At 50.5% G+C, this 122483-nt stretch overlaps 3 protein-coding genes across 13 annotated transcripts; 2 read left to right on the forward strand and 1 right to left on the reverse strand.

Moving 5' to 3' along the window:
• Positions 1-9012: 9012 nt before the first annotated feature.
• Iqce (IQ motif containing E) lies at positions 9013-62130 on the reverse strand. 8 transcript variants are annotated; one of them, XR_006635760.1, is made up of 24 exons: positions 62019-62130; positions 58191-58238; positions 57763-57808; positions 56430-56558; positions 55375-55436; positions 54530-54643; positions 54356-54406; positions 49850-49920; positions 46360-46432; positions 45270-45319; positions 41486-41649; positions 40123-40178; positions 38863-39062; positions 36294-36398; positions 33966-34056; positions 29066-29239; positions 26944-26967; positions 20741-20851; positions 20175-20302; positions 19085-19181; positions 17961-18045; positions 12902-13132; positions 11474-12353; positions 9013-9171 (listed from the first exon to the last, which is right to left on the reverse strand). XR_006635760.1 is itself a non-coding variant. In XM_045143690.1 (23 exons), the coding sequence occupies exons 1-23, from the start codon at positions 62094-62096 to the stop codon at positions 12229-12231; spliced, it is 2307 nt and encodes a 768-aa protein (XP_044999625.1). In that variant the 5' UTR covers positions 62097-62130; the 3' UTR covers positions 9182-12228. The 8 variants fall into 8 exon arrangements, 7 of the variants coding, with proteins under 7 accessions (XP_044999625.1, XP_044999624.1, XP_044999628.1 ...); XM_045143690.1 differs by lacking the exon at positions 9013-9171 and having other exon boundaries at positions 9182-12353; positions 20175-20296; XM_045143689.1 differs by lacking the exon at positions 9013-9171 and having other exon boundaries at positions 9182-12353.
• Brat1 (BRCA1 associated ATM activator 1) lies at positions 62124-89145 on the forward strand. The gene is made up of 13 exons (XM_045142792.1): positions 62124-62273; positions 76417-76569; positions 80171-80318; positions 80790-81162; positions 81454-81573; positions 84582-84673; positions 84874-84992; positions 85066-85252; positions 85450-85523; positions 87435-87537; positions 87648-87746; positions 87827-87993; positions 88281-89145. Exons 1-13 carry the CDS (start codon positions 62124-62126, stop codon positions 88974-88976), a joined length of 2481 nt encoding a protein of 826 aa, XP_044998727.1. The 3' UTR covers positions 88977-89145.
• Positions 89146-93232: 4087 nt separating this feature from the next.
• Positions 93233-119356, forward strand: Amz1 (archaelysin family metallopeptidase 1). Of its 4 annotated transcripts, none has more exons than XM_045143890.1 (7): positions 93233-93279; positions 107812-108328; positions 109884-110051; positions 114426-114554; positions 114784-114953; positions 115299-115475; positions 118166-119356. In XM_045143890.1, the coding sequence occupies exons 2-7, from the start codon at positions 108022-108024 to the stop codon at positions 118721-118723; spliced, it is 1509 nt and encodes a 502-aa protein (XP_044999825.1). In that variant the 5' UTR covers positions 93233-93279; positions 107812-108021; the 3' UTR covers positions 118724-119356. The 4 variants fall into 4 exon arrangements, with proteins under 4 accessions (XP_044999825.1, XP_004671383.1, XP_044999826.1 ...); XM_004671326.2 differs by lacking the exon at positions 93233-93279 and adding an exon at positions 93447-93566; XM_045143891.1 differs by lacking the exon at positions 93233-93279 and adding an exon at positions 103755-103821.
• Positions 119357-122483: the final 3127 nt, after the last annotated feature.

Here is a 122483-nt window from a genome sequence, read left to right on the forward strand (position 1 = left end):
TCATACCTGGGTCCTTAGGTTTCACAGGCCAAGTGCCTTAACTGCTAAGCCTTTTCTTTTGTTTATTATTTATTTTTTTGCTTTATTTGTATTTATTTATTTGAGAGAGAGAGAGGCAGAGAGACATAATGGGCATGCCAGAACCTCCAGACACTACAAACAGACTCCAGACACATGCGCCCCTTTGTGCATCTGGCTTACGTGGGTCCTGGGGAATCAAACTGAGGTCCTTTGGCTTTGCAGGCAAACTCTTTAACTGCTAAGCCATCTCTCCAGTCCTTTAATTTTTTTTTTTTTTTTTTTTTGAGGTAGAGTCTCACTCTAGCCCAGGCAGACCTGGAATTCATTATGTCTCAGGCTGGCCTCGAACTCATGGCGATCCTCCTACCTCTGCCTCCTAAGTGCTGGGATTATGGACTCAAGGCATTTGCCACCATGCCTGGCTGGGAAATTATTATTATTATTAATCTTTTTTTTTTTTTGGTTTTTCGAAGTAGGGTCTCAGGCTGACCTGGAATTCACTATGTAGTCTCAGGGTGGCCTCGAATTCACAGTGATCCTCCTATCTCTGCCTCCCGAGTGCTGAGATTAAAGGTGTGCACCACCACGCCCGGCCGGGAAATTATTTCTGTATTGTATTTATCTGCCTGTCCTTTTTTGCCTTCCTTCTCTCCTTCCTTCCATTCATTCACAGGGTCACAGTGAGATGACTCCATGGAGACAGGAACAGGATCGAACCATTGGCCTTAACAGGTCAGATGATGAGGCTGGGAAATAGCGAAGTTCGATTCCCAGACCCCATCTAAAGAGCTGGAAGCCAGCCATAGCCAGCTACTGTAGTCCTAGCATTTTGGTGATACTTGAGGTGGAAGGTGGAGACAAAAGAATATCCTGGAAGCCCGTGGCCAGCATAGCAAAGAAGAGCAGAACAAGAAACCCCACGTCAAACAAGGTGGGCAGCCAAGGACACATCCCAAAGCTGTCCTCTGACCTCCGCAAATGCACTGTGGCATAGGCACACTCACACACGAATCACAAATGAACACATGTGCGTACACGCACACACAGATGAATAATTAAAAAATAACTCGTCTGGAGAGATGGCTTAGCAGTTAAGGCACTTACCTGCAAAGCCAAAGGACCCAGGTTCTATCCCCTAGAACCCACGTAAGCCAGATGCACAAGGGGGCTCATGCATCTGGAGTTTGTTTGCAGTGGCTGGAGGCTCTGGTGTGCCCATTCTCTCTCTCTGTATCTGCCTATTTCTGTATCTCTCTCTCAAATAAATAAATAAAAATAAAATATTGAAAAAAAACTGGTGGTGGTGTGGAGTCCTGGGGGCAACTGTGGGTGAGGGGCTTCAGGTGATTAGAACAGCAGGGTTAAGGTTCTGGTTTCAATATAAGGGGAGAAGTCTCCCCTAAAGTGGATCCTCTAAAGAAGAGGAGTTGCTTTCGACCTGGGCCCTTTCAAAGCACAAAGTTGTCTGTTAGCTGTCTGGAAAGACAGAGGCGCCGGGGTCAGACGCAATACTTACAGAAGGCTCACCAACAGAATCAGCATTAAAAAAAACAGTGTAAGAGCAGAACTTAACTCAGACTTAGTCACGGCTCTCTGAGGCAGAACCTTTCATTTGCCAGGATTGGGCGTCGTCTTGCTGAAACCTGAAAAAGCCACTTTAAACACAGCCAGTGGTTATGTTGTGGGCATGTGAACACGAACCACCGCCCCCACCTTAGGCCATCCTGGGCTTCAGCCTGGAAAGGAAGGTTCTGGTGACAGCATACTCTGTACAGAGGGTTTTGTGATTGGGTTTTTATCTGGAGGGTGTGCGTGTAGGCCCATGGCACGTGTGTGGTCAGAGGGCAGCTGTCCGGGGTTGGTCCTTGATTTCCCCTTATTTAAGGCAGGGCCTCTCATTCTCCTTGCTCAATGTTGGTTTGCCAGGCTAGCTGGTCTGCAAGCTTCAGAGAAATACTTGTCTCTGCCACTACGGTTTCTGACTTTTTTTTTTGAGGTAAGATCTCGCTCTAGCCCAGTCTGACCTGGAATCTACTATGTAGTCTCAGGGTGGCCTTGAATTTGTGGCGATCCTCCTATCTCTGCCTCCCGAGTGCTGGGATTAAAGGTGTGCACCACGCCCGGCTTCAGCTTCTGGCTTTTATGTGGGGTCTGGGGATCTGAACTCAAATACTTGTTTAGCAAGTGCTTTATCCATTGAGCCACCTCTCCAGGCCCTTGTTTATTTATTTAATATGTGTGTGTGTGTGTGTGTGTGTGTGTGCGCCATGATGTGTTTCTGGAGGTCACAGGAGTGGTCTGTGCTACACTGTCTTGGAGGTAGGGTCTCGCTGTAGGGCAGGCTGACCTGGAATTCACTATGTCATCTCAGAGCAGCAGTCTCATAAACTTCAAACTCTCCTGGCTCCACTACCCATCATGGTAGATATGCTAGGGTCACAGACACCACTTTGGATCTGGTTTTACATGGGTGCTAGGGAACTGAAACCAGGTAACAGGCTTTGCAAGTAAATGGTTTTAACAGCTGGGCCATCTCCCCAGCCCGTTTCTTTTTTCTTTCCTATGAAAGCTTTATATACTCCAGGCTGGCCTCAAACTCTGATATAGCTGGGGATGACTTTGAACTACTGAATCTCCTGCCTCCACCTCCCAAGTGCTGGAATTACTGGCATGCAGCACCATTCCCAGTTTATGCAGTGCTGGGATCAAACACCAAGGGCTTCATGCAAGCAAGCACTTACCAACTGAGCTACAGCCCTCGTCTTTGGTTTTTTTTTTTTTTTTTAATTTTTAAATTTATTTTTTTTTTAATTAATTAATTAATTTATTTATTTTGAGAGCGACAGACACAGAGAGAAAGAGAATGGGCGCGTCAGGGCTTCCAGCCTCTGCAAACAAACTCCAGACGCGTGCACCCCCTTGTGCATCTGGCTAACGTGGGACCTGGGGAATCGAGCCTCGAATCGGGGTCCTTAGGCTTCACAGGCAAGCGCTTAACCGCTAAGCCATCTCTCCAGCCCATGGTTTTTTTGTTTTTTTTTTTTTGAGGCAAGCCCAACAGACAGGCCTTTGTTTTTTTTTAGAAGCTGGAATGTGAAATTTTATTCAGATACCCTTCATAATAACATTAAATAATATAAAGAGACTCGATGTGTTTTAAGATTATTTACAGATATGAAACTAAAAGGCCTTTTGTTTTTAATGTGAGAGTGAGAGATTGAGAATTGGTGTGCCAGGGTCTCCAGTCACTGCAATTGAACCCTAGACCTGTGTGCCCCCTGTGTGCCATGTGTGACCTTTCGTGCTTGCCTCAGTTTGTGTGTTGGCATGTGTGGGACCTGGAGAGTTGAACATGAGTCTGTAGGCTTCGCAGGTAAGTGCCTTAATTGCTAAACCATCTCTCCAGCCCTTTTCTTTCTTCTTTTTTTAAAATATACATATATATATATATTTGAGAGAGATAGAAAGAGGGAGCATCGAACCTGGGTCCTATGGTTTTGCAGGCATGAACCTTGGAACAGTTTTCCTACACAGTCCAGGCTGGAACTTGTGGTCCTCCTGCCTCATCCTCCCAAATGTTGGGATTACAGATGGGATCCGCCACACCTCATCTTTTTGTGGTCTTGTCTTTGAAAAATTAAAGTATCCTTAGATAGCTCAACCTGGCTTGAGTTTCATGTGCGTGTTCCCATGTGTGTACATGTTTGATGTGTCCATATGTACATGTACATGTATGCATGTGTTTTGTGTATTTGTGCATGCATGTTTGTGAGGTACTGTGATTTTGCATGTGCACATGTCTATGGGCGTGTATGCATTTGGATGCATACGTATGTCTGTAGGCTGCATGTCATGTGTGAACACACAGCAGCATGGCCTGTTCAGGAGCCGGGTGGTGGTGTAGGTAGTTAGTTAGGTCTCTCCTGCTTGCTCCAGATGTGGCAGCAGGACCGCAGGTTACGGAGGAGGTAACTGCACCGTGGCGGCCACCAGTGCGCAGGGAAATGGATGTGCTTTCCAGTGGGGCTCACTGTGTGGCTTCCCCAGGCCACGTCGTTCATGGGAAAGGAAAAGGCAGGTCAGAGCTGGGACCAGCTGCCTTGGGAGTGTGAGAGAAACGTGTGCTGACAAAAACCAACAAAAAGGGCTGCAAGGTGGCTTAGAGATTATGGCACTTGCCTGTGAAGCCTAAGGACCTAGGTCCAATTCTCCAGTAACCACATAAGCATAAGGTGGTGCAGGTGTCTCAAGTTCATTTGCAGTGGCTAGAGGTCCCAGCACACCCGTTCTTTATCTGGCCCTTCTCTCTCAAATAAACAAATAAAACTATTTTTAAAAAAGAAAAGCCATGGGCTGGAGAGATGGCTTAGTGGTTAAATGCTTGCCTGTGAAGCCTAAGGACCCCAGTTCGAGGCTCGATTCCCCAGGACCCACGTTAGCCAGATGCACAGGGGGGCACATGCGTCTGGAGTTCGTTTGCAGTGGCTGGAGGCCCTGGTGCGCCCATTTTCTCTCTCTCTCTCTCTCTGTGTGTCACTCTCAATTAAAATAAAATAAAATAAAATTTTTTTAAAAAGCCAGTGGTGGTGGTGGGGGGAGCTGGAGAGATGGCTTAGTGGTTAAGGCACTTGCCTGCAAAGCCAAAGGATCCCAGTTCAACTCTCCAAGACCCAAGTAAGCCAGATGCACAAGGGGGCGCATGCATCTGAAGTTCCTTTGCAGTGGTTGGAGGCCCTGGCGCAGCCATTCTCTCTCTCTGCCTCTTTCTTTCAAATAAATAAATAAAATATATTTAAAAAGAAAAGCCGGGTGTGGTGGTACACATCTTTAATCCAAGCCCTCAGGGGGCAAAGGCAGGAGGATCACTGTGAGTTCAAGGCCAGTTTGGGACTACATAGTAAATTCCAGGTCAGCCTGGACTAGATTGAGACCCTCCCTAGGAAAACCAAAAAGAAAAGAGAAGAAAAGATGTCATTAAAAAGAAAGGAAAAAAAAAATAAAAAAACTGGGTCAGGCATGGTGGCACACACCTTTAATCCCAGCACTGAGGAGGCAGAGGTAGTAGGATCACCGTAAATTTGGGGCCACCCTGAGACTACATAATGAATTCCAGGTCAGCCTGGGCTAGAGAGCAAGACCCTACCTCCAGAAACCAACAAAACAAAACAGAAAAAAACAAAAAACAAAAAAAGTATGCTGACACCTCACAGTATCTAGATGGACAGGCAGTTCAGGGCTTGAGGGATGGAACCTGGGGGCAAAGTGGGACAGAGGAAAATCTAGGAAGCGGGGAGGTGAGTGGTCAGTTGGCCAGTCCGTGCAGGAGAGGAAGGGGATGGGTAGAGGGATAGGAGGCAGCCCCAGCAGGCAGCAGCCTTTGTCATGTATAAAGTGGGCTGTGCTCATTCCCTGCCCACATCCCCACACCCGCTGCTCGGCTTTCATCTCCTGGAATCTGGGCCTGGGAAGAGACGGGCTGGAGGAAGAAAGCCCCGGGCCTCACTGTGTATGGTAGCCAGGAGCCCTGGCACACACAGGACTGTTCCTTTGAATCCTGCCTGATCTGGGTTTAATTAATGAGTAGCTCAGGGGCACCCTTGCTCCTCATTCAGAAAGGGTCCTGGCACCATGGAAACCTTGCCTAGAGTCCTCAGGCGGCCACCTTCTAATGGGCCGCTCTCCAGGCTGTAACTGGGTCCAGCTCACAGGAGCCCATGGGAATGTTGTGCTAGCCCAAGGCCATTAGTGAGCACCCATGCACAGGCCAACCTGTTTCTCTGTCATTCGAATTCTGAGCTCACAACTGTCAAAGGGAAGTAGGGATTCAGAATTTGCCTTTTTTTTAAAAAAAAAAAAAAATCCTGTGTTTCCCTGGGGACTTAAAGGAATGTCATATCTAAAACCCTCCTGGCCAAGCCGGAGTTAGTCCCATCCCCCACCCCAACCCCCTAGTTTTTAAGAAGGCAGACATCAGCTGGGCCTGGTGGTGCAAGTCTGTAATCCCAGCTCCCTGGGAGGTGGAGAAGCAAGGGGATCAGCCTGGGCAACGCAGAGACCCTATCCTAAAATTAAAAAAAGAAAAAAACGCTAGGTAGGTGGCGCAAGCCTTTAATCTCAGCACTTGGGAGGATCACTGAGTTCCAGGCCAGCCTGAGACTACCTGGTGAACTCCAGGTCTGCCTGGGCCAGAGCAAGACCCTACCTCTAAGAAACCTGGCTCCCCAAAAAGAAAAAATGAAAAAAGGGCTGGAGATGTAGCTCACTGGTAGAAAGTTTGTCTAACATGTTTGATCCCCAGCACTGAAATAATAATAAATGAAACATGGGGAGTTATGGCACACATCTGTAATCTCAACACTTGGGAGGCAGAGGCAGGAAGAACACTCCAACTTCTAGGCCAGCCACAGGTACACAGGGAGACTGTCCAAACAAAAAAACAAACAAACAAACAAGGGCTAGAGAGATGGCTTTGTGGTTAAGGCGCTTCCTGTGAGGCCTACGGACCCAGGCTTGATTCCTCAGTACTTGCATAAACCGGTGTAAGGTTCAGGAGTGACCAAGGACCACGGAGAGCACTCTGAAGCAAAGATGGAAGTTTTATTGGGGTGGGGGGGAACGTGAGCTGCCAGTACTGACTCTCAGGAGTGGGAGCAGCCAGTCTGGGGTTACAGATAGTGGGCTTTATATGGTTTTTTTCAACTGGAGGAAGGTGAGAAAGGGGAAGGAATTTTCTTGTTAGGGCAGCAAATCTCTGTTCTTTACATTAGCCATATGGAGAGACCAGGAGTGACCTGGTGAGAGATAAGGAGGGGCAGTGATTCCTGTTCTTGGGGCATCTTTCCTGTGGAATGTGGATGATCCATTTCCTTACAGCTCCCTGTAGCCATCCTGATTTCTTTTGGTGATTCCCTTTTGGGAAGCCCATTTTGACCTAACAGCCAGATGTACATGGCGGCACATGTGTCTGGAGTTCATTTGTAGTGGCTGGAGGTCCTGGCATGCCCATTCTCTCTTTGTTTCTCTCTCTCAAATAAATAAAAATAAAATATTGAAAAAAAAATGCAATAGCCGGGTGTGGTGGCGCATGCCTTTAATTCTAGCATTTGGGAGGAAGAGGTAGGAGGATCACTGTGAATTCGAGGCCACCCTGAGACTACATAGTGAATTGCTTGCAGGTCAGCCTGAGCTAGAGTGAGACCCTACCTCAGAAAACCAAAAATAAATAAAATAAAATAAAATAATAAAGTAAGATGGATGTGGTGGCACATGCCTTTAATCCCACACTTGAGAGGCAGAAGTAGTAGTATCATTGTGAGTTCAAGGCCAGTCTGGGACTATAGAGTAAGTTTCAGGTCAGCCTGGGCTAGAGTGAGACCTCTAGCTCAAATAAATTAAAAAAAAAAACACAAAACTCAAAAAAGCTGGCCGTGGTGGTGCACGCCTTTAATCCCAGCACTCAGGAGGCAGAGGTAGGAGGATTGCCGTGAGATTGAGACCACCCTGAGAATACAGAGTGAATTCCAGGTCAGCCTGGATTACAGTGAAACCCTACCTCAAAAAATATATATATATAAAATAAAAACAAAATACAAAAGAAGCCGGACATGGTGGTGCACGCCTTTAATCCCAGCATTTGGGAGGCAGAGGTAGGAGGATTGCCATGAGTTCAAGGCCACCCTGAAACTATATAGTGAATTCCAGGTCAGCCTGGGCTAGAGTGGGACTCTATGTCGAAAAACCAAAAAAAAAAAAAAAAAAAAAAAAAAAAAAAAAAAAAACCCACCAAAAAACAAAAAACATACAAGGGGGCTGGAAAGATGGCTCAGTGGTTAAGGTACTTGCCTCCAAAGCCTAATGGCCTGGGTTCAATTCCCCACTATCCATGTAAAACCAGGTACACAAAGTGGTGCATGCATCTGAAGTTTGCAGCAGCTGGAGGCTCTGGCACCCACATAAAATAAATACCAGATGTGGTGGTACACACCCGTGCCCCCAGCACTGGGAGATGGAGACAATCCCTAGAGCTCACTGGCTAGTTCATTTAGCCAAACCAACAAGCCCTGGGGCAGCAAGAGGCTGTTTCAATAAATAATGTGGAGAGCAACTGAGGGAAACTCTTTAGGCTTTCTGGCACACGCATACACACACACACACACACACACACACACACACACACGTGCACAGCTATCTAAACACATATGATCTGCATATGTAAAAAATGATTTTTGAAAAAAACGTTTTGGGAGCCAGAGAGATGGCTTGGTGGTTAAGGCGCTTGCCTGAGAAGCTTAAGGACCCATGTTTGACTCTTAAGATCCCATGTAAGCCAGATGCACAAAGGTGAGGCAAGTGTGAGTTCGCACACATCCATTAGGTGGCGCAAGTGTCTGGAGTTCGACTGCACTGGCTGAGGCCCTGGCGGGCCAATTCTCTCTCTTAAAAAAAATAAGATAGGGCTGGAGAGATGGCTTAGAGGTTAAGCGCTTGCCTGTGAAGCCTAAGGATCCCGGTTCAAAGCTTGATTCCCCAGGACCCACGTTAGCCAGATGCACAAGGGGGCGCATGCATCTGGAGTTCGTTTGCAGTGGCTGGAAGCCCTGGTGGGCCTATTCTCTGTCTCTATCTGCCTCTTTCTCTGTCGCTCTTAAATAAATAAACAAAAAATTTAAAAAATAATAATAACAAAAAACCAAAATAAAAGTATTTGACATCATCTAAAGAAAATAAAAATAAAATAAAATGATTTGGGGGGCTGGAGAGATGGCATATGGAGTTGATTTCTTTTTTTTTTTTTTTTTTTTGAGGTAGTGTGTCACTTGGTCCAGGCTGACCTGGAATGAACTATATAGTTTCAAGGTGGCCTCGAACTCACAGTGATTCTCCTACCTCTGCATACCGAGTGCTGGGATTAAAGGCATGAGCCACCACACCCAGCTTTAACCTGTAACTGTACAGGTTCTCTCCCGGCGTGGTCTGCACCACATGGGGTAGCTAGGCCCTGGTGTGGGTGCTGCCAGCAGGCCCCTGGGAAGATGAGCGCCTCAAGAAATGGCCAACACCCAAGGTAGCTGGTCTTGCTTATTCTCTGGTCCTTGGAGGCTCTCTGTGCGACATGGGAGCGAACACCGTTTCTAGTCTCCAAGGATGAATCTGCAATTAGTTTAGACAGGACATAATGGAACTTTTATTTAGATCTCAAAGGTTGGAGTGCTTTCCGCTGACAGTATTTATATCTTTGAAAATGAGGCATCACTCTGCCGTGTCATCTCAGCGGATCTGAGCTGGCTCAGTCTATCTTTTTCTAGTGCAATTGGTCTTTTTGCAAAGAAAAGTCTGGTCCCTCACTCTGCTTGTCAGGACACAAAAATAGACCTTCACCAGATAGAATGCAGCTGGTACCTGTGGTAGAGGCCATTTGGCCACAGTCCCCCCCTAGTCCATAAATGAATAGGCCAACAAAGCGCCCTGTACATTATGCACATGCCACACACTGGGTTCTGGCAATTTAGCCCAGGTCTGCTCGGCCCAGTCATCTCACAGTCAAGGCACCTGTTACAGTCTAGGCAGCCTCTTCTCTTTGGAGAGACCACTTGAGTGTCCTCCCAAGGCTGCATGCCTGTTCCACTCAAGTGCACGCTCCATAGAGGATGGGAGTATAGCCTAGTGGTAAGGCACTTGCTAGCAGCATGAGATCCTAGGTTCCAGCCCAAGCACTACAAAAAGTCTCCCTCAAGTCTACCCCTCATGAGGCTTGTGCCTCATGCACATGAAGCATACCCAACTGGCTAGTTTTAGGGGAGCCTGGCCCCCCACTACCCTTTAGCCATAGCCAGTGGGCAGGCATGAGTCAAGGGCAGCAGAGGGTTGTGGATCTCTATCCTGGATCCATCTTCATAATGGCCTGGCATCATCAGGAGCATGGCTCAGGTCCATCCCTGGCTTCTGAGCTTGGTGAGAGGAGCAACCACCCACACAGGCTTTACAAGCCCTGTGCCTTGAGCCCAGCCGACCTGTCCATCCTCCCAGAAGGAGTTGCAGACCTCCAGGCAGCGCCTCCATGCAATGGGTGGGGGGCACGGGCACATCGGGTTCAGACACCTTCAGCTCATCAGCTGTCCTTCACCTAGGTCAGCCACAGGGGTGCAGGGTGGCTGCTGCCCAAGCCGTGCCTAGCTTTCCATGGCAGTGCTCAAAGGACTGAGCACCCACCCAGTCTAGAACAGCAGGTAGAGTTTCACTGCTCTGCTCTCTAAGTTCAAGGTGGTGTGGGGGAGGTCCAGTGGAAATCAGGACACAGGAGTGGCAGGTAACATCTAGCTGCCCCCTCCCCAGAAATGCACACACCTGGGTCTGCTCTGGCCCCTAACACTGCACTTGAGGCTCTGTCCTGGTGCCTTCCTTTCTAGTCTCCCCAGGGATGCATTTTGTTGCTTGCTGAAGCACCGTTCAAGCCAACTCTGTCTAGAGCCCCATCCACTCCACTCTGGCTCATACCTGGCCCTGCCTTTACCTCACCCAGTCCACAGCTCCAGTGGGCTTGACTGGGCCCACAGCCTCAGCTGTCTGGCCCTGTGGTGGGACTGGACATCTGTGACCCTGCCCATGACAAAGTTCAAGACTGACCTGGTTGGTTAGACTCAGTCCCCATTCATTCCTTACAGAAGCCAGCACAGTAGGGCCCTGGTCCCCAGATGGGCCACCCTCCCACATGTGACAGCTGGGCAGGATGTTCCAGAGAGGGGTCTGGGTGGCAGCACTGGGCACAGGACATGAGCCGAAGACACAGGCTTGAGGCATTGTTATTTACTGAGGTAGCTTCAGACAGAGTGTTTGATTCTAATAGGTTAACGTGCTGCCCCAGGTAATAGGGTGTGTGATTTAGAATTCTTAGACAACTCCAGTGCAGCCGATCTTGATTCCTCAACACCCACTGGCCAGGCCTATACAGGTCAGACCTCCTCTGCAGCTGGGGAACTGTCCCGTCTAAGACCTTCTCCTGAGGTGGGGACTTCTTTAAGCAAAATCCTCCTCCCTCAGCCCCCGGCCAACACGCAATGCAGATACACCTCTGCTGAATGGGGGCAGGACTGAGGACACCCTTGCCCTGGAGAAGATGCAGATGTTGGGGCCACCTGTGGCACCCTCTTGTGCCTTGGTGGGTGGACCTGAACTCTGAGCTTCTCCCGAGACAATTGCCAGCCCTGGGCAAGAAGTCCTAAGGCTGTGCAGGAAGACTCAAACAGCAAGACCTGCACCTCATGGAGGTGTGGATACCCCTGAAATCCTGTCCAAGTTCCTTTTTATCCATCGGCAGAGGCTAGTCTCACCTCAAGTCACTCATGGCTGAGGGATCCAGGTGGCACCAGTGGCTTGGGGAGGCCTCTGCACACCCAGTGACAGGGGCTTGTCCCAGATCCAAATTGGAACTCACCCCACGCTGAGATACTCTTACCTGGGATGGCAGGTGACCTCCTCATTCTGCTCCCCTTCTTCCCTCCTACTGTCAAGAGGCTGGCTGCTTGCTGTTGCCTCTCCCAACAGCTGTATGATACCCTGTTTGATTCTGCCTGGCACTTCTTTCCAAAGTCCACCCCCTCAGGGATACAATTCCACCTGAACTTTTCCCTAGGAAGCACCCATAGGCCAGGAAGAGGACAGGCAAGAGGTGAATAGGAGCTTGTTTGGGGACGCTGATTTCCTCAGGTCCTCACTGGCTTTGATGGCTGGCTGCATTCTGTTGTGGGGACAGGGGTGCCTGGCTTGGTCCTCCAGGAGGCACTGGGCAGCATCTGAGTAGGGCACAGAGCCTGGTGGGGTGACAACATCACAGGATGAGGATGAGTGTGTCTCCATGGTTGCTGACAATGCCAAGGTCAAGGGTAGGGTGGTGAGCGGCTGTAAGAACAAGAACTCCTCGGTGCCCTAACTTGGAGTGGATTCACCTGTGAGGACTGAACACATAGGCTGTAGCTAGAGACAGGTATGGGATACAGCTACCTGCTGTCCCCTGAGAGGGATATGGTTTCCTCATGGGGACAAGTGTAACGCACAAGAAAACTGATGGCGAAGCTGGTATTCCCAAGGTATCGTTCTTTCCCTAACAAGGTAAGTTATCTTCTGAGTTTCAGTTAAGTCTTCTAGGATGTTCTGTCCTTTTATCCTAACCTGTCCCCTCAGCCACCTCACCTGGAGGCAACAGCTGGGGACCTAGAATGGGGCAAGGCTTTTCTTCCTGGGCAGACAGGGTGCGATGATAATGTCGTCAGAGTCATCAGAGCTGATGTCCTCCACAAAGGGGACCGCCAAGGGCTGCAGCCCCGAGGGAGAGGGCTCTGTTGGAATAAACAAGAGGGAGGTCAGCGACATGGTGTCACGGCATCTGTCCATTCTGGGCTGCCAACCAGACACACAGCATGAGCAGGCCTGGCCGGCAAGGAGGAGGACCCTCACCCCTGCCCCAGACATGGTGAGACAAGTGCCTCCCTTCAGAACCAGTGTGTAGACTGTCATAAAGCCTCTGGGTATCTCTATCCCTGTAATTGGTTCCCGAAATCAGAACACTTTCAAGTTGGGCCTGGTGGTGTACACCTGGCATCCCAGCACTCGGGAGGCTGAGGCAGGAGGGCAGTGCATTCCAGGGCATCCTGGTCTACACAGGGAGCGTGAGGGCGGCTTCCATGACTAGCAAGACCTTGTCTCAGAAGTCTAAAACCAAGCAGCCTCAACAAACAAGCACAAACACATGGCAAAGAGAATCAGAGCCTAGCTAGCGCTAACACTCCCATCTCCATGGGAGAGCGGGTTGGGTGGAAGTGGGGTTCTCAGGCCGCGGGCCGTGCCAGCTAAGAAGGCAGAATGGGGCAGGGCAGAGCAAACGTACCCAGGGATGGCCAAGAGCTGCCTGCGTTGCTGCTACTCTCTTCACACACATCTAAGCAGCTCACATCCTTTAGGCTGGAACAAGGCTCAGCCTCCAGGCTGGGTGGGGACAGGCAGCCCCAGTGGCCACCTTGGATGGAGGTGGGAATGGATGGACATGTGGAGGGGGTGTGGTCCACCACAGCAGCCTCATTCTGCTCCTCCTTGGCAAACAGCCCTGCTCTTATTACTTCTAAAAATGAGGATGAAAAAGCAACCTATTACTGATTTGAGATTGTTTTTTAAAAAAGGAAAATTACAATTCAACCATGGAACAGATGTAACTTCGTCAGTTATTTCCCCACAATTAAATGGGACATTGGAAATTAAAAACACCAACTTCCAAGATTATTTTCATTTTTCTACTTTTTTTCAAGGTAGGGTCTTGCTCTGGCCTAGGTTGACCTGGAATTCACAAACTCAGTGATTGTCCTACCTCTGCCTCCTGAGTGCTGGGATTAAAGGCGTGTGCCACCACACCCAGCCATTTTTCTATTTTTTTAAAAAATATTTTTATTTATTTGAGAAAGAGGAAGAGAGAAGGGTTGGGGGAGAGAATGGGCACTCCAGGGCCTCTAGTCACTACAAATGAACTCCAGATGCATGTGCCACCATGAGCATCTGGCTTATTGGATATTGGGGAATTAAACCTGGGTTCTTAGGCTTCACAGGCCTTAACCACTAACCCATCTCTCCAGCTCGTCTATTTTATTTATTTACTTAATTTTTGTTCTTCGAGGTAGGGTCTTGCTCTAATCCAGGCTGTCCTGGAATTTACCATGTAGTCTCAGGGCGGCCTCAAACTCACAGCAATCCTTCTACCTCTGCCTACTAAGTACTAGGATTAAAGGCAGGAACCACTACGCCCAGCCATTTTTCTTTTAAAAAAATATTTTAATTAATTTATTTATTTGAGAGAGAGAACAAGGCAGAGGAAGAGAGAGAGAGAGAGAGACAGAGAAAGAATGGGCATGCCAGGGCCTCCCTGCAAACAAACTCCAGACATGTGGGCTACTTTGTACATCTGGCTTACATGGGTCCTGGGGATTCGAACCAAGATCCTTTGGCTTTGCAGGCAAGTGCCTCAACCACTAATCCATCTCTCCAGCCCTCTTTTTTCTTTTTATTCATTTATTTTTATTTTTATATTTTTTGTTTTTTCATGGTAGGGTCTCACTCTAGCTCACAGCGATCCTCCTACCTCTGCCTCCCAAACACTGAGATTAAAGGTGTGTGTGTATTTTTATTTATTTATTTGAGAGAGAGGCAGAGTGAGGGAGAAAGAGACATAGACACACACACACACACACACACACACAGAGCGAGAGCGAGAGAGAAAGCGAGAGAGAGAGAGAGAGAGGGAGGGAGGGAGGGAGAGGAGGCAGAGAAAATGGGCATGTCAGGGCCTCCAGCCACTGCAAACAAATTCCAGATGCATGTGCCACTATGTGCAACTGGCTTACGTGGATCCTGGAGAATTGAACCTGGGTCCTTTGGCTTTGCAGGCAAATGCCTTAACTGCTAAGCCATCTCTCCAGCCCTCTTTTTTTTTTTTTTAAATTTTTATTTATTTATTTATTTGAGAGAGACAGACACAGAGAGAAAGACAGATAGAGGGAGAGAGAGAATGGGCGCGCCAGGGCTTCCAGCCTCTACAAACGAACTCCAGATGCGTGCGCCCCCTTGTGCATCTGGCTAACGTGGGACCTGGGGAACCGAGCCTTGAACCGGGGTCCTTAGGTTTCACAGGCAAGCGCTTAACCACTAAGCCATCTCTCCAGCCCCTCTTTTTTTTTTTTTTGAGGTAGGGTCTCAGTCTGACCCGACCTCAGTCAGGCTGACCTGGAATTCACTATGCAGTCTCAGGGTGGCCTTGGACTTGTAGTGATCCACCTACCTCTGCCTCCCGAGTGCTGGGATTAAAGGCGTGCATGACCATACCTGGCTCATTTTTCTTTTGTTATATGTGTATGTGTTCACATGTGTGAAATGCATGTGTGTGTATGTAGGTCAGAGGACAACCTCAGGTGTCATCCTCAGACTCCCTCTTTGGTCTGAAAATTACCGATTAGGCTAGACTGGGTGACCATCGAGTCACAGGGATCCTCCTGTCTCTACATCCCAGGGCTGGGCTCACAAGCACTCACAGTCATGCCCAACATTGTTACATGGGTTCTGGGGATCAAAGTCAGCTTCCCATGCTTGTGAGGCAAGCACCTTACCAACTGTCCCATCTCCCCAGCTCATCTCTCCTCTTCTGCTGGAGAGACCGGGACTTGTAGCCCTGGCTGGCCTTGGATTCGAGATTCTTTGGCTTCAGCCTCCACAGCACTTACTGGGATTATAGAACTATTATACCATGCCTGGCCTTCTTTCTTCCATCCCTTCTGCCCTTCCTTTCCTTCCCACTTTCCCTCCCTCCCACTTTCTCTCCTCTTCTGGGGTCCCATGTAGCCCAGGCTGACATTCCTAATCCTCCTGCTTTAGCTGGGATTATAGGCATGGTGCTACTATACCTAGCATTAATTTTTTTTTTTTATTGTTTGTTTTTCAAGGTAGGGTTTTGCTCTAGCCCAGGCTGACCTGGATTTCACTGTATAGTCTTAGGCTGGCCTCAAACTCACTGCAATCCTCCTACCTCTGCCTCCCAAGTGCTGGGATTAAAGACACGTGCTACCATGCCCAGTCACTCCTTCCTTCCTCTGCTTCTTTCTTCCTTCAATACCTCCCTCCTCCTTCCCTCCCTGCCTCTCTTTCTTTCTTTTAGTTTTTCAAGAAAAGGTCTTGCTCTAGCCCAGGCTGATCTGGAATTCACTATGTAGTCTCAGAGTAGCTAAGAACTTACTGTGATCCTCCTACTTCTGCCTCCTAAGTGTGGGATTAAAGGTGTGTGCCACCATGCCTGGCAAGAGGAGCGTATTTCTTTAAAAACACGGTCAAGATGGCTCAGTGGGGGCTGGGGAGATGGCATAGTGGTTAAGGTGCTTGCCTGTGAAGCCTAAGGACACAGGTTCAATTCCCCAGATCCCACGTAAACCAGATGCACAAGGTGGCACATGCATCTGGAGTTTGTTTGCACTGGCTAGAGGCCCTGGCATGTCCATTTTCTCTCTCTCTCATAAATAAATAAAAATAAAATATTTTTTAAAAAGATGGCTCAGTGGTTAAATGTACTCACTTGCAAAGTTTGTTGATCTAGGTTCAATTCCCCAGCCACTCACAGAAGCCAGACACAAAAAGTGGGCAAGTATTTGGTATTCATTTGCAAGCACCAAGAGGCCCTGGCATGCCCATATACACACCCACACATGCAAATAAATAAAGAGATCAAAACACAATCAAGGACCAGGTGTGATGCTTCCTGTCTGTAACCCAGCACTTGGAAGGCAGAGGCAGGAGGACTGTGAGTTCCAGGCTAGCCTGGGCTACACAGTGATACCATGTTTCAATAACAACAAACAAATAAACAAAAGTCCACAGTAAACAACCCAACACAATTAGCTTAAATAAGGGCTGGCCTTACATTTTCCCATGGGCATGTGTTTGGGTCAGTACCAGACAAGCACGTGATGCTGCCATGTTGTACTTGTGCGTGGGGATGACCTGCCACTTTACATCCCTCTTGTGTGATGAGAGGAGAGGGCAACACAAAGCAACTCTTTAGCTCTGACCAAATAGTCTAAATGTCAGCAGACACCGGGCCCGGTGAAATCAGCATAAATAGCTTTTTGAAGCACAGCCTAAAAGCCTTTTGGGACTTGCAGGGCAATATACAGGCCTGTGGATTTGGGGACTGTGGCATCTGCATGCCTTTTCCTGAAATTCCAGGGCCCCTGCTCTTGACTCGCTCAGTTTTGAGATGAGCTGACGGTTTGGAGAGAATATCAAAGCTCAGCTTCCAGCTCTGCCAAGCAAGGACATAGCAGCTGAGTTGAATATGACACAATCTCAAATGTGACACTCAGGTAAAGCAAGGTGTGACAGGAGGGCCTAAGACAAGCTTCTATGGAGTTCCTGGGAAGAGAAGGGTGAGAGCCCAACCAAGCAGAACTGGCTATAAGGGCTAGGGGCGTGGCTCAGTGGTAGAGCTCCTGCTTAGAATCCCCCAGTGAAGGGCCAGGGTGTGGCTCAGTGATAGAGCTTCTGCCCAGAATCCCCCAGTGAGGGGCTGGGGATGTGGCTCAGTGGTAGAGCACCTGCCTAGAATCCCCCAGTGAGGGGCTGGGGTGTGGCTCAGTGGTAGAGCTCCTGCCTAGAATCCCCCAGTGAGGGGCTGGGGTGTGGCTCAGTGGTAGAGCTCCTGCTTAGAATCCCCCAGTGAAGGGCTGGGGTGTGGCTCAGTGATAGAGCTTCTGTCTAGAATCCCCCAGTGAGGGGCTGGGGATGTGGCTCAGTGGTAGAGCTCCTGCCTAGAATCCCCCAGTGAGGGGCTGGGGTGTGGCTCAGTGGTAGAGCTCCTGCCTGGAATCCCCCAGTGAGGGGCTGGGGTGTGGCTCAGTGGTGGAGCTCCTGCCTAGAATCCCCCAGTGAGGGGCTGGGGGTGTGGTTCAGTGGTACAGCTCCTGCCTAGAATCCCCCAGTGAGGGGGTGGGCGTGGCTCAGTGATAGAGCTCCTGCCTAGAATCCCCCAGTGAGGGGCTGGGGGTGTGGTTCAGTGGTACAGCTCCTGCCTAGAATCCCCCAGTGAGGGGGTGGGCGTGGCTCAGTGATAGAGCTCCTGCCTAGAATCCCCCAGTGAGGGGCTGGGGGTATAGATCAGTGGTAGAGCTCCTGATGAGGATACCCCAATGAGGGGCTGGGGGTATAGCTCAGTGGTAGAACCCCTGCCTAGCCAGAACAAGACCCTGGGCTCTATCTCCCAACATCTGAAAAATAAAACAAGACAGAGAGCACGAACCAGGCTGAGGCAGACAGGCTGTGGGGTTGGTGTACTCGGAGTCAGAGCTGCTACCTTACCCTTAGTGTGGTTCTTCTGCCATCAGAGAGCAAGGTGACTGGGAAGGCCACTGTCCCACACTCACCAGCTAGGGACTGTAGGCTTGCTGACTCCTCTGCCTCATCTTCATCCTCTGCAGCCTCCCCACTGCTTGTCTCACTGTCCTGACCTGAAGGACCCCACAGGCATGTCAGTCCTGGACAAGACACATCCATCTATGCCTGCAGCTGCATTCGTCCTCCCTTGCTTGGTTCCACCTTAGACCCAGCAGCTGTGCCCTGGGAGGCATCAGTTCACTCAGTACCCTGAGGCGTCTTACTCATCTACAGAACCCAGACCGTATTTCCTTTTTCTTTGTTTTCTGAGGTAGGGTCTCACTCAAGCTCAGGCTGACCTGGAATTCACTATGTAATCTCAGGGTGGCCTCAAACTCATGGTGATCCTCCTACCTCTGCCTCCCAAATGCTGGGATTAAAGGTGTGAACCACCATGCCCTGCTCCAGACTGTATTTCTGCATCTAATGCAGTCCTAGCCCTCAGCTGCCCTCTTCAGGCTTGCTCTCCAGTGCCAATCACAGTGGGTCAGTGTGAGGCAGGAGGATCCTAGGGAACACTCACAGAACCAGATTCTGCAGCCTGAGTTAATGTCATGTTTTAGCCCAGCTCTTTATGCTGGGGAGACACCCAGACAAGCAGGGGCCTGTGGGGATAACACCTCTGTGTGAGATAGACCATGGCCAGACCCCCCAGGTGGGGAGTAAGTCTTGCCTATGCCCTGGGTTTCTTCACCCAGTACTTTGGGGTTTTCCACACTGTTGAGGAAATCAGCTACCTCACACATGCCAGGAAGTGCTCTGCCACTGAGCTACATTCCAGGCTGGCTTCGGGGCTATCATGGAAACTAGGGAATGACATTCAGTGATCAGAAGTTCTGGCCCCAGGGATCCTAAGGCTGAAGAGACAAAAGCCAGCAAGCTGGGCTTGGTGGCCTGTGGTACCTGAGAAGTCAGAGTCAGGGTTTCGTCCCAGCAGCATGGGAGCAAGCCTGGCTGAGAGGAGTGTCTTAAGGTGTGGCCTAGTCTGAGGTAGAACAAACTCTCTTGCCTCCATTACTATCTCCAAACTGCCTTCAAGGAGGCTGGTGTTTTGGCTAATCCCTCAGTGGGCCCCGCTACCCCTTGTTGAAATCAAAGGCTTGAAATTACCAGGAGAAGCTTCGAGGGAGCGTGGGGAAGCAGTTTCCCAGTGCGAGGCAGTGGCAGCTTCCCTCAGAGTGCGTGCGGTGGCCGCCCCTTCCCTGAGAGCACTGGAAGAGAGAAAGCTCTGCTGGAGAAGGCACCAGTTGACGCTCTGGAGTGGGTACCCCAACAGGGGGTACATTGCAGGAGTGGCCCTGAGGGTCTCAGACACAAAGACTGTGTGCATGTCCCTGGGCACTGACCAAGGCCGAGATGCGCCCTTTGCATTTTTTATTGCTTCTTGACAGTCTTGTGTCAGATTCACTATGCCCCCAGGTTGGCTTCAAGCTCACAAGTCTCCCAAGTGCAGGCATGAGCCACTGAATGTTCCTTTCCCTTTTCTTTCGCTCTCTCTCTCTTTGTTTTTTGAGGTAGGGTCTCACTTTAGCGTTTAGCTAAGGCTGACCTGGAATTCACTATGCAGTTTCAGGGTGGCCTTGAACTCACAGCAATCCTCCCACCTCTGTCTCCCAAGTGCTGGGATTAAAGGGTGCGCCACCACACCCGGCTTGCTTCCTTTCCTTTTTAATGTTTGAATGGATGTGTGTGTACATGTCTTATGGGTGTGGGTACAGGTGTGCATGGGGCCAGAGGTTGGCGTCGGTGGCCTTCCTCAGTCCCTCTCCACCTTCTTTTTGAGACAGACTTTCATTGAACCTGGAGCTCACCAGTTAGGTTAGACAGCCAGCAAGCTCCAGGGATCTCCCTGTCTCCATCTACCCAGTGCCAGGTGTACCCAGCAGCACCCAGCTTTTACATGGGTTCTGGGTATCCAAACCCGGGTCAGCATATTTGTGTAACAAAACACTTTATTAACTGAACCATCTCCCTGCACTTGGCCTGCAGCATCTACACCCCATCTGCTTGCCCCCCAGCCCCCTGCATGAAGACACGGCTCTGGAAAAGCCACTCCAGGCCAAGTGTGCGGTGCAGTGAAGTAGGAAGGCCACAACAGGCCTGACTCACAAGTGCTACACCAGCTCACTGCCATGTGTCCCACACTCAGTGACCAGGCTGGCCTTGCACAGTGTTCCCCCAACTGTGACACTAGCGCCACTCACCTGAACCTGGCCCGAGCCAGGTGTCCCCGGAGGACAGACTGGATGAGGATGACAGCTTCCTCTTGCTCTGGACTGCCCTTGGCCTGGGCCTTGGGGCTCGGAACACGGGACATGGGAGAGCTCTGTGGCTGACAACAAGGAAGAGACTGGCTGCCAACCCACCTGCTGGCTCCAAAACCAGCATGCAAGCTTCCAGGCCAGAAGTGGGGGGTGCCTCTTCAGAACTATCCCAATACTGCTGGTTACTCAGCCACTGTTGTCACAGTGAGCCACTGTGCTACCTGAACCCAGACCTCAAAGGCACCCAGGCCATGCCAGGGGTGACACTGTTGGGCTGTCCCTGCTGCAGGGTGGATGGAGCACCTCCAAGGCTAACCCCCCTGAGACCACCCCAGAGGCACCACTGCTGGACTATCCCAGCTACAGCATAGATAGAGTACCAGGCGTGCCAGGAAGTGCTAAAAGACTGACCTCACAAGGCCTGAGCTTTGCCTGGTTGAGGAGGAATAAGTGGCGGGCACTAGAGGTGGAACGAGCAGGCCTGTGTCCGCCACCTAGGTGGTTACCTGGTCGAGGAGGCTCAGCCCGCTGGGGGACCTGGAGGCTGGGGCTTTGCTTGGTAACAGCTTCAAACGTGCCACATGTCCCCTGAAGGCTGCCTGGAGCACTACAGCTGCCTGGTAGGGACAGGGAGAGGGAAATGGCTGGGACAATGCTGGTAGAAATTAAGGAAGAGTCCAGAAACCTCCCTCCCTTACGATAATGTAGCCCTAGGAATATCTCAGAGGCACGCCTGCCCCCACAAACCAATCCTGGAATGCAGATGGGTCAACCACTGAGCAGTCACACTGCTAGTGTTAATTCAGACATACGTTTTTGTGTTTTTTTTTTTTTTCTTTTAAGGTAGGGTCTCACTCTAGCTCAGGCTGATCTGGAATTCACTATGTAGTCTCAGGGTGGCCTTGAACTCACATGATCCTCCTACCTCTGCTTCCCGATTGCTGGGATTAAAGGCATGCGCCACTACACCCAGCTCCCCCACTTTAAAAAATATATTTTATTTTATTTTATTTGTTTATTTGACAGAGAAAGAGGGGGGAGAGAGAGAATGGGCACACCAGGGCCTCCAGCCACTGCAAACAAACTCCAGATGCATGTGCCCCCTTGTGCATTTGGCTAACGTGGGTCCTTGGGAATCAAACCTGGGTCCTTTGGCTTTTCAGGCAAATGCCTTAACCACTAAGCCATCTCTCCAGCCCCAACCCCCTTTTTAAACATAGGATCTTGTTTTATCCCAGGCCAATCTGGAATTCACTTTGTAGTTCCAGGGTAGCCTCAAACTTAGGGCAATTCTCCTACTTCAGCCTCTTGAGTGCTAGGATCAAAGGTGTGTGCACTATGCCCAATGGTTTTCCTTCTCTTTTTGCCTACTGTGTATGCACATAGAGGCCAGAGGCTGACATCAGGTGTCTTCTTTTTTTCTTCTTCTTTCTTTTAAATATTTTAATTAGTTTATTTATTTGAGAGAGAGAGAGAGAGAGAGAGAGAGAGAGAGAGAGAAAGAGAGAGAGAGAGAGAGAGGGAAAGGTAGAGAAAGTGAGAGAAAGAGAGAATGGACATGCCAGGACCTCCAGCCACTGCAGACGAACTCCAAACACATGTTCTACCTTGTGTATCTGGCTTACATGAGTACTGGGGAACTGAACCTGGGTCCTTTAGCTTTGTAGGCAAATGCCTTAGCCACTAAGCCATCTCTCCAGCCCCAGGTGTCTTCTTTAACCATAATCCACCTTACTTGAGACAGGGTCTCTCACTGAACTTAGGTCTCACCCATTTTTCTTGTCTAGGTAGCCAGCTTACCCTGGGGATCTGTTTGACTACTAAAAGCTGGCATTCCATGCACACACTACCATGCATGGCGTTTACGTGAATGCTGAAAGCTGGCATTCCATGCACACGCTACCATGCACGGTGTTTACGTGAGTGCTGAAAGCTGGCATTCCATGCACATGCTACCATGCATGGCGTTTAGGTGGGTGCTGAAAGCTGGCATTCCATGCACACGCTACCACGCATGGCGTTTACGTGGGTGCTGAAAGCTGGCATTCCATGCACACGCTACCATGCATGGCATTTACGTGAGTGCTGAAAGCTGGCATTCCATGCACATGCTACCACGCATGGCGTTTACGTGGGTGCTGAAAGCTGGCATTCCATGCACATGCTACCATGCATGGCATTTATGTGGCTGCTGGGGTCTAAACTCAGGCCCTCATGCTCGCCTGGCAAACGTTTTTACCACCTGAGCCATCTTCCCAGCTTCCCCACCTTTTTTTTGAATCTTGCTATGTAATCCTGGCTAGCCTCAAACTTGTGGAGCTCGTCCTGTTTCTGCCTGCCAATTGCTGGTATTACAGGCATGCATCACAGGGCCCGGGCCTCCAGACTCTATATACCCACATGTCTTCCTCTGTTTCACTGATTTTCTATTACAGCAATCTTCTAGTCAGGAAGGATGGAGCAAGATTTTAATCTCATGAGGGTTTTTTTTCCACTTGTTTGGTGCTGGGGATGGAAGTCAGGATGTTGTACATTCTAGGCAAACGCTCTTCCACTAAGCCCCACACATCTCACCGGTGAGTGTGTGTGTGTTGGGGGGGGGGGTTCTAGGGAAGGCTCTACCATTGAGTCGAGTCCCAGACCTCTTCTCACGTTCTGAGTCAGTGTCTCAGATTATCCACGCTGGCCGTGAACTCACTCTAGTCTAAAGAGACCTTGAAATCATAATCTTCCTGCTTTTTTTTTTTTTTTTGGTGTTTCGAGGTAGTATCACTCTACTAGACCAGGGTGACCTGGAATTCACTATGTAGTCTCAGGGTGGCCTTGAACTCACAGTGATCCTCCTACTTCTGCCTCCTGAGTGCTGGAATTAAAGGTGTGCGCCACCACGCCCAGCTCATTTTCAGACAGTTTTATAAATATAGTTTTATTTATTTGAGAGAAAGAGATGGGGCGGGGGGAGGAGAGAGAGAGAATGGGCGTGCCAGGGCCTCCAGCCACTGCAAATGAACTTGATGCATGTGCCATCTTGTGCATCTGGCTTACGTGGGTCCTGGGGAATTGAACCTGAGTCCTTTGGCTTTGCAGGCAAGCACCTTAAACACTAAGCCATCTCTCTATTCTGATCTTCCTGCTTGGAATGACAGGTGTGTGCCACCAGGCCTGACATGTTTTATTTATTTATTTGACAGAGAAAGAGAGAGAGAGAGAGAGAATGGGAGTGCCAGGGCCTCCGGCCACTGTAAATGAACTCCAGACACGTGTGCCTCTTTGTACATCTGGCTAATGTGGGTCCTGGGAAATCAACCTGGGTCCTTTGGTTTTGCAGGTAAATGCCTTAACTGGTAAACCATCTCTCTAGCTCTCATACGGTTTTAAGAAACAGGCTGGAAGCCGGGTGTGGTGATGCATGCCTTTGATCCCAGCACATGGGAAGCAGAGGTAGGAGGATTGCCATGAGTTTGAGGCTACCCTGAGGCTACATAGTGAATTCCAGGTCAGCCTGGGCTAGAGTGAGAACCTACCTCGAAAACAAACAAACAAAAAAGAGGAGCTGGAGAGTTGGCTGAAGGGTTAAGGTACTTGCCTGCAAAGCCAAAGGATCCCAGTTCAACTATCCAGGACCCACGTAAGGCAGATGCACAAGGGACGCATGCATCTGGAGTTTGTTTGCAGTGGCTGGAGGCCCTGTCGTACCCATTCTCATTCCCTTTCTCTCTCTCAAATAAATAAAATATATTTTAAAAAGAAAAGAAACATATACCCCGTGAGTTCTAAATGAATGCTCTATAATCTAGGAGCAGTGTTTCCTTCGGGGCCATCTGCCTCTGCCAGGATTGGCCTGTCACAGCTTGCAGAGGACTGAATTCAGGGAAGGAGTTCAGTAAGTATGCAGAGCCCTGCTGCTAGAGCTTAGAGATCTAGCCACTTCCGTTTCAGCTGCCCGGAAAAGATAATACCTTTCTTTCTTTCTTTCTTTCTTTCTTTCTTTCTTTCTTTCTTTTTTCCCTCAAAAACAGGTAAAGGAGCATCTGGGGAGGGGGGCACATGCCTTTAATCCCAATACTTGGGAGGCAGACGTAGGAAGATCAATGTGAATTTGAGGCCACCCTGAGAATACATAGTGAAGTCCAGGTTAACCTGAGCTAGAGTAAGACCCTACCTTGAAAAAACAAAAAACAAACAAACAAACAAAAAAAAGCTGAAGGAAACATTAGAAATGTGGCTTAAAAAACAAGTACAAAGGCAAGCACCAACTACCATTGTTTCACATTGTTTTCATTAGTACACATGTCCTGAACCATGAGTCCTCGCTCCTTGTCCCCGCTGGCCCTGCCCCTGGCAATCACTGGTCCTTCTGTCTTAAGTGACCCATTCTGGACATGTCCTATGAACAGGGCCACACAACATGTGGCCTCTGGCCTGTCTGCTCCCATTCAGCACAAACATTTCCAAGGTTCACCTCCACTCACTCCCGCCTGGGCTGCATTCCAGCCCTTTGTGCGCAGATGACACTTCACGCATAAGGGTAATGGCTGTCAGAAGTGTCCACCTCTGGTGGCTGTGGAGCCATCAACACCCGTTCTCTGAGTAGCTGCTCCTTTGGATATAACCTAGCAGGGAACTGCTGGGTAATGTGATAACTTCCTGAGGCAATGCAGCCATCTCTCACCCTTTCCACCCAGCACAGCATGGGTGCTCTGCTTCGTCCACTTCCCCTCTACAGTCTGGTGTCCAGGCTCTGACAGTTACCATCGGTACTTAGAGGGTCTCCTGGCAGCTTCTATGCTTCAGTGAAGCAAGCTGCAGGGTGCCCGGCACGCATGTGCATGTGCACACAAGCACGTGTGTGATGGAGGGGCGAGGAGGCGTGGCTATCTCACAGAGCTAAGGGGAGATCTCATGAGGTTTCCTCAGCGGGGAAAGCCACTTCCATGGGCCCACACATCCCATTCTTTCCTCAGTCTTGTTTGGTGGGGTGGGGACAGAGAACGAGGGCTCACCAGGGGTGAGGTGTGCAGGAAAGTGATGGGGCTGCACTGGGAATGATGGCATGGGCACACAATGAGGTGGCACGGCATGCAGCGGTGTGGGCCGGCCAGGGTATCGGGGTTGGGACGGGGGTGGGATCCCAGGACTGTGGGCACAGGAGTAGTGTGAGCCAAGGGGAGGGAGGGTGAGGTCCTGGGGTGTTGGCAAGGAGACAAAAATGAGACCACTCAAAGGAGGCAGGTGGAGGCATGGGGAGGGCAAGTATTGACAGAGATGACTCCTGAGGAGTGTGAGGAACATGGAGCAAGCAGGGGACCTTCCCAAGGGGTGGCATGGCTAGCCATCTTTAGCACAGTCTGATAGCACAGGGAGCTTGTGCCATTGTGACCTGGACACAAACTGCTGATGGCACCTCACTAAAGCCTTGGGCTGCCAGAACCCTCTCGCTGGGGCCTGCACTCTGGAAGTGAGTGAGCCCTCGGCACCAAGCCCACGAGCCACACCGCAGCACCATGACAGTATGGGACACACAGCCCAAATGCACACTGAGCTCCTGAGGACAGGGCCACATCCAGGCTGAGGCTTAGCCCCAGGGTAAGTTAAGGGTTGGACTGCAAAGCAAGGAGGCCTCTTGGTCAGGGGGAAGCTACAACAAGGAACAGTGTGTTGTGGCCCAGGCCTATCATCCTAGATGCTGCAGAACCAAGGCAGGAGGATGAGCAATTCAAGGTCAGTCTGGACAACTTCCTGAGACCATCTCAAAATTTAAAAAGTAAAAAGAGAGGCTGAGTGTGGTGGCGCACGCCTTTAATCCCAGCACTTGGGAGGCAGAGGTAGGAGGACTGCTGTGAGTTCAAGGCCAGCCTCAGACTACATAGTGAATTCTAGGATAGCCTGGGCTAGGGTGAGACCCTACCTCAGAAAACAAAACAAAAAGAGTAAAAAGAGGACTGAGAACGTATTTTTTGTGGCAGAGTGCTTACCTAGAACTCCCTAGAGAGGTAGGGGCATAGCTCAGTGGTAGGCCACTTGCCTAGAACCCTCCAGTGAGGGGCTGGGGCTGTGTGGCTCAGTGGTAGAGCTCGTGCCTGCCCTCCACTCGGCCCATCCAGTCTCACTGCTGTCCCAGCCTGGCTGCACTGCCCTGCGGCTGCTCCTCCTCCTGAAGGATCCCCGGCCTGAGGCTCCTGCTCGGCTGGGTGGCGGACCTAAGGGTCTTGCCACCTCAGTGCTGCCTGCTGTGCTGCTTCACTCAGAAGTGAGGCTGCGAGAGCGTGCTGAGAGACACACAAGTCAATTCTGAAAGTGTAAAACTATTCAAGTGTGCACCTGATGCTTCTATTACTTAGTGTTATTAATTTGGGGATGTCTGTCTGTCTGTTCATAGACAGGGTCTCTCTCTGAAGCTGGGACTCAGCAAGTCCTGGGGATCCACCTGCTTCCACTTCCCAAGCACTTGGATTTTGGGTACGCACCATCATGCCTGGCACCTTACGTGGATGTTGGGGATCCACACTCAGGTCCTCATGCTTGTGCTGCAAGTGTGTTACCCACTGAGCCATCTGTCCAGCTACTGAACGTCTTGCTAAACTTCACTTCTGGGTTTGGTTTGGTCTTGTAAAGATTGGACGTAAATGTGTGCCTATAAATATCTCCTCGTGACTTTACTCCAAAGTAAAAATAGGCATGTTGAAATTGGTGTATTATCCTGGCTTACCTCATCCAGAGCAGCCTTTCTTTTCTGAAATAAAGAAAAAAAAAAAGGAATTAATATGAGCAGAATGAGGTTTTTCCAGTCATTTCTAACCCACTTGGGTTATTTTGTTTTGGTGTTTTGAGGTAGTGTCTCACTCTAGTCCAGGCTGAAATGGAACTTAACTCTGTAGCTCAGCTGGTTTCAAACTCAGGTGATCTTCAGCATCCTGAGTGCTGGGACTAAAGGTGCATGCCGCCACATAGGGCTTTCTAATCCTTTCTTAAAAAACAAGGGCTGGAGAGATGGCTTAGCGGTTAAGCACTTGCCTAAGGACCCCGGTTCGAGGCTCGGTTCCCCAGGTCCCACGTTAGCCAGATGCACAAGGGGGCGCATGCGTCTGGAGTTCGTTTGCAGAGGCTGGAAGCCCTGGTGCGCCCATTCTCTCTCTCTCCCTCTATCTGTCTTTCTCTCTGTGTCTGTCGCTCTCAAATAAATAAATAAATAAAAATTAAAAAAAAAAACAAAATCATGGGGCTAGAGATGGCTCAGCAGCTAAAGGAACTTGCTTTCAAAGCCTGATGACTTGAGTTCAATTCCCCAGTACCCACATAAAGCCAGATACACAAAGTGGCACATGCATCTGGAATTCATTTGGAGTGGCAAGAGGCCCTAATGTGCCTACCACCCCGCCCAAAAAATCTCTCTACCTTGCTCTGTGCTTAAATAAAGTCATGCTGCTGGTTCCATGTGGTGGGCGCAGTAGTGTGCACCTGTTGCTTACTGGGTGCCAGATGCGGAGGAGGCTGCCACCGCGGAGGAGGCACAGAGCCCAGCACAGGTGCCAGACCCTCATAGGCAGGCCCCAGTGTGAAGATGTCTGCTGATGTTTCATTCTTGAAGTCCACCTGCAGGCAGTGCCTCTTTATAGCCTATGAGGACTGGCAGCCTGAGGTTTGAAATCTCCCCTCAGGTGCCTGGGATGACACAAATGCCTATATAATGGCTCCTGCCATTTCACAGGTAGTGACAAGTGGAGAGTGAGCACTTTCTCCTGGTTGCTATGGATTTTGCAGACACAAAGGATGACCATTATCTGAGTTGTGTTAATCCCAGAATTTTAATATTTCCTTCGTTAGTCTATGAGCAGCTGCCAACTTATTAAGCAAAAAGCTGGCCTGAAATCAGCAGATGTGTACCAGGTACACAGCATCGGCTTTGTTGGCAGAGGCTGGTACTGTTGTCTCAGCTACTCCACTAAGCTGGAGGATCACTTGAATGTGAGTTCAAGACTAGCCTGGACAACATACTGAGACATCATCCTCCCCCCAAAGTAGAAAACATTTATTTACTTATATTTATCTTCCAGCTACCTGGTTTCCAAAGATCCCAATAAAGTATTTGAAAACAATAACAAAAATACTTATCCATTTATTAATGCTACTCTCACTTTTGGTTAGAGAAGCTTCTCTTTTCAGATGGCAGTGACCACTGGGATAACTCGAAAGGCACCACTGTGCAGAGAAGAAGTGACAGAGGAGCGCTCAGCACTGCAATATCCCTATCACACCTTCCAAGGACCAGGGTCCATTGCGGAAGTGGTAGCAGGAAGAACCTAAGAGTCAAGGATAGGACTGCAATGCACTCTTCCAGACACAAAATGGCCTGGATATCCATGACCTAACAGTGCCTGACACTACCTACACAAGACCAGGATAATGGGAGGAAAAGATGACGACGTCAAAATAAAAGACTGAGAGGGGGAAGGGATATGGTGGAGAGTGGGGTTGTGAAGAGAGTGAGGGTGGAGGAGTTATTATGGTTTATTGTCTGTTATTATGGAAGTTGTCAATATAAAAAATTTAAATTATATTAATGTATGTCCTGGTGAATCTAGAATCAGCTAGAGGATACAGCTCCTAGGTATGGCTGTGAGGGAACACCCACCCTAAATGTGGATGACACCAGTTCTGAACTGAAGAAAAACAAGAGAGCTGAGTACGGCACACATCGTTATCTGTTTCCTGCACACCAGTGGAATGGCGGGTGGCATGGGTATCTGGAGCAGATGTGATCTACACATGGGGTGACTGAGGATGTGAGCATAGACAGTTTCGTGCAGCTGGAACTGGGCAGGGAAGCCCACCTTATGCCTGTGGGCCTTCCACCGGGCCTGCAAGGTCCTGGCAGCTGCCTCTCTCCTCCCATCAGAGCAGGGAGTGGTGGGCCTGGAGCCACCTTCGCTGCTGCTGGACTCTGGCTGAGAGTTTTGTTGTAATGGCCCACTGCAGGAGGAAGACATGTGGAGTTCTCCAAAGGCCTGCAGGAAATGAAATCAGATTGGCATCAGGCAATGGACAGGATATTACCCAGGATATTATCAGGCGGGATGGTTATCCACAGTCATCAGACAAGAGACCTACTAAATAAAAGAAGTTCGAGCTGGGTGTGGGGGCAGTCTTTAGAGGTTCTTTTATTATTTTTTCAATATTTTTATTTCTTTACTTGCATATGATCAGCGTGTGTGTGTGTGCGTGTGCACGCACGTGTGCGCACGAATGTGTATGTGTGTGCTTGCATGCACACAAGGGCCTCTCCTGCCACTGCAAATACAAAATGCTTGTGTCACTTTTTGTGTCTGGCTTATGTGGGGGCTTAGGAATTGAACCCTGGGCCAACAGGCTTTGTAAACAAGTGCTATAACTGATGAGCCATGTTCCTAACCCTGGGGTTCTTTTTTAAATATTTATTTAGTTGAGAGACAAACAAACAGAAACAAAGAGGCAGAGATGTGGGGGGGGGGGGAGAGACTGGGCACACCAGGGCTTCTAGCCACTGCAAATGAACTCCAGATGCATGCACCACCTTGTGCAGCTGGCTTATGTGAGTACTGGGGAATTGAACCTAGGTCCTTAGGCTTTTCAGGCAAGTGCCTTAACCATTAAGCCAACTCTTCAGCCCCACCCACTTTTTAAGAGTTATTTATTTGAAAGAGAGAGAGAGAGAATGGAGATGCTAGGACATCTAGCCACTGCAAACGAACTCCAGACGCATGTGCCGCCATGTGTATCTGGTGTACGTGGGACCTGGAGAATTGGCTTGGGTCCTTAGGCTTCACAGGCATGCACCTTAACAGCTAAGCCATCTCCCCAGCCCCAGCCCTTTTTATTAAAAATGTTTTTTATATTTTATTTATTAGAGAGAGAGAGAGAGAGAGAGAGAATGAATGGACATGTCAGGGACTGTAACCACTGCAAACAAACTACAGATGTATGCACCACCTTGTGTATCTGGCTTATGTGGGTACTGGAGGTTTGAACCTGGGTGCTTTAGGCTTTGTAGGCAAGCGCCTTTAAGAGCTGAGCCATCTCTCTAGACACCCCTATCCCAATCCCCTTGTTTTAAGTTTAATACTGCTCAATGGAACTGGGATTTGGAGAATTGAAGTTAAGCTATTTACAGTGCTTTGTTTTGTTTTTACCATGGGTGCCGGGGATCAAACTCAGATCCTCACGCTTGAGCAGCAGGGTCTCTTATACCCTGAGCAGCCTCCCCAGCCTAGTATGGCTTTTACTAGTAAGAAACAGGAATTAGTCAGGCATGGTGGTGCATGCCTTTAATCCCAGCACTTGGGAGGCAGAGGTAGGAGGCTCTCTGTGAGTTCGAGGCCAGCCTGAGACTACATAGTGAATTCCAGGTCAGCCTGGGCTGGAGTGAGACCCTACCTCGGGGTGTGGGGGTGGGGGGAGAAAGAAACAGGAATTACTATTGTGTTACTGAAACATCAGATTTCTGCCACACATGGCTGGGTGCGGTAATACAGTCCTGTAATCCCAATACTCAAGAATCTTAAAGCAGAAGGATCTTGAGTTTGAGACTGGCTTGGGTTATACAGCGATTTCAGGGCTAGCCTAGGCAACTTAGTACAATTCTGTCTCAAAAAGTAAAATGAGCTTGGCATGGTAGTACACGCCTTTAGTCCCAGGAGGCAGAGGTAAGAGGATCGCTGTGAGTTCAATGCCACCCTGAGGCTACACAGTGAATTTCAGGTCATCCTGAACTAGAGTTAGATTCTACCTCAAAACAAACAAACAAACAAAAAATCATACACACATACACAGTAAAATGAGGGCTGGAGAGATGCTTAGCCATTAAGGCGTGCCTGCATAGCCTAAGAACTCCTGTTCGAATCACCAGGTACCACGTAAACCAGAGGAAGTGACGCAAGTGCACAATGTGGCACATGCACCCAAGGGAGTGCACGTGTCTGGAGTTTGTTTATGGTGCTGAAGGCCCTGGTGCGCCCATTTTTTTTCTCTCTCTCTCTCTGCTTCTCTCTCTCTCAAAATAAATAAAATTTTTTAAAAAAAGTTAAACGAAGGCTGGAGGGATGACTTAGCAGTTAAGGTGTTTGCCTGCAAAGCCAAATGACCCAGGTTTTATTCCCCAGGACCCACGTTAGCCAGATACACAAGGGACACATGCATCTGGTGTTCGTTCACAGTGGCTAGAGGCCCTGGTGTGCCCATTCTCTCTCTCTCTCTCTTTCTCTTTCTCTGTCAAATAAATAAATAAATAAATAAATTTTTAAAAAAAGTAAAATGAGCCAGGAGTAGAGGTGCATGTCTTTAATCCCAGCACTCAAGAGGCAGAGGTAGGAGGCTCTCTGTGAGTTCGAGGCCAGCCTGAGACTACATAGTGAATTCCAGGTCAGCCTGAGCTACAGCAAGATCCTAACTCAAAAAAAAAGGTGGTGGGGGGGTTAAAATGAAGGCTGGAGAGATGGGTTAGTGGTTGAAAGGCACTTGCCTGCAAAGCCTAAGTACCCTGGTTTGATTCCCTAGTACCCAAATAAAGCCAGATGCACAAGGTGGCACATGCACCTGGAGTTCATTTGCAATAGCTAGAGGTCTTGGTGTGCCAATTCTCTCTCTCTCAGTGCCCCCTCTCTCAAATAAATAAAATATTTTTTAAAAAAGTAAAAAAGAGGGCTGGAGAGATGGGTTAGCAGTTAAGTGCTCGCCTATGAAGCCTAAGGACCCCAGTTCGAGGCTCAATTCCCCATGATCCACGTTAGCCAGATGCACAAGGGGGCGCATGCTTCTGGAGTTTATTTGCAGTGGCTGGAGGCCCTGGCATGCCCATTCTCTATCTCTACCTGCCTCTTTCTCTCTCTGTCACTCTCAAATAAATAAATTGATTTAAAAAAAAAGAAATCCAAGAAGAGATAAACCTCTTCATATTTAAAAAAAAAAAAGTAAAAAAGAGAGGGGCTAAAGAGATGGCTCAGCAGTTAAAGGACTTTGCTTGCAAAGTCTATTGGTCTAGGTTCAATTCCCCAGTACCCATGTAAAGCCAGGTACACAAAGGGGCACATGTGTCTGAAGTTCATTTGCAATAGCAAAAGGTCCTGGAGCATACATTCATATTTTCTCTCTCTGTCTCTTAAACAAATAAATAAAATATTAATAATAAAAAAAGGGCTGGAGAGATGGCTTAGCAGTTCAGTGCTTGCCTGTGAAGCCTTAGGACCCAGTTCGAAGCCCCAGGACCCACGTTAGCCAGATGCACGAGGTGGCACATGCATCTGGAGTTTGTTTGCAGTGGCTGGAGGCCCTGGCATGCCCATTCTGTCTCTGCCTCTTTCTCTCTGTCTGTTGCTCTCAAATAAATACATAAAAATAAGCCAAAAACATTTTTAAAAAAGAAAAAAAGTAAGAGGGGGATGGGGGTCAGGGATGGTGACACACGCCTTTAGTCCCATACTCAGGAGGCCAAAGTAAGAGGATTGCTGTGAGTTCAAGGCCACCCTGAAATTACATAGTGAATTCCAGGTCAGCCTGGGCTAGAGTGAGACCCTATTTCAAAAAAAAAAAAAAAAAAAAAAGTAGGATGGGATGTAACTCACTGGTAGGACACCTGCCTAGAATCCCCCAGTGAGGGGGTTGGGGGCGTGGCTCAGTGGTAGAGCTCCTGCCTAGAATCCCCCAGTGAGGGGCTGGGGGCGTGGCTCAGTAGTAGAGCTCCTGCCTAGAATCCCCCAGTGAGGGGCTGGGGATGTGACTCAGTGGTAGAGCTCCTGACTAGAATCCCCCAGTGAGGGGCTGGGGATGTGGCTCAGTGGTAGAGCTCCTGCCTAGAATCCCCCAGTGAGGGGGTGGGCGTGGCTCAGTGGTAGAGCTCCTGCCTAGAATCCCCCAGTGAGGGGCTAGGGGCGTGGCTCAGCGGTAGAGCTCCTGCCTAGAATCTCCCAGTGAGGGGCTTGTGGTGTGGCTCAGTGGTAGAGTTCCTGCCTACAATCCCCCAGTGAGGGGCTGGGTTATAGGTCAGCAGTAGAACACTTGCATGGGAAGACCTAAATTAAATCTCCAGTACTACAAAAACTAAACCAAAGCCAGTCATGGTGGTGCACACCTTTAATCCCAGCACTTGGAAGGCAGAGGTAGGAAGATTGCTGTGAGTTCGAGGCCACCCTGAGCCTACATAGTGAATTTCAGGTCAGCCTGAGCTGCAGGGAAACCCTACCTCAAAACGAAAGAAAAGGTGGGTGGGTGAGAAGGGGACAGGTGCCAGAAAGTTTCCACACAGTCACTCAACATGCCATCCATTGCCAGAGGACAAGCAGAGTGGGCGCTGCAGGAGGGCTGAGGATCAGGAGGGTATGCGCTGCAGCAGACATGCCCCGCTGTGGACAGGCTTCACGCTGCAGGGCACAGGGCCTCCCGGGTGTTCCTCCTTCCTTCCTTTCTGGCCTCACCTCCTTAGCAGGCAGTGCTGACTTACACCTTGGTGCACTTGAAACCAAGGCAGCTCTTTTCTCTGCCACCCAAACTGCCTAAGACCCAGCCCTGGCTGAGAAGCCAATCCCTGACCTCAGCTCCCTCAGCACCCGGCGCTCCTGCACACAAGGCCTAGGTCTCAGAGTGCCTGGGAAGGTAGCAGGAAACACTCACTCAGGGGAAACTGGGATTAAACGTGATGGCGAGTGCCTGGGCCAGCAGTGCGCTCTGCCGTCCCAACTACCCCCCCCCCCCCACAGTGCGCACCTCGTGAGCCACTTCTTTGGGAGCATCTCTCTCTTGTCTCTTAGCTTCTTCCAGTTTCTCACACTTCTTGGTGAGTGTTTCAATTTCTTCTCTACAGTAGAAAGAGAAAAGGTAATACTTTACTTGTCACTGGATAATGGCCGTCACAGGGACAGGAAGGGCTGCTGCATGGAGACTGATGGGAGACAAGCCATGGAATTGGTGGCTCCCAGGAAGCCCACAGCAGGACAGAGATGTCTCAAGTGCCAGCTGAGCTGAGAGACCCAGCAGGGCAGGGCTGTGGCATCTGTACTCCACCTTCTTTGAGACAGGGTCTCTTGCTATTGCAAATGAACTTCCAGACTGCAAAAGAATGTCAGACTACCCGGGCACGGTGGCGCACACCTTTAATCCCAACACTTGGGAGGCAGAGGTAGGAGGATCGCCATGAGTTTGAGGCACCCTGAGACATCATAGTGAGTTCCAGGTTAGTTTGGGCTACAGTGAGACCCTACCTTGAAAAGCAAAAACAAAACAAACAAACAAGAAACAACAACAAAAAGTCAGACTAGCTAGGCTAGAGCTTTGAATTCTCCAGGCACCACCTCCCATTGTCACGGGTGTGTTGGGATCACAGAAACATGTGCCAGCTCACATCCAGCTTTTTCATGGGTGCTGGGGACTGAACCCTGGGCCAGCAGGCTTTGTGAAGAAACTACTGAGACATCTCTCCAGCCATTTTTTGTTGATTCTTTTTGGTTTGTTGAGATAGAGTCTCACTCTAGCCCAAACTGACCTGGAATTCGTTATGTAGTTTCACAGTGGTGATCCTCCTACCTCTGCCTCCCAAGTGCTGGGATTAAAGGCATGTGCCACCATGCCTAGCTATGTTGATTTTTTTAAAGCAACTCACACACTAGCCCAGGCTGACCTGGAATTTAACTCTATAGCCCTGGCTGGCCTTAAACTCAGTGATTCTCCTACTTCAGCCTCCTAAATGCTGGGATTATAGGTGTGAGCCACCACACTACTTTTTACTTTTTTTGTTGTTGCTGTTATTCGAGGTAGGATCTCACTTTAGCTCAGGCTAACCTGAAATTCACTAGGTAATCTCAGGGTGGCCTTGAACTCACAGCTATCCTCCTATCTCTGCCTCCCAAGTGCTGGGATTAAAGGTGTGTGCTACAATGCCCAGCTTTACTTTTTTTTTTTTTAAGTTTATTTTATTTGAGAGAGAGACAGAGAGAGAATAAGAATAGGCCTGTGGTGAAGGTGGTTGTCTGCAAAGCCAAAGGACCCAGGTTTGATTCCCTAGAACTTATGTAAGCCAAATGCATAAGGTAGTGGGTGCATGCATCTGGAGTCTGTTTGCAGTGGCTGAAGGCCCTGGTATGCCCATTTTCTCTATATATATCTGGTTTTTTTTCTCTCTCAAATAAATAAAATTTTTTCTTTAAAGTTGATGTAAGGAGCCAGGCATGGTGGCTCACACCTTTAACCCCAGCACTTGGGAGGCTGAGGTAGGAGGATATCCATGAGTTCAAGGCCATCCGGAGACAACATAATGAGTTCCAGGTCAGCCTGAGTTAGACTGAGCCCCTACCTCGAAAAAAGAAAAAGTTGATGGAAGGGCTGGAGAGATGGCTTAGCAGTGAAGATGCTTGCCTGCAAAGCTGAAGGACCCAGGTTCAATTCCCCAGGACCCACAAGATGTCACATGTGTCTGGAGTGTGTTTGCAGCAGAGAAGGCCCTGGTGTGGCCATCCTATCTCCCCCCACCTTCAAATAAATAAAATAAACATTTTTTTTTTTTTTTTTTGGTCCAAGCTAGGGTCTTGCTCTAGTTTAGGCTGACCTGGAATTCACTATGTAGTCTCAGGGTGGCCTCGAACTCAGGGCAATCCTCCTCCCTCTGCCTCCTGAGTGCTGGGATTAAAGGCAAGTATGCCACCACACCCAGTCAAAATTTTTTTTTTTTTTTACAAAATTGCTGTAAAGCCAGAGGTGGTGATTCACACTTTTAGTTCCAGTACTCAAGAACCTGAGGCAGGAAGACTGCTGTGAGTTTGGGACCAGCCTGGGCTCCAGAGTGAGGTCTAGGACAGCCTGGACTAGATTGAGGCCCTAGAGTCAAAAGAAAGGAAAAAAAGGGGAGATGGGGGGAGGAAAATGTAAAATTCATAGCAGCTAAGTGTTGTGGCCCATGCTTGTAATTCCAGCAACTGGGAGGCTAAGGCAGGAAAATTGTGGATTTGAGGCCAGTCTAGGCTCCACAGTGAGACCCTATACCAACAATTTTAAACAAATAAAACAAAGAACCTAAAACAAAACTAAGCCCGGTGCACTTACTTCAGAGCCTGCTCTCGCTCGTGCCTCTCCCTCTCGCAGACCCTGGCCGTCTCCAGCTCCTTCTCCAGGTCAGCCTTGGCCTGTCGCAGCTCTTCTATTTCCTCTCTGAGGAAACAAGCAGACATTTCCATGGTCATTAAATCTAGAGCCAGCGTGGAGCAGGACACTTCACAGAATGCATCAGTCACTGCCCTTCCTTAGGACAGCTGACTGTGACAGGACCCAGGTGCTAAGGGCATGGGGCCTCGGGCAGCCCTGAGGGTCCTGACTGAGTCACAGATGCCACTGTCTAGGAGGGAACATTGTGGGCAGATGAGACAGCAGTGCTCCTGTGACAGCAGCACATGACCGACAGTGCACCGTCCTTGGTGCGGGCCTGGCCTGGGCACGGGTGGGTCCCTTCACAGCAGGGCCCTGAAAAAGAACCGCTTCAGGTTCCACGTGCTGCACTCCATCCACCAACTTGGCCCCGGGATGACAGCTTTGTTTGAATCCTAGACCTGCCACTTACTGTCCATGATGTCACCTTTCAAGGTCTCCACTAATCTCCAGGTTTATGAGATGTTCCTGGAGTGTGCAGCAGAATCTTTCCTAAGAGGGAGGGCTCCTTAAGGGGTTGCTGTTGTGTCACTTGATAGCTTGAAGACAGCACCGGAAGTGACTTACTCTTCAAAATGACCAGCTTGATTTAAAAACCTTTCCATGAAAGGTTACTTTTTATAAAGGATCCATCAGTTCCTATCCCCACACTAAGACAGCTCTTGGGAAGCAGCTTGTAGATGTCACCATGTGTCCGGGTCACCTGGGGTCTCGGCATGCAGAGGACAGGGCCCAGGGTCAGGAAATACAGCATGCCTGCAGTTCTTTTCCCCCACAGCCCCGGGGACTGAACTCAGGGCAGTGCACCTGCCAGGCAAGGACCGCACCTCTGAGCTCAGGCTTGGTGTTTGAGACAATCTTGCACTCGGCCCAGGCTGGCCTCAAAGGTGCGCACCACCACACTGGTAAGGCTCTGCGTTCCCGAACAGCTGGGGGAGAGGCGGGCAGAAGACCTGAGGTCCCACGCTTCCCAGGTGGGCAGGGCCCGAGGTCCCCCATTCCCTAACCAGCTCCAGGTGACTGATGATCCTGGCTCATACATTACTGTCAGTGCAGTCTTGCAAGCCTGATACACATCTCCTGGGAAGATGGCTGGCCAGCTGACTGCAACTAGAGAAGCCACAGGAAAGCAGCAAGGAGACAGGCGCTAGGCCACGTGTGCAGTGAGCTACCGATACCAGGACTACAAACCAGAGCTGGGGAGGGCATGTACACATGGAGAAGCACTGTTCATCTTCTTTTGAGACAGGCTCATTCATGGCTTAGAGCTCACTAAGCAGGCTACATCGGCTGGGCCAGCAAGCTCCAGGGATCCATATCTCTATCTCCCCAGCAGCGGGATTACAAATATATGCTATCATACTGTGTTTTATTTCTTTTTTCAAGGCAGGGTCTCACTCTAGCCCAGGCTGACCTGAACCTCACTTTATAGTTCCAGGCTGGCCTCAAACCCATGACATTCTTCCTGCCTCTGCCTTCCAAGTCTAAGAGTGTGCCACCATGCCCAGCTGGCCTTTTACTTCTTATATGGGTTCTGGGGATTGAACTCAGGTTTTTATTCTGATGAGGGAAGCATTTTACCAACTGAACTATCTCTTAGTCTTTTTCTTTCTGGTTTTTCAAGGTAGGCTCCAGGTTGACCTGGAAAGCACTATGTTGGGGTGGCCTCAAACTCATAGTGATCCTCCTACCTCTGCCTCCTGAGTGCTGGGATTAAAAACGTGCGCCACCATTCCTGGCTAAAGCAAGCTTTCTTTACTTACTTATTTTTCTATTTTTATTTATTTATTTGAGAATGAGAGGAAGAATGAGGAAAAAAAGAGAGAGAGAAAATGGGCATGCCAGAGCCTTCAGCCACTGCAAACTCCAGACATATGTGCCCTTTTGTGCATCTGGCTTACGTAGGTTCTGGGGAATTGAACCTGGTTCCTTTGGCTTTGCAGGCAAGTGCCTTAACCACTAAGCCATCTCTCCAGCCCTACTTATTCATTTTTGTGATGCTGGGAGTCAAACCCAAGACTTTGTGCTTCCCAGGGACATTCCCTACCACTGAGCTGTAGCCCTTACTTTTATTTATTTATTTGCAAGAGAGAGAGAGAAGACAGAGAGAGAATAGGTGCTCTAGGGCCTCTAGTCACTGTAAACGAACTCCAGACACATGTGCCCTCTTGTGTATCTGGCTTACATGGGTTCTGAGGAATTGAACCTGTGTCCCTTGGCTTCGCAGGCAAATGCCTTAACCCCGAAGCCATCTCTCCAGCCCTCACGTTTGTTTTTTGAGACATTGCTATGCAGTCCAGGCCAGCCTAGAACTTGAGATTCTGCTGTGATTACAGGTGTGCTACTTGGCTTAATAAGGCAGCTCTCAAGTCACAACTACATATAAGGTGTTCCGTCTTAGCATCTATTCCGTAACTGCTGCAGGCTGAGCACTTCAGGCCTAGAAATGAGAGAGCCTGGGGACACCTACTCTTTCTCCAGCAGCTGTGCCTGAAGCGTGCTCTGCTCCCCTCTCAGGCTCTTCAGGGCCTCTTGGAGGTGCTCCTGGTCCTCAGGCTGGTCCCCTCTGGACTGCATGTTCACTGAGATATTAGATGAGGAGTGGGCCAGGGGATTCAACTTGCTCTGCTCGGATGTCGGTACCTTTGGGTTCTCCATGGAACTTATTTTCTGGAGGAGATCAGGCATTTGTTAGACAGAGAAGCTTTGTTATGGACGCGAGTCACCCAGTCCAGTCTACAGGGAAGCTGTACTTCCTGACACGCCAAAATCAGAGTGCATCCGGGTGGAGGGACAGGGCCTGAGTCAAAAACCACCAACTGGACAGCAAGAAGGCCACAGGGAAGGCAGGCAAGATTTCTAACCCTCTCACTTAAAAAAAATTTAACTTATTTGTGTGTGGGACATATTTATGATGCATTTGGGCATGCCAGGGTCTCTAGTCACTGCAAATGAATGCCAGACACTTATAGCACTTTTTGTGTTCAGCTTTATGTGGGTACTAGGAAGTTGAACCTGTGTTGGCAGGTTTTGCAAGCAAGGGCCTTTCCCGACCCAGTCAGTTTTGGCTTTGGGTCTTAAGCTGTTCCAGTTCTACCAGCCAAGTAGCCCTATCTTCCTGGGCCTTTCCCATTGGCTTCCAAACCTGTCTATGTTCTCTGCATTTTATTCAGCAAGCTTTACTTGTGTAATATTCCCACGCATACAAGCTTCTTTCACTTCCTGCTTTGTCAATATGTGAACTTACTGAAAACATTTGCCCTTGGATTTCACTTTGTCAAACGGAGAACTCTAGCTCATGAATCTAACGAGCAGCACAGAGGGCCCAGGATCAGATGCCTCCTGGAGGGGTGTGAGGAAATGCTAACCTTCCAGGCTTGCAGATCTCTGCGAGTTCAAGTATTACACAGGAGGCAGGGCTTGAGACTGGCAGGTAAGTGCACACACTGGTTAGATAGCAGGCACCATAGCTACAGGAAGTCCAGTGATGGGTGCTGCATGCATGGCCGTGCCTTAGCCTTCTGTAAGATGAGGGCCATGACTGACACTATCCCAAGTTTTGCCCAGACCTGCAAGAAATCTTCCTTCCTGTTTGTATTTGATGCTGTCTGCTGGCTAAGCCCAGTATGTGTTCAGTGATGTGCTTTACTCTGTTATTTCCACTGCAACAGATAGCAGCTGTCCTCGGGCACGGGCAGGTCCTGAGTGCTGAGGCATCAGGCGCACTTACCTTTTCCAGTTCGGCAATGCGCCTCAGCAGGCGCGGCTTGCTCCAGTCCACATAGCCTAATGAAAACAAGAAGTTTGCACTGAGACGTCCCTTTAGCCAGGTATGGGCTCTTGGCAGGAAAGCCACGAGACTCCATGAGGCAGATGCTTGCACTAGGGCTTCTCTAGCTGTTTATAGGGTCACTGATAACCCAGGCCTCCAAGTGTCTGAGCATGAAGCCTTCCTTCTTTGTCCCCCTTGCCAACAAGACAGTGCCTGCCAGGGTCACTAAGGAATGTTACTTTGCTAAACCGGTTTGATTCTTACTCCTCACTCCGGGCCACCTAGCATGGCTGCTCCCTCCTCCTTCCACCCATTTCAGGCCACCCTCAGGCCTGGCTTTCATACTGCCTTGCCAGCTGGCCCTCACCTCCCAACCTTGTGAATGCCACAGGCTTAGGACTCGGCCCTGCTCCTCTGCTGCCCACCACACAGGACATCCTCACTTGGCCAAGGGACTAGCACATCCAGTTCTTCCGCACAGGCCTGAACCTGTCCTACACTTGCCTTCCCAGACCTGCTCCTGCCCCTCCCCTGAAACAAGCCTGGGGATGGGGTGCAGCTCCGAGGTTGAGCACTGTCCTAGCTCAGGTGAGGACATGGTCTCCATTCCCAGCGCAGCAAAGCAAAGCAAAAAGACTTGGAGAGGATCTTACAGGCTCTACCTGTCTCTGCATTTATTTTTGTGTGTGTGTATGTAGTGCATGTATATGTGTATGCATGTTCGTATGTGTGTGTGGTGTGGTACATGTGAGGGTGCATGTGCGGGAAGGCAAGAGGTCAACACTGGGGGTCTTCCTCAGTTGTTTTCCACCTTATTCTCTGAGACAGTTTCTTCCTCATCCCAGAACTTACTGGCCAGTAAGTCCAGGGAATCCCATCTCTGCCTCTCCAGCACTGGTAATACAGGCATGTGCTGTAATGCCTGGCATGTTATATGGGTGCTTGGGATTGAACTCATGTCCTCATGCTTATGAGACAAGCATTTTACTGACTGAGCCATCTCCCTAGCTCTGTAATCTCTGCATTTCTTGCAGGCTCCACCTTCGAGAATATCCAAAACTGATTCACCTTTCACCACAACTGCGGGCCCAGCCGCACACATTCTCCCAAAACAAGTGTGGAACACCTGCACCAGTGCCCCTCTCTGCTCTGGGGCCGTGAGCTGGGGTCTTTGTGGTTGCAAACCATGGTTGAGAGGAGGGTTATAAATGCCAGCCTGAGGCATGACACCCCATGGCAGCCTCCGCCTATCTTCTGCCACAGAACAAGACATGACCTCTTGTTCTGTGTCTCCCTCTGTAAGTGGTCTGTGGGAAGATACCCTTAATTTTGAAGATGGTGGGAGAGTTGCTCAGCACCCGGTCCAGGTCCTCCTTCAGGCTCTGGTTCTCCTCCGTCAGCTCCTGGACACTCCGGGTCAAGTTCAGCAGCGCGTTGCCCATCTTCTTCTGTCTCTTCATGCCCAGCTTCTTCTCCATGGGAGGTCTGGAAACAAGCAAACCCCAAGCTGAGGGTTGCGCTTAGCAAGTGCCTCAAAAGAGGGGTCAGGCAGGGCGTGGTGGTGCATACCTTTAATCCCAGAATTTAGGAGGCAGAGGTAGGAGGATCACTTGAGTTTGAGTCTAGCCTGAGACTACATAGTGAATTCCAGGTCAGCCTGAGCTAGATTGAAACCCTACCTTGAAAAGCCAAAAGATAAAAATAAAAAAAGAGGGGACAGCAGATCACTGCCTGCTTCTGAGCTCCAAGTGACTTGTATAGATGAGTATTCACAATCTAATAAAGAATACTAATACTGAACACGAGATAAGCTAATGGAAACCCCATATGGGTAAATGTATTTCTTTATCCATGTTAGAGATTGAACCCAGGACCTCACATATGCCACTGAGCCATTCCCATGTGATAAGATGGTATCCTCCAGGTGGTTAACAATTCCCTTAAAAAAATATTGCCAGGCATGGGGGCTCACACCTTTTAATCCCAGCACTCAGGAGGCAGAGGTAGAAGGATCATCATGAGTTTGAGGCCACCCTGAGACTACATAGTGAATTCCAGGTCAGCCTGAACTAGAACGAGACCTTACCTCAAAAAACAAACAATTTTTTTTTATTTGCAAGAGAGAAACAGAGGGCTGGAGAGATGGCTTAGCGGTTAAGCGCTTGCCTGTGAAGCCTAAGGACCCCGGTTCGAGGCTCGCTTCCCCAGGTCCCACGTTAGCCAGATGCACAAGGGGGCGCACGCGTCTGGAGTTCATTTGCAGAGGCTGGAAGCCCTGGCGCGCCCATTCTCTCTCTCTCTCCCTCTATCTGTCTTTCTCTCTGTGTCTGTCGCTCTCAAATAAATAAATAATAAAAAAATTAAAAAAAAAAGAGAGAAACAGATATATATATAGAGGGGGGGGAGGGAGGGAGGGAGGGGGGGGGAGAGGGACGGCAAGAGAGAGAGAAAGAGAGAAAGAGAATGGGCGTGCTAGGGCCTTTAGCCACTGCAAGTGAACTCCAGACGAATGCGCTACCTTGTGCATCTGGCTTTCATGGGTCCTGAGAAATCGAACCTGGATCCTTAGACTTTACAAGAAAGTACCTTAACTACTAAGCCATCTCTCCAGCTCTAAATTCCCTTTTTTAAAAAAATTATTTATTTACAAGCACAGAGAGGAGAGCATGCCAGGGCCTCTTGTCACTGCAAATGAACCCCAGACACAAGTACCACCCTGTGCATCTGGCCTATGTGGGCACTGAACAAAGGAATCATCCTTTCCAGCCACCCCACCCTTTTTTTTTTTAATTTTTTATTTATTTATTTGAGAGCGACAGACACAGAGAGAAAGTCAGATAGAGGGGGAGAGAGAGAATGGGCACGCCAGGGCCTCCAGCCTCCGCAAACGAACTCCAGATGCGTGCGCCCCCTTGTGCATCTGGCTAACGTGGGACCTGGGGAACCGAGCCTCGAACTGGGGTCCTTAGGCTTCACAGGCAAGTGCTTAACCGCTAAGCCATCTCTCCAGCCCACCCCACCCTTTTTTTGACATAGAGTCTCATGTAACCCATGTTGGCCTCAAATTCACCAAGGATGATCTTGAACTCCTGATCCTTCCTGCCTCCACTGCCCAAGTGCTGCACTTACAGGTGTGTGCCACCATGCTGGGTTTGTGTGGTGCTGAGCCCTCGGCAAGCACTCTACCTACTGAACTGCACCCTAACCTCCTTTTTTTGAAGACAGAGTTCAATATATAGCACAGGCTGCCTAGCACCCATGATCTTCCTGCCTCAATCTCCAGGTTTGACAGGGTTATGCCCAGCCCTGTTTCACCCCCCCTTTTTTTTTTGGTTTTCTAAGGTAGGGTTTCACTCTAGCCCAGGCTGACCTGGAATTCACTATGTAGTCTCAGGGTGGCCTCGAACTCTCAGCAATCCTTCTCCCTCTGCCTCCCAAGTGCTGGGATTAAAGGCGTGTGCCACCACCGGCTCAGTTCACCTTTTTGTGTTCTGCGTTGGTGACTGCACTGTAAACCAGTGGCCCTACAAGGGGCTGGGGATGTAGCTCAGTCGGTAGAGTGTTTGCCTAGCATGTGTGACACCTTGGGTTAGTCAGCACCATATCTATACACACACACACAGAGTGTGTTCAAGGCCAACTCGAGCTAAATCTTGTCTCAAAAATGAATAAAATAGAAGAAACAAAAAAAGAGGGAAAAGCATCCCAAATAGCACAGTGCTGAGCGCCCTCTAGTGCTCCTAAGACCACAGTGCACCTGCTGGAGGATAGTGTGATGGGTGGCTCAGGCATGAGATGTGCCACTGTTGGGTTTGCAAATGAAGCAAAAATGTGTATTGCATGTCTCTACAGAGAAACACGCACAAAGCCAGGTTTTGGGGCTGGAGAGATGGCTTAGTGGTTAAGCGCTTGCCTGTGAAGTCTAAGGACCCCGGTTCGAGGCTCGATTCCCCAGGACCCACGTTAGCAGATGCACAAGGAGGCGCACACGTCTGGAATTCGTTTGCAGTGGCTGGAGGCCCTGGCGCACCCATTCTATCTCTCCTTCTTTCTCTGTCTGTCTGTCCCTCTCAAATAAATAAATAAAAATAAACAAAAATTTTTTTTAAAGCCAGGTTTTGACTGATCACTGTTACTGGGAAAAACCTGACCAGAGAATGAGGGAACCTAAGACCCTCCCCCACCTCAAGCAGCAGTGGCTCTGTATTTATGAATCTATTCTCCACGAAGACTTCACAGAACAATCAATGTCCCTTCACTGAGAATCACAGAACCGACTGCGATTGCATGTATCACCTGGCCTTCTTTGTGTGTGCATGTATGTGTGCATGTGACAATGGAGATCGAACCCAGGGAATCATACATGCTAGGCAAGTGCTTTGCCACACAGCTAAACCCCCACTCTAGCTAACCTTTGAAGAGAATGCTGCCCAGCTCCTGTGCTGAGCCACAAGGGGAAATGGGACTTCCGTCCTTGGCAGTGTAGACACTCCCCAAGTGTTGGCAGTTTGCCTACAGAGAGGCCTGCGGTGTAGACAGATCTATTCTAAGGGACAGTCCTGGCCGGGCATGGTGGTGCACACCTTTAATCCCAGCACTTGGGAGACAGAGGTAGGAGGATCACCATGAATTCGAAGCCACCCTGAGACTACATAATGAATTCCAGATCAGCCTGAGCTAGATTGAAACCCTACCTCGAAAAACAAAAAAAAAAACAAAAACTAAGGGACAGTGCTCTTAAAATTAGCTGACAACCTGGCATCATATCATGTGAGAAAAGATAGGAGAAATTTACATGGTAAATGTCTAGCTTCTTAGGGAAAACTCCAAGTCAGCACAAAGAACCCGGGCACATGTACTGTGAGCACCAGAGTTTCCCAGTTCCAAGCTGGAAATGGCCATGGAGTCTGCAGAGCACACTCATGGAGCAGTGTCAACTGGCAGAAAAATGAGGCTGTGAACACCACAGGTGGACAGGGGTCAATGTGCCCATCAACATGTGATGAGCACTAAGCTAAGGGTGGGTGAAGCCATGGCAGGAAAGGACCACCACGTGTTCAGCAGCGCGAGGACAGCGCACAAAACGGGCTCAAACCTGAACGCACTTCTTTGCTGTGGCTTCCGGGCTCGCCAGGAGGGTCTGCAGGCGGTGGATCTGCAAGCACCAGATGAGAGGGTATTAAATACAGCAGAGCTTCAGGGAGCACTGAAGAAGAGGGGAAGAGTGAAAGAGCCAGAGGACGGGAGGTCATTGCCCTCAAGCAACTGTCATTATCTGCCCAAGACACACAAAATGAGGCCCCTCAGCATGGATGGTGGAGGGGTAGGAGGCTCCCATCACTCCAGGAGGAGTTACTGGCAGTAAATGATTTCTGGGGGAGTGGAAGACATTTTCTGCAGTGGTGGAGTCACTGATAAGTTGCACGTGCTATGGTAAATAACCCTCCACCCATGCTCATGCAAGTGACCCTAATTAAATTTGGTGGGACACACACACACACGCGCGTGCACATACACACACACTCTCACACACACACAAGTAGAAGGGGGTTTAGTGCAAGGGGGCTGGGGAGGAGGACAAGAGGAGATAATGGGAAAGGATTGTGATCAAAATACATTATATAGGGGCTGGAGAGATGGGTTAGCAGTCAAGGTGCTTGCCTGTGAAGCCTAAGGACCAGGTTCAACTCCCCAGAACCCACATAAGCCAGATGCACAAGGTGGTGCACATGTCTGAATTTTTTTTTTTTTTTACAGTGGCTAAAGGCTCTGGTATACCCATTCTCTCTCATACATGTATAAAAACTGTCAACAAAAAATTGTAAGGGCTGGAGAGGTGGCTTAGCTTGTAGAGTTTATAGGCCCAGGTTCAATTCTTAAGTACCCATGCAAAGCCAGATGCACCACATGGCACATGCATCTTGAGCTTGTACTGGCAAGAAACCCCGGTATAATACACGCGCGCACACACACACACACACACACACACACACACACACACACTTTTTTTTAAACATAAAAACTGCAACAAAGAGCATGTTTCCTATTCTGCAACTGAATCCAGACTCAGCGTGTAGAAAGAACTAAGCTGTGGTAGCCCACTGGCATGCCCATGGGTGCATAGACAGCTACTGTCTCAATGCACTGGGGTCAGATGCCACCTCCCTCTTGGCCACACACTGCAGGCTCTCACACCTCCTCATAGTAGGTCTCCATGGCAATACGCATCTCCTCCAGGTTTGTGGTCTTCAGGTCCGTCTGCAGTTTGCTGGAAATCCAAGCTCAGAGTTAGCATGACAATGTCAGTGCTCAGGAGACAGGTAGAGGAGAAGGGCTTCCCAGAAGCCAGAGAGGAGATGGCTTTGGAAGAGAAACGAACAGGAAAGAAAAGCCCAAGTCAGCCCTCGGCTAGCACTGGCCTTGATGACATTACCCCTTCTTAGACTTTCCCGCAGATCCTCACTCCACAGTGTCCCTCTGGTGAGTCCAGCCATCCCCAAGTGAGCCCACACCCTCCTGAAAGATGCTCTTCTCAGGAAGACAGACACAGCCCTGAAACACCTGGGGGACCCACAGTACAGAAAGACCTTGGGCCACATCTGGGGCAGGTGGACAACAGCCCACTCCATAAAGAATTAGGCAGGGAGTAGTGGCGCTTGCTTGTAATCCCAGCACTCTAGAGGCTGAGGCAGGAGGATCATGAATTCAAGCCCAGCCGTGACTATACAGCAAGATTCTGTCTCAAAACAGAAGGGGAGGAAGGGAGGGAAAAGAAAGAAGGGAGAGAGGGAAAGAGGAGGGGGAAGGGAAGAAGAAAGAGAGGGAAGGAGAAAGGGAAGACAGGAGGGAAAGGATGGCTGACTCTCCCGGCACTGTGGTCACTTGCTCTTGAATACCACAGCCTTCAGGCCAAAGGCACAAGCAGAAGTGACAGCAGTTTCTCACTCAAGCAGAAGACACTGGTGCACAACAGGATTTCTTTTACACGGCACAGTTCCAGCAAGAAGCAAATGAGGGAAGGAAGGTACAGTATGAACTGGGGACACGAGACATGGGCAGGCTACTTTGGTTCTCCTTAAACAGACAGACAGCTGTTGTCAGGAGGAGGGACCCTTCACATCAGCAAGACCAGAAAGGAAGTGGGGAGAACTCTGGACAGTGGCCCACTGAGGCATGGGTAGGGGAGGTGCCTGCACACTGGACATGGGAGTGACTGCAGACCAGGGGCATTCTGAAACACCATGACAAGTGCAAGGCGAACAGTTTCCTAATGAGATTTGAACAATGTAAGTTAGAGTGAGAACTGGGTGTGGGGCACAGCTTATCATCTCTGCTCCTCGGGAAACTGAGGCAGGAGAGTTCATGGGGTGAGTTTAAGGCCAGCCAAGGCAACTTAGTGAGACCTTGTCTCAAAAATCTAGAGAGGCCAGGTGTGATGGTGCACACCTTTAATCCCAGCACTTGGGAGGCTGAGGTAGGAGGATCACTGTGAGTTCTGGGCCACCCTGAGACTAATTAATTACAGGTCAGTCTGGGCTACAGCAAGACCCTACCTTGAAACCCCCCACCAAATGCACTGGAGGGATGGCTTAGCGGTTAAAGCACTTGTCTGCAAAGCCAAAGAACCCAGGTTCGATTCCCCAGGACCCACGTAAGCCAGATGCACAAGAGGGTGCACACATTCTGGAGTTTGTTTGCAGTGGCTGGAGGCCCTGGCGTGCCTGTTCTCTCTCTCTCTCCCTGCCAAATAACTAAATACAGAAAACATTTTTTTAATGTAAAAAGTGGGACTGGAGAGATGGTTTAGCAGTTAAGGCACTTGACTGTGAAGCCTTTGGACCCAGGTTTGATTCACCAGTATCCATGCCAGGTGCACAAGGTGGCCCATACTTCTAGAGTTTGTTTGCAGTGGCTATAGGCCCTAGCATGCCCACTCTCTCTATCTATAGATCTATCTCTTTCATAAATAAATAAAATATTTTTAAATGTAAAAGATGGGGCTGGAGAGAAGGTTCAGTGGTTGAGGTGATTGCCTGCAAAGCCTAGGGAGCTGGGTTTGATTCCCCAGTGCCCATGTAGAGCCAGATACCCAGGGTAGCACATGTATCTGGTTTGTTTGTGGTGGCTGGAGGCCCAGGCATGCCCATTCTGTCTGTCCGCTACTCACTCTCTCTGAAATAAATAAATATTTTTTTAAAAATGTAAAAAGAGCTAGGCATGGTGGCGCATGCCTTTAATTCCAGCACTCAGGAGGCAGAGGTAGGAGGATTGCCGTGAGTTTGAGGCCACCCTGAGGCTATATAGTGAATTCTAGGTCAGCCTGAGCTAGAGTGAAGCCCTACATCATCGAAAACAAAAAAAAAAAAGAGAGAGAGAGAGAGAGAGAGAGAGAGGGAGAGAGACAGACCTGGGGAGATGGATCAGCAGTTAAAGGCACTTGTGTGCAAAGCCTGCTGGCCCAGGTTCAATTACCTAAGTACCCATATAATGCCAGGTGCACAAACTGGCACATTCCTCTTGAGTTTGCAGTGATAAGACCTGATGCACTCATTCTTTCCTCTCTGCTTGCAAATAAATAAAAATACAGTTTTTTGGTTTTTGGTTTTATGAGGTAGGATTTTGCTCTAGCCCAGGCTGACCTGGAATCCACTATGTAGTCAGGCTGGCCTTGAACTCATAGCAATCCTCCTACCTCTTGCCTCCTGAGTGCTGCGATTAAAGGTGTGTGCCACCATGCCCAGCAAAAGTATTTTTAAAAATAAAAAGATGGGGGACCTTCCCCTTCCTGCCTTCTTGTGAACAGAAACTCTTCATACTGTCTCTTTCCTTTTTTTTAAAAAAAAACTATTTATTTATTTGTAAACAGAAACAGAGACAATGGATGCTCCAGGGCCTCTAGCCACTGCAAAGAACTCCAGATACAGGCACTACTTTGTGTATCTGGCTTTATATGGGTACTAAGGAATAAAAATCTGGGTCATTAGGCACTGCAAGTAAGTGCCTTGACTGCTGAGCCAATCTTTGCAGCCCTCTCTCCTTCTCTTACACTAATAAAGTTTCTCTCAACTTAAAGTAAAAAGAGGGCTGGTGATGTGGCTAATGGAAGAGCACCTGTCTGGAATCCTCCAGTGAGGGGCTGGGGTGTGGCTCAGTGGTAGAGCTCCTGCCTAGAATGCCCCAGTGAGGGGCTGGGGCTCAGCGGTAGAGCCCCAGAACAGAATCACTCACTCAGGGGCTGGGGGCGTGGCTCAGTGGTAGAGCCCCAGAACAGAATCACTCACTCAGGGGCTGGGGGCGTGGCTCAGTGGTGGAGCACCTGAACAGAATCACTCACTCAGGGGCTGGGGCATGGTTCAGCGGTAGAGCTCCTGAACAGAATCACTCACTTGGGCTGGGGGCATGGCTCAGTGGCAGGGTGCATGGTCAGTGTGCATGAGGCCTTGGGTTCCAGTACCACAGAAAAAAACCAAGAACGGAGGGGAGGGGGAAGGGAGGAGCTAACATTTCTCAATTGGATGGGACCAGAGGAGTGGATAGAGGCTGCTAGGTGGGAAGGAGAAGGCAGAACAGGCCCAGAATGGGAATGCATGCCTGGAGGAGGAAGAGTGGTCAGTCTAGCTGAGCAAGGGCAGCACCCAGGAGGAGCTGGGGAGCCCTCCTGCCACCCGACCCCACCTGTGCGTACTTGATGGTGCTGTCCTTCTCCTTGCATTGCTGCTCCAGCCTGAAGACCCTCTGTTTGAGCCCCGTGATGACCTGCAGCAGAGGGCGACCACCTCAGGAACTGCCTCCCACTGGAGGCTTGGCCTTCCTGGTCCCCCCCCCTCCCCGGGAGTCCTATATTCCATCCCTACTGGGTCACATACACATGCCCCTGTCCTTCCTTGCCTAGCCACTGTCTTCTCTTGTTGGCCAAAGTGACAACTAAGGTCCCTCCGGTTTTGCTACAGCTAGTAGTGCAGGGGAAAAGATGCTGGGCAGGAGAACAGCAGCCAGTCGTCAGTGCCCTGGCAGATGTCTTCTCGAACACACTATGCACTGTGTGTGTGGGGGGGGGGTGGACCTGCCTTAAGCTGACAACCAGTGACCCAGCAACAACTCAGACAGGCCTCACTAGGGGAGAGTACTGACAGAGCAGAGTCTGGCAAGACCTCTGCCCAGCTTCAAGGGTCCTTCATTAGGCTCACAGCTTCCTACTTGCTCTATGTCTCTTTGGGGACATGTCACCCTTATACTCCTTAAACCACTACTACAACAACCAAAAAGACTTTTTTGACTGCCCATTGAATATGGAGCCAAGACTAGTCTTGAATCTGTGATCCTCCTGCCACAGCCTCCTGAGTGTTGGGTCATGGTGAATGCTACAAGACTTACATGCTACTGGGGACCTAACTTTATTTAAACACACACATGACACAGAATAAATACATAGGGGCTTTCTCTGTGGAAATATTAATGAATTAATCCTAATCTTCCTCCAATGCCCTACGTAGACATTCCTGTAAACAGCTCTATTATCTTTGCTTTTGAGGCACAATTTCATGTTGTCCAAGCTAGCCTGCAACTTGCAATATATATATATATATACACACACACACACACACAAATAAAACTGAGGAAAACCTTGACTTACCCTCCTGCCTCCACCTCTCAAGTGCTGAGATTTTAGGCAAGTACTATCATTCCCAGCTTACTTCATATTCTTTTGTTTTTGTTTTTCAAGTAGGATTTCATTCTAGCCCAGGATAACCTGGAATTCACTATGGAGTCTCAGGGTGGCCTCGAATTCACGGCAATCCTCCTACCTCTGACTCCCAAGTGTTGGGATTAAAGGTGTGTGTCACCATGCCCGACCTTTAGATAGATAGATAGATTTTGTGTGTGTTTGTTTTTTCAAGGTAGGTTCTTGCTGGGTGTGGTGGTGCACGCCTTTAATCCCAGCACTCGGGAGGCAGAGGTAGGAGGATCACTGTGAGTTCGAGGCCACCCTGAGACTCCATAGTGAATTCCAGGTCAGCCTGGGCCAAAGTGAGAACCTACCTTGTTTTTATTTTTTTGGTTTTTTGAGGCAGGGTCTCACTCTAGCCCAAGCTGACCTGGAATTCACTATGGAGTCTCAGGGTGGCCTCGAACTCACGGCGATCCTCCTACCTCTGCCTCCCGAGTGCTGGGATTAAAGGCGTGCACCACCACACCTGGCCTCTAGCCTTTATATTCTTTTTTTAAAAAAAATATTTCATTTTTATTTATTTATTTATTTGAGAGAGAGAGAAATAAATAAATAAATAGAGAGAGAGAGAGAGAATGGGCAAGACAAGGCCTTTGGCCACTGTGAACAAACTCCAGATGCATGTACTGCCTTGCGCATCTTAGCCTTTGTTCTTTAAAACAATTTAACAGGGCTAACAGACAGCTCAGTTGGCACAGTGCTTGCCTAGAATACACAGGCTCATTCTGGTTCTTCGCCAGTACTACATAAGCCAGGCAGCATATGAAAATGTTCTGAGGTAGCTACCAGCCACTTTGAATGGCTTGTCCACAAACCTCCCCTTCCTGGATAGCCATGAAGGCCTCATGCAAAGGGACCGTGCAAGAGCAGGAGGTGACAGACCCTGTTTGTGTGGATGAGCAATGCAAACAAAACACAGTGTGCAAATTCTGAGGGTGTGGGTTTCTTTCTCAGCCCTGCCAAAACTGGTTTTGATCAGATCACTGGTGCTTCTTTTGCTGCTTTCTGATGTGAGATTTTACATAGAATAACTTAAAATAGTTTCTTCCCTTCAGTATGTACCACTGTGAGGTTGAGGGAGGGGACCTTGACAACCATCATCCCTGCCTTCCTAGACACTAGAGTTCACAGGAAGGGACTGGATTTGGGAAAATCTTTTTTTTTTTTTGGCATGTATGTGTGTTCATGTACATAGGGGGTATGCATGCACATGTGTGTGTGCATACACGTGGAGACCAGAGGACAAGTTCTGGGGTCATTCTTAAGCATGCTATCAACCTCTTTTGGAGACTGGCCTGGAGCTCAGCAATTAGGCTCGACTGGCTGACCAGTGAGCCCCAGAGACCTCTACCTTGTTTCTCTGTCTCTCCAGCTCTGGGATTACAGGTGTGAACTATTATGTCCCATATTTTTACATGGGTTCTGGGACTGAACTAAGGTCATGATGCTTACAAGCCAAGAAACTTTGTTGACTGAGCCATCTCTCCAGCGCAAGCAAACCTTTTAACTTCAGTTTCCCGATTTTAAAATGGGGACATTTCAGTGTTGTCATTAGTCCGTAAGGGCTTCCATATGCATTTAAATTTTATGTGTAAAGTCCATGAATACAGCAATATTTTATTCCTTGTATCCAGTAATCTGAAATCACACCCGCTTTCAGTCACACACATGCACCTGCTTACCTCAAACTGACAGGGACATACTTCCCCCACACGACAGTCCTTGCTAGAGCCCTCCACTCTCCTTGTTGCACTCAACTCCTTACATACTGTGTCAAGGTCCAGTGTCTGCATCAACTTTTAAAGACTTACTCTACTGCTACTGCATATCTCGGTTGTAAAGTAAAACGTGCTAAGCACAAAAGTATGTTTTGAATATAATCAGGGAAGTTGCCCAATGAGGTTATCTTACTTTTAAATTTTTAAGTTTTTGTTTATTTGGTGTATGTGTGTATGCATATACATGTGATTGTGTGTGTATGGGTAACACCTGTCATTACAGAGATCACAACTTTGTGTGTGTGTGTGTGTGTTGTTTTTCAAGGTAGGGTCTTGCTCTAGCTTAGGCTGACCTGGAATTCACTATGTAGTCTCAGGGTGGCCTCAAACTCACGGTGCTCCACCTATCTCTGCCTCTTGAGTGCTGGGATTAAAGGCGTGTACCACTATGCCCGGCTTAGGTCACAATTTTTGGGTAGGTCCACCTCATTTTGAGGTAGGGTCTCCCACTGTTGTTCACTTTGGCAAATTCTCCTGTCTCCACCTCCCTTCTCACAGTAGATGCTCTGGGATTAAAGAAGTCTGTTGCAGTTTACGTGGGGCCTGTGATCCAAACTCAGTTACTCCAAGTTGCACAGCAAAGGCCTTATCCACTGAGCCATTTCTCCAATCTCCCCACCCTTTTAAATATTTTTATTTACTTATTTGCAAGCAGGGAGAGACAACAGACAGACAGAGAATGGGCACATCAGGACCTCTAGCCACTGTAAACAAACTCCGGATGCATGTACCACTTTGTGCATTTAGCTTTATGTGGATACTAGGGAATCAAGGCCAGGTCATTAGGCATCACAGGCAAGCACCTTAATTACTGAACCATCTCTCCAGCTCCCCTCTTTTGTTTTTTATTACTATTATTATTATTTGGTTTTTCGAGGTAGGGTCTCACTCTAGCCCAAGCTGACCTAGTATTCACTATGTAATCTCAGGGTGGCCTCGAACTCACGGCGATCCTTCTACCTCTGCCTCCCAAGTGCTGGGATTAAAGGCATGCGCCACCATGCCCAGCCCTTTGTTTTTTTTTTTTTTTTTCGAGGTAGGGTCTCACTATAGCTCAGGCTGACCTGGGATTCACTATGTAGTCTCAGGGTGGCCTTGAACTCTCGGCAATCCTCCTACCTCTGCCTCCCGAGTGCTGGGACTAACGGAGTGTGCCATCACACCCAGTTCTTGTTTTGCTTTTTTGATACTGGGGATTGAACCCAGAGCCTCACTCATTCTGGATCTCAGCCCACACTGTAACTTCTTTCCCTCTACATTTTTTTCTTTTTTTGGAGACAGGGTCTCACGTAGTCCAAAATGACCTTGAACTCTCTATGTAGCAGAGGCTGACCTAGAACTTCTGATCCTCTTGGCTCCACCTCCAGTCTATTAGGTGGTTTTCTGTGCCTGACAGACAGGGAGTTACAGGGAGTGCTGGGATTACAGGCATGTACCTGGTTTATGGAGCTGGCAATGAAGCCCAGGACTTCCTGCACGCTAGGCAAGCACTCTTCCAATGGAGCCACATGGCCAGCCCCTCTCTACCCTTAGCCTCTGTGCTAAGCCTGAAGGCCCTAACAAATCCCAAAGCATTAACTATTTGGTTTTGTGGACAATTGGCTCTAGAAAGTCTGGAGCTTGTCTCCCTTCCCACAGTCCTCTATGGCCTTGGCTGGGATGTTCTCTAGAGCCTCTGACTTACCCAACCAGTGTCAGGTCTTTTCTCTGCCAGCGTCCGCACAAAATCAGAGCCCTGCAGAGAGAAGATGGAGACATGAGGGCTGTGTGGCCATGGGGCTCTGCAGAGATGATGGAACCACCCTGAGGGCTGTGGGGCTTGGCTTTAGCCTTGGTGGGGGGTGGGGCAGGCACTCACTCGCCCAGGATCCAGAAGCTGCTCTATCTGCCGGTCCTTTCTGCTGTTCTCCTCCTCCAGGCGCCGAAGCTTTGTCCTCATAAGATCCACGTCACTCTTCTGCATGTGTAATGACTGCAGAGGAGAGGGCCACACGTAAAGTCTGCACGAGTACCCGGCTCAGGGACTCACTCTGCAACCCAGGCTAGCCTCAACCTTGTGGTAATCCTCCTACCTTTGCCTCCTGAGTGGTGGGATTGTAAGTATGCACTACTACTCCTGGCTTTGGAAGGGTGCTGTGTGTAGTGAGAATCTGGAAGTCATAGCAAGGGCCTGGTAGTTAGGTGGGTGTAGGTGAAGCCCATGTACCTGGGACCTTTCCAATAACAATGCCAATGACATCCGGCTAAGAAATGCTCTTATGTGTGGAATGTGCCCACAGTCAGCACTGCAAGCATGCAAACATGGGCTCTGGAAGGTGCCAATCTCCCATGCTCTCAGGGCTGGTCAGAGAGCCACATTCCCAACATCCATCTGTGGGTGGACTTCTCCCCAAGGCAGGCAGAGGGAAAACAGGCTCCCCCCCCCCGACTCGTGACTGAACCCAGGGCCTCATGCATGCTAGGCAAGACCTCAGCTGCTGAGCTACACCCCCAGTCCTACACTGCGGGTCCACCGCCTCTTATGCAGGTGGTGGACAGGTCTTTCCTTAGCTAGAGTGGCCAGCTCCTACAGCACAGTGACAGAGCTCAAAATACTGGTGACTAACACACAGCTCTCCACATGAACGACTGACTACCACTAATGGTGCTGATTTGCAGGTTACAGAGATCCCTGCTAACAGTAAGGAGAAGACAGGATCCTACCTTCTTCAACTCAATGATCTCGTCATACATGTCTTCCTTCTCTCTGTAGACAGAAGTTGCACCTGGAGGAAGATACATGAACCTCTTGAGACTTCATCTGAGGGCTGGAAGCATGGCTCAGCCATTAAAGTTGCTTGCTTGCAAAGCCTGCGTGTCAGGGTTCACTTCCCAAGTACCCATGGAAGGCCACATGGCACATGCTTCTGAAGTCCCTCTGCAGCAACAAGAGGCCCTAGGATAGCCCTAGCCTCTCTTTTTCTCTCCAATAAATAAAAAGGGACTCTTTGTGTTATAGCAACCTTATTCTTTTTCTTTTCAGAAGGGCAAAATAGACTACACTTAGAATATTCCAGAATGTCTTACTGATGAATGTCTGGCAAAGGACAACTCAGTTGCTCCTGTGGTCAAGGTCTCGTCCCCAGAGCATGCTCACCATTGCTAGCGGAACGCCTAAGATCTGACCTCTTCACTCTTAAGGCTTCCATCAGGTAGTTAGAAGTACAGCTAGGGTGGGGGTGGGGTTCATGCATGCTCTGAGGTGAGTGTGGAGTTTGGGGGCTGGGTCACACTTCCTGCTTTGAATGTGCATGGATTTAATAGGACAGGTACAAGCAGACACAGTGGGAGGTTTTGCTAGGTCACCAGGGGAGGCAAGCAGGCAGGGGCATGCTAATAACAGCTTAATTACGTAGCTCTCAGAAACCCATCAAGGGAAGCTCATCTCCCTGGTGTAAATAAATATTCCACTATGGCTAACACCTCAAGGTATCAGTGTGACTCTGACCATCTTGTAAAAATGTCAACAGCTGGCTCCTGCAAGCTGGTAGGAGCAGGTTCTAGCACATGGCAGCCACTCAAGCAGCGCTGGACAACAGGAGACCTAAAGGACGAGTCTATGTGAAACCACATCAACTGCCGACACAGAGATGATGACATACTCAGTGTCCTTGGGAAGACAAGGTAATTCAGACAAGTCACCTTAAGCACTCTAGCTCGCATGCCCCCTGCAATTCTGTTTTCAAGCCTGCTGGGGCCTCTGTGGGAGTGCCACCTACCTTGTTTGGAAGTTCCCAGCCACAGCTTCTGTGGGGTCAAGGACACTCTGCTACTCAGAGGCATGCTCCCTGCTGTCCTCAGAGGTCGCCAGGATGGGACTTTCCTTGGCTTGGAGTAATAAGGTGACTCTGGAAAGTCAATATGGGTTTAGAGTTGCGAGGTCATTTGCTCCTCAATGTCTCTGCTGCTGCAGAAAGGTGGGCCAGGGAGAGAAACAGGGGACAAAGTGCTCGCCCTGCAAGTGTGAGTACTGGAGTCGGGATCCCCAGCACCAACATAAAAAGCTGTGTCTGGGGCAGGAGAGATTGCCTAGTGGTTAGGGCGCTTGCCTGCAGAGCCTAAGAGTTCATATTTGAATCTCCAGGTCTCACATAGCCAGATGCACAGTGACAGAAGCATGCAATGCTGCACAAGTGCACAATGGGACACACGTGTCTGGAGTTCATTTGCAATGGCTGAAGGCCCTGGCGCACCTATCCTCTCTCTCTGCCTCTTTCAAATAATAATAATTTTTAAAAAGCCATGTCTGCAATCTCAGTACCTCTTGTGGGTTTTTTCTTTCTTTTTTTTTTTTTTCTTCCAGTTTTTCGAGGTAGGGTCATTCTCTGGTCCAAACTGACCTGGAATTAACTATGTAGTCTAAGAGTGGCCTTGAACTCACAGCGATCCTCCTACCTCTGCCTCCAAGTGCTGGGGTTAAAGGTGTGCGCCACCACACCTGCCCAAAATGGGCCTTTTGAATGGTGTTCCTTTGGTCTGTATGAAAAGTTTGTTTGGGGCTGAAGTAGGGCCCTTCTCTGGCACCCATAAGGTCTTAGGTTCAATCCCCCAAACCTCTCTCCTCAAAAAAGGTATTCCCTGAATGTGTCATGTGTATATGTATGCCACACATGATACAAGGGCATAATATATATTCACACACACACACACACACGCACGCACATGAGGTCAGTACCCACAAGTCTGGGCAGCAAGAGGAAGCCAGTGTAGGATTTCTCATTTGTCACACATATGTGAGAGAACTGGAACTGGGGGATGGGCTACTGGGTGACAGAGCAATGAGAGAATGACAGTGGCCACAAGGAGGCCTCACTGACATTGGGATCAAACCTATCTCAGCATCATCTTCCTGACAAGTGTTACATACCAGAGAGATCACTGCCGAGGACAGGAACCAAGCTATCCTTATCCTGCTGAGGGTGGCAGAATGAGCCTGGGAATCCCAAGGGGACACCTTCTCAGAGTGTGCCCTCTTCGCAGCACTTTCTCCAAACATGGTGCAGTCAGTGTGGAGATGAGGAAACTGGGGACTGGGGACCTGGTCCTACTTACTTGGTGATGTGGAAGGAGGTTTGTTGCAAACTTTTCTTTTTGTATTCTGAAAGAAAGAAGCGAATGAAAGCATGTTGATCTTCCTGCGCTATGCAGTGGAGCTGTCATAAAACCCCACCACACTCAGAAAGGGTGAGCAGAGTGGTACACCCTCTGACAGCTGTGTTGGGTTTGGGGGCTGGATGGGGGCTGAGGGGCACTCCCTCCACAGGACAAGTGCTAGGAACGGGAACCCTGCTGGTGATTAATGTCTAAAATCAAGCTTTAAAATGATAGACTCAGTCATCTAAACCCAACAAGCAGGCTGCAAGTCTCTGCACCCTGGCGAGCACTGGGAGTGGTTTTCTGGCTCTGTGGATTTTTGGGGAGGCTGTTTTACACACACATCTGTAGAAGCCCTGCAGAAACCACCTCTCTGTCAGACTCACCGTCTCAAAGTCCGAGTCAAATGTGACTGCAGACAGACTGTCATCTCCCTGGAAGAGAAACAACACAGTAACTGGAAGATGCCTGCCTGCTTAGTTCCACAGTGCTGAAACACAACCCAATAAATCCCACTTAAGGGTCAAAAATATGGGGCTGGGGAGATGGCTCAGCAATTAAAGGTGCTTGCTTATAGAACTTAACTCCCGAGTATTCACATAGGTGCACAAAGTAGCACATGTGTCTAGAGTTAATTTGCAATGGCAAGAATTCCATTCTCATTCTTTCTCCCTCCTCTCTGCTTGTAAATAAATTAAAAAATTAAGATATATGGGGAAAACATGCATGTGAAAAATAACAAGGGCTGGGGACATGGCTCATTGATTCAAGGTGCTAAAGCCTGCTGGCCTGGGTTTGATTCCCTAGCGCCCATGTAACTCATTAAAGGTACTTGCAAAGCCTGTACCGAAAGCCCTCAAGATATTTCAGTCCAGTCAGGACAGCAGCCAGCACGCTTCAGATGATCACAAGAAAGGAAGCAAGGGATCCTCCCGGCTGGGAGGCCCCAGTCAGCAGGGCAGCAGCAATAGTTCCCAGGGCTACTGTGTGCATCCATGCTCACAGCGTGCACATTCAGATTCAGTCAGAGCATGATGACCCTGCATCTCCCCACAAAGCAGGTCAGCTGTATTTAAGATGGTACCCCTGCTGGTGGCACCTGAGGCAGGAGGGTCCTGAGTTCCAGGTCAGTCTGGGATACATGCACAGTGAGACCATCTCAAGGACAACCTGTGCTATGGCAAGTGCTAGCAACAAAGTAAGTGGCAAAACTGAAAACACAGGGCTGTAGAGATGGCTTAGTGGTTAATGTACTTACCTGAAAAGCCAAAGGACCCAGGTTTGTTTCCCCAAAACCCACATAAGCCAGATGCACAAGGTGGCACATGTGTCTAGAGTTCCTTTGCAGGGCTGGAGGCCCTGGTGTGTCCATTCTCTTTCTCTCTCTCTCTCTGTCCCCTCTCTCTCAAATAAATAAAAACAATAAAAACATTTTAAAAACTTAAGAACTGGAGAGATGGCACAGTGGTTCAGTCATTTGCCTGCAAAGCCTAAGGACATAGTTTCAATTCCCCAGTACCCACATGAGCCAGATGCCCACGGAGGTGCATGTGACTCGAGTTTGTTTGCAATGGCTAGAGGCCCTGGCACACCCATCCTCTCTCTCTCTTTCTGCCTCTTTCTCAAATAGATAAATTATAAAATATCTTTAAAAACTTAAAATATAGGGCTGGAGAGATGGCTTAGCGGTTAAGCGCTTGCCTGTGAAGCCTAAGGACCCCGGTTCGAGGCTCGGTTCCCCAGGTCCCACGTTAGCCAGATGCACAAGGGGGCGCACGTGTCTGGAGTTCGTTTGCAGAGGCTGGAAGCCCTGGCGTGCCCATTCTCTCTCTCTCCCTCTATCTGTCTTTCTCTCTGTGTCTGTCGCTCTCAAATAAATAAATAAATAAATAAATAAATTAAAAAAAAACTTAAAATATAAATGTTATGGGCTGGAGAGATGGCTTAGTGGTTAAGCGCTTGCCTATGAAGCCTAAGGACCCCGGTTCGAGGCTCGGTTCCCCAGGTCCCACGTTAGCCAGATGCACAAGGGGGCGCATGCGTCTGGAGTTCATTTGCAGAGGCTGGAAGCCCTGGCGCGCCCATCCCTCTATCTGTCTTTCTCTCTGTGTCTGTCACTCTCAAATAAATAAATAAATAAAATTATAAAAAAATATAAATGTTATGGTTAAATATATATGGAAGGGGGCTGGAGATGGCTTAGTAGTTAAGGCACTTCCCTCAAGGTGGACTCTCCAGGTCCCATGTAAACCACAGGCACAAAAATGCAAGCACATAAAGCCACACAGGTACACGAGGGGGTGCACACGTCTGGAGTTAAGTTGCAGTGGCTAGAGGCTTTAGCAAACCAATTCTCTCTCACACACACACACAAACACACAGGCCAGTCTGTTGGGCTTTCCTCAAAAAAATGGGAGGAGCTGGGGTTGTGAACTTGTGTATAATTCCCCAGTGAGGGTCTGGGGGCGTGGCTCAGTGGTAGAGCTCCTGCCTAGAATCCCCCAGTGAGGGGCTGGGGGCGTGGCTCAGTGGTAGAGCTCCTGCCTAGAATCCCCCAGTGAGGGGCTGGGGGCGTGGCTCAGGGGTAGAGCTCCTGCCTAGAATCCCCCAGTGAGGGGCTGGCTTAGCGGACAAGGCACTTGCCTGCAAAGCCAAAGGACCCAGGCTCAATTCCCCAGGACCCATATAGGACAGATCTACAAGGTGGCACATGCTTCTGGAGTTTGTTTGCAGCAGCTGAATGTCTGGTGTGCCCATTCTCTCTATCCATCGGCCTCTCTCTCTCAATTAAATTAAATTAAAAAAACAAACAACAAAGATGAAGGAGCAGTTACTGATGCCAGTGCACAGGTACCCTCCAGACAAGGGCGGACTGTGGTGCTTCACCTCTAGGGAGAAGGAGGACAGTTGCCTCCCACTGGCCAGCCGCACAAAGTCCCTACAATGTGTGAAGTCCCAGAGGCCCTACTAACCTTTTGCCAGCTTCCTTAGATGGTTAATAAAACCTGGGGGAAAGTCTCAGAGGTTAAAGCGCTTCCTTACAAAGACAGATGGCTTGGCTTGACTTCCCCAGTACCCACGTAAAGCCAGATGCAAAAAATGGTGTGAGCATCTGGTGTTCATCTGCAGCTCTGAAATGCCTATACTCTCTGTCTCACAGACAGATAAATAAAAATATTTTTATTATTTTAAGTCTTTTATTTGAGAGAGAGGCACCGGAGCCTCCAGCCACTGCAAATGAATTCCAGACGCATGTGACAACTTTTGCATCTGGCTTCTGTGGGTCCTAGGGAATCGAACCTGGGTTCTTTGGCTTTGCAGGCAAATGCCTTGGCTCCCTGCCCACCTTCCATCCACACCCCTTCCTCAACCTAATTCCTGTGGACTTGCTTTTAGGCCCATGAGGACACCACCTTCCTGCTCCAGGTCCTAGACATCTATCTGATGTTCCTGCTACCCCCGACCTGCTTCCTCCTTTAAGAAAGGACATGGCCAACATCTCAGAGATCTTAGAGACAGAATGGGCATGCCAGGGCCTCCAGCCACTGCAAATGAACTCTAGACACATGTTCCACCTTGTGCATCTGGCTTATGTGGGTCCTGGGAGAATGGAGCCTAGGGTCCTTAGGCTTTGCAGACATGTGTCTTAACTGCTAAGCCATCTCTCCAGCCCACATTTTCTGCACAGCATTGTGCATTTTTATATTTATTTGAGAGAGACAAACGCACAGAGAGAGAATGGGTGTGTGCTATGGCCTCCAGCCACAGCAAACGCACTCCATGCGCCCCGTTGTGCATCTGGTTTATGTGGTGAATCGAACTGGGATGGACTGGCCTCCTCATCCCCCCTACTGGGATGCAGCCCTTTGGCGCCTCTGTCCCTGGGCACGCTGGCCCTTGGGAAGAGGTATGGAATGCCTTCACTGGGGAGGCCTCGGGGTGGCAGCGATGGTGGTGGTGGCGGGGTGGGGGGGCGTCACTTACGAGGGGAGCTCGTCTCCAGCCTGCCGCCCCCGCAGTCTCGCAGCGCGCGCGGAAGGTCCCGGAGGGCTTCCGGGAAGCGGCGACCTCCAGGGGTTCTGGCGGGCGCTACGCGACGCGGCGGCCTACGCCCGCCCGGGACTCGCTCCGCTCTTGTGTGGTCACAATCGGGCGCCCGGAGCGAGCTGCCCGCCGCGGTGTGCCCGCCCTCCCGCCGCCCCCGGCCGGCTCACCGTCTCCTCCGCGACGCCTAGGCTCATGGCCGATGCGCTGTAGGGTCGCCCGAGAGCACAGAGTTCGACCCTCAGCATCCACAGGCTGCCAGCGGTCCGGTCGCCATGGCAACGTCGCTGCGGAGCCCCGGATGTAGCCCGCCCCGCGCGCTCGGCCGACAGTGTGCATGCGCGGAGTTCCAGCGGGCCGATGGGCCAACCGTGCTGGCTCCCGGGGTTGCTGTATCCCCGAGAAGCCCCAAGAGAGCGCCGAGGGTAGTGCAGAGCTGAGCTCGGCAGATTCCACGGTGCATTCTCTGCCACTTTATTTCTTCACTCCCTCCCTCTCTCTTTTTCTTCCTCTTCCTTCCTTTTTAATTAAGTTCTTAATTTTGGTGTTTCGAGGTAAGTTCTACCTCTAGCTCAGGCTGACTTGGAATTCACTATGTAGTCTCAGGCTGGCCTCGAACTCACGGTGATCCTCCTACCTCATCCTATCTCGTGCTGGGATTAAAGGTGTGTGCCACCACACTCTGCTTCTATTGTGTTTTTAGGCTTGGTGCGTGGATTGAACCCAGGGACTCATGAATATTACTAGGCAGGTGCTCTACCACTGAGCCACACTCCAGCCCCTCACTGGGGGATTCTGAGGTATGTCCCTAACCCTGTTTTTATTTTTATTTTATTTTAAATATTTTAATTTATTTATTTGGCAGAGAAAGAGGGAGAGAGAGAGAGAATTGGCACTTAGCCTGCCAGGGCCTCCAGCCAGTGCAAATGAACGCCAGACGTGTGCGCCCCCTTGTGCAGCTGGCTAACGTGGGTCCTGGGGAATCGAACCCGGGTCCTCTGGCTTTTCAGACAAACGCCTTAACCACTAAGCCATCCCTCCAGCATTTTTTGAGAGAGGGTCTCACTACATTTACCATCAGGCCTTGAACTTAAGAACCTTTACCCTCAGCCTTCCCAAGAGCTGGGAGGATAGATTTGCACAGCAGGCTCAGCTCCCACCCTTGTCTCATAGAAGCTGTGGAACAAGCTGGTCATCTGTCTGCAAGAACTGGAGGTGTGATTAGTGATGGATAGAGTTTATTTCCGCTAATGGTGAGAGATGTGGCCAAAAGCAACTCGTGGGGAATGCCTGCATTTTGAGAATATCTTCCTAGACTCCTGGCTTAGGTTTAGGGTTCACACAAGAGGATTACAGCTGGTATCTTCACACTTGTAATCTCTGGAGGCATTTTGCCCTTCCTTGACAGGAGTCATGGGTCAGCGAGACACTCTCCCAAGGCTAGCAGCTCCTGTCCTTTGAATGCCTAAGGATTAAGGGCTGGACCAGAAACCACAGAGGTGTACCATTCCAAACTCCCCAGAAGCCAGGTACTTATGGCTCTAGATGGAGATTTAGTGTTCTGGGTTTTAACCATTAATTAAGAGAGAGTGGATGGTCAGTGCCTGACACTACCTACACAACCCCATCATAAGAGGAAGAAAAGATCATGGCATCAAAATAAAAGAGACTGATTGAGAGGGGGAGGGGATATGATGGAAAATGGAATTTCAAGGGGATAAGGGGGGTGGGAATTACCATGGGATATGGTTTACAGTTATGGAAATTGTCAAGAAAAAAAGAAAAAAAAGAATAGCTGCATCAGGGCAAAAAGAGAGAGAGAGAGGTAGTGGAGGGGGCTGTAGAGAAGAGATGGCTTAGCAATTAAGGTGCTGCTTGCGAAGCCTAAGGAGTCACATTCAACTCTCCAGGTACCATGTAAGCCAGATGCACAAAAGTGAGGCTGGCACTAGGTTGCACATGCCCACTAGGCAGAGCAAGCATCTGGAGTTTGATTGCAGTGGCTGAGGCCCTGCCACACCAATTCTCTCTTTCTAAAAAAGAAAATCAATCAATAAAAAATTTTTAAAAAGATAGTGGAGGGCTGTTGAGATGGCTTAGTGGTTAAGCTCTTGCCTGTGAAGCCTAAGGACCCTGGTTCAAGGCTCGATTCCCCAGGACCCACCCACGTTAAGGCAGATGCACAAGGGGTTGCACGCGTCTGGAGTTCGTTTGCAGTGGCTGAAGGCCCTGGTGCGCCCATTCTCTCTCCCTCTGTTTCTTTCTGTCTCTCTCTGTTGTTCTCAAATAAATAAATAAAAATAACAATAACAAAAGATAGTGGAGGGTTGAGGCTGATGATAGAGAAGGTTGTGAAATAGGGGCGGAGAGGTGGCTCATTTGGTAAACTGCTTGCCACACAAGCACGAGGGCTTGTGTTTAGATGTCACAGTAAAACTGTAAGTATTGGTTCACATCTGTAATCCCAGCACTGGGGAGGTGCACCTAGGAGGATCCCTAAGGTTTGGCTGGCTATCTTGTCTTGAGTGAACTCCCAGACTCAGTGAGAGACCCTATCTCAAAAAATAAGGTAAAGCCATAGTGGTGGCATAGGCCTTTAAGCCCAGCACTCTGGAAAAAAGAGGCAGCCACCAGGCTTTGCCAGCAAGCGCCTTCAGTGCCTCAACCATCTCCCCAGCTCTGAAGATTATCAGAAGTCAGGCTTGGAGCTGGTTGTGTGAGGGGACATACTGGTAATCCTTGCCTTGAGGCTGAAGCAGTGGGACGCTGAATTTCAAGACCACCCTGTGCCACATACTTGCTGTCTGAGTGATTTAACCACTCAGTGTTGGATGTTTCTCAGTTTTCATTATGACAGATATTGCCATCATGGCTTTCTCTGAGTGGAAGAACTCTGGTAGTAGATGTTTGCTCCCATGACTGATAAATGTCTTTTCTTCCTTCCTGTTGGTTTACTCTATGGTTTTCCCTTCTTTTGAGTTGAATACTAGGGCTTTCTTGTCTAATGTTTGTAATTTACATATCTCCATAAAAGTGTCCTGCTAACCTGGTGTAGTGATGCACGCCTTATTCCCAGCACTCTGGAAGCAGAGGTAGGAGGATCGCCGTGAGTTCAAGGCCACCCTGAGACTACATAGATCAGCCTGGACTAGAGTGAGACCCTGCCTCGAAAAACCAAAAAAAATAATATATATACACATATATATCATGCTAGGAGAGCCCTACAAGTTTTACTGTGTGGTGATACTTTTGTAATCTATTTCCAACTACTTCGTACTATTTTTTGCATGTGTATGTTTGTGGTGTGTGTGCATGCGTGTGTGTGTGTGTGTTCATGAGGAGGCTCAAGATGGACATTTAGTGTCTTCCTCTACTGCTCTCCACCTTATTTGTGTGGGCATGTGGGTAGTATGGTAGAATGTGTATGTGTGCACATACGTGTGTGCGGATGTGTATGCCCTCTGTATACACGTGTGAAAGCCAGCAGAGGGTGTTGAATGTCCTTCTCTGTCATTCGCCTTTTTTTAAAACAAGATATTTTATTTATCTGAGAGAGATTGGGCGTGCTGGGACCTCCAGCTGCTGCAAATGAACTCCAGATGCATGCACTGTCTTGTGCATCTGGCTTACATGAGGCCTGGGGAATCGAACCAGGATCCTTAAGCTTCACTTGCAAACATCTTAACCACTAAGCCATTCCCCAGTCCTCACCTGGTTTATTTCACTGAGACAGAGTCTGTCACTGAACTTGGAGTTCTCTGTTTTTCTCTTAGATTGGTGGACCAGGGAGCCCTGGATATCTTCCCTTCACTTCCCACCCCCCTCAGCACCAGCGTTAAGGCCTGTGTAGCCATGCCCACCTTTTGATGTGGTTGCTGGGGATTGAACTCAGGTCTTCATGCTTGCACAACAAGTGTTCTTACCTGCTGAGCCAACTCCCTAGCTTGAACCACTGAATTTAGAACTTACTGATTCAGCTAGACTAGCAGCTAGCCAGCAAGTGTGGGATCCTCCTGTCTCTGCCACCCCAGTGTTGGTAACATAGGTACGTGCTACCTGGGTTCTTGGGATTGGAACTCAGGGGCTCATGTTTACATAACAAGTACTTTGCCCACTGAGCCATCTGGCAAGCTCCGGCTTCTGTGTTGTTGCTTTAGCCCAGGTTATCCTGGAACCTGTGATCCTCCTGTCTCAGCCTCTTAAGTGGTGGGCTTACAAATGTTCACCATCATGTCTAGCATCATACTTTTGTTTTGCTTCTTTTATTGTATTGTATTTACTTTTTATTTTTAAGTTTTTTGGTTCTCCCAAGTAGGGTTTCATTCTAGCCCAGGCTGATTTGGATTCACTGTGTAGTCTCAGGGTGGCCTTGAACTCATAGTGACCCTCCTTCCTGTTCCTCCCAAGTGCTGGGATTAAAGGAGTGCACCACCATGCCCAGCCTTATTTATTTACTTTTAATTTTTAAAGATTTATTTAATTTATTTATTAGAGACAGGAGAAGGGGGGAGGGAGGGGGAGAGGAAGAGAGAATGGGCACACTAGAGCCTTTAGCCACTGCAAACAAACTCCAGATCCATGTGCCACCTCGTGCATCTGGCTTATGTGGGACCTGGGGAATCAAACCTGGGTCCTTAGGCTTTGCAGGCAAATGCCTTAACCACTAAGCCATTTCTCCAGCCCTTTATATACTTTTAATAACATACAATGAATTAGGTTTCTTTATTTTCAAACAAATTTTGTTTTTTGTTCCCTTTCTCCCACCTCCCTCTACCTTATGCATCTCTCAACATAGTCTCCTCTCTGCTTTCATACTGCATTTCTCCTGAGCTTTTTTTTTTTTCTTTTTCTTTTTCTTTTTTTTCAAGGTAGGGTTTCACTCTAGCACAGGCTGACCTGGCACTCTCTCTGTAGTCCCAGGCTGCCCTTGAACTCACAGTGATCCTCCTACTTCTGCCTCTGAGTGCTGACATTAAAGGCACACACCACCACACCCAGCTCAGCTTCATGCTTTTAATTAGGATTTTGTTTCTTTTTTTGAGACAAAGTATTGCCAGCTTTGAACTTGTGGCAATCCTCCTGTTTCAGCCTCCTGAATGGTAGGATTGCAGGTATAAGCTGTCACACCTAGCTTTAAATTATGAATGTTTGCTTCACCTATAACTTATTTGAACATTGTCTTTTTTTTTTTTCAAGACAGGATCTCACATAGCTCACACTCATTATGTAACAGAGGGTGACCTTGACCTTCTGATGGTCCCATTCCAGGTGCTGGAATTACACACGTGTGCCACCACACTTGGTGTTGTGCATGCTTGGCAGACATTCTGCCTACTAAACTACATCCTCTGCCCTACAAATAGAATTTTTTTTTTTTTGTCTTGTGTAACTCAGGTTGGCCTCAGGCTAAATATGTATCTAAGTATCTTCTTGAACTTTTTTTTGAGATAGGGTCTCACTCTAGCCCAGGCTGGCCTTGAACTCACAGAGAACCTTCTACCTCTACCTCCCAAGTGATGGGATTAAAGGTGTGCCCCACCATGCCTGGCTTCATCCTCTTTTTTTTTGTTTGTTTATTTTTATTTATTTGAGAGAGAGAGACAGACAGAGAGAATGGGCACATCAGGGCCTCCAGCCACTGCAAACAAACTCCAAATGCATGTGCCACCTTGTGCATCTGGCTTACATGGGAACTGGGGAATTGAGCCTCTAACCGGGGTCCTTAGGCTTCACAGGCAGGCTCTTAACTACTAAGCAATCTCTCCAACTCCCTCCCCCCACGGCTTCGTCCTTTTAAGATAGGAGTCCTGCAGGGGAGGAGATGGCTCAGGAGTTAAAGGCACTTGCTTGCAAAGTCAACCAACCCTACATAGTTCAGTTCTCCAGCAACTCGCGTAAAAATCTGGACAGGCATTCAGTTGTAGCAACTAGAGACTCTAGTACACCCATACACATGGGTACAGGCAAATTAGTAACTAATGTTTTAAAATTTTATTCAATTTTTTTATTCATTTGAGAGAGACAGAGAAAGAGGGAGAGAAGAAGGGAGAATGGGTGCACCAGGGCCTCCAGCCACTGCAAACGAACTCCAGACGCATGTGCCCCCTTGTGCATCTGGCTGACGTGGGTCCTGGGGAATCAAGCCTCGAACTGGAGTCCTTTGGCTTCACAGGCAAGGACTTAACCACTAAGCCATCTCTCCAGCCCAAGTAAATAATGTTTTAAAAGATACCCCAGGCTGCCTCAAACTTGTAGCAATCCCCCTGCCTCAGTCTCCCAGGTACAGAGATCATAGGTGTGAGCCACCATATGCAGTCAAACTCATTTGTACACATTGAGTGGGTGAGCTGTGAGGTATGCCAGTCATACCTCAATAAAGCTGTGGAAAAACTGGGCTTCAGTTGGAATGCTTAGAAATATCAAAAAGTTATTTTGGGGCTGGAGAGATGGTTCAGAGGTTAAGGCAGTTGCTTGCAAAGCCTAACAGCCTGAGTTGGAACCCCCAATCCCCATGGAAAGCCAGGTGCACAAAGTGGTGCATACATCTGCAGCTCAGGTAGAGGCCCTGGTATGCTCATTCTCTCTCTCTTATTTCTCTTTGCTTGCAAATAAATACATTTTTTAAAAGTTAAAAATCAAAGAAATTGCCCATGTATCCTATCTTGTTAAAAGTCTCAAAAGAGAGGAGAAAAAAAAACCCCAAAGATTATCTTTTATATTTTTTTAAGTTATTTTTGTTTTTCAGAGTAGGGTCTTACTCTAGCTCAGGCTGACCTGGAATTCACTGTGTCTCAGGGTGGCCTGGAACTCATGGCGATCCTCCTACCTCTGCCTCCCAAGTGCTGGAATTAAATGTGTGCACCACCACACCCCACTTATTTGGGACACTTTTGTCCCTATAAAAGCTGAGTTTCTGCTCGTAGTCAGTCCTTCCTCCCACCCAGCCTTTGTTAGTTTATAAAACAGCCCTGGTGGCACAGGCATGTCATCCCAGCACTGTGGATGGAGACTGAGGCAGGAGGATTGAAAGTTGAAGGCCAGCCTGGGCTATATAGCAAGACGACCCCATCTTAATGAGTAAAAGGCAGGCTGGGGTAGAGTGTCTGCCTAAAAATGTTCCACGTGATGGGAAGAAGTTTCCATACTTGTCTATTTGTTAACTTTTCATCATTTACATCTGCTGTGCTCTTGGGAAGTTGTTTGCTTAATTGATTCTGAGAACTGCATAAAAATTCTTGCCCTAGGGCTGGAGAGATGGCTTAATGGTTAAGGTGTTTGCCTGCAAAGCCAAAGGATCACAGTTTGATTCTCCAGGACCCATGTAAGCCAGCTGCACAAGGGGGCACGTGCATCTGGAGTTTCCAGTGGCTGGAGGCCCTGGCATGTCCATTTTCTCTGTCATTCATATTCTCTTTCTCTCTCTCCTTGCAAATAAAAAAATGAAAATATTTTAAACTTTTAAATTTATTTATTTACTTGAGAGAGCGTGACAGACAGAGAGAATGAGCATGCCAGGGCCTCCAGCCACTGCAGACAAACTCCAGATGTATGCACCACTTGTGCATTTGGATTATGTGAGTCCTGAGGGAATTGAACCTGGGTCCTTTGGCTTTGCAGGTGAGCACTTTAACTGCTAAGCCATCAATCACCTCCAGCCCCCAGAATATTGTTTAAAAATATTTTTTAAAAATCTTGTCCTCAGGCCAGGTGTGGTGGCACACACCTTTAATCCCAGCACTTGAGAGGTAGAGGTAAGAGGATCATTGTGAGTTTGAGGCCACCCTGAGACTTCATAGTTAATTCTAGGTCAGCCTGGACCAGAGTGAGATCCTACCTCGAAAAACCAAAACAAAAAAAATCTTGTTCTCGAGCAGAGAAATGGATAAATAGTTAAGGCATTTGCCCGCAAAGCTAAAGCACCTACATTCGATTCCCTAGGACCCACGTAAGCCAGATGCACAAGGAGCTTATGCATCTGGAGTTTGTTTGCAGTGGTTGAAGGCCCTGGCACACCCATTCTCTCTCTGTCTCTCCTCTATCTCTTTCCCTGCTTGCATATATATAAATACAATTAAAAAAAAAATACTTCAAGTCCTCCAAACCCTCTCATATATCCCCATTTAAAAAAAAAAAAAAAAGAAAGGGCTGGAGAGATGGCTTAGTGGTTAAGCGCTTGCCTATGAAGCCTAAGGACCCCGGTTCGAGGCTCGGTTCCCCAGGTCCCATGTTGGCCAGATGCACAAGGGGGCGCATGCATCTGGAGTTTGTTTGCAGTAGCTGGAGGTCTGGCGTGCCCATTCTCTCTCCCTCTCTTTATCTGCCTCTTTCTCTGTTGCTCTCAAATAAATAAATAAAAATAACAAAAAAAAATTTTTTTTTTTAAAGAAAATCTTGTCCTACTGTGCATGGTAGCGCACACCTTAATCCCAGCACTCGGGAGGCAGAAGTATGAGGATTGCTGTGAGCTCAAGGCCACCCTGAGACTCCATAGAGAATTCCAGGTCAGCCTGGGCTAGAGTGAGACCCTACTCTGAAAAACCAAAAATAAAAATAAAGATCTTGTCCTCAGAACATTAGGAAGAGGGGGCAGAAAGAGTATAAAAGCCACAGGTAAGGACGGAGTACTCTGAGGGACTAACCCACTCCCACAGAGAGAATGGCGCCTTCACAGCCCCACTGTGAATACCTGTAACCCCACTGAGGAGGGTCCTTATTGGAATGAGAACGGGGGGAGGAGGGTAAGGAGACAACCCAATGGGAATATGACCAATATATGATATGTTCATACAGTAACGTGCATAATTAATAAAAAAAAAAATCTTGCCCTAGGGTTGAAGTATAATTTATCTTTTTAGTGCTTTTTATTATTTTTTTCAAGGTAGGGTCTCACTCTAGCCCAGGCTGTTCTCATACTCACAGTGATCCTCCTACCACTGCCTCCCAAGGTCTGGGACTAAAGGTGTGTGCCACCACACCCAGCTTCAATGCTGTTCTTTATTCTTTTAAATATATTTTATTTACTTGAGGAGAGAAAGAGGCAGAGAGAGAGAGAGAGGAGAGAGGGAGAGGGAGAGGGAGGGAGGGAGGATGAACATGACAGGACTTCTAGTCACTGCAAACAGACTCCAGGTGCATGTACCCCTTGTGCATCTGGCTAATGTAGGTCCTGGAGGGTTGAATCAGGATCCTTTAGCATTGCAGGCAAATACCTTAATATTTCAATTTTGTTTTTTTTTTTAATATTTTAATTAATAGCTTCTGTAATTATAGACAATAAATCATGATAATTCCCTCGCCTCTCACTTGCCCTTCACAACTCCACTCCATCATATCCCCTCCCCCCTCAATCTCTCTTTTATTTTGATGTCATCATCTTTTCCTCCTAATATGAGGGTCTTATATAGGTAGTGTCAGCCACTGTGAGGTCATGGGTATCCAGCCCATTTTGTGTCTGGAGGAGCACGTTGTAAAGAGTCCTACCCTTCCTTTGGCTCTTACATTCTTTCTGCCACCTCTTCCACAATGAACCCTGAGCCTTGGAAGGTGTGATAGAGATGTTTCAGTGCCGAGCGCTCCTCTGTGACTTCTCAACAATACGGTGCCTCTTGAATCATCCCAGAGGTCACTGCCATCTGAAAAGAGAAGCTTCTCTAACCCGAAGTGATAGTAGCATTAATATATGGGTATAAACATTAAGAGAGGTGCTTACCATGGCCTAGAGAGATGGGTTAGTGGTTAAGATGCTTGCCTGCAAAGCCAGAGGACCCAGGTTCAATTCCCTAGGACACACGTGAACCAGATGCACAAAGTGGCACATGCATCTGGTGTTCATCTGCAGTGGCTGGAGGTCCTGGTGCATCCATTCTCTCTCTCAAATCAATAAATAAAAATCACCAAAAAAAGTGCTTACTGGGCCGTTTGGTGAGCATAACATATGCATTTAGCCAAATACCAGGAGACGTTACACCCCTACTCATGACCTTCCCTGGCATGGGTTTTCAGTATTGGCTTTTCAACGTAGAGTCTCACTCTAGCCCATGCTGACCTGGAATTTACTATGGAGTCTCCGGGTGGCCTCATACTCACTGTAATCCCCTTACCCTTGCTTCCCGATTGCTGGGATTAACGGTATGTGCCACCATGCCCAGACCTTTTTCAAAATTTATTAAAAAAAAAAAACCCTTTTGTCCATTTTTATTATAATTTTTTAATTTTATTTTTTATTGACAACTTCCATAATTATAAACAATCTCCCATGGTAATTCCTTCCACCCCCCCTTTACCCTTTGAAACTCCACTCTCCATCATATCTCTTCCCCCTCTCAATTAGTCTCTCTCTTATTTTGATGTCATGATCTTTTTCTCCTATTATGATGTCTTGTGTAGGTAGTGTCAGGCACTATGAGGTCATGGATATCCAGGCCATTTGGTGTCTGGAGGAGCACATTGTTAGGAGTCCTACCCTTCCTTTGGCTCTTACATTCTTTCCACCACCTCTTCTGCAATGGACGCTGAGTCTTGGAAGGTATGATAGAGATATTTCAGTGCTAAACACTTCTCTGTCACTTCTTAGCACTATGGTGCCTTCTAAGTCATCACAAAGCACTACCATCTGAAAAGAGAAGGTTCTCTACCAAAAAGTGAGGATAGCATTAATAGATGGGTATGAACATTAAGAGAAGTGCTTACCTGGCAGTTTGATAAGCATAGTCCATGCATTTAGCCAGACGGCAGCAGACATTACACCCCTAGGGCTCATGACTACCCCTGTTGTAGGCTTTCAGTATCAGGGATGTATTCCCTCCCATGGAGTGGGCCTCCAGTCCAATTAGAGGGTGGTAGGTTTCCCTCATAACAGACGTGCCACTATTGTACCCGTTGGCTTGCAGTGTCCACTATTGGGCATCTTCACTGGTGATTTCTCTCTCTCCCATTGAAGTGTACTCAGTGTGGCTTTTTTCAACTTTCTTTCAGCTGGTCTAATGGAGGAAGTTTTCAGCTCAGCTCTAGCAGAATTTCTCAGTGACCTTGCAGCCCAAGTATGTGGAGTCTTCAGCAATAGGGTCTTACCTTCTGTTGTAGTCAGGTTTGCAATGCTGGTAGAAATTACCGAACCACGAGCAGCTTGTGGGAAAAAGAGGTTTATTTTGGCTTACAGGCTCAAGGGGGAAGCTCCACGATGGCAGGGGGAAACGATGGCATGAGCAGAGGGTGGACATCACCTTCTGGCCAACATAAGGTAGACAACAGCAACAGGGCAGTGTGCCAAACACTGGCATGGGGAAACTGGCTATAACACCCATAAGCCCACCCCCAACAATACACTGCCTCCTGAAGGTGTTAATTCCCAAATCTCCATTGGCTGGGAACCTAGCATTCAGAACACCTAAGTTTATGGGACACACCTGAATCAAACCACTACATTCTACCCCTGGTCCCCATAAACTGATAACCATACATGATGTAAAATGCAGTGCATTCATCCAACTTTAAAAGTCCTCAGTTTTTATCGATTCCAATGATGTTCATATAGTCCCATAGTCCAAGATCTTTTTTTTTTTTAAAGATATTTTTATTTATTTATTTGAGAGTGACAGATAGAGAAAGAGGCAGAGAGAGAGAGACAGACAGAGAATGGGCGCGCCAGGGCCTCCAGCCACTGCAAACGAACTCCAGACGCGTGCACCCCCTTGTGCATCTGGCTAACGTGGGTCCTGGGGAATTGAGCCTCGAACCGGGGTCCTTAGGTTTCTCAGGCAGGCATTTAACCGCTAAGCCATCTCTCCAGCCCGTCCAAGATCTTTTAACTGAGCCATAATCCCCAAAAATAACCTCAAAAAAACCATAATGGCACAGAATAAACATTCATACTGCAAAAGATGGCATTGAGCATAGTAAAGAAGTACTCAAACAATACATGATTTAAACAGGGCAAACACCAAACTCTGTAGCTTCAAAATCAACAACTCTAGCCAGTGAAAAGTCTCTAATTCTAACCAACAAAAGTCTCTGGAATTCCAATTCCATCCTTCCAGTTAGGCTACTCACAGTCCTGAAAAACTTCATCCAGGCCAGCAGCTTTCCTTAGCAGCCATCTCGTGGTCCTGGCATCTTCACTGCAATCCACAGTTCATCCTCATGGCTCTGTTGGTCTCCATGCAGGCATCCAGCAAACCATCTTCACACTGCCCATGGCTATTTCCAAAACACAAGACTGTGTTGCAAATTCAATGACCCTCTCTTTCCTGCATTTCTTATACTCCACAATACCAAGTAGAGTACTAATTTGTTAATCCAGAGGGGAATAAAGCAGACTTTGAAGAACAGGACACTCCTTGAGCACTCTGGCCCCTCCAAGAAAGTCTACATTCTTCCTGTTGACCCATTGCAGGTCAGCTGGCCCAATCTTAAAGGTTGTAAGCTCTCAATTGCAGCTGGATGGGCAACAGTTCACCTAAAGATTTTTCTTTCTGTACCATATCCCTCTGCTCACTCTAGTTCATTTCTACGCAAAGCAACCCTGCACAGCTTCTCAGGACACAGGCATAACGGCAAGCTTCCCACACAAACTGCTGGCCCAGTCCAAGCAAAGCTCTTTCTCACCCTCATAAGCCAAACCTCACAGTCCATAGTTCTTATTGCATTCAGGCCTTTCAACTCTGACCAGAATAGTCCATCAAGCTGTACTTACAGCACTGCAGGACATCTCTTAGGCCAAGGTTTCAAATCCTTCCACATTCCTCTTGAAAATCAGCTCCAAGAGGCCAAAGCCACGCAGTCAGGTGTCTAGCAGCAGTCCCACTCCTCGGTACCTCTTTACTATTACAGAGTTTCACATTGCTGGTAGAAATCACCTAACCAAGAGCAGCTTGTGGGAAAAAGAGATTTATTTTGGCTTACAGGCTCACGGGGAAAGCTCCACGATGGCAGGGGGAAACGATGGCATGAGCAGAGGGTGGACATCACCCCCTGGCCAACATAAGGTGGACAACAGCAACAGGAGAGTGTGCCAAACACTGGCATGGGGAAACTGGCTATAACACCCATAAGCCTGCCCCCAACAATACACTGCCTCCTGAAGGTGCTAATTCCCAAATTTCTATCAGCTGGGAACCTAGCATTCAGAACACCTAAGTTTATGGGGGACACCTGAATCAAACCACCACACCTTCTATTACTTGTGGGAAACCAAGGGCCTGTAATGTTTTGGGGGGTATTAGGGACCTTCCTAGCCAACAACTCACTGGAAGGTATCCCATTCCTGGCACTGAAAATTTTGTAAACAATCTATGGCTCCTGTGTGTTCAATTGTCCAAAAAAGTAGGTCTCCATATGACTTATTTATATCCTCTCAGATTTTGATTAGCCCTCCCTCCACCTTTCCTTTACACAATCTCTTCCCCTGACCTTACTTAGGCCTTTTCACCCCCATTAATCTGCTCTTCTACTTACATATGTACAGTACCATCCTATTAAGTCCCTCCCTCCCTCCCTCCCTCCCTTTCTATTCCCTTTAAAAAGCATATCAAAATATTTAAAGAAATAAAAATATTTTTAAAATACTTTTATTAATTTGAGAGAGGGTAAGAGGCAGAGAGAGAGAGAGAAAATGGGCATGCCAGGGCTTCCAGTCACTGAAAGGGAACTCTAGACACATGGGCCACCTTGTGCAGCTGGCTTATGTGGGTTCTGGGGAATTGATCCAAGGTCCTTTGGTTTTGTAGGCAAGTGCCTTAACCACTAAGCCATTTCTCCAGCCTTAATTAATTTATTTATTTTTCATGAAATGTTGTGGTAAAGTTTCACTCTAGTCCAGGCTGACCTGGAATTCACTCTGTAGTCTCAGGGTGGCCTCAAACTCACAGTGATCCTCCTACCTCTGCCTCCCTAGTGCTGGGATTAAAGGCATGCGCCACCATGCCTGGCGGCTTGTTATTTTTTTTTTTTAATATTTTATTTATTTATTTGAGAGCGACAGACACAGAGAGAAAGACAGATAGAGGGAGAGAGAGAGAATGGGCACGCCAGGGCTTCCAGCCTCTGCAAACGAACTCCAGACGCGTGCGCCCCCTTGTGCATCTGGCTAACGTGGGACCTGGGGAACCGAGCCTCGAACCGTGGTCCTTAGGCTTCACAGGCAAGCGCTTAACCACTAAGCCATCTCTCCAGCCCGGCTTGTTATTTTTTAAAGTAGGGTCTCACTGTAGCCCAGGCTCATCTGGAACTTGCCCCATAACTTAGGCTGGCCTTGAACTCATGGCTATCCTCCTGCTTCAGCCTCCCAAGTACTGAATGACACACTGCCCTACCATGTAGGGCATCATTTCTTTCTCACAGCCAGTGGGGCCGCATGGTGCCCTTGTGCTTCTCATTTATGACCTCTGTCTGCTTCTGAGTGACTTGTGGGCTTTCCCCTTTAATGAACTCAAGTTAGCAGCCCTCTGTTGAGTATCTACGGCCCCCATGGACTGCTTAATCCCCACACCCTGAGGGAAAGGAGTTGGAGATCGCCTGTGGGAAGGCACCCTTTGGTCACCACCTTCTTGGGCTATTCCTGTCTCCATAGAGTCCAGCCTCCAACTCCTGCAGGACAATCCCTGCCTAGTGGAGCTATTGTCCCATGTGCTGAAGCCTCAGGATGTGAGCCCAGGGGTCCTCTCCTTTGCCCTGCGCCTGGCCGGGATCTTTGCAGCCCAGGAGGACTGCTTCCAGTACCTTGAGGTGAGCCTGGGCCACCAATGGCCATGCGTCCTGAGGCAGATGTCTTCTCTGGATGGGGACAGTTTTAGTGCTGAGATCTCAGAAGCCTGCTCTCGGTTCCTGTGTCTGGCACATGCTACCAGATTATACCTGGTGTCATCCCATGTCATTTTCTCCTTGAAAAATCCTCAGGAGGGAGCAGTTTGGAATTAGACACAGCTAGCTTTCAGCTCTGACCTGTGATGTGGTCCTCGGCAAATTTCCGAGCCTCAGTTTCTTCCTAGGGCAGTGTCAGGACCTTAGACGACCAGACCCTGGCTGTGGCACTGTTGCACGGTACATGGTACATTCATGTCCAGAGAGGACCTGAGTGTGGCATGGCTGGGAGGGGAGAGCTCCCCGGGACTCAGGTCCATTCTTGGGGAGTCTGAGTTTGCCCGGTGTCGCAGCCAGTTTCACGTTGCTGGGATGAACCTTCAAACCAGGCACAGTTTATGGGAGGAAGGGAGTTATTGAAGCTGACAGATCCAGGGGAGGTTCCATAATGGCGGAAGAAGTGGCCCCTTTCACCGGTCCACACAGAGAGAAAAGCCACCCGCAGCTCCACAAAGCAAGCAACCAGTTATAAAATCCACCAGCAAACAGATGACTGGGCTTCTGATGAGAATGAAAATACTTAGTAGCAGAGGCCAGAAAGGTAAAAAGGAGACATAAAGTGTAGAGAAAGGAAGGGAGGAGGATACTTAATAGGTTGATATTGTATATATGTAATTACAATGATTGTAATGGGGAGGTAATATGATGGAGAATGGAATTTCAAATGGGAAAGTGTGGGGGTGGGGAGGGAGGGAATTACCATGGGATATATTTTATAATCATGGAAAATGTTAATAAAAATTAAAAATAAATAAAAATAAAAAATAAAATAAATAAAAGAAAAAAAAAAACACCAGCAAAACAGCAGGGACCTAGGTAGAACTCAGACTGCTCTCTGTGGACCTTAGGCTGGAATTCAAGATTCACCCCCAAACACACCTTAGGGCTGGACTCCAGAATCCACCCACAGTGACACTCTTCCAGCCAAGTAGTGGGAAATCTAAGTTACAAGCCTCAATAAGCTCCAGAATCCATTGGGGGACATCCATTCAAAATGCCGCATTGAGGTTCTGTGGCAGCTTAGCCAAATCCTCCCCAGCTCCTGCACCAAGAATTCTCAGGACACTGTGCTGTGGTGTGGCTACTTGGAGACAGGGCATTAGTGGGAGATATGCCCCCAATACTGTTACCTTGCCATTCATTGGAGCTCCCAGTTGTAAGTCTGCCCAAGTACCATCTTGCTGTGAAATAAGCCTTCCAGAATGTTCTAGAGCACCCCTACTGCCATGAGGTGTGTGTCAGATCATGACTCTGCTGCCAGTCTCATGTGAGGACTCTACGCAGAACACTAGAGATCGTGGAGTCACTTCCACGTCCCTGCAGAAGCCCTGGCCACTGGCTGCCCAGGAGTCTTCACTCCTTTTGTTAAGAAGACCACCAGGAAGCTGGAGATGACTTAATGGTTACAAGCACTTGCTTGCAATACCTGATAGCTTAAATTTGGTTCCCCAGTGCCAACTAAAGCCAGATGCACAAAGTGGTGCATACACCTGTAGTTTATTTGAGCAGCAGGAAGCCCTGGTTTACCTATTCTCCCCCCACCCCTGTTCCTCTCTCCCTTGCAAATAATTTTTTTTTTTAAAAAAAGACAACAGCCAGTGGTCAGTGTGTGGCCTTCACAGAAGTGGGTCACTCACATCAGACCCTAAGGAGCTTGGCTATTCCAGGGAGGTGTGTGGCCCCTGTTTCCACATTTGTATTTATGTCCTGTCTCCCTCCTGGGGATTGAACTCAGAACCCCTTACTGCCAAGCAAGCTACTCCCTGTGCCCCCCTGCCACCCCCAGTATGAGTGACCGGCTCCTCTGCTCTCCCTGGTCCCCTGAGCGCACCTTGTACTCCTCTTCTTGCTTCTTCCCAGGCCAGCAGTGGCCTTGAGGCTTGACCGTCTACCGCGATAGCTTCTTGGCACCGGACAAAAGTCAATTTAAGAAGGGTTCATTTCAGTTTATGGGTCCAGGTTACACTCCATCACGGCAGGGGAGGCATGGTGGCAGGAGCTGGAGGCAGCTGGTCACATTCAGTCCACAGTGAGGAAGCAGAGAGATGAAGGCTGCTGCTCAGCCAGCTCCCTCCTTTTTGTGCAGCCCTGGACCCCACCAGTAGAAATGGTGCCCCCCTTAGTTAAGGTGGGTCTTCCCACCTCAGTTAACCTAATCACAACAGTCCCTCCCACATCCAGAGGCTCACCTCACCCACATGATCTCTCACAGGAGATCCTAGGTGCTGTCAGTCTGACAGTGTAAACCATTACAGCGGCCCTCTGTCTCCAGGCCTCAGTCTCCGGTGTCCAGAGACAACAGGCCAACCCCTGGAAGGGATGTGGGCCGCCGGTGATGTAGCAGCCCGAGGCCCTGTTGGCATCACTGTACAGCATCTGCAAAGGAGACACGATCTACACGAGGCTTGGGATTAAGTTTTGCATGTTGTGGCCAAGGGCAGCGCCTGGGAAGGGCTGGGATTTTGAAGGGCTCCTCTGTGGACCATTATTGACAGCACCCCTCCATAGCAGATAGGCACCTCAGGCCCCATTTATGGGAGCATGGGCTTACCGCTAGGTGACGGACAACATGCCAACATTGGGTTAAAGGACCAGGTTTATGACCATCTCATCCTGAACAAGCCTGATCTCTTCTGATACTGGCCTGGCTAGTGCTTGGGTGGAAGAAGAGAACCAGGACCGAATACCAAGCAGGGACTGGAGCTGCTGTAGTCAAAGGGGCACCCTGAGGCCCCTCAGGGCCCTCCCCTTGGAGTCTGCAAAGCATGAACGCTCTTCTGGCCCATGAGCATGGGCCGTAGCAGCTGGGCAGGAAGCTGGAGGTCAGGCCAGGGGTTCTGACCACCCTTATATGGCTTTGGGACTGTCCAGGTTGAGCGAGTGGGGATCGAGGTCACAGTCAGGGGTGACGTGGGCTGGAGACCAAAGACAGTATATGACGGTGATGAGGACGGTTCCAGCAGGTGGCAGGTTCAGTGTGATCTGGAAGGAGGCTCTGTTCATGCAGCGTTCCAGGGCACCCGGATGTCAGAGCTGGGGAGTCCCTAGAGGAGGAGCGTGGGACAGGGGGGGCGGGGAGGACTGCGGGGTCTCAAGCCCGTGGGTAACCGTGAGGGTCACGGACGTGGTAGTCTCCTTGACTTGAAATTGCTTCTCGCTGGGGCTGGGGCTCAGTTGACAGCATGCATGAAGCCCTGGGTGGGAAATGTCTGTAATCCTAGCACCTGGGAGCAAAGGCAAGCGAGTCAGAAGTTCAAGGTCATCCTTGACTACATAGTGAGTTTGAGGCCGGCTTGAAATAAAAAGAAATTGTTTCTTCTGGCCACTTACTTTTCTTCCCCAAGGGTGGAGCTAAACATACAGGTGCCCCAGAAACAGCTGTATGGTCGGTTGGTGCCCTGAGCAGTCAGAAAAACCAGAAAATCCCTCTCCCGCTGCCCCTCACTGCTCTCCTTATGTTTCCCAGCAGGGGCAGCTGCTTCTGGGGCTCTTTGGGGAGGCAGGTGCCCTCAGCTGGACAGCCTGGAATGTCCCTGGTGTACGCAGTGGCTGGATCCAGGGTCTGCGAGCCCTGGCGTGCCACCCCGGTGCCTTGCACTTCCTAGCTTACAGTGGTAAGTGGGGCCACACCGCGCCCCTGTCCCGTCTACAGTCACACCTTGCATACATGCCCACCCTGGCCCTGCGTCTCTCTGAGCTCACCTGGAAAAGTGATGGGGCGGCGGGGGGGGGGGGGGGGGGGGCGTGTCCTAGGGTTGTCACCATGACAGCACACAGTAACCCATGCCTGTAGAGTGTCCTGGTCTTTGAGCTCCAGGGGCCGGGGTGGCTCTTAAAGTTGCTTACAGCTCAGCAGTGAGGAGTTGGTCATTGAAACTAATTAGGACCCATCAGAAGCTGCTTTGGGTTTGAACCTAGCGAGCTGTGTGCTTCTCCCCTGGGGCTGACTTCCAGGTGGTTGCTGTGTTGGAGCAGAAGGGAGTTTTCACTCTTCCTCTGAGGTGTGGGAGTTGTGGGGTGTCCCCCGCCTTTCCCTGTTCAGGCTGACTCCTTTCTCCTTTCTCCGGCCTCTGTTCCCCGTCCAGGCGCTGTGGACTCAGTCTTCTCCCTGCAGGGAGACCCCAGCTTGTTTGTGGCCTCAGCAGCCAGTCAGCTCCTGGTGCACATCCTGGCTTTGTCCCTCCAAGATGTAGCACCTGGAGCCCTCCACCCAGAGGGCAGTACCTGGCCTGCGTGTGCCCAGAAGATTGTGGGTCACGTGGAGGAGTCCTTGCGCTCCACAGCCTCCCCACAGGTCACACAGGCCCTGAACGTGCTGACCTCGACCTTTGGGCGTTGCCACAGCCCCTGGACACGGGCCCTCTGGGGGCAGCTGAGTCCTCTTGTGGCCCATCTGCTGGAGAGAGACCCTATCCCAGCCATACACTCACTTGTGGACCTCCTCCTCAGTGTGGCTCGGTCAGGTCCCTGGTACACTGCTGTGGGGGGGGTTTGCTGGGGTGATGGGTACTTTCCCATGAAGCCTTGGGGCAGCTGCTGCATCTGTGTGGGTTTTGCTGGCAGCTAGAGGCTAGAGGTGGAGGCCTATCCTCCCTCTGTCTGAGAATGTTACCTTGAGGAGATCATGTGTGTGGGCGGGTGGAGGCTAGTGGCTAACCTCCTGGCCCTTGGATGGCCCATTTACGGGCTGGGCACGTTCACAGCCCTTGCAGCTGGGCATTGATGGAGGGGGTGTGTTTGTGTCTGTAGGTCTCCTGTGTTCAGTGCTGCAGCCTGCGGACTGGAGGAGATGCTGGCACAGACGCTGAGCCGCCTGAGCCCCATGCAAGCTGGGCCTCTGGCCCTGGGGACCCTGAAACTCCAGAACTGGTACGATTGGGGTTGCTGGGTCCTGAGACTGTGGCACTTGTGGTTGGCAAGCTTAGAGAGCCAGGCAGGCTGGGTAGTAGAGTGGGCAGGCGAAGTATTTAGAAGGTAGCTCCTGCCCCCTCCCCCTATCTTTTTGAAAAAACATGTTTTTAATTTATTTGAGAAGGGAGAAAGAGGCCGAGAGAGGGAGAGAGAAGAGAGAGAGAATGAATGGGTAGGCCAGGGCCTGTAGCTACTGCAAACACACTCCAAACACATGCACCTTGTTTATCTGGCTGACGTGGGTGCTGGGGAATCGAACCGGCATTCTTAGGCCTCGCAGGCAATTGCCATAGCCACTAAGCCATCTCTCTAGCACTGGCTTTCTTTTTTACTTCTTACGTTGAGACAGGCTCTTACTAAGTTTCCCAAGCTGACTGAATTTTCTTTCTTTTTGATTTTGGATTTTCAAGGTAGGGTCTCACTGTAGTCCAGGCTGACTTGGAATTTACTCTGTAGTCTCAGAGTAGCCTTGAGCTCATGGTGATCCTCCCACCTCTACCTCCTGAGGGCTGGGATTAAATGCATATGCCACCATAGCTGGCAGTATTCTCTCTTTATGAGAGAGAAAGAGAGAGAATCGGCATGCCGAGGCTTCCGGCCCGTGCAGTTGAACTCCAGATGTGCGCGCCACCACGTGCACATGTGCGGCCTCGTGCGCTTGTGTCACCTTTGTGCATCTGGCTTACGTGGGACCGGGAGAGTTGAGTCCTTAGGCTTTACAGGCAAGTGCCTTAACTGCTAAGCCATCTCTTTAGCCCCAGACTGAATTTTTAAAAAATATTTTATTTTTCTTTATTTATTTTAGAGAGAGAGAGAAATAGGAAGGGGGAGAGAGAATGGGCACGCCAGGGCCTCCAGCCACTGCTAATGAGCTCCAGATGCATATGCCCCCTTGTGCATCTGGCTCACATGAGCACTGGGGAGTTGAACCTGGGCCCTTTGGCTTTGCAGGCTAGCACCTTAACCACTAAGCCATATCTCCAGCCCCAGACTGAAATTTTGTTCTTCCTATCTTCCTATTAAGTAGCTGGGATAACAGGTGTGTGCCACCAGGCCTTATGAAACAGAATTATTTATTTATTTGTTTTATAAGATTTCCTTTTTTTTTTTTTTTTTTTTTTGTTTTTCAATGTGGGGTCTCATTCTAGTCCAGGCTGACCTGGAATTCACTATGTGGTTTCAAGGTGGCCTCGAACTCACAGCTATCCTCCTACCTCTGCCTTCTGAGTGCTGGGATTAAAGGTGTTTTCCATTTTATTATTTTTAATGTATAATTTTATTTTTTAAAATATATTGTATTTATTTATTTGAGGGAGAGAATGGGTGTGCCAGGGCCTCCAGCCACTGCAAAGGAACTCCAGATGCATGTACCCCCTTGTGCATCTGGCTTATGTGGGCCCTGGAGAATTGAACCAGGATCCTTTGACTTTGCAGGCAAATGTCTTAACTGCTAAGCCATCTATCTCTCCAGCCCTAATGTATAATTTTATTATTGACAACTTCTATACTTGATAATTCCCTCCCTTCCCCTACTTTCCCTTTCTCAACTCCACTCTCCATCATATCCCCTCCCTCTCTCCATTAGTCTCTTTTATTTTGATGTCATCATCTTTTCCCCCTATTATGAGGGTCTTGGGAAGGTATTGCTAGGCACTGCGAGATTGTGAATATCGAGGCCAATTTCTGTGAGGACAGTTGGATTGTAAGGAGTGGTCCTCTTCCTTTGGCTCTTACATTCTTTCTGCCTCCTCTTCCACAATGGACGCTGAGCCTTGGAAGGTGTGATAGAGATCACTTCTCATCACTGTTGCCTTTGGGGTCATCCCAGTGGTCACCGCCATCTGAGAAGAGAAGCTTCTCTAACCAAAAGTGAGCCAGGCGTGGTGATGCACACCTTTGATTCCAGTACTCAGGAGGCAAAGATAGGAGGATAGCTGTGAGTTCAAGACCACCCTTAGACTACATAGTGAATTCCAGGTCAGCCTGGGCTAGAGTGAGACCCTACCTCAAAAAACAAAACAAAACAAAAAAAGTGAGAGTAGCATTAATATATGAATATGAACATTAAATATAGTGCTTACTGGGCAGTTTGGTGAACATAATATTTGCATTTAACCAGACAAGAGCAGGCTTTATACTGCTAAGGCTCATGACCTCCCCTGCCATAGGCTTTTGATTACGTTTTCAGTACCAGGTGTGTATTCCCTCCCATAGAGTGGGCCTCCAGTCCAATTAGAGAGCAGTTGGTTCCCCCAGAGCAGACATGCCTCTATGTACCTGTTCGGTCACTTGGCCTGGCTGGCCAAACTTGAGGCTTCCAGTGCCCACTGTTTTCACCACTGATGACTTGAGACAGGATTAAAGCCGGTACCTTTAACCGCTGAGTCGTCCTCCTGGCCGAGATGGAATTATTTCAAATGAAAGTTTTACGAGAGCTCCAGAGCCAAGGCTGAGCTTGGAGCTATCCTTCCCGGGACCTGCCCATCGCTCTTCTCCACCCTTCTCTGCTGTGGCTGAACCAGGCTCCTGGAGGTCCATGGTGTTCCCTTAACAGAGACATACAGGAATATGGGTTGCAGAGTGTGGAGTTGGATGCAGAGGACCTAGCTCAGGACACCAGTGTGGCCCATCTATGGTACATGATAAGAGACATCTCAAGTCACTGAGCACAAGATGAATACGCCTGGACCTGACTTTGAGAACTTGGAGACTCTCAACCTGAACAGATGTAGTCCTTGTGGGCAGTGTGACCACCCATTCCTGGGCCTCTGAAGCCCAGTAGTTGTTCCTGAGCATACCAGGGTGGAGCCTGCAGGCCTTGGTCAAGCTTCCCCCCTTGCCCTAGGAGTCTCTGACCAGTAGCCTTGAGAGAAGCTGTTTTTCAGGAGTGTCTGCACATGCTGGATATGTTTGGATTGTGGTCAGCTTGCAAGGGCAATGACCTTCACTATGTCTTGTGTCCCCAGTCCACAGGCTCTGCGGGCCCAGGCCTTTGGAGTCCTCTTCCAGCCCCTGGTCTGCATCCTGAAAGCTACCTCCCAGACCGATGGACCCCCAGGTAGGGCAGGGTGGAACCCAAATGACTAGGCTGGTCATAGGACTAACGGAAGTCAGGTAGCAGTACATTCTTAGCTCCAAACCTGGCCTCTAGTCCCACTCAGACCCCCAACAAGTGCAAAGGTGGCCAGGTGTGGGAGGGGCCCTGGCTCCTGCTTTGAGTGCCAACCGCTACATGGGAGCCATTCTGTTTGGCCTCAGGCCTGCTGGATGGAACTGTGGATGGCTCGCTGACAGTGGACGTGCTCCTGTCCTCCAAGTCGGCCTGCGCGGGGCTTCTGTGCCAGACCCTGGCTCACCTGGCAGAGCTGCAGGTGCTGGTAGGTGAGACTGGTCTGTGCTCAGTGGGCAGTAGGGCCCGGGGCCTCTGCTGACCCTTTCTCCTCCCCACAGCCCCAGAGCCTCTCTCCCTGGCCCCAGGGACCCCTGCTGGATGCTGTAATAACTATTCTGCACCTCTGTGATGGCTCGGAGGCTCCCACTTCCAGTGCAGAGGGCCGCCTCTGTGGGACCCTGGTGGGCTGTGTCCGGGTCCAACGAGCGGCCCTTGACTTCTTGGGGACACTGTCTCAGGGAACCAGTGAGTGACAATATTTTCTTTCTCCCTGAGCCCCGCTTTCCCTTCTGCATTTCTTCTCCAGAGCCAATGGCCCTTGTACAGCTCTGTGCTCAGACATCCTTTCCCTGGCTTCTCTGAGGCTTAGATTCCACATTCCCAGCCGCGTGGGGGTGGGGGGCCCCAGCATAACTGGGGTGACTTATTCACATCTGTCTCAGGCCCCCAGGAGTCTGTGCTGCGGGTGTTTGCCATCCTCTTGAAGAGCCTCGAGAGCCCAGAGTCCAGCCCCACGGTACTGGGAACTAGCTCTGGGAGGGGCACACTGCTGGGGCTCTTCTGCAGGTGGGCCCGTTCCCACAAGACCTCATCGCTGGGTCACTGTGCACCACTGCTTAGAGTGGTCTGGTCGGGTACGGTGGCACCTGCCTATGAACCCAGAATGATGAAGGTGGAGGCAGAAACATCATGAGTTCAAGGCAAGCCTGAGATGCAGAGTAAGATCTTTTTTGTTTTTTTTTCCAAGGTAGGGTCTCTAACTCAGGCTGACCTGGAATTCACCATGTCGTCTCAGGGTGGCCTTGAACTCACGGGTGATCCTCCTACCTCTGCCTCCCAAGTGCTGGGATTAAATAATGGTGTGCATTACCATGCCTGGCTCAGAGTAAGATCTTAAAATAAAAAAAAATTAATATTTATTTATTTGAGAGAGAGAGAGGAAAACACAGAGAGAAAGAGAGAATGGGTGTGCCAGAGCCTCCAGCTGCTGCAAACAAACTCCAGATGCATGTGCCCCCTTGTGCATCTGGCTTACGTGGGTCCTGGGGAATTGGACCAGGGTTCTTAGACTTTGCAGGCAAATGCCTTAACTGCTAAGCCATTTCCCCAGCCCTTAAAATAAAATGTTTGATGGCCGGAGCTGCATAGGGTCTAAGTCCATGTTGGTGAGACTTAACATTCATTGGAGTTTCCAAAGTCATGGCTCCCAAAAGACAGGGATCAGCTTGGTCTTTGTACAGGGAATTCTTTTTCATTTTGTTTTCCTTTAAAAATACGCGTGTGTGTACACGTACATACGTATATTTGTTTTTTTTTTCTTTTGGTTTTTCTCACTGTAGCCTAGGCTGATCTGTGATCACTATGTAGTCTCAGGGTGGCCTTGATCCTCCTACCTCAGCCTCCCAAATTCTGAGATTAAAGGCATGTGCCACCATGTCTGGCTCTGAAAGATATTTTTATTTATTTGCAAGCAGAGAGCGAGAGAGAGGAAATGGGTGCACCAGAGCTTCTTGCCACTATAAACATTCTTCACCTTGTGCATCTGGCTTTATGTGGATACTGAGGTATCAAACCCATCAGGCTTTGTAAACAAGCGCCTTTAACTGCTGAGCAATCTTTCCAGTCCAGTTTTCCTTTTTTTTTTTTTGGTTTTTCGAGGTAGGGTCTCACTCTAGCTCAGACTGACCTGGAATTAACTATGTAGTCTCAGGGTGGCCTCGAAGTCATAGCAATCCTCCTCCCTCTGCCTCCCAGTGCTGGGATTAAAGGCGTGCACCACCATGCCCGGCTAGCCCAGTTTTCTTTTGAGGTAACGTGCCACTGTGCAGCTCAGGCTGGCCTCTCGTTCGCGGTCCTCCTGAGTGCCGAGATTGTAGGCTTGTGTCACCATGCTGTGTCCTACAGGGAATTGTTGATCTTTTTATTTCTTATTTTACTTCTTTCAAGATAAGGTCTCATTCTATCTTAGGATGATACTTTGTAGCCCCAGGCTGGCCCAGAACTCACTGCTGTCTTCTTGTTTTGGCCTCCTGAGTGCTGGGATGAAAAGTGTGCACCACCAGGCCCAGTGGGAATTCTTGAGAAAGGACGAGAGCTGAGGGCAGATTCTTCCATGCACACCCCTTCCAGTGGGTGCCACCAGTGCTGGGTGCTGCCTAGCATACAGTGTCCAGATTTGAAGGAAGGGCCTCGGGGGATTGTGGGACTTCCAGGCAAGTGCCCTGAATAGTGCCATGTATAGATGCAGAATACGTGCTGCCCTGGGCAGGGCTCCTGACAAGGCTCTGCCCCTCATGCCTGCCATCATCTGGGAAGCTAGCCTGCCCTCGCCTGAGTTTCTGCCCCTAGCAGAGATGGCACAGGTGCAGGTGGCAGGGAGGTAGGTGGCTTGCCGTTCCTGCCCCACAGCCTGTCCTGCCCACTCTAGGTTCTGAAGAAGGCCTTCCAGGCCACGCTCAGATGGCTCCGGAACTTGTGCAAGACCCCTGGCTGCTCTGATCTCAGCCCCGACACCCTGCTGTTCCTCAGAGGTAACCCCAACCCCTCACAGGGGTACAGGCAGCTGGGAGCTGGGCAGGGTGGCTCTGAGGGCAAGAGGAGCCTGACTCTCAAGGCTGCTCAACATCCCCTCCTGGTCCAGAGCTGTTCCCCGTGCTGCAGAAGCGCCTGTGTAGCCCCTGCTGGGAGGTGAGGGACTCAGCCCTAGAGTTCCTGACGCACCTGAGCTCACACTGGGGAGGTAAGCACCCTATGGGCAGCAGGGGCTTCTGCATCACCTAGGCGGCCCTTGATCATAGCCGTGTGGTCATTCGACCCCAGGGCAAGCTGACTTCAGAGAGGCGCTCCAGGCTTCAGAGGTGCCCACACTCACCCGGCAGCTCCTCCAGGATCCTGAGAGTTATGTCCGAGCAAGTGCCATAGCTGCTGCTGGGCAGCTCTCTGGCCATGGCCTGCAAGCTGTCCCTGAGAACCAGCAGGCCCAGCAGGTAGGAGCAGTCATTTGTTTGTTGTATCACCAGTGGGTGGGTGACCGTCCACTCAAGCTTGCAGCAGCTGCTCCTGAGGCAGGGCTGGCAGGAGTGACCACCGAGTAGCTAGTCCAGCAGTGAATGCCATACACGGCACTCCTCTCTCGGACCCTGTGACTCTAATCTGGCCAGTGCGCAAGGGCAGGGCTGGAGGGCAGCATAGCATGTACGGGCCGTTCCGTGGCAAGAATCTGTGGACTCGTGTCCCCTACTCACCAGCCTTTCTGGAACTCTCCATGCTGCAGGGCCTACTTGAGGACCTCATGCACATCCTGTGCACAGACTCTGAGGGTTTCCCACGGAGGGCCGTCCTGCAGGTCTTCACCAAGTGGCTGAGAGACAGTCACACCGCCGTGGTCCGGGACACAGAGAGGTTTGTGGCCACAGTCCTGCAGGCGGTGAGCCAGGATCTGGACTGGGAGGTCCGGGTGCTGGGCCTGGAGCTGGCGCAGGTTTTCCTGGCCCAGACACTGGGGTGGTCTGGCGCCCAGTGTCCCTATGTAGTGTCCCTGCACGAGGCTACCTCGCCCAGCCCCTGTCCCGAGGTACTACGGACTCTCTGCCGGCTGCCAATCTTTGAGTTTGCCCTTCATGCCTTGTTTGATTGTGACCGGCCTGTGGCCCAAAAGGCCTGCGACTTCCTCCTCCTCCTGAGGGACAAGGTGGCTTCTTGCAGTGGCTTGCTGGAGGCCGCAGGCAGTCCAGATCCGGCCGCAGTGGAGGCCATCCTACAGAAGTGGCAGGAGGGCGAGCAGGGGCAGCCCCTGGGGACCCTGGACCCTGAGGCCATGCTGGCTGTTCTGAGGTCCCTAGACCTGGAGGGCCTGCAGGGCAGGCTGGCCAGGAGCAGTGACCACGTGGAGAAGAGCCCACAGTCCCTCCTGCAGGACATGCTGGCCACGGTGGGCGCGCTAGACGAGAACGAAGCCGACTGTTACTGAGGTGCGCTGCCCCCTGCCGTGCTGGGTCCACACAGGCCAGTTCGCAAGAGACCCTCCAGGGAAGTGGATAGAGATCTGGACATGGCAGCCCACACCTATAGCCCCAGGGTTTGGGAGTCCTAGTCAGGAGGATTTGGAATTCCTGGGCTATATACTGAGACCCTATCTCAAAAAAACATTTTTTTAAAGACTTGTGTTTTTCCTTCTTTTTTTTTTTTTTTTTTTTTGAGGTAGGGTCTCACTCTAGCCCAGGCTGACCTAGAATTCACTATGCAGTCTCAAGGTGGTCTTAAACTCACATCAATCCTCCTGTCTCTGCCTCCTGAGTGCTGGGATTAAAGGCATGAGCCACCACATCCAGCTAAGACTTGTATCTTTCAGTGTATTATTAAAGAAGTGATTTATTTTCTTTTATTAAAAAAAATAGCTTTATTATTTATTTGCAAACAGAGAGAGTGGGTGTACCAGGTCCTCTTGTGGCTGCAAATGAATTTCAGACACGTCCATCACTTTGTGCATCTGAGCCATCTCCTAGCCCAATAAACATGAATTTTAAAGGGTAATTTGATGAGCACAATATATCCATTTAGCCAAACAACAGTATTAACTTCCCAGGTATAGCTCAGGCTGGCTTTGAACCCCTAATCCTCCTCCTGGGGCCTGTTCTGAAACTGTCTACTGATATGCACTATCAAAACCAGCCTGATTCATTCTTAACCCTAGAGGACAGAGCTTTCTTTAGGTCTGTAGTTTAGAGTAGGGAGGGTCTTCTATAATGCCGCCTTCTTTGGGCAGGACTGGCCTTGACCCCCACCCCTTACCTCCAGAGGCCACTGAGCCAAAGCCCAAGTTTGCTGGATTTGACCAAAGGGCACCAACCAATCAGAATAAAGATTAGCTAGCATGCCCAATCAGGGTGCAGCAACTGGTGCTAGCCCTGTTGCTATGCGGATTTCACACATCTCTGCAAACAGTGGGAGATGCTGAGGGTGGGGGAGTCTCTCCTGGCTGGAGCACTTGTCTTAACCTCCTAGGCAGGTCCTGGGAGAGTCCAGCCTAGCTCTGGGATGGGGGAACGTGGAGAAGAAGGGGTTCTGCTGACCACATGCCTCCCAGGCAGGGTAGATGGCTTAGTGGTTAGAGAACCTTCCATGCAAGCAAGAGGACCTGAGCTGGGATCCCCAGAACCCACATGAGAGCTGGATACTGTGGCAGGTGTCTGTAATCCCAGTGAGCCTATGAGGAGAAGGGAGGTGGAGACAGGAGAACTTTCTGGAAGCTTGCTGGCCATTTCGCCTGGCACACTGGATGGTGAACCAGTGAGAGACCCTGCCTCAAACAAGGTGGAAGGCAAACACTGTCACACCCAAAGTTATCCTCGGACACGGTGGCACGCATATGCCCGCATTCACACACATGAGCACATGTACCTACGCCACACGCACACACAAAGAAAAACAAGCAGGGGTCCGTGGGGAAACATCTCGAGAATGAAAAGCCTCACACCCAGCTGGGTACGGGGACCACCACCACCCACTCCCGAGGGCCCCAGACTCACACCTGTCTGTAAGCTGGGCAGTGATGGCCCCCTCAATGTCCAGGTTCCTAAAAAGCAGCGATGTCTCTTCTGTGAGCTTCTGACACAGGCTGCCACATAGCAGGCCTGTGTGCAACACACACTCTGCTTTTCTGAATGCCCCCTGGGAGGCAGGACAGGCCCATGGGCCCATTTCACAGGTGGACAAACTGAGGCCAATGAAGGCGGACAGCTCTGTTCTTATCCTGGACTTAAATTGGGAAGCTCTGCTCCCATGCTGCACTCATAGCACCCACTGGTCTGGGTTGTGGTCCAGCAGAAGGCAGCTGCCTGCCAGCCCTCACTGTGGCCTGGTTCTCAGCCTCCCTGAGGAGCAGGGGATGCTCTGCATGAGCTGTGTGAAAGAGGGCTGTAGACTGGGGCCCTAGAAAGACCATGTACCAGCCAGACAATGCTATGTAACAACTAGCTGCAAGTAAGTGGGAATTAGCTCTCTCCTTGCTGTGACAAAATACCTAACGTGGCTCAGTTTGCCTGGTGTGGTTATCACATTCACATCACAAAGAAGCAACTTGAGGGGGAAAGATTTACTGCAGCGCACAGCATAAGGGTTTCACTTTTTTTCCAGGTAGGGTCTTGCTGTAGCTTGGAATTCACTATGTAATCTCAAGCTGTCTTTGAACTCATAGCGATCTTCCTACCTCTGCTTCCCAAGTGCTGGGATTAGTGTGTGCCACCATGCCACCTGGCAGAGAGAGAGAGAATATGAGAATGGGGCACCAGGGCCTCTAGCCACTGGAAAAAAACAAACAACAACAAAAAAAACCTCCAGATGCTTTGGGCACCTGGCTCTACATAGGTACTGGGGAATCAAACCTGGGTTGTGAGGCTTTACTGGTAAATGCCTTAAGTGCTGAGCCATCTTTCCAGCCCAACTGTTTCCTCTGATACAGTGTAGAGCCCCAGCTCTTGGGATGGTGCTGCCCACATTCAGGGTGTGTCTTCCAACTCAATCCATTTTAGAAACCCCCTCACAGACATGCCTAGATGCTGGCCTCCTAGGTAATTCTGGATCCTGTCAAGGTGACAAGCAACATGAACCACAACAAGGTGACTTAGAACAAAAGCTTCTTTTGTTTATTTATTTATTCATTCGTTCATTCATTTAGAGAAAGGGAGAGAGAGAGAATGGGTGCACCAGGGCCTCCAGCCGCTTCCAACGAGCTTCAGACGTGTGTGCATGTGCAACATTGTGCGTTAGCGTCGCTGTGTGTTTGGCTTACGTGGGACCAAAATACGAGTTCAAAGTATGAGCCTTAACTGCTAAGCCATCTCTCCAGCCCTAGAACAAGAGCTTCTTATAATCTTCAAAGAACTCATGGGCCACTAGGGCAGTATTGCTGCTCTGGGCTGGGTGTGACTGTCCAGGTGGTGGGCTGGCCTCAACTAGGACAACCCCGGACCCCTAAGTCCCCTCTCCTTCTAGCCCAGAAGCCCAGGATAGCTCTGATGGGACTCTAGGACCGAAGCAGAGGCGTGCCAGTCCCAGGCTCAGCCTCCTAAGTACACTGCCACGGCTGGCTCGCTTGCTCTCTCTTTTAAATTATCTTTTTCTAAAATTTTTTTGGTTTATTTATTTTTATTTATTTGAAAGCGACAGAGAAGGAAAGAGACAAATAGAGAAAGAATGGGCGCGCCAGGGCCTCCAGCCACTGCAAATGAACTCCAGACGCATGTGCCCCCTTGTGCATCTGCCTAACGTGGGTCCTGAGGAGCCGAGCCTTGAACTGGGGTCCTTAGGCTTTATAGGCAAGTGCTTAACCACTAAGCCATCCAGCCCTTTTTCTCTCTTTTTCAATACAATTTTTAAAAATCTTTTATGTATTTATTTGAAAGAGAGACAGACAGGTAGAGAGAAGGAGAGAACAGGTGCACCAGGGCCTATAGCCATTGCATACGAACTCCAGATGCATGTGCCACCTTGTGCATCTGGCTTATGTGGGTCCTGGAGGATTGAACCTGGGTTCTTTGACTTTGCAGGCAAGTGCTTTAATGACTAAGCCATCTCTCCAGCCCATGTGTGACCTCTTATTGGCCAAATCAGGAGATGGGCTTAGACTGCAGGTTGGCTCCACCCCTCACAGGCAAATAATGTGGCATAGGGCACCAAGTCTCAGGAAGTGGCGGGGAACCGGGGTGCTTAGCTAGTGATCTACAAAAGGTTGTCCACCATCTTCACTCCTGTGACCCAGCCTCAGAGTCAGGTCTTGGTCTTCACTTCTCTATCATGGGACTTTCTGAGGGAAAGTGGGGACACTGGGTCCTCTTCAGACCTCAAGTCCTTTATGAGCCCACTTCACAGGCAGCCTTGCAGCCACCACCATCAGCACAGACTGGCTATGCTGGGAGGTTTGTTGAATGACTAACTGACCTGAGTCCGTTCCTGAACCAGGCAGCCCAGAGCCTCCCTCAGGGGTGCCCTGTTTGGGGTGGAGGGGTTTCTCCACTTACAGGATCCCCCTGTGTGTGCCAAGAACTGAGGACACAGAGACCTCCCCTCTTGCCCCCTCCCTGGGGACACTTCTCCATACTCATCAGTTCCTGTCAGAGCCAAGATGTGTCACCATGGAAACTGCTTGGCAAACGCTCTCAGGCAGAGGCGGCCAGCAACTGCTCGAGCTATCCAGCTCCCAGCTCCAGGCTCCCGTTGGAGTGACACCCCAGAGTGGCGTGAGTGAACACGCCTGGCTGTGTGTGGCGCGTGTGGTGAGTGAGGGAAGGTTCTGGGTATGCACGGGTGGGCACGTGGGCAGCCTGGGAGGTGTGTGTCAGAGCTGGTCTGAGCGGGCATTCACCGTCAGCCGAGGGCGCCATGCATGTTGTGTGTTGTGGGGGATTCTGTGTGGCAGGGTGCTGGGTGTGCGCAGAGATGGGAATCAACGAGTGACAGTGATGTGCTCACCACAGGCTGGCCACTGTGCTGTGACCAGAACGTGGTGACCGCTGTCCTTGTCCCTGCCTCTAGCCACATGCCGAAGCCAGCCGTTGCCCAGGTAATGGTGCATCTGTGGAAGTGCATGACGGGAGGGCTTCCTGGAGGAGGCACCTGACGAGCCTGAAGCCTGTACGTGGGCTGGGAGTGCACCAGCCAGTGGAGAAGGCCAGGGCTCTGGGCTGATGGCACAGCCTTGGGCAAAGGCTTGGAGGCCAAGGGGAGTGGTGAGAAATTGGAGGCCGCCAGGAGTGGCAGTGAGGAGGCCTGTACAAGGCTGAGGCCTCGCCTGGCTTTAGGATGTTCACCTTACCAAATGGTGGGGGGTGCAGGTACCAGGAGAGGAGAATCTTCTAGGCAGAGAACCCCAAAAGTGGGAAGTGGAGTGAGAGGGCACATGCCTGGGCCACGTGGAGCTGGCGAAGGTGGACTGTGGTGGGCCAGGTGGCCTTGGCCTTGGTGGCTTGGGGACAAGACCAGAAGGGCTTGCTGTGTGCACGGAGGGAGTGCAGGGAGGCAGGGCTGCCAGGGACTGGGTAGCTTGGAGAACATCCGGAGGTTGACTGAATGCTCCTGGGTGACTGTGGGCACATGGCTTCTGAGTTGGGACATACTCTGGGAGTGGGTTCAGGTGCGCAGGCGTTCCCGGGGGGACTGCTTCTCCAGGCTCCAGGGACAGCATGGTGCCCCCCTACCACCTGCACTGCCGAGTCTCCCTTGCAGCCAGGCCAGGTGTGTGATGGGCCGGCCTCAGAGACCTCACCCTGCAGGCACCTAGTTCATCTTGGGGCTTCAGAACCTGGGTGTGTTGCGAGCAAACCAATTCCCTGCCTAGTTCCAAGGTCTTCTGGCTGGGCAGACGTGTGTACCTTGAAGGAGGTAGGGACCTGCCAGGCTGTGGGTGTGTGGACTGTGGAAGCGCTGGTTTGAGGTGTCTTTGACACTTCAGTCGACCCTGGTTGCACTGGGAACCCCTCTTCCGGCATCACCTGTACCCTGGTTGGAAGGCAAGCTAGCCAGGGGCTGCCTGCCTGGAAGAAGCAGCTGGATCAGGCGTGGTGGCGCACACCTTTAACCCCAGCACTGGAGAGTCAAAGGTAGGAGGACCACTGTGAGTTCAAGGCCACCCTGAGACTCCATAGTGAATTCCAGGTTAGCCTGGGCTACAGCGAGACTCTACCTAGAAAAACAAAACAAACAAGCAAAGCAGTTGGGCCTTGTGCTGAAGGGCTCAGCATGACCAGGGCCCTAGTTTCCCCACTACCCTGGGGGTCCACTCCCCAGTGTCCACTGAGGCTGGACTCTGTGTGTCCTTGGATTATCCCTCCCTGCCTACAAATGGGTAAAGAAAGAGCCTGGCCATCTTCCTGGCTGTGGCCGTGGGTGGGCGGCCTGGGTAAGGTAGAACGTACAGAGCCTTGGGCATGCCCACGAGCGCCATAGGTAAGGGAAGGGCATGTGAGGGTGGGGCTGCCACACGGTCAGAAGGCTAGGAGGTGCTGATGGCGCCAACCAACTGGGATCCTATAGCCTAACAACCTCTCTCAGAGTGCCGTAAGGGCAAGCAGATAGGCTCCGTCAGCCCTCTAGCGGTGTGAGACTCAGTTCAGGCCAGTACCGCCCTGCCCCACCCAGCCACGGATGTGAGATGTGGCCCTGCAATGAGTAAGGAAGCCCACATCCCACTCTGGGTATGTGAGGAGAGGTTGCCATTGTTGTTGTTGGGGTCCCAGTGCAGGGGCTGTGGGACCATCTCCAGTCTGTCCTGAGAGACGGTGAACTCTGACAGGGGCAGATGTTGCAGGGTGTGGGGTGGGCATAGGGAACCTGCATGAGGACCCTCCCACATGTCTGACCAGTATTTTTCTGTTTTAAAAATTATTTTATTTATTTAATAGAGAGAGAGACTGTCAGAGAGGAAGAGGCAGACAGAGAGAGTAGGCACTCCAGGACCTCCAGTCACTGCAAACGAACTCCAGACACATACGCCACCTTGGCATCTGGTTTTATATGGTTACTGGGGAATTGAACCTAGGTCCTTAGGCTTCACAGGCAAGTGCTTTAACCACTAAGCCATCTACCCAGCCCTTCTTCTTCTTTCTTCTTTTTTCATTTTTTAAAAATTTTTATTTATTTATTTGACAGAGAAAGAAGGAGAGAGAGTGAGAGAATGGGCGCGCTGGGGGTCTCCTGCCACTGCAAAGGAACTCCAGATGTGTGCACGCCCTTGGGCATCTGGCTAACGTGGGTCTTGGGTCTTTTGGCCTTGCAGGTAAACACCTTAACCACTAAGCCATCCCTCCAGCCCATTCTTTTTCTTTTTTTAAAAAAAAAATATTTTTAACTTTATTTATTTATTTGAGAGCAACAGAGAGAGAGAGAAAGAGAATGGGCACATCAGGGCCTCTAGCCACTGCAAACATGCTCCAGATGCATGCTGCACCTTGTGCATCTGGCTTACATGGGTCCTGGGGAATCGAGCCTTGAACCAGGGTCCTTAGGCTTCACAGGCAAGCACTTAACCACTAAGCCATCACTCCGGCCTCTTTTTAAAAAATAGTTATATTTTTGCAAGCAGAGAGAGCAGAATGGATGTCCCTAGGCCTCTAGACACTGCAAACGAACTCCAGATTCATGCACCACTTTGTGCATTTGGCTTTATGTGAGTACTGGGGAATCGAACCCAGATCATTAGACTTCGCATGCAAGCACCTTGACCGCTGAGCTATCTCTCCAACCCGAGGACTTCTTTTTACACTTGAGAAACAACAGGTTGGCATTATCCCTGCCCCTGGCTGCACTTAGGCATGACAGAGAGAGCCAGACCTGGGAAGAGATAAATAGATGGTGAGATGGGGGTGGGGAGAGAGAGAGGAACAAAGAGACATTTGGATAGAGTCTTCCCTGAATGCCTGGGGGCCTTGGCCTATCCTGGGATGCCCTTTCCATCATCCTATGGCTGGTGACAGCCCACTGGCTGTGCCCAGCAGTGTAAAGGCCGTCCCTGTAAGTTGAGAGGTTAGTTTGCATGGAACCCTCTCCCCAACTCTGATGGCTGTGGGGGGGGGGGGTGCTGACAAGGGCTTTCAGGGCTAGGGACTCAGCGTGAATATTAATCGGTCTGCTCACAGGGCAGCCTCACAGGCTGCGAGCAGGCAGCTGGGCCACCAGCCAGGACGGCTGGATCTGCCTGAGAGCCCTGCAACCCCCCACTACGACAGCAAGATGCTGCATGCGCTCTCAGGGGTGTCTCTTCCCCTCACAGGCCTGAGAAGGGTACTCCAGCTTCCCTAGGACGAGGTGGGGACTGGAACTCCAGAGGGCTGGGGTCCCTGGGACCAACTGACCCTGGCTAGACCCTTGGGTAATAATGGCTGCCTCTGAAACATCCAGTAGAGTGGATGCACCTTCCAGGGGCAGCTGCATGAGCTGGTGATTTAGGGGAGGCCTGGGGAAACTGAGACATGGACAGGACCCCCCTCCCTGCTCCCGATTTAGGGTAGGCCTTGATGTTGCTCTCCTGCCCCCTTTAAGCAGCCCCTGTGTCTTGCAAGCATCAGAGGCCCTTCCCTGCGTCTACACCATCACTGTTCTCTGAAGATCACTTGCCCCTCCCCCTCCTGCTGCAAGGCAGTGGGAGCCCTTCTGGACCCTTGATGTCCCCTTCCCCTCTCAGCTCCCATCTGTGACATCGCCTCGTCTGTAGCCTGTTCTCCAGGTCCACCCCTGTTCCATTTGCCCAAAGACGCCACCACTTTCTGGCTGTCAGACCTTTGCTTATTCTCTCTCTCCTCTCTCTCTCTCTCTCATCCTTTGACCTAGGTGTATTGCTGGCTCATCTGCCAAGCAGAAGCCCACCAAAGCTGTCCTCAGGCCCATCTTTCTCTGTTGCCCTTCTCTGGTGTACTAGCATGGCACCTGGGGCTGAAGGGAGGGAAGCCACCAGGGCTGGCATGCACAGAGGTCAGGGAGCCACCATGCAGCCCAGCACCTATCTGCTACATGAATGGTAGCTCTAGGGCTGAAGGCATGGCTTAGCGGTTAAGGTGTTTTTGCCTGCAATGTCTAAGGACCCAGGTTTGATTCCCCAGGACCCATGTTAGCCACATGCACAAGGGGGCGCAACACATCTGGAATTCGTTTTTGCGTGGCTGGAGGCCCTGGCACGCCTATTCATTCTCTTTCCCCCTTTTTATCTGTCAAGTAAGTAAGTAAATAATTTTTTTTTAATCTTCAGGGCTGGAGAGATGGCTTAGCAGTTAAGGCACTTGCCTGCAAAGCCTAAGGACCTAGGTTTGACTCCCCAGGACCCACGTAAGCCAGATGCACAAGGGGGTGCACGCGTCTGGAGTTTGTTTGCAGTGGCTGGAGGCCCTGGCGCGCCCATTCTCTCTCCCTCTACCTGCCTATTTCTGTATCTCTGTCTCTTTCTCAAATAAATACATAAAATATTTTTTAAAATATGCAAAGTGAATGGCAGTTCTACTCTACCAAGAATGTAGGCACAGTTTCCTGTAATTCTTACAACAACTTGGTTTTCCAAACAGAGTGAGTTTCTGGAGGCTCTTATAACTGGTTGGCGCACAGCAGCACGAGGGTATTGGCACTTCTGGGGCTGGACCCCCAAGACCAAGGGCCAGGGTAGGCTGTACTCCCTCCAAGGGCTCTGGGAAACATCCTTCTTGCTTCTTCTGGATGTTTGTGGCCCTACTGCTCCGTCTGCCTCTGTTCACACGGCTGCTACTTCCTGTCTGACAGGACGGTTGGCTGGGGACGTGGCTCAGAGGGCTTGCCTAGCATGCATGAAGCCCTCGGTTCAATTCCCGGCACTGCACACACCAGGCATGGAAGAGCACACTGTAATTCCAGCACTCAGAAAGTGGAGGTAGGGCGATCAGAGGGGCAAGGGCATCCTAGGCTATGTAGTCTGAGGCTACTGAGACCCTGTCTCAAAAAAACAAAACCAAAGCCAAGCACGGTAGCGCACGTCTTTAATCCCAGCACTCGTGTGCCAGATGTAGGCGGATTACCGCGAGCTCTAGGACAGCCCGAGACTATGGAGTGAATTCCAGGTCAGGCTGGGCTAGAATGAGACGCTATCTCGAAAAACCAAAATAAAAATTAAAAAAAAAGTACTTGGCTGGAGAGATGGCTTAGCAGTGAAGGCACTTGCTGGCAAAAGCCAAAGTACCCAGGTTTGATTCCCCAGTATCCACATTAAAGCCAGATGCAAATACAAATAGTGATGCGTGCCGGGCATGGTGGCACATGCCTTTAATCCCAGCACTCGGGAGGCAGAGGTAGGAAGAGCGCCATGAGTTCAAGGCCACCCTGAGACTACATAGTGAATTCTATGTCAGCCTGGGCTAGAGCAAGACCTTACCTCAAAAAAACAAAAAAGAAAGAAAGAAAAAAATAATAATAAATGGTGATGCATGCATCTGGAATTCGTTTGCAGAGACTGGAGGCCCTGGCATACCCATCCTTTCTGTCTCTATCTGCTTCTCTCTCTCTCTCTCCTCTCAAATAAAGAAACAAAATGGGCTGGAGAGATGGCTTAGCGGTTAAGCACTTGCCTGTGAAGCCTAAGGACCTCGGTTCGAGGCTCGGTTCCCCAGGTCCCACGTTAGCCAGATGCACAAGGGGGCGCATGCGTCTGGAGTTCGTTTGCAGAGGCTGGAAGCCCTGGCGCGCCCATTCTCTCTCCCTCTATCTGTCTTTCTCTCTGTGTCTGTTGCTCTCAAATAAATAAATAAAAAAAATTTAAAAAAAAAGAAACAAAATATTTTAAAAATAAATAAATGCATAACAAAAGTGTGGAATTTTGAGCCAGTGTGGTGGCGCAGGCCTGTAATGCCAACACTTGAGTGGAGGAAGGAAAAGTGGCTTTAAGGCCACCGCTGCTACAGATTGACACCTGAAAAAGGTTAGCAAGGAGCTGGCATGGTGGCACATGCCTTTAATCCCAGAACTCAGGAGGCAGAGGTAGGAGGATGGCTGAGTTCAAGGCCACCCTGAGACTACATAGTGAATTCCAGGTCAGCCTCAAAAAACCAAATAATAATAATAATAATAATAATAATAATAATAATAATAATAATAAAGGTTAGCAGGCAGGAAACAGCCAACAGCAGAGTGGACTGTGTAGAATCTCTTTCCCATGTTTTTTAATGTGGAGGGAAAAACATTAAAAAATATTTTTTTTACAAAAGGGCTGGAGAGATGGCTTAGTGGTTAAGGCACTTGCCTGCATAGCCTAAGGATCCAAGTTCAGTTCTCTAGAACCCACATAAGCCAGATGCACAAGGTGTGCATGAGTCTGGAGTTCGTTTGCAGTGGCGGGAGGCCCTGACGCTCATCCATTCTCCCTCCTGCCCTCTCTCTCTCTCTCAAATAAGTAAATAAATTAAATAATTTAAATATATCAGAAGTGATCCTGACAAGAAATGAGGCAAGGAACTTCCTGATGCTTGAATGGCTGTGGTCTTTTTGTTTGCTTGTTCAGAAATCCCCCACATTTTCTACAGTGGATTTTTGCTGTTGAATCATCATTTCTTAAGGCCTCAGGAAAATTCCTCTGCAGTGTGGGGATGGTGGTGACACATCCCTTAGCCATGCATGGGGGTGCTGCTGAGTGCATGGTGGGGGAGTGTTCTGTGGAATGAGGCAGGGGTGGGTGGGTTGATTGCCAAGGGCCTGGGAGGCTGGCATCCCCCAGTGCAAAGGAACCCCTTCTCCTACAGGTTTCCAGTGGGGGGAAGCTCAGCTTGAAGAAAGGCAGAGGGGTTGAGCTGGAGCAACAGTGCAGGCATGGTGGGGCACACCTGTGATCCCCACACTCAGGAGGCTGAGGCAGGAGGATCAGGGGTTTGGGGCCAGCCTGGGTTGCATAGGGAGGTCTCAATTGAAAGACAAAAATAAAATATATTAACTGTAGAGATAATCCAACCCTCGCCACAAGTGCTGGGCACATGCTTGGTTCTGCACTAGGAGTCCTTTTCACTTTGGCGGTAAGCTGGCAGGGGACCAGGGTGCACCCGCAGCTGGGGGCAGCTGAAAGCCAACCTCATGGCTCTCAGCTGTGGGCACAAACAAGAGGCCACTGAGCGGCTGTGAAAGCTGGACATTGGAGTCAGAGGCCAGGGAAGGCAGCGCTCACTTGTTGCAAGCATTAAGTTTCCCCCACATACTGCCCCACACTCCAGCCAACCTGCTCAGCTGGCCTGACCCTTGGTGACATCGGGTAAGGTGGGGACTAAGCCTTCCTGTTAGCTGGCAAGTGTATGTGAGAGGGGGTCAAGCCAGAAAGGAGGGACTCTCACCCGCCAAATACATGATTGGCACACTGGGGAGGCTCACCTGGGAAACAGACACCCTCAACCCAGAGGTCTGACTTGGTAAGCAGGTCACAACTAGGTTCTTCCTGGCCACCAGGATCCTAGGGGTGCTGTCCAGTGCTTGTATCCATGCCACTCCCCAACTGTTGCTGACACAGAGCAGTGCTAACTATTGCCATCAGGTGTGAGGAAGCAGGCTGTAGGTTGGGTGATGGTGGATCTGGGGCTCCCTCCTCTCCCCATACTAGCAGGTTGATTTCCTTCCTAGAGATATTACTTGGGACAGGCGTGGTGGCGCACGCTTTTAATCCCAGCACTAGGGAGGCAGAGGTAGGAGGATTGCCGTGAGTTCGAGGCCAGCCTGAGACTCCATAGTGAATTCCAGGTCAGCCTGGGCTACAGCAAGACCCTACCTTGAAAAAACAAACGAATGAAAAAAAAAAAAAAAAAAAACGAATGACAAAAAAAAAAAAAAGATATTTCTTGGGTTTGGGTTTGGCTCACACACGCAATTATTCAAGGTTACAGTGACAGTGTGACGGGCACAGAGCCCACATACACCCTGTGGCCTGTGAGAGACCCCCCCTGGCTCTGGTGGAGAGAGCAGGCCACTCTTCTTTCCTTCTGGCTCTTTCTTCATGCCTTAGTGGTGTCACCTGCAGCCTAAAGGGGAAAGGGCCTGAACGACCTGAGCCTAGAGGCTCACAGGTCATGTGAGATCCCCTGACCCAGGGTGCTTCTGGCCTGGTCTTGTGGGCCGTCTTCCCCTCGGCTCAGCGGGTGAGAAAGCACACGGTGAGACGAACAGTCCATCCCAGGCCAGTTCGTCCCAAGGGCCCAGGATGTTGGGGCTCCGAGAGCTCCTCGTGCTCCTGCTGCCAGACAGGCCCTCGTCCAATGGCTTCCCTACACCAGGCTCCCCCAGCCTAGGCCCCGGGTGAGATGGGCCTGGGCTCTGGCCCTCCTTCATGCCCCCAGGACTGTCCTGAGGCCTCCCTTTCCCCCGCAGTCCTGATGTTCCCCTACCCACCCACACATCCATGTGGCTAGACCCTGCTCTGGTTTGGGAAACCCAGATCCTGGCTGGGCCAGATTCAAAGCCTGCAGGCCATCGTCTGCCCTCCCCTGTGCTTACTCCCTGGAAGCCGGGCTCACAGAGGATGGTCTGGCGGGGCAGGTCCTCACGGCCCAGCTCGTGGGCTCCTGGTCCTTCTCTCAGCAAATGCTGAGGTTTGGCAGACCTTGGGGAGGAGGAAAGGCGACTCCACTATCAGAGTGTGCCCAAGCCCTTGTGGGGTGGCCTTTGGGGCACTCTTGCTCAGCAGCTCCCCGATTCCCTCCCTCAGCAAGGTCTTCCGCACTAACATTCTGGATGGTTAGTCTTAAGAGCACAACTCAGGAACAATGTGACCCTAAACACAGCCTTACCCTCTTGTACTCAGGGCGGCATTTGACCCCAACAGAGCCTTCCTACCAGTCCCCCAGTCGTGGTAGCATCCGTGTGTATTCATCAAGTAACTAAACAGCCCCAGAAGGGTGAAGTGAAATGCCCCCCCACTTTGGTGGGTTACATGAGCCTGTGCTGAGCCATTACGTATCTGAACGCTTGCTCTCCTCTGGCCTCGTTTTGGACATTGCTGTGGGGACTTTGAATACCTTAGGAGGGACAGGGAGTGAGGAGGACATGTCCCCAAAGTAGCCACCATCTGGGAATGCCCGGGGAGGTCGAGTGACCTTCTGGAACCTAAACAAGGCCATACATTTGGAGAACAATGTTCCAGAAGAGGTACAAGCGCACAAAGGCCTGATGAGGTTGGGTGGCCCCTAAGCTCTGCTTCTGGCCTGACAGTCTATTGCTCTTACTGCCTTTCTCCCAGTTTTTCATCAGCAAAATGGGGACAAACAGGCTTGTTAGGAAACTGTGGTGAGAGAATGTTCTGGAAGCCTTAATAATACAGTGTCTGGAGCCCAGTGTGGTGGTGGACACCTTTAATCCCAGCACTTGGTAGGCAGAGGTAGGAGGATTGCCGTGAGTTCAAGGCCACCCTGAGACTACATAGTGAATTCCAGGTCAGCTAGAGCGAGACTCTATATTGAAAAACCAAAAATAAATAAATAAATAAATAAAAATTAAAAAAAAAACCCAAGCACACAAATAAATAATTAATAGATAGACAATACATCTGGGTGGTTAAATCATGCATGGTTGCACACGCCTTTAAATGCCAGTACTTAGGAGTTTGAGGTAGGAGGATCATTGTGAGTTGAGGCCAGCCTGGGGATACATAGTGAGTTCCAGGTCCACCTGGACTAAAGGTAGAGCCACCTGGAAAAACCAAACATATATATAGGCTTGACAAGACCAAGAGAAAGTATGGGGTACACCAGGGCCTCCTGCCACTGCAAAGGAACTCCAGATGTATGCACCACTTTGTGCATATGCCTTTATGTGGACACTGGGGAGTCACACCCAGGCGGTCAGGCTTTGCATGCAAGTACTTTTTATTTATTTATTTATTTATTTATTTATTTATTTATTTATTTATTTATTTTTCGAGGTAGATTCTCATTCTAGCCCAACCTGGCCTGTAAGTCACTCTGTAGTCCCAGGTTGGGACTCGAACTCACAGCGATCCTCTTCCTAACTTTGCCTCCGGAATGCTGGGATTAAAGCCACCACGCCCGCCCCAATTTTGTTTTTGGTTTATTCATTTGCACTTCCGTGCGTCAGGGTCTGTTGCAGCTGCTAACGAATTCCCATCTGTCTTTATGCGGGTGATTGGGGACTTGAACCTGGGCTGCCGGGCTTTGTACACAAGCACCTTTAACCACAAGGAGCCTGGCCCCGGGGAGGGCGTGGCGCAGCAACCCTGCTCCCCGCCCCGTCCCAGCCCCGCGTGCTGACGTCACTCGGGGACCTCTCGGGTCTCAGTGGCCCTCGTTGCTCCGGGGCGGATCGGGAGCGCGCGGGGCTGCGAGGTAAGGGGGCACGAGGGGACCCGAAGCCGTAGCCTGGGGTCCTTGGCCAGCGCAAGCCCCGAGGACGTCCGGGTGGCGGTGGGCGCTCTGCTGAGCGCGGGGACGCTCAGGGCGCACTCGGGCACGGGCCGGAGGAGCCTGGGGACCAGGGTTGGACATAGTGTCCTTCTGGGCATCAGGCTTAGGACGACTCCGAGCTGGCTCCTCCAAGGGCAAGGAAGCCCCCACCCCCTGCCATGCGCTTCCCCGGGCTCGGGCGATATTGTCACCTTCGCAGGCAGTGGGAGAGTCCCGGGCCAGTGTGTCCAAGAAAGCTTTCCCTGGCTGGGGGGTCGTGCCTGCTCTTGTGGCTTGTTCTTGGCGAGGCGCAGTGACTCCCAGTGCCACCCCGGCTCCTCGCCTAGCCTGAGTGGTGGAGGGGCCCTGAGTGATCCAGGGGACCCATGAGACTCCCTCAAAAAAAAAAGTAGGGCCACCTGTCAATCCAAAAGCTGGTCACAAAACCAGGAGACTTCACCCACCAGCCAGGGTTTGAAGTCCAGCGCTGTGGGTCCTCCCCTGCCTGGAAAGAAAGCTGAGTGAAGTGTGCGGGGCTTACAGTGAGGGTAGGATCTATATGGAGGCCCAGGACCCTGCAATCAGTTGAAAACACCTCTCTGCCTCAAATCCTGGCCATCTTCCGTGTCTGGGGCTGTGTAAGCAGCCCTGAAAATCTGCCCTGCAGCTAATGAATAGCGTTGCAGCTGCCGGAGATGTTTTGCAAAATGTCTTAGCCTAACAAGCATCAGAGCGTGATTCTTGCCCAAGGGTTGAGCATCTGTGATGGCACCTCAGGGAGAAAGAGCTGGTTGTGTGCTGATGCCTGCCTGTCATCCTAGGCGGAGGCAGGAGAATCGCTCTGTGTTCAAGGCCAGCCTGAGCTACTTACAGTGAGGGAATCTGTTTTGAAATGAAACTTAAAGAGAGGCCAGGTGTGGTGGCGCACGCCTTTAATTCTCAGCACTCAGGAGACAGAGGTAGGAGGATCACTGTAGGTTCGAGGCCACCCTGAGACGACATAGTGAATTCCAGGTCAGCCTGGGCTACAGTGAGACCCTACCTTGTAAAAACCAAAAACATTAAAAGAAAACAAACAAACAAAAAAAAACAAAAAAAGAAAAGGAGGGAAAAAGACTGGTCAGGGTTGAGTTGCCTCATCTTGATTACCTGCCCCATCCGGCTGGTCCTGCTTTGAGTGACAAATCTTCCTGGGCAAGGGAACAGACAAGGACTGGTGCCCTTCCCAAGCTTTGGGCAAAACAGAGGCTGGCAGGGGAAACCTGCTACTTAGCTGTGGTACTGACAGCAATTGCGCAAAAAAAAGCCCCTGCTGTGGAGGGGCGACATAACTCACCCTCTGCTCCTTGTCAGAGGGTTTCTATCTAGACGGCTAGGCATCTGGATCCAACGTGGGACAAGGTGTGGAAAACAGGCCCTTCCACCTCCCATGTGACCATGGCCAAGTGAGCGTCTCTGAGCCTCAGTTTCCCCACAGGACTGTGAGGCCTGTGGGACATGGGCGGAGTCCCAGACCTGGCTCCACGACCCATCTTCATCAAGATGAAGGGGCGATGCCGGGTGTGGTGGCACACACCTTCACTCAGGAGGAAGAGGTAGGAGGATCGCCATGAGTTTGAGGCCACCCTGAGACAACATAGTGAGTTCCAGGTCAGCTTGGGGAAGAGTGAAACCCTACCTCAAAAAACCAAAAAAAAAAAAAAAAAGATGATTGGGGTGTGAGGCCCACAGATGTAACAAACCCAGATAACAAGGGGCCTGCTTTTTGGGGGGGTGTTCAGGAGAATTTCCCATGACTGCGGTGATGATTGGGAGGGGGCATGGGCACCTCACTGCTGCTCTTCTTGTGTCTGTGGGTGCCCCGGCTGCCAGCTTCAGGCTTCACATGTGAGGTGGTCTTGTGTGTATATGATCTGCAGGGCAGTAGGACTTAAACAGCCACTGAGGACTTCCCCTAACGTGACCACATGAGCTTCCTGTGAGGAGATGCTGTCTGCATGTATACACATGTATCCAGATCCCGGGGGGAAGAATTCGTGGAGCACACGAGGGACTTGCTAACTTTAGTACCCACCCCAGACCCTGTCATATCAACCTCCAGTCCACACTAGGCTGGGCATCGAGCTCAGTGAGTGTACTAGCCAGTCTAGCATGCATGACACCCTGGGTTTGATCCTCAATGCCACATAAACTGGGTGTGGTTGTGTCTGCCTGTAACCCCAACACTTGGCAGGTAGAGGCTGGTTGTTCAGTTCAAGGTCATCCTCTGATACATAGGGAGTTTGAAGGCAACCTGGGCTATGCAAGACTATTTCCAGAAAAAAGATCTTAAGGATTCTTCAGAATGGCAGATGGCGGGGGTGGGGGTGGTTGTTGATCAGATGTTCTAGGAATCTGTGAACGTCAGGGTCTTGCTGCTTTGCTCCTCTGCAGGTGAGGCAGAGCTTGTGGGCTTGAAGGGTCAAAGCTGCTCCAGAGGAATGATAGAAGTTATTCTCAGATACAGAATGGGTGATCTAGGGGTGGAACATGGCTCAGCAGCTTAGTCTTCCCCAGTGAGGGGCTCAGTGGTAGAGCTCCTGCCCAGAATCCCACAGTGAGGGGCTGGGGGTGTGGCTCTGTGGTAGAGCCCCTGCCTAGAATCCCCAGTGAGGGGCTGGGGTGTGGCTTAGTGGTAGAGCTCCTGCCTAGCATACACAAGACCCTGAGTTTCATTACCAAGAGTGCCAACAAAACACGACAACCAGTAACACACCAATCTTCTGAGTTAGTTCTAACATTGAGGGTTAATTGTCTGGTTACTGATGAGGCTCCTGGGCTCCATCTTGAGGTGTGTTTGTGAGCAGGTCTGTGGAAGGGCCCATGAGCGGGTGGTGTGACTGGAGTCCAGAAACAAAAATAGATTGGTGAGATACACAAAGAGTCAGGTGCTCACCGGCCCACAAAGTCTTTAGGGCCGGGCACCTCCTTCCCTCTGGGAGCTAACTGGGCTGTCGGTAGGGAAGGTGGCGGGTGTTGCCAGCTGATGTGCACCTCTGCACCGAGATGCATAGGGGGACCCCAAGCAGCCTGTGGTCAGATCCAAGCACATGCTGATGAACGCACCATGTGCTGGTGGTCATGGCTTCTTGCTCACGGGATGGGGTGGGGGTGGCTCAGATCGGCCTGCAGCCTCTCTGCTTGCCTTGTGCCCTTCCCCCACCGCTGGCCCAGCGGTCCAGAGCCTTTGCTCCCTCCTCAGTTCTGGCTTGTAGTGGTTGGCAGGTACGTCTACTCCTGTGTGCCCTGGAAATCTGGGGCCCAGAGCTGTTTTCAGTTGCTTTCCTCACCCAAGCATGTGCTCTGGAGACATGCAGGGCTCCCATCAGGAAGTTTGTGTTTTGGGAGGAGGAGCTGGGAGGGTCTCAGGTGAGGGGTGAAGGGGTATGCTTTTTCCTCTAACCTTGCAGGGTCTGGCCCAGAGGGTGAGGATTTGGTCACAAGTCCCTTCTTCCTCCTCCTCTTCTTCTTCTTCTTCTTCTTCTTCTTCTTTTTTTTTTTTTGGTTTTTCAAGGCAGGGTCTCACTCTGGCTCAGGCTGACCTGGAATTCACTATGTATTCTCAGGATGGCCTCGAACCCATAGTGATCCTCCTACCTCTGCCTCCGGAGTGCTGGGATTAAAGGCATGGCTACATGTCCCTTCTATCGGAGGGTGTGGATTTGGTGCAGAGCTGGGGCCTTGTAGAGCCCCCCTGGGAACATACCTTTGGCACAGTGGAGGACCCAGCTTGCCAGCAGGGGGGGAAGATAACTAGTGATCCCAGCCCTGGCTAAGGGAGTTCTGTGTCCTGGTACAGACAGGGCCATTCTGATACCAGCTTGGAAGCCGCCCCCACCCGCCTTCCCTGTGTTTGCTTAGCAGTGATGATGACACCCTGTGTGTCCTCCACAGGGCATCAGCAGGCCTGGAGGTGCCCGTGCCTCCCCTTACTGAGGAGGTCCAGTGCCAGGCAGAGTTGGCAGACGTTCACCTGCTGGGAACCCCTGGTGGTTGCTCCCATCATCCCTAAGGAAGGTTTTGGAAGAGACTGTGGCTGTCCTCTGGGAAATTCATGGGCTGCCACAGGAGCTCCAGGGAGTGGCCAGGTGCCACGCAGACACCATGCTGCAGTGTAAACCAGCCCAGGAGTTCAGCTTCGGCCCCCGAGTACTGAAGGATGCTCTAATCTCCCGCAAAGCCGCCTTGCAGCAGCTCTATGCCTCGGCGTTCTCCCCGGCTGAGAAGCTCTTCCTGGCCGAGGCGTACAACCCGCAGAGGTCCCTCTTCAGCTCACTGTCCATCTACTCAGCCTTCGACTGGCTCCTGAGCTGCCCCGAGGCCCCCGAGGACTTTGAGACCTTCCATGCCTCCCTGCAACTCCGGAAGCACAGCCTGGCCTCCAGGAAGCACATTTACCTGCAGCCCATAGGTATGGGAGCTGGGCTGGAGCCATCAGGGCTCCTGGGGACCAGCAGGGAGCACCCCCGAGCAGGTCATGGAAGAGAAGTCTTGGGGCGTGCTGGGAATTCAGGGGGGGGCAGGGTGGCCTGTTTATTTTATAAATATTTTTTATTTTTAGAAAGAGAGAGAGAGAAAGAGAGAAATGGCACACCAAGGCCTCAGCCACTAAGAGAGAACTCCATATGCTTGTGCCACCTAGTGGACATGTGCTAACTTGTGCTTGACTCACTTTTGTGCACCCAGCTTATGTGGGATCTGTAGTCAAACATGGGTCCTTTGGCTTCCCAGGCAAGTGCCTTAACCTCTAAACCACCTCTCCAGCTCAGCCTATGTTTATTTTGGGTGATCTCATCTGTGTCATTAGCCAGAAAGCCTACTCCATAGGTACTGCCCGTGTAGATGTGATGTGTGGTCACACGTGTCATGACCCATGCTACTTCAGGGCTCGGGCTGGGTTGTTACAGGTCGATGGGATGCTGCGTTTGGGGTGAACCCATTGTCCCAGCAGAAGCTGAGGTTGGGAGAAGCCCTGAGCCTGCCTGTTGGCAAAGATGATCCCTGGTAGAGGCAGGGTTTTAAGGCAGGTTTACCTGAACCCTATGCTGTCTTGGAAAACTGTGGCTTGGGGCTTGGTGGAGACTTGAGAACCCTCAGTGTGGCCACTGTCCTCTGGGGCTCTTTATCAGGCAGACTTTGGGAGACGGAGGGCAAGAGCGCAGCTCAGCTGGGCGTGGTGGCGCACGCCCTTAATCCCAGCACTCAGGAGGCAGAAGCAGGAGGACCGCTGTGAGTTGGAGGCCCCCTGAGACTCCACAGTGAATTCTAGGTCAGCTGGAGATAGAGAGAAACCCTACCTTAAAAAGAAAAGAGGGTGAGGGGGGAGAACAATTTAGCCAGGTGCTAGGAAGGGGAGGAGGAAGGGGGCAGAGGTGGGGTGATGCTCATTCTCTCAGTAAACCAAGCGCAGATGGGCTCCTTTGGCAGGAAAGCTTTACACGGCATGTGCGGCTTTTTGGCTTTGGAGTGGAGGGCAAGACATTGTTGAAATTCTGAGGTCGCCTGTCCCTGAGGTTGGCACCTTGGCAGCCAGCCTGGGTTCCCTGCCGGCCTCTGTCTGCTGCTTAGGACCCACTCCTCTCCCCTTGTCCTCTTGCCCCGAAGTGCAAGCTCTTGGTGTGGGGCACTCTGCTGTCTCTCCCTCACCGTCTCTACCCTGAGACTCTGTCCTGTCCATGCAGCATGAGATGCAGGCTCATGTCCCTCTTCCCAGTGCCTGCTCCCTGCCCTAGGAAAGCCCTAGCTCATTCCTGCCAACTGGCACCCCTCCACTTCAGCCAGGCTGGGGTGTTTGCAGCTCAGTGACCTGTTGGCCACACCAGCCAGTTGTCCTCAGCTGCTCAGCTTATTTAGTGCTTTCTGCCCCTCTGCAACCACACACCACAGTGGCTCCTGCCCTTGTGGGCGCTGGCTTTGTCGCCCAGCTGCATGGTGGGGATGAGGCCATGGGCTTCTTTAATCTACAGATTTGAGCGAGGGGCTGGCAGGATGCCCCCTGCTGGACCACCTGCGGAGCTGTGCCGAGGCCTTCTTCCTGGGCCTGCGGGTCAAGTGCCTACCCTCAGTGACCGCCACGTCCATCCACTGTTCCTCGCGGCCCAGACGGGACTCTGACAGGCTCCAGCTCCACACAGGTAAGTCAGTCTAGGGCTCCATTACATGCTAAAGGATTTTCCTAGAGCCGGGCCTGGTGGATCATGCCTTTAAGATCAGCACTCCAGAGGCAGAGGTAAGAGGAGATTGCTGTGAATTCGAGGCCTCCTTGAGACTACATAGCGAGTTCCAGGTCAGCCTGGACTAGAGAGACTAACTACCTCAAAAAATAAAAATAGCTGGGCATGGTGGCACACACCTTTAATCCCAGTACTGGGGAGGCAGAGGTATGAGGATCGCTGTGAGTTTGAGGCCACCCTGAGACTACATAGTGAATTCCGGGTCAGCCTGGGCTACCTCCAAAAACAAACAGTTAAAAAAGACTTTCAGGGGCTGAAGAGATGGCTTAGCAGTTAAGCACTTGCCTGTGAAGCCTAAGGACCCTGGTTCCAGGCTCGAATCTCCAGGACCCATGTTAGCCAGATGCACAAGGGGCGCACGCGTCTGGAGTTCGTTTGCAATGGCTGAAGGCCCTGGTGCGCCTATTCTCTCTCTGTCTGTCGCTCTCAAATAAATAAATAAAAACAACAAGCCGGGCGTGGTGGCGCACGCCTTTAATCCCAGCACTCGGGAGGCAGAGGTAGGAGGATTGCCATGAATTCAAGGCCACCCTGAGATGACAGAGTTAATTCCAAGTCAGCCTGGACCAGAGTGAGACCCTACCTCGAAAAACCAAAAAAAAAAAACCCAAAAACAACAACAACAAAAAAGACTTCAGAAAGGAAAAATTGGAAGGAAAGAGCCTTTGTTCTTTTTGGAGGGGTACATCAATTCCCTGCCTTTTAGAGGGGAGCAAAGGGTTCCTTTCCCATCCAGAAGTCTTTGGCTATGAGCACATAACTCAGGGTCTCTGGAATGTTCTGAAGCTGGCAGAACAGGTAAGGCGTCCCCTTTGAAAACCACTCAGCAACACCTAGGCTCTTAGCTCCCCCCACCACTATGTAGCCTCAGAGAAGCCTCGAGTGCTGGGATTAAAGACGTGCACCTCCACACCCAGCTGCAAAGACTTTTATGGGCTTGTCCAGCGGACTCCTGCCCCCTCACTCTGCTTCACCCCATCCTTGTTGGCTGCTGACGTATGAGGCCAGCCACAAAGGCTGAAGGCAGAGAGAAGACCTGGGCAGTCCTCAGAAGGGCTCTGCTGTTTGTCAGGTCTGGGTTGAGGGGATCAGCACTGGTCATAGTTCTGTGACAGCCTCAGTTTTCCTTCACATGTGGCTTTGACCCTCGGCGCATTCTTCTAGGGCTGCGGTTGGACAATCTGAGTTCAGTTCACTGTGTCTCTTTCCTCTGACTTTTCGTACTTGGCCATCCGGGCCGCCAGTGTGCCTCCCCACGCTGTCCTGACTCCGTGGCTGCGGTTGAGGCGCTCGCGGCCGTGTGTTAAGCTCCTCGTTTCAGCATGATGTTTCCTGGCTCTGTAGTCCTCAAAGCCGTAGCATCACCTTAGAGAAGTTGAGTGTCACATCCCCAGACATAGCTGCTGCATAGGGTCTGATCCCACTGTCCACAGGTCCTCGGCCAGATTCCTTATTGCTACTGAATCCGTCTTGTGGTCTTCCTGGATGCCTTGACTTTTTCTTTTCTTTTCTTTTTTTTTTTTTAATTTATTTACTTATTTATTTATTCAAGACAGAGAGAGGGAGAGACAGGGGGAGTGAGAATGAGCGCACAAGGGCCTCTATCCATTGCAAACGAATGCCAGATGCTCACGCCACCAAGTGTATCTGGCTTATGTGGGACCTGGAGAATCAAACTGAGGTCCTTAAGCTTTGCAGGCATGCGCCTTAACCACTAAGCCATCTTTCCAGCCCTCTTTTTTTTTGGGTGGGGGGAGATTCCAAGATAGGGTTTCACTCTAATCCAGGCTGACCTGGAATCCACTATGTAGTCTTAGGGTGACCTCCAACTCATGGCGATCCTCCTACCTCTGCCTCCAGAGTGCTGGGATTAAAGGTGTGTGCTACCGTGCTCCACCTGGTTTGGTTTTTTGAGATAGGGTCTCACTCAAGCCCAGGCTGACCTCAAATTCCCTGTGTAGTCTCAGGGTGCCCTCAAACTCACAGCAATCCTCCTACCTCTGCTGCCCAAGTGCTGGGATTAAAGGCGTGCACCACCATGCCTGGTGGGATATTTTTTCTCTGTAGGAAGATTTTCTTTTTCTGGATGCTGGGACCTGTCTCGGACAAAGACACAATGCTTTTCTGTGACCCTTGGGTGCAGTTTTCATCCCATGCAGAGTATGGAACAGTAGAGTGTTAGGCAGAGGAGAGTGATATCTCTAGGGTTCACTTTCTGCCTTGGGAACAGACTGACTCATGGTACTAGATCACCAGTTCAAGTTCTGCTTGGGCCATGTAGTGAGAACCTGTCTCAAAATGAAATATAAGGTAAAACGAGGTCTGGTAATGTAGCTCAGTGGTACAGTGCTTGCATGTACTCCCCCAGTGAGGGGCTGTGGTGTGGCTCAGTGGTAGAGCTCCTGCCTAGAAGCCCCCAGTGAGGGGCTGGGGTTGTGGCTCAGTGGTAGAGCTCCTGCCTAGAAGCCCCCAGTGAGGGGCTGGGGTTGTGGCTCAGTGATAGAGCTCCTGCCTAGAATCCCCCAGTGAGGGCTGGGGTGTGGCTCAGTGGTAGAGCTCCTGCCTAGAATCCCCCAGTGAGGGGCTGGGGCGTGGCTCAGTGGTAGAGCTCCTGCCTAGAAGCCCCCAGTGAGGGGCTGGGGTTGTGGCTCAGTGGTAGAGCTCCTGCCTAGAATCCCCCAGTGAGGGCTGGGGTGTGGCTCAGTGGTAGAGCTCCTGCCTAGAATCCCCCAGTGAGGGGCTGGGGCGTGGCTCAGTGGTAGAGCTCCTGCCTAGAATCCCCCAGTGAGGGCTGGGGTGTGGCTCAGTGGTAGAGCTCCTGCCTAGAATCCCCCAGTGAGGGCTGGGGTGTGGCTCAGTGGTAGAGCTCCTGCCTAGAATCCCCCAGTGAGGGGCTGGGGCGTGGCTCAGTGGTAGAGCTCCTGCCTAGAATCCCCCAGTGAGGGCTGGGGTGTGGCTCAGTGGTAGAGCTCCTGCCTAGAATCCCCCAGTGAGGGCTGGGGTGTGGCTCAGTGGTAGAGCTCCTGCCTAGAATCCCCCAGTGAGGGGCTGGGGGTGTGGCTCAGTGATAGAGCTCCTGCCTAGAATCCCCCAGTGAGGGGCTGGGGTGTGGCTCAGTGGTAGAGCTCCTTTCTAGAATCCCCCAGTGAGGGCTGGGGTGTGGCTCAGTGGTAGAGCTCCTGCCTAGAATCCCCCAGTGAGGGCTGGGGTGTGGCTCAGTGGTAGAGCTCCTGCCTAGAATCCCCCAGTGAGGGCTGGGGTGTGGCTCAGTGGTAGAGCTCCTGCCTAGAATCCCCCAGTGAGGGCTGGGGTGTGGCTCAGTGGTAGAGCTCCTGCCTAGAATCCCCCAGTGAGGGGCTGGGGTGTGGCTCAGTGGTAGAGCTCCTTTCTAGAATCCCCCAGTGAGGGCTGGGGTGTGGCTCAGTGGTAGAGCTCCTGCCTAGAATCCCCCAGTGAGGGCTGGGGTGTGGCTCAGTGGTAGAGCTCCTGCCTAGAATCCCCCAGTGAGGGGCTGGGGTGTGGCTCAGTGGTAGAGCTCCTGCCTAGAATCCCCCAGTGAGGGCTGGGTGTGGCTCAGTGGTAGAGCTCCTGCCTAGAATCCCCCAGTGAGGGGCTGGGGGTGTGGCTCAGTGATAGAGCTCCTGCCTAGAATCCCCCAGTGAGGGGCTGGGAGGTGTCGCTCAGTGGTAGAGCTCCTTTCTAGAATCCCCCAGTGAGGGGCTGGGGAGTGGCTCAGTGGTAGAGCTCCTTTCTAGAATCCCCCAGTGAGCGGCTGGGGTGTGGCTCAGTGGTAGAGCTCCTGCCTAGAATCCCTCAATGAGGGGCTGGGGATGTGGCTCAGTGGTGGAGCTCCTATCTAGAATCCCCCAGCGAGGGGAGATATAAAGTAAAACGAGGTCTGGTAATGTGATCCCAGCGATATCTACCTAGGTAACACGTTCACACACCCCAGAGATGGGGATGTAGGTGTCTTTGGAGGAAGTGATCAGTTGCTTGTCCTCTGCTGTGGCAGGTGATGATAGCTTGCTGTGTCTGTATTGGCTCTTCCACTGGAGGAGACAGAGGAATGGGAAGTAACTTGCCCAAGGGATATCCCCCGGGCTGACTCTGGCTAGGGCACACGCTCCTCACACTGTCAATAATGGCTGCTTTGTGGTTTGGGTCTCACCCTAGATGTGACTGTTGTTTGTCTGGCTTTAGGAGGGGCTGGTCCCAAGCGAGGGCTGGGGGGGAGAATGGGAGTGTTTATCCATGCACCCAATCCCTGTCCCACAGATGGAATCCTGGCCTTCTTGAAGAACAACAAGCCAGGAGACGCGCTGTGTGTGCTGGGCCTTACGCTGTGGGACCTGTACCCCCAGGAGGCTTGGCATTTCACCTTCAGCAAGTTCCTCCCAGGGCATGGTGAGCCAGGACCCATCAGTGGCTGTCTGGGAGGGTGGTTGTCATTGGCCCTTGAGGCCCAGGGGTACAGGAGTATGGCATAACTGCTTCCTGTACTTCCCCCCGCCCCCTGCCCCCGTGGGAGGGTGAGGCACAGTTGGGGCCCACACTCATTTACAGGGTATGCTGATTTCATTGTGGCCTCCTGAGCCCAGGCCCCCCCTGAACTTATCCTGGCCTCTCTCCCCAGAAGTGGGTGTATGCAGTTTTGCCCGATTTTCTGGGGAGTTCCTGCAAGAGGGGCCCAGTGCCCCTGACCCGACCGTGGTAGAGGTGGCAGCAGATGTCCCTGAGACCCAGCCGCAGGACCAAGGCCGGACCCTGTGTTTCAGCGCCCTGGGCATGGTGCAGTGCTGTAAGGTGTGCACGGGTATAGGGGCCGGAACTCAGCCAGTTTTAAGAGGAGATCTTTGCTGTACGGTGAGGAAACCGAGGCTCAGAGATGCCAAGCGTTCCACCAAAGACAGCATGTCTGTGAACTGGTAGGGTTGGGATCCTAACCCCGCCTCAGTGAGCTCCCAGTGAGGAACGGGGTGGTGTGTGTGTGCTTGGCCCATACTCCCAGTGATCTGACCTCACTCAAAGTGCTGGGCCCCCAGAAGGGTTTCCAGGGTGCCTAGATGTCTTGAGGAATCTATAAATGGGGGGGGGGTTAGAGGGTGTTAAGGCTGAGACATGGCCACCAGTGGTGCCCTCCTTTCTCAGGTCACCTGCCACCAGCTCTGTCACCTCCTGGGCTTGGGAAGCTGCCGCTGGCTGCGCTGCCTCTTACAGGGAGCACTCAGCCTGGACGAGGCACTGAGGCGGCCCCTGGACCTCTGCCCCATCTGTCTGCGGAAGCTGCAGCACGTCCTCGGCTTCAGGCTCGTGGAGAGGTACAAGGTGAGGGGCGTTGTGCAGGCAGCGGGAGGGGCACGGGCCGCAGTGCCCTCAAGAGCAGGCGCCCCTACTGTCACTCTGAGCTCTTGCAGGGGCCTTTCTGGCAGCAGGTGGTGTCCGGCAAACTAGGAAACACCTAGAATGGTGGCTGTGACATCAGTGTGCCGTGGGTGGAGGAGGGCCGGGGCAGACAGCGTCCAGATCTGTCTCGAGGGGGAGCTAGTGCATGCAAAACACCTTCCCACAGGTCTCCCTGCGCTGTTTTCCTCTTCAGTGCTGCATTGTGGATAATGCGGGTCTGGCGTCAAGAGGAAGTGCTCCCCTGGGATGAGGAGGGGACAGATCGAGGTGGTTGGCCTGCAGGGCAGCCGGGGTGTCTTTCTTGGCTGAGGTGGTGAGGGGATGCTGCCCTCTGCTGTAGGCATATGGTATGGCAGGCCCCACTCTGCAAATTTAGGAAAAAACTTGGTTCAGAGTTCTTGGTTCAAAGGCAAGAGGTAGTTATTTTGCTTCAAATCCACTTTGTTGAGAGAGTTTTTGTTAAAAAAAATTATTAATTTAGTTAATTAGTTATTTTTGTTTTTTCTGTGGTAGGATCTCACTATAGCCCAAGCTAACTTGGATTTCACTGTGTAGTCTCAGGGTGGCCTTGAATTCACAGCAATCCTCCTACCTTTACCACCCGAGTGCTGGGATTAAAAGGGTGCACCACGACACCCAGCTCTTAATCATTTTTTTTTTTTTTAGAGAGAGAGAATTGGCTCACCAGGGCCTCAGCCACTGAAATTGAACTCCAGATACTTGCACCACCTAGTGGGCATGTGCGACCTTGTGCTTGCCTCACTTTTGTGTATCTGGCTTACATGGGATCTGGAGAGTTGAACATGGGTCCTCAGGCTTTGCAGGCAAGCGCCTTAACTGCTAAGCCATCTCTCCAGCCCTAGATCAAGTTTTCAGTGAAGGTGCTTTGACCTGTCAGTGTGACACCTGGCCTGTGTGTAAGACTGAGCTCACACAGTTGTGAGAAGTTCTCCCCCACTCCCAGAGGCTGCTGATGGGGAGGGGACTCTCAGACTGCACCTGCATCTGAATCCCCTGGGAGAGGGGGTGGGCTCCTTCTCATCCCCACCTGGGGCTAGGATGCCAACTTGCATTTGAACAGGCTTCCCTTGAGGTAATGCTGGTCTGGGAAGCCCCTAAATATAGGCTGAGCCTTTCAAGTCCAAAGTGTGGCTTTGGGAGCAAAGAGACAGATATTCTAATGGGGGGGGCGGTGCTGTGGGCTCACTTAGTAGGCAGAGGGTGGAGCTTCGGCTCAACTGCATGGCAGGATGGAAGCTAGCCTGTCATGGTGTGGCTGGTGGGACCCTCAGCATTGGGTGATGCCCCGACTGTGGCCAGACATGGGTGAAGGAGCTGGTTGGTGGTGGCTCTTATCCACATGAGGCTGAGTTGTGGGGAGGGAGGCAGCTCCGCTCTGCTGAAGGGCTGAGGGGGGTCTGCCAAGCATTGGACACACACTCATAAGCTCACTGCTGCCTCTCCTGGAGCCCTGCCCCTGTCGGTCGTCCCCAGGCCACCTTGCAGTTGTGAGGTGGCCATGTTGCTTGTCTTTTCACACCCCTCCCCCCGCACACGCTGGTCAGGTGGGTGCTGTGGGGTGGCAAAGCCCTTCTGAGGTGGACTTGGGACTCTGGCCGTCCTGGCTGTTGTAGGAGAGCAATACAGACGTGGATCTCCCTCGCGGTGACACTGGGACAACCCCGGGGAAGTCTGGTAGGAGCCTGGAGCTGACTCAGCGTTTCTGCTCAGTGGCTATTCATGTGGCCATTGGCCAGCATGCATGGCATATGCACTCTCACCCTGTCCACTGTTGGCCAGGCCACTGAGCAGAGCTGGCATTTGCAGCATGCTGACATGGTACATGAAGATAACATCACTGGGGCTGGAGAGATAGCTCAGTAGTTCAAAGCACTTGCTTGCAAAGCCTGATGACACAGGTTTGATTTCCTGGTGCCCATGTAAAGCTGATGCACAAGGTGGAACATGCATCTGGAATTTGTTTGCAGCAGCAAGAGGCTGCTTTGTGCTCTCTCAAATAAATTAAAAAAATTTTTTTTTGAGGCAGGGAATTTTAGCCGGGCATGGTGGTATACATCTTTAATCCCAGCACTTGGAAGGCAGAGGTAGGAGGATCGCTGTGAGTTCAAGGCAAGCCTAAGATGGCATAGTGAATTCCTGGTCAGCCTGGGCTGGAGCAAGACCTTACCTTGAAAAACCAGAACCAAGCAACAACAAAAACCCCAACAAAAAGGCAACATTCCAGTGCAAGCAGCAGTGAGCTGCAGTGGAATATTTAGGGAGGGAAGTGTTTTGAGTCTTCCCCTTGACTTACAAAAGTTCTAATTTTAGTTACAACCCTCATGTAATTTAACTCTGAGCAGTAGCTGGGTTAATGAAGAGCTTGACAAGTTCCTGTAAACAGTGGGCTCCTGTGAGCTGGGATGCCCAGCTTTGTGGGTCACAGCCTGGACTCCAGTCCTCAGACACACCAGGCACAGGGTTCTTGTGTCACCAACCTTATGTTGGCCCTGGTGTGTGTGTGTGTGTGTGTGTGTGTGTGTGTAAGGGTGATCCCAGCAGCTACCGGGTTATTAGTCAGGGTGATCTCAGCCTATGTCTTTCTCCCCCAGAGACTCCACGCCTGGACCCAGGCATCAGCAGGGATGTGGTCTGGCCATGAGGCTGGGGAGCCTTCCTTATCCGAAGACACCCTCCCCTGCAGCACTGATTCTGGCATGGGCTACGAAAGTGACTCAGAGCCGGTCACCAGCCTGTCTGAGCCCCTCAGCCCGGATGCATGGAGCCATCCCTTCCCTGATGGGCCTGACCCAGGGCCGGAGGATGGCCTGAGTTCCCTGGTGGCCTTGGACGTGCAGCTGAAGCTCGGGGCATCCACGGAGGCCATTGAAGAGTACGGACGGTGGCTGGCTGCATGCGTCCGGGCCCTGGAGCGGGAGGTGCCTGAGGAGGAGCTGGCCCAAGTAGACAGGGCTGTTGATGCCCAGGACCGGTGGGAGATGTTCACAGGGCAGCTGCCGTCCCGCAGGAAGGACTTGCCCTGTGTCAGGGACAGTGCGGGGCTTTGCAGGGTCCTGGGGGACAAGTTCTCCAACCTGAGGCGGCGGCTGACCACACGCAGACTCCCTAAGGCTGAGTCTTCCCCCTGTCGTTGGGAGGGAGAGAATTAGCTTAGCAAGATGGATGACCCAATGCACAGAAGTCAGCTCCTGTCGTCCCTCCTGAGGACAGCCACTGACCATAGTTATCCAGTGTCCAAGGGTACCCTCCTGACTTAGTCCAGAAGCCAAAGGGCTCTTTGGGTAGCTGGCTACACAATCCCCATGGCACATGGCCTACAAGCTGTGGCTGAGAGGCAAGAGGTAGCAGTGGGCTGGCTTTCTCCCTGTGGGAAGCCACTCTGATTCCTCCAGTTATTTACAGTGAGGGCCCCGGGTGACCATGGGGCACTGGCTTTGTGGCTACCAACCTGGCTTCGAAGTCCAAGACAGAGTCCCCCTTAAATCAGGGGTTTTGTTTCTAGCTGGCATAGGCCACACATAGGGTTATTTTCTGTGGTGTGAATGGCCTGTACAGGCCTGTCTGAGCGTGGAGAATGGGCCTGGCAGGGCCAGCCCTTTCTGCAAAGGCTGCAGGGAGCGGGTGTGGAGGGCACGGCTCCTGCTCATTGCCAGGGCGACCACCTGTACTGTGAGAGCAAACCTTGGTAGCACTCTCCGGGCCATTTTCTGACAAAGGTGGCTGTGGTATCCATCCATACCAGTTAGGCCAGGGTGGTGATGGGGGTTCAGTGTACTGTCTTGTTTTCTTCTTTTTTTCTTTATTTTTTTGTTTATTTTTACTTATTTATTTGAGAGCGACACAGGGAGAGAGAAAGAGAGAGAGAGAGAGAGAATGGGCGCGCCAGGGCCTCCAGCCACTGCAGATGAACTCCAGACGCATGCGCCCCCTTGTGCATCTGGCTAACGTGGGACCTGGGGAATCGAGCCTTGAACCGGGGTCCTTAGGCTTCACATCTCTCCAGCCCATGTTTTGTTGTTTTCAGGGTAGGGTCTCACTCTAGCTCAGGCTGACCTGGAATTTACTCTGTAGTCTCAGGGTGGCCTCGAACTTGCGGTGATCCTCCTACCTCTGCCTCCTGAGTGCTGGGATTGAAGGCTTGTGCTACCGCGCTTGGCTTCATTGTACTGTCTTAATGATCTTTTAAAATATTTTTATTTTATTTTTATTTATTTTATTAGAGAGAGAGAATATGGGCACACCAGGGCCTCTAGCCACTGCAAATGAACTCCACACACATGCATCACCTTGTGCATCTGGCTTACATGGGTTTGGGGGAGTTGAACCTGGGTCCTTAGGCTTCATAGGCAAGTACCTTAACTCCTAAGCCTTCTGTCCAGCCCCTAATGATCTTTTTATTAGTTCCTCTCTGGGCGTGGTGGTGCACGCCTTTAATCCTAGCACTCTGGAGGCAGAGGTAGAAGGATCACTGTGAGTTCGAGGCCACCCTGAGATTACATAGTGAATTACAGGTTAGCCTGGGTTAGAGAGCAAGACCCTACCTCGAAAAACCAAAAATAAAATAAAATAAAATAATAAAATAAAATATCCATCCACAACTGTGATACACATATACCCCCACCCCCAGTTTTCTGGAACATCTCTCTTATTGTTATCAAATTTCCCAGTGAGTTAGTCACAGTAGAATCTCAGGATATAAACTTCTGGTGTGACAGCCGTATAGAAGGAAGAGGATGGGGTCTCAACTCTTTCCTTTTTTAAAAAAATATTTTTTTATATAGAGACAGAGGGAAGGAGAAAGAGAATTGGAATACCAGGGCCTCAGCCCCTGCAACCAAACTCCAGACACCTGTGCCACCTAGTGGGCATGTGTGGCCTTGTGCCAGCCTCACCTTTGTGCATCTGGCTTACATGGGATCTGGAGAGTTGAACATGGGTCCTTAGGCTTTTCAGGCAAGTGCCTTAACTGCCAAGCCACCTCTCCAGCCCTCAACTCTTTCCTTTGTGGACACAGGTGGGGGCAGGGGAGTGCATACATTTTGTAGGCGAATATCTGTTTTAGCCACTGTGACAACACATCTGAATGAATCACCTTAAAGTTGGAACGATTTTGGCTCATGGTTTCAGAAGTTTCCTCCATAGTGGGGTGCCTTGGCATTGAGGCTATGGTGAGGCAGGACATCATGGTGGGGAGCCCACATGGTGGGTAGGAAGGGCTCACCTTCTGGAGGCCAGGAAGCAGAGGATGAGCAGCTAGTAACAAGGGTTACAAGAGTCTTCACGGTGACACGCCTGGTGACCTGCCTCCAACCGTGTGCCCCGCCTCCTCGAGTCCATCACTGCTGGGATGTAGCTGAGGATGGCCTTGAATGCCTGATGCTTCCTGCGTGCTGGGATTACAGATATGCACAGTCGGTTCATGTGGCGCCACCACACCCGGCTCAGATGTCCAGCTTCTTCATGGATTATGGAGACCTGAACTCTACTCATCACATTTGCACGGTGAGTGCTTGGACATGTTCATGTTACATGAGGCTTGAACCCAGGACTTTATGCATGGTAGGCGACCTTTCTGCTAACTAAGCTGTGCCCAGCCCGTCACTTCTCAATAACCAGCCAACAATGACCACTTCATGAATGGCTGCATCCAGTGTTTACACTGGAGCCCTTGTGACTCGATCACTTCCACGAAGGCCCATCAGCTGGTGGAGCAAGCCCTTATTGCATGAGCCCTTGGAGGATCTTTCAGATTCAAACTCAAACAGTAGCTTAGACAGTTTGGGGCTCACTAAAAAAAAAAAAAAAATCCAAATCCAAATATAGTCCCACAGAAGGGGCCTGTATGGGTGAGGAGGAGTGCCTCAGCTTCCATGTGGATCTGAAGATTGTGGCCTGGATAGGAGGTTCTGGTCCCAGAAAGCACACAGGGCCTGAAGCAGAGACACCATTCAGAAACCCCATCCTGTCCACCCCTCTTCCAGTCCGTCATTTTGTCCTGATCCCAGAACCGAGGGAGTCTCTGCTGAGGGATGAAGCCACAGGATATGATTCCAGCAGACTGAGCGGCAGAAGACCACGTCCAGAAGTATGTCACTACAGCCAGCCAGACACCTCCCTTCTGTACCTCTGAGCTTGGCAGGGCTGGCACATGCCCACACCCTTCACTCTGTGACAAGGGTCTGGTAGCAGCGTGGTCTGGCCAGGACGGAAGGCGTCTCTTCAGTGGCCTCTGATGCCGGTCCTCCTCCTTTTCTCAGACAGAGGCTCCTGATGAGAAGGCGGGGGAGACCAGCGTTTTGCTCCCGCCCAAGGCACACATCCTCATAAACCAGGAGACAGAGCTCAGCTCTGTGCTTCAGGGACAAGGCATGGGTCAGGAAGGGGAGTACTGTCCTGTGAATACTGTCCTCTGGGACATCTACTACAGACCTATTTGTGAGGAAAGAGAGCTCCAAGTTGCTTAAAAATACAAACATGTTCTGGCTTAGCTAGGCAGCCAGTGGTCAAGCAAAAGTCTAAATTTAGATCTCACCAAGTTCAAAGGGGATGCTAGAACATTCCAGGGACATGTCTACATGCTGGCCTGTGCACAGTACCAAGGCAAGCCACTTTGCAGATTCAGTGGACAGGGACAGCTGGGCTTCAGAGGGACAAGCTGCGAGACAGGCAAATCTTTGTAAAGAAACACTTTTCTAGGGCTGTGGTGGTTCGGCAGGTCCAAGCACTCACCGTGCAAATGTGATGAGTAGAGTTCAGGTCTCCAGAATCCATGAAGAAGCTGGACATCTGAGCCGGGTGTGGTGGCGCACGCCTTTAATGCCAGCACTTGGGAGGCAGAGGTAGGAGGATAGTCATGAGTTCAAGGCCACCCTGAGATTACAGAGTGAATTCCAGGACAGCCTGGGCTAG

This window comes from Jaculus jaculus, chromosome 2 (assembly GCF_020740685.1).
Source record: "Jaculus jaculus isolate mJacJac1 chromosome 2, mJacJac1.mat.Y.cur, whole genome shotgun sequence".
Classification (NCBI taxonomy): domain Eukaryota; kingdom Metazoa; phylum Chordata; class Mammalia; order Rodentia; family Dipodidae; genus Jaculus; species Jaculus jaculus.

What these genes read in the sequence shown, in the direction of transcription:
- Iqce (XM_045143689.1), bottom strand. Translation starts at nt 62,096, where the DNA reads ATGCTGAGGGTCGAACTCTGTGCTCTCGGGCGACCCTACAGCGCATCG. An exon ending in GAAAGGCTGCTCTGGATGAG is followed by an intron (nt 20,852 to 26,943) that starts GTAAGCCAGGAT and finishes TGTCCCTACCAG; the next exon opens with GCAGCTGTAGTGCTCCAGGC. An exon ending in AAGCCTACAGTCCCTAGCTG is followed by an intron (nt 13,133 to 17,960) that starts GTGAGTGTGGGA and finishes CCTCATTTTTAG; the next exon opens with AAGTAATAAGAGCAGGGCTG.
- Brat1 (XM_045142792.1), top strand. Translation starts at nt 62,124, where the DNA reads ATGGCAACGTCGCTGCGGAGCCCCGGATGTAGCCCGCCCCGCGCGCTC. An exon ending in ACTGCTTCCAGTACCTTGAG is followed by an intron (nt 76,570 to 80,170) that starts GTGAGCCTGGGC and finishes TATGTTTCCCAG; the next exon opens with CAGGGGCAGCTGCTTCTGGG. An exon ending in ACCCTGAAACTCCAGAACTG is followed by an intron (nt 81,574 to 84,581) that starts GTACGATTGGGG and finishes TTGTGTCCCCAG; the next exon opens with TCCACAGGCTCTGCGGGCCC.
- Amz1 (XM_045143890.1), top strand. Translation starts at nt 108,022, where the DNA reads ATGCTGCAGTGTAAACCAGCCCAGGAGTTCAGCTTCGGCCCCCGAGTA. An exon ending in CAGGCTCCAGCTCCACACAG is followed by an intron (nt 110,052 to 114,425) that starts GTAAGTCAGTCT and finishes CCTGTCCCACAG; the next exon opens with ATGGAATCCTGGCCTTCTTG. An exon ending in GGCTCGTGGAGAGGTACAAG is followed by an intron (nt 115,476 to 118,165) that starts GTGAGGGGCGTT and finishes TTTCTCCCCCAG; the next exon opens with AGACTCCACGCCTGGACCCA.